This window comes from Plecotus auritus (assembly GCF_963455305.1).
Source record: "Plecotus auritus genome assembly, chromosome: 6".
Classification (NCBI taxonomy): domain Eukaryota; kingdom Metazoa; phylum Chordata; class Mammalia; order Chiroptera; family Vespertilionidae; genus Plecotus; species Plecotus auritus.
In genome coordinates this window covers 5,745,009-5,866,904 of record NC_137773.1, presented here as the reverse complement: position 1 = coordinate 5,866,904, position 121,896 = coordinate 5,745,009, and the positions used below count along the sequence as shown (strand labels likewise).

At 53.1% G+C, this 121,896-nt stretch overlaps 1 protein-coding gene across 2 annotated transcripts; it reads right to left on the bottom strand.

Annotated features, from left to right (window-relative positions):
- Nucleotides 1–2,324: 2,324 nt before the first annotated feature.
- Nucleotides 2,325–97,703, bottom strand: SH3PXD2B (SH3 and PX domains 2B). 2 transcript variants are annotated; one of them, XM_080673164.1, is made up of 14 exons: nucleotides 97,482–97,703; nucleotides 65,623–65,703; nucleotides 51,465–51,540; nucleotides 46,600–46,676; nucleotides 34,207–34,298; nucleotides 32,495–32,520; nucleotides 25,632–25,766; nucleotides 22,708–22,812; nucleotides 21,111–21,194; nucleotides 18,655–18,772; nucleotides 15,358–15,584; nucleotides 12,215–12,264; nucleotides 11,182–11,307; nucleotides 2,325–8,175 (listed from the first exon to the last, which is right to left on the bottom strand). In XM_080673164.1, the coding sequence occupies exons 1-14, from the start codon at nucleotides 97,554–97,556 to the stop codon at nucleotides 6,628–6,630; spliced, it is 2,820 nt and encodes a 939-aa protein (XP_080529290.1). In that variant the 5' UTR covers nucleotides 97,557–97,703; the 3' UTR covers nucleotides 2,325–6,627. The 2 variants fall into 2 exon arrangements, with proteins under 2 accessions (XP_080529290.1, XP_080529291.1); XM_080673165.1 differs by lacking the exon at nucleotides 21,111–21,194.
- Nucleotides 97,704–121,896: the final 24,193 nt, after the last annotated feature.

Below are 121,896 nucleotides of genomic sequence, written 5' to 3'. Positions count from 1 at the left end.
GACAGGATTGCCTTGAGTGGGGCGAGTTACAGCTGGAATTAGGGTGAGGGATTGGCTAAGGGTTGTGGTTCAGAGAGAATTCAAGGTAGAGTTGAAATGTAAAATGTGACGTTTTCCAGCTTTTACATTACATGAAACACTGCTCCTGTGAATGGCTTCATGGTCAAGTACGTCTGAGCAACCGAGTAGAAACTGCTTGTTATTGTATAATAGGCTTCGAGAAGCCCTGCAGTAAAGAAACTGCTTATTTCCTAAACGAACGTGCGCACGGAACACTTCCTTCAAAGCATTCATTGGCATTTGTTCTGGGAAACACACTTTGGAAAGTGCCGAGTGAAGAAGGTAGACTTGGGAGATTCCAGGTCTTTGGATGTGAGGGGCTTTGGAGTTAGGCTATCTGAGTTCATCCTCAGATTAGCTATGACCATGGATAAACTTAGTCTCGGACTATTAACTTCCATCCATAAAATGGGTATAAGAATTCCTACCTAGAACTGCAGTGGAGATTAAATAGATCTACAAGGTCCCCAGCCAATAGCATGTGCTCAGCGGAAGTTAGAGCTTTTCCTTTTTAGGGACTTGGGTTTTTGGAAGAGGAAGTATTTCTTGAGGACCATCTTGAACCCAGGAACTAATTGCATCATCAGGGTGAGATCTATGCTTCGGTTAGCACGTGGGAGGGGCACCGTGTGCGGTACAAGAGCTTGCATAGAACCACACGCCACACTAGCTCTGGGAGACCTTGACCCAGTGCCTTCTTCACGGGTCAAATGCAGGTATCGACTTCATGGAGCATTTTGAGGATGAAGTGAAAGTGTATGCCGTGTGCCCCACAGGCCTGGAACACAGCAAAGGCTCATGGAATTACGGGTGACGTTGGTTAAGAATTGGACAAAGCACCATATTTGAACACTCTCGATGCCACCAGGCAAGGTGCTGAGCCTGGCGGTTGCTCAGAAGGAGCACTCGGACTACTTCCTCACCATGTGCTTTTTAAAGGATACAGATTCCTGTGGATTCAGACTTTGAGGGGTGCAGCCCAGGAACGGGCACTTGGACAAGCTCCCTGGCTCATTCTAGGGTCACTAAAATCCGAGAATCACTGGCTGGGAAGCCTGGGCGGCAAGAATGTGAGGAACAGATGGACATGGAACCGGAGAAGGGATGGACGTTAAGGACCCTGGACTCAGAGGAACAGCCCCACGGTGGGCACTCCTTCCAAGTGAGACCTGCAGGAGGTGGGGGATGAGTGCCCTCGGAGAATAGGTCAGGCCTGGTTCCTGGCCACGGTCCAGTTCCCATCCCAGGAGGCCCAGTGCCCCTCTATACCTGTCAGGGACGCCCAACCTGCTTGTATCCTAATGGCTAAGCACTCCTGGTTTGGAAGATTTGGGAGAAAATGCTTCCAAGGGGGACCTGAACCACCTAATGCTTTTTTTTAAAAAATATATTTTATTGATATTTTACAGAGAGGAAGGGAGAGAGATAGAGAGTCAGAAACATCGATGAGAGAGAAACATCGATCAGCTGCCTCCTGCACACCTCCCACTGGGGATGTGCCCGCAACCAAGGCACATGCCCCTGACCGGAATTGAACCCGGGACCCTTCAGTTCGCAGGCCGACGCTCTATCCACTGAGCCAAACCGGTTTCGGCCCACCTAATGCTTTTCCTTATGGGAACAGAGAGAGCACCGTAATGAATGACCACTATCCCTAAGCAAGGTCTGCCAGCAGGCACGGATGTCTTTGCAATGTTTCCTCCGAGGGAGGATGGACATTGTATGTAAACTCCGCTGGCAGTTCTGTTCAGGACTCTGCCAGTCCTGCTCTCCTCGCCCTAGGAAGGTGGGTGTCCTTTAGTTTAAAGACTTACCTGGAAGCAAGAAGGCTGCACACTGGGGTTGGTTCTGTCTTGGCTCTGCCCCTGGGAAAGTCATAAATGCTCAGGCAATGGCGTCCACCTCCTGGGAGCAGATGGCCTGGGCAGTCCCTGCAGACCCCCCAGCCTGCACCACACACACACCTGCCTGTCAGACAACAGGAGGAGCTTGACTCCCTGGCCCTGCCATGTGCTCCGGCTGAGGCGGAGCTAACATGTGGGAGACACAGTTTTCCCTTGGTTTCTGGACAATGTTGTGGGAAGAATCAAGGTGCACCAGGGCCCAGAGAGAGAAGTCAGCCCTATTGCTGGGCAATGCCCCCACACAAACGCTCCCATTCACTTCTATGCTCGGACCTCAAAACTGCAGGCCAAGATGCCAGGGCAAAAGCTATGCACCCACTACGCAGCCCAATAAATCCACAGACACGGCATCTTCACAATGAAGCTTGAAACCAGTCAAGCACTATTTTTTTTATTAAAAAAAAAAAAAAAAAGAAAAAAGTCTAATGATAAGTATATAGTCTATACATGCTACAGCTAATTGTTCACCACCACCCCCCTCACATTATATATCCTCACGTATTTTTTTGTGTTAAAAGGAAACAAAAACCACCACCAGAATTTGTCCATTTGCCGAGAGGGGACAGGAGTACTGAGTGTCCAGAGATCGCCAGCATCATCCTGGGAGTGGACATGAGGTGGCGGGCAACAGCGCCGGAGCCCGCTGCTCCTGGAGGGACGCAGGAATGGCCTACAGACGTGGCGGCTCCCTGATGCAGGACACGTGGGCTGTGGCTAAGGTGCCCATCGCTCCTCACCACCCCGGAAGTGAAAGGGGCGCCATGAATGGGCACAAAGGCATGGACAGGCACACGGAGGGGTACGGTATGGTCACCCCTGTGGCCTCAGAATTGCTTATTGCTCTCACAAGCCTGGCAGGGCACCTCGAGTCTATAGAAGACCCGAAAAGTGCTGGCTGTGGCCCTGGGTTTGGCTTCTTCCAGGAAAGAGATTGAGCCCCCTTGTCCCTGGCTGGAACTAGGGAGGCCTCTTCCGGAGCACAGGGTAGAAATGGGAAGGAGGATGGAATGTTGAAGCACGAGGCGGGGCTCAGTAACCCGCAGGGTAGCGCCAGAGACAGACATCACCCCACAGAGCCGGACGGTTGCGGCGGTGGGAAGCGTCCTCAGCAGGTGGTCCGTGTGGGCTGTGGCACCTTCCTGGCTTTAACTGTGCAAAGTCAGAACCGTGTCTACGTTTGGAGCAATTCCTCCAGGCCAAGGGAGGGCGCCCTGCACGCTCAGGCCTCCGTGTGAGCCAATGACCACTCATTCGGGCCACAACTTGACACTAGGTCATCTTTGGTCTATGGCATGGGATGGCTGCTTGCAGCAAAAGCCCTGAAGGATGGGCCTGGATAACCACGGGGGCGCAAGATGGCCCATGGATGGCTAAGGCTGTTATGTGCCCACTGTCACAGTCCCAAGACAAGGGCAAGGCCTCCCAGGAGTAGGTGGACCCAACAGTTAGAGACCTGGCACAATGAAAGGATGAAGGCCAAGCCCCGGACCTGCTCTCTCTTGATGTCCAGTTCCGCTCTTTGAGGGCGGCACCTGCCCTTTAATGTGGCCTTTGTTCTCCTCTTCCACCTGGGAATGAAATCCCCCGTGGGCTCAGAAATATTTTAAGGCCGAGAACGCAGCCTGAGAAACCGCGGCAGAGAATCACGAAGGCTGGAAGCCTGATTGGGCCCTCGGATTCCGCAGAAGGCGAGGGTAGTAAAAGCGGTTCCAGCCCTCCCCACCAAATGGCAAAGGAATTCTGAGCGGAAAAATTTCAGCAAAGGCCTATTTTACCAGGTGGTAACCCTAAAAGTCGGATTTTCCAAAGATTTGGTGGCACCACGAGCGGTAGTGTTACCGTAAGATGCACGATGAAATACAGGAAGTAAGCTGGGGAGGTGGTGTCACTGCCTGCCTTTCAGAGGGGCATTTACCTGTGACCCACTGACCTGTAATCGTGGGGCAGGCGGAGGAGAAACTCACAGTCACAGGGAGGGTCCCCTGCTTCCCTGGAAGCCCAAGCACATTTCACTGCTGGGGGCAGAGGAGGTCACGGGCATGGGGAGACAAACCCCGGGATCCCAGTCTCAGCTTGGTCACCGCCGCTATTTGGATGGAGACAGGAATGTGACCTCATCCCCTGAGCCTCGGTTTTCTCACTACAGACTGGGACTGACCTCATGCACCTCCCAGGTCTATCTCGAGGATCGCGCTAAAGGGGGGAGCGTGTCTGAGCCCCGGTGGCCTGCCGGAGCTTGGCGTGGGGGCTATTCCTACAGCCCGAGGCCGATCCCCACGGCGGAAACTCCAGGGGAGTTCTGCATTTGCTCTGTCAATTGCTCACAGAATAGAGGCCACAGTCCTGGATGGTGTGAACGTAAGTCCACAGTCAAGGACAGCTAGGGAGAGCCACTGCCACCAGGACCCCCACTTCCAGGTGCCTGGGGAAGTGCCCGCCCTGTGGCAAAGGATGCTGAGAGAGGGGGCCTCAGGACTCAAGTGTATCCTGAGGAAAGAACAGTGAACGAGAGGAATGTGGCTTTAGTACCTTCAGTTCCCATCAGAATAACAACAACAACAACAACAATAATAATAAAGGCAAGTTCTTTCATTTGCAGAAAAACATTCTGCCCAGAGAAAGAACGAGTCCCTCCCCACCCGGCTGATCCCCCGGAGGAGGGTATGAGGTCAAAGACAAGCACCTTCAGTGGAATCAGCAAACGGAAAGCAAAGCTCCTACAGCCGGGCAGGGGGCAGCGCGCAGCCTGACCGCCCAGCGCCTGGCGCGGTAGGAACTCAGGCAGGACCTGAAAAGGTCCATGAAAGCAGAAAGTGAATTAGGAAAAAAAAATTTAGAGTTGAAATGTGGTCAAATCCTGCCTAACAGCTTCATCGAAGTGGTGTAAACCAAAGTGGATCAAACACTCAGGAAAACATGCTACGGGGCCTCCTCCCAAGTGTGGAGACCGGGGAGAGGGGGTGGGGTGGCCCTCTTCCAGCCGCCTCCCTTCTCCCCCCGGGGGCCAGGGGGCGAGCAGGGGCAGCGAGGAGTACCTCGGGGCCCTGCCCCCGGATTTGCGGGTCTGGGACTTACAGGCAGACTGAAGGGACGAGATGGTCTGGGGTCTGAGGAGATTCCTTCTCCCGCAGACACAGCCGGAGCCCAGGTGGTGGGGGAGGGCCTTTGGCACTGCAGGTGGACAGCGAGCACCCCCAGGGAAGCTGGCTTTGTGGTTCCGAAGGCATGGCAGCCAACGAACACGAACACCGACTCGGAGACTCTGGGGCAGGACAGGGCCACGTCCTCTCCTGCAGGGGTGGGGGTGGGGAGGGTGCTGCTCTCTCACCCCCGGGCAGTCCAGCCCACCAGCACCACACCATCAAAATGGGTGGGAGGGCTGCCCTGGGTTCCTCTCAGTGAGACAGACAGGGAGCGTGGGGCGGGGGAAGGGAGGGGAAGGAACCATGAGAGCCAGAGAGGAGTGGGAAGCAGCAGCAGAGCGACAGGAGGCGCTGCCTGGCCCTTGGGTCCCTGTCAACCGAGGGGGCCACTGCTTGCTATGCTCAGCCTGATGGAGAGCCAGCTGCTGGTCTTTGAGCCACCTGGGCCCCTCAAGGCTGGCATGTGCGACCACCCCAGCTCCCTCTGCTCCATAAGCTCTCTCCCTCGGGGACACCAGCTCGGGAGCAAAGAGCAGGGCTCCGGCACTCAAGGTTCTCCCTCCTCCTGCCTGGATTCAAGTCCTCTTCCCCCTCTTCCTAGCTAATGTGCCTTGGGCACACTGCGCCCAAGTTTCTTCACCTGTAAAACGGGTATAATATTACAAGAGAGGGTTGTCGTGAGGGTTAAACACGAACGCAAAGTGCCGCGTACAGTTTGGCACCGACTAGCTACTCAGCAAAAGGGCGCTCAGCACGGAGCATGGCTTGTTAATGGTCCTCTTCTTTCAAACAAACGGGGAGACTCTTGCTCTAAGTGGACAGACGCGAAGTGCCCCAGGGTGGGGCGGGGATTGTCCGGAGGGTGGCACTTGCTCCAGGCTGGACCCGCCCCTTTAGGACAGATCAGGTTCCCAAGACAGAAGCTGGGAGGCAGAGGGCCGAGTGGACCTCCAGCCCCACTCACTCGTGGGGCAGTTGCGTTTGGTCAAACCTGAGAGGCCCAGGGGCCTGCGGCCTCGGACAGAAAGACAGCCCCTGGGATTGGCCACGGAGCCCACTTCTATAGAGTAAAGTCCTTTTGGTACCAGGCATTTGGGAAACGGGGTGAATAAAGTCACTGGGCTTTTAGACATGGAGCAAGCTGTCACGGGCTGGATGGGCTGACAGGGACTGCCCCTCACTACGCCGGGTCCAAGCAACGAGAAATCCTTCTGCAGGTTCTCCACGTGGTGGGTTCCGGTCCTGGAGGCCTGGAGAGTCACGGTCCCGCTGCCGGGTGGGCAGGGAAGCAGGGTGGCGATGCCACCGGCCTTAAGGCAGGGATACCGAGTGGAGAGAAAGCAAGGGCGTGGCCTCGGTGCCTCCAGGGCTGGCTCCGCCCACGGGAGGGAAGAAACCACAGCCCTCCAGAGCCTGCCTTCCTTCGAAACCGAGTGGAGGATGATAAATTAAGAGGCATATTAAATACGTGGGTAACACCAGCGGGGGCACGCGGGGCCTCCACACGGGGAGGCGGGAGGCTAGGGCTTCTTGCGGAGATAGTTGGAAGGAATCCAGCCTTCCCAGGAGGGCGCCCCGCTGAGGACCTGGCAGAACCACCAGCCACTGCTGTTCTTCTCCCGGACCTCGAACACCGTCCCCTCCTGGAAGCTGCTAGTGTCTTCGTCCCCTTCGAAGTTGGCCACCGCCACGTACAAGTCCTTCGGGCTGTCGGCACTGGGGAAGGGGGCCGCCGCCGCCTTCTCCCTGTTCTCTCCCATCTTGCCCGCCATCCGTGGGCCCAGCCCACCTTTCCCTCGGATGTCATCTTGGCCCACCGAGGAGTTGGCCAGGAAAGGTTTGGCTTTCGGAGGGACCAGCAGGGCCCGGCCTGGGGCAGGAGCTGCCCTGCCTTCGCTGGCCTCTCGCTGCAGCCCCATGGGCTCCGGGAGGGGCCTGGGTGAGGAGGAGGTTTTCTTGGGGGGAGGCGGTCTGCGGGGCGGGATCACGGGTCTCTGCTGGGGAGCCTCTTGGGGAGCCTCTTTGAGAGGCACGGGCACGTTCTTAGGCGCAGGATCCATGGTCTTGGCTGGCTTTGGAGGGGGTCTGCAGGGTATCTCCTTGGGGCTGAGCCCGTCCTGTTTGCCCGTCCTGTCCGGAGTGCGACCAGGCCCCTCCCCCGGGAGGAAGCTGCGGCTGAAGGCCGCGTCTTGGCCCCCAACAGCCTGGTGGCTGCTCTCTCCGTCCAGCAAGGGCTTCTCGTGGGGCTTGGCAGGCCTGAGCTTGCTCCTGAGGTTGCAGATGTCCACCTGCTCTTCGCCCTGAGGTGCCTCGATCCTGGGGGAGGAAGCTGGTTTTGGCCTCACCTGAGGTTTGGACTTCAGGAAGGGGTGCTGGGGTATGGCTTCCGGCTTCTCCTCCGGCGGGTCGGCTTTGGATTTAGAGATGGGCCGGAGGTTGGGCTTCTTCACTTCCTTGGCCAGCACTTTATGGCCACACTCCAGCCCCATCTCATTTTTCAGCTGGAATACCTTGCTTTTGTCAGGTTTAGGCTCTGGCTTCTTGCCGTCCCGGGTCGGGGGGCTGTGTTTAGCTGGAATCATTGGCAAAATCACGCCCGGAGGCTTGGGCGAGGAGCCCCTGAGCTGCTCCAGCCTCTGCCGCTCGCGCTCCTGCAGCTCCCCTTCCGACTTGATGATGGATTCTTTCCGGGGAGGGAGGCTGGGCTTCTCCTCCTGGTTGAGGTCGGAGATCTCCTCGTAGCCTGTGCACGGCACGTCGGACGGCGCCTTTCTCAGGACCTCCTTACCGCCCTTCCAGTCTTTGGACCTCGGTATCCCAGAGTCCATGGCACCGAGCGGTGCGTCGGGCAGGGGCCGAGAGGGGCCGCCTGCTTCACCGCCCGTGCTGTTCTCCATCGCTGCATCCCCCAGCCGGAGCTGGGCCATCTCATTGGGCAAGGGAGCCAGGAAGTTGGGTCTCGAGGCATTGCTGGTCTTCTTATACTTGTCAATGAAGGTTGCTGGGGCCCATCCTTCCTTATCTTCAATCTGAATGTACCACCAGCCACTCAAGTTCTTCTCTATCACCTGGGCGGGAGGAAGAGGAAAGCACTTAGTAGGTGTGGTTCCAGAGCCAGTGGACCAGGGCAGTGTAGGAGACCCGCGTGTACCTGAGTCCTGGAAGCGGGGATTTGCACTCAGCAGGTTCCCAGATAACATCTATGGTGGATAGCCTATGGCAGTGGTTGGCAAACTGCGGCTCGCGAGCCACATGCGGCTCGTGAGCCGTGGTTTGCCGCTCTGTTGACTAATGAGTTTGCCGACCACTGACCTAGACTCTCGATTCCAATAATTACAGGCTGTTGTTGTTCCTTGTGATTAAGCCCCTATCCCAGTGGTCGGCAAACTCGTTAGTCAACAGAGCAGCAAACCGTGGCTCGCGAGCCGCAGTTTGCTGACCACTGGCCTATGGAGACTATCGTGTGTCAGCAACATCTCTCACGCGGGTGGGTACCAGTCTAACTCTGGATTTCCCCAGAAGCAGTCCCTGACACATGGACATGGGCACAGGCAGTTAGTTTGGGAGATGATTTCAGGAAGTAACAGGCGAGGAAACAGGAAACGTGAGTGCCTATTATGAGCAGGTTATTGCTCTGGGCCACTGGGGCTTCATCCACCAGGGACCCTCCGAGAGACCATGCAGAATCAGACCTCCTCACTGGGGGTGGGGACAGTTACCCCGGGACTCACAGTCCTTTCCTCCAGGGGTTAACTCCCCTCTCTCCGGGTGGTGCCCTCAGGCTACATGGGAGATAGGAAGGACCTGGATGCAGCTGCAAGTCAACTCAGGTGGTTGGGACGCAGGATGGCCCCTGGCCCCCGTGGTGTCTGCTGCAGTTCTAAAGTTCAAGGTGAAATGCATAGGAAGCCCAAAGTAGCCCTGGTCGCTGCTCCTTTGGCTGAGCACCAATAAAGTGGCTGACGGGTGCTCACGGCCATGCTGCATAAGAAACATGTATCCTTAAATGTGGGCACCTCACTCAGCTCACGTGTACACAGAGGGGAACTGATGTTGAAGGAGGCAAAACACACTTTCATCTCACCGCCTTCCCCCTCTGGATACACACTCACTGAAGGGAACGGTGGGTGGAATCGCCCTTTGTATTTAAGATCTTACGTTCAGTCCCATGGACCTAAATTGACATGGGCGAAAGGTACCCCATGCTGATTGCTATGAGCTGAGTTGGATCTGCCCAAAACTCGTGTCGAAGCCCCGTACCTTAGAATGTGACTCTACTTGGAGATCGAACCTTTAAAAGGTAATTAAGTTAAATGGGGTCATTAGGGTGGGCCCTAATCCCATACCACTGGTGTCCTTATAACAAGAGATTAGGACACAGGAGAACATACAGAAGCAGGGACAACCCCATGTGAGGACACAGTGGGAAGATGGCCATTGGCAGCCAAGGGGAGAAGCCCCAAGAGAAACCAACCCTGCTGACACTGTGACCTTGGACTTCCAGCCTCCGGAACTGTGAGAAAATAAATCCGTTGTTTAAACTAGCGGTCGCCACCCTTTCGGACCTCCCGGACCAGCAGTGGTCCGTGGACCACCGGCTGGCGACCGCTGGTTTAAACCACCCCGACAGTGGTCTTCTGTGACGGCCGCCCAAGCTAATTAACACCTGCAGTTCTCTGGCAGGCTCTGTGCATGCCCTCTGACTCATGCTCACAACTGCCCCATGAGATGGGGGCTATGATCCCATTTCACAGATGCAGAACCGAGCCTCAAGAGAGCTGAGGACTCGCAGAGGGTCAAGAGAGCCCACAGTGGAGGCGGGAGTTCAAGCAGGCTGATGGGCTCCAGAGCCTGAGCCTTTCCCACCATCTGGTCCTGTCCCGGAAAGGGGACCCTGCCTGGGAGGAGCTGAGCCCGGGGTAATAAAATGCAGGCAAAGAGGGCGGCGGGCATAGTTCTGCTGCTGCACTCTGCGCCCAGCTCGGAGAGGGGGCAGAGGCTGGGCTCCGGGGCCTGCAGTCCTGGGTTCTAGTTCTGGCTTCACCACTTACTGCCCAAATGGCCCTGCACAAACCACATTCCCGAGGTTCCACACCACACAAAAGAGATAATGGTAAGAACAATGACACCCACTGCAGGTTTTCATGATGGCCACATAAGCTAATGCATACAGCAGGTGGCTGATGCTGAAAAGTAAACGTTACCTATTATTAAATTACAGCAGAGATTACTGAGAGAGCAGGGTGCACCTGACAGGCGTATACTTAAGTCCCATTGGACGCTCTCCAGAAAAGGGCGCTGATAAATGTAAGCCCTTCACCTGAGGGTGACTGGCATCTTTCCAACACTTGGTAGCTATGGTAACAACTAAAGGGGATTCTGGGCATACAAGTCATTGTGGGTGCATCCGTGAATTCAATAATCGTTCATACTAAAAATAATCAAAATGAAATATATCAGTGAGGATTTGCTAAGCTCACACTCTATACACAGTACTATTGTGAAAGTGCTAAACATTTGTGTTCTTAATTATGACTTGTGGGAGTTTTCACTTACTAGAGAGAAGCTAAGAGCTATTATGAATAAAAGCAAATTCAAAATCCAAAGAATGAGGAGGAAAGAAAAGAGCCTGGTCTTCAAAACTAAAGATACCTAGGTTCAAATCCCAGCTTCACTACTTACTAGCTATGTACCCATGAGCAATTTACCTAACCTCTCCTGGTCTCAGGTACATCTGTAAAATGGGCTGAAGATACTGACTTCTCTCGGAACTTCTGTGAAGATTAGTATGTAACGTACCTGGCACAGAGAGGTGCCTGTATCATCATCATTACACATGCTAGGAAGATATGTGGCCCTACTCACGAATTCTGAAGGCTAATGCCATACTGAAATGAACCAGGAAGCAAAATGAGAGAAGAGGAAAACAGAGGATGCAGAATTTATCATAAGAAGAAAAAAAACCCAAACTTGGTTAAGTAAAAAACTTTATATAATGTTATTAACCAGTGTTACTACAATAAATTAAAAAGAAAAAGAAAAAGAATCACAGGTCGGACACCAGGTTCACTCACCTCGACCTTGAGGCCCGCCTGGAAGCTAATGCCATCAGGGATGGTTGTCTGGAATTCGGCGATGGTGTAATACTCTTCCTCCACTTGGGGTGGGATGGGGGGCTTGGGCAGGTTGAGACCTCGAGGCTGGTATGATTAAACACAGTGCTAAGTCCCATGAAGTCCATTACCATGGCGCTGAAGGAGGGGAGACGCTGTGTGTGTGTGGGTGTGCGCGCTAAGGGACTCGGGCACATAATCCTCCTCAACAGGGCGCTGGTGGACCCGTGGGACTAAACAAAGAGGACCACTCCGATCATTATCTCCTAGATGGGTCACTGGCCCTTCGGCTTGAGAGTGAAGAGAAGAAACATTTGCCAACCATCATGAAAATTTGAGGCAAGACAGTATTCTCTGAACTGAAGAGGCAACGAGGGTTGTGGAAAGAACAAAGGTTTGCAGATCAGACCCATCTGGGTTAGAATCTAACACTGATTCTGTGTGTGACAGGGGACAAACCACACCCCCTGTGGAGCCTCAGTTTCATCTCCTGTGGAATGGGGATAATATCAGGGTCAACCTGGCGGGGTCACTGTAACCATTCCACAAGTGGATGGAGTGAAGCACCCAGCGCACTGCATGGCACCCACCAGGTGCTCACGAAATGGCAGACTTGAAAAAAAGACGGCCCATTTTTCAATGTATTGGTTAGAAAGATACCTGAAGAATAAAAAAATGTATGCACGTAAAATATTAGAATGGCACCACAAACTATATTTGTGTCTCATCGCAGTTCCGGTCTCAAGTGACCTTGTTTGAGGAGACTGGTAAGACAAAGGGAGGTGGGCTCAGGAAGCAGAGGGCACATCCTGAGGTCTGTCACAAAGCCAAGGGCAATGTCTTTCCACCCGGTAATGGCACTTGCCACCTGCCCAGCCTGCTTCTCGAGGCCGCTGTGTGCACGGGAAGAAAGCATCTTGGGAAAGGGTGAGGTACGTGTGAGGGGCTCGTTTCAGGTCAGGGACTGTTTCCCCAGAAGCAAGGGGCCACTTACTATGGTCATATCCCGGCGAGGAGGGGGTCTCTGCCTCATCTTGGGCGATCCTATAAAGAGAGGAGATCTTGTTTCACACACGTGCAGAATTCTACAGATAAAATTCCCGAGGTGGACACCAGGGGAGATCTGTTCCGTCCTACATAAGATAAGGCATGATGGTCTGCACAGGCGTTAGGGAGCCGCTGTGATCCTTCCCGTGAGAAGAGCTGGATTCGGAAGGGGCTCAGGACAGCCGTGTGCTGGAGCACTGGAAAGCTTTATAGGAAGGGCAAACGTGTAGGCCTCTGAATAATGCAGACGCGGGCTGCAACAAGTTATATGACTCACTGAGCCACAAGACCCTCACCTGCAGAAGGGGAATAATGCCTACCTCCCAGGGGCAGTGGTGGGGGTTAAAGTAAACAATACGTGTGAGGCTCTTGACACATGGCAGACATGCCATACATGTAACTGCCCCTGGCTTTGTGCTCTAGAACAAACCCACTTTATTTATTTAATATATTTTATTTATTTATTTTATTTTATTTATTTATTTAATTTATTTTTTAAAATATATTTTATTGATTTTTTACAGAGAGGAAGGAAGAGGGATAGAGAGTTAGAAACATCGATGAGAGAGAAACATCGATCAGCTGCCTCCCTCACACTCCCTACTGGGTATGTGCCCGCAACCAAGGTACATGTCCTTGACCGTAGTCGAACCTGGGACCCTTGAGTCCACAGGCCGACGCTCTATCCACTGAGCCAAACCGGATAGGGCTAGAACAAACCCACTTTAAACATGTAAACAGAACCAAACCAACTTGGGCTGATGACTTCAGGAATTTTACTCTGGAGTTGGTGTTGCCCTCACTCTGGGCCTCAGGGTCAGGAAGAGGGTGACCCTGCAGTGGTCCAAGGCTCCTGGCTAAAGGCAGAATATTGAGAAAGGTGCCTCATGCATTGCCAGAGCTGGTTTAGCTGGGTCTACACAGAGGCGTAGTTTGGCAGTTGGGTTGTGGAGATGACGGCTCATCCTATCTAATAAAAGAGTAATATGCAAATTGACCATCACTCCAACACACAAGATGGCCGCCACAAGATGGCCAGCAGGGGAGGGCAGTTGGGAGGGACCAGGCCTGCAAGGGAGGGCAGTTGGGGGCAATCAAGCCTGCAGGGGAGGGCAGTTAGGGGTGACCAGGCCGGCAGAGGAGGGCAGTTAGGGGCAATCAGGCCGGCAGGGGAGCAGTTAGGCATCAATCAGGCTGGCAGGGGAGTGGTCAGGGGGTGATCAGTCTGGCAGGCAGGAGTGGTTAGGGGCAATCAGGAAGGCAGGCAGGTGAGCAGTTGGGAGCCAGCAGCCCTGGATTGTGAGAGAGATGTCCGACTGCCCGTTTAGGCCCGATCCTATAGGATCGGGCCTAAACGGGCAGTCGGACATCCCTCAAGGGGTCCCAGATTGGAGAGGGTGCAGGCTGGGCTGAGGGACACCCCCCCCCATGCACGAATTTTGTGCACTAGGCCTCTAGTCTCTTAAATAACCATCTCCTCTGCCTTCTATTAGAATAAACACTTAGCTGTCTTTATAAAGACTACATATCCCAGACTCCCTTGCAGCTAGGTATTGCCATGGGACTAAGTTCTGGTCAATAGAATGTGAGAGAATGGGAATAAGGCAGCTTCTGAGTCAGGTCTGCCACCTCTCTCTGCCTCTTTTTCACTGGTTGGACTAGTGGTGAACCATCCTAGACTAGAGGGATGAGGGCAACACACAATAGATGCAGTGTAAAGAGATTCTTGACTGCATGCAGTTGTTACAGCAGCCCGTGACATATACCTGAGCTCTTCTTTAAGAAATAAACACCGCCCTCCCCCCCCAAAAAAAGAATAAAAAATATCAAAAAAAGAGAAAGAAAGAAACATCTAAATTATTTGAGCCCCTGTTACAGGGTGTATGTTGGTGGTGGTGGTGGGGGGTGTCTTTGTTTAAGCACCTGAACCAATCTCAACACGAGGTTTCAGGTTTTCATTTGCTCCTCTAGGTTCATGGGAATCCTCCTGTGTTCTTGGCCATGAAAGAACAGAATCACAGAAACTAGGTGCTGGGCAGACCCCTGCCATGGCTTGCCAGTGCTTTCTCAGAGCGGTGAGGCAGAGAATGTGAAACTCAAGAAGCTCTTGGACTAAAAGAGTCACTATAAACAGTTGGAGAAGACCAGCCAGGGACAAGTGACTTCATCCCTACAACTAATTTCTGCTCTGAACACCCGGACAGAGCCGTGTGCATGCGGGTGGAGTCCTAGAGACGCGGCAGACAGGAATGAGCCCCGCCCTCGGGGGTGCTGGGAATATGAAACGGTAAAATATACATGGGGAGGCTTAAAGCAAGATGCATAAAGAAATGTTGTTGGAGTGAACCCAACTTCAAAGGGTCAGCTTTTTCTTCCTCTAGCTCAGAAATGGGGCTGTGTAGAGAGAGCACTGGTGCGGAGGCAGGGGGGCCTCGGCTCAAGTCCCAGCCCCACCGTTTACTAGCTGGGGGGCCTTGGACAAACCACTTCATTTCTCTGTTTTCTAATCTGTAAAATAAAAGTTAGTGCCCGGCTGGTGTTGCTCAGCGGTTGAGCATCCGTTGACCCATGAACCAGAGGTCACGGTTCAATTCCCGGTCAGGGCACATACCCAGGTTGCAGGCTCGATTCCCAGTAAGGGGCATGCAAGACGAAACCAATCAATAATTCTCTCGTGTTTCTCTTTCTCTCCCCCTCTCCCTTCTCTCTGAAATGAATAAAAATATATTTAAAGAATTATTTACAAATTAAAGTAGGAAGTCCCTCAAAGGTGGTTATGTGGAGTCAATGAGAATGATGATAAGATCCCAGGCACACAGTAGGGGCTTGAGAAACAGTAGCTATCTCGATCACTGTGAGACAGTGGAAAAATAGGATTTGGAGTAGGAAAGCAGTGTTTCTCCACTCAGGTTCTGCACTTGCTGGCTGAATGATCTGGAACAAGTTACCTGGGGTTTCTGAGCCTCTGCTTTCTTATCTACAGGAGGAGGGACAGTGCATGAGGAGCAGCGAGCCCAGAGCCTCGTCCGCCAGTCCCCCAGCCTCGTCCGCCAGTCCCCCAGCCTCCGGGACTCGGCGGGTGTCACTCACTCTGCTTGCCGTCGCCGTCTGGCAGCGGGCGGCCTTCAAAGCGGCCGTCCCTCTGGTTGCTGAGCGGTTCCTTCTCTCTGCCCACCGAGTTCTGCGGCCGGGAAACTCCATCCAGGTCCAGGACGCCCGTGTGGGCAGGTGAGCCGGGGCCCAGCTTCAGGGAGAAGGGCTCCCCGCTGCTCTTCTTTAGGTACGAGGCTGGGGCCCAGCCCTCTTTGCCCTGGTGCCTGGGAGGAGGAGGGAGGATGCTGGTCAGGTTGTTCTGCCAGGCCCATGTGAAGAAGCCACACGCCTGCTGTGAATCACATTTCCGGGCCCAGATGGCAGGAACAAAGGGTCGCAAGCGCCCAGGGCTAGAGGCTGGCACGCTGACTGCTGCCTCCTGGCAAAGCTTAAACCTTCCGAGCTCGGCATTCAAGGCCTTTCCAACTTGGCCTCTGCGTGCCTCCCAGCCTCGTCTCTCACAGCAACCCCCATGTCCCACCCACCCTCCTCGGCCTGCAGCCTCCCAAACGTGCTTTCAACCCCGTGGCCCCGTTCTGGGAGACCCTCTGCCTGCAAAGCCCCTCCCCCGCCCCTCCCTGCTTTCCTTTCCCAGCTCTGCTTAACGCCACGTCCTTCCCTGAGCCTCAGAGAGAACGAAGCCCTCCCTCCACGGGGCCCAGTGCCTGCACGTACCACAATCCCAATGCCGATAACACAACTGCCCTCGGTCTGCCTCCCAGTTAGAACGCGAGCTCTGGGCAGGCCATGTTGGACCCATCTGTGTGTGCCCAGGGTCTCATGCCAGTGAGGTGAATAAATAAAAGGGAAAACTGCCAATGGGCTTGGCAGGGGGAAGTGGCCTCCACTAACGTGGCTGTCCCCTCACAGCCATCGCTGCAGTGACAACAATAAGGATAATGATAATGGGTACTCAGAGGGCACTTCCTGTCCTGTTCTATGAACTTTAGAGCTTTTGATGGATCTCAGCCATCCGATGCTGGGAGGTGGCCGACAGGCTCTCAGACCTAGGCGGATGGCACTTGGCTGTGCCCCTAACTTCCATGCTCTGCTGCCTCTCTCCCCACCCCCCCCAACACAGCTCCAGCTCCGGGCACAGGGAGGGCGGGGCTCTGTTCCCATTGGTTACACATGCATTCCTGCATTCCGATGGGGATGAAGCAAGTGGGGGCTGGTGACTGTGGAGTGACGGAGACCCTGACAGACCAGCTCACTGAATTCTCTTTAGAATCACGTAATTCTCTGCGTGGAACTCAGTTTAATGGCATGACCCAAGGGGTTGGTCTGCACCACAGGTGTCCTAGAGCCGCTCACACTGCTTGTGACGGTCGCCTGTGCCCGTCTCTTCTGAACTCCATGTTCAGTGACATCACACTGGTGCTTGAAATTGACCACGGTGGGAGTATTTATACCATGGAAATTAGCACGCAACTCAAGAGCATTTTCCCCTCGGAGAGCCGATTGTTCAACATCTCCCTGCACGCACTGGTCTGGTCAGTGGAAATTAGGTGCCCACACCTTTGGGGGAATTAACACACCTAATTGACCAGCAATGATAGATGATAGGGCCAAGTACTTATCAAGAATTACTGTAAAAAAAAAAAAAAAAAAAAAAGACAGTAAGGCCCTAGCCAGTATGGCTTAGTGGGTAGAGTGCCAGCCTGTGTACTGAAGGGTCCCAGGTTTGATCCCGGTCAAGGGCACGTAGCTTGGTTGCAGGTTCCGTGGCTGTGGTTGGAATGCATGCAGGAGGCAACCAATGGATGTGTCTCTCTCACATGGGTGTTTCTGTCTTTCCCGCTCCCTTCCAATCTCTCTAAAAAATCAACGAAAAAATCTCCTCGGGTGAGGATTAACAACAACAACAAAATTACTGCAAGAACTAAACAGAACTGTGTTTCAGTGGAAAAAGGTCCTTTATAACCGAAAGCACATTTATTTATAAGGAGATAGCAATCTGCAGAGTTTGGCGTCCGCCAATTTTAAAATACCTACCCTCTGTGCAGGAATAAATCTTGTCTGAGCTGGAAAATGTCAGCTCCATACAATCCTCACCCTCAGTAGGAGGCAGGTCATTTGAGGGCACAAAACCACAAGCAGAGAGGCAGCACCTGCAGAGGCGAGTGGGCTCTGGGGTGAGGGAGGTACGGGTTCAAATCCTGACTCTGTCCCTTTCTAGCTTCGGTGAAACCTTCAGATGGCCGCAGCCCTCGCTGGCATCACACTGCAGCCTCAGGAAGGACCCCGTGCCAAGTAAGCCATCCCTGAATTCCAGAGCCACCAGGTTTCAGGACGACGTGTCATGCGACAAGATCGCACATATGCTTAAGATGTTATGTACCGCTGTCATTACTCCTCCACAGGCCTCAGTTCCGGGGTTCCCCTCCCTCAGGAAGCCCCTGTTCGGTGCTCCACGCTCCCCCGTGCGTCTCTGCAGCGCACTGTGCGCCACCCTGGCCTGCGACTACGGATGCGTCTGCCCCTGCGCCTGCCGGTGCGAAGCGGGGTCGTTCTCACTGCCGACTCCCCAACGCCCAGGACGGCGCTTGGCCCAGAACAGATTCTTGGTGTGTGTTTGTGGGATGAACGAATCACGTGCCACACACTCAGCCCCACGTGAGCAGCCCTAATGTCCCGCCTCACATCACAGCACAGACGCTGCGTCACAGGGACCCCAGGCTTCCTCTCTTGCCCACATTTCCTGTGGTCACAGCCTGGTTCCTAGGCTGAGCAAGGAGGGGGTTGCCAGGACTCACGGCTAAACCTGGGGAAGTAACCAGGCAGACCAGCACGAGCTGGCCACTCTCCCTGCTCCTGGGTTCTGACGTCATCACACAGGCCAAGGAGCTGGGATGAAGTGTTTGAAATGCATCCCTCCCCCCCACCCCGCCCCGCTGCCCCCGGACTCAGAGACGAGGGCAAACGATGGGCTGTAGGATGAGTTTCTGTCCGTGTGGGGTTATGCGCTGTACAGGCCACAGGACGGGGCTGAGGTGGGAAACCCCACACACGGCGGCTCAGCCTCCAGTTACTTGTTAAGAGGAACATCTGGAGGTGGAGACCAGTCTTGCTCAACAGGGTTACCGCTCTCTGCGGTTCGTTGTATTTGGAGAAGGTTTCTGCTTATGATGAATTTTTAGAGAAGGATCTGAGGAGGGAGGGAAGCCAAATAGCGCAGAGGAGGACCATCCCTTCAGGGCTCAGGCCAAAACCTCACCCCACCCGCCCTGGCTTCCAGACCTCGGTGCGGCTGGAGCCCGCGTGACCTGACGCCCACCCAGCCGCCGCGGGTACCTGATCTTCCACCAGCCTTCCAGGTTTTTCTGAATAACCTCCACCACGGCCCCTCTCTCCAGGTTCATTTCATCCTGGTCCCGCGCCGTGTACGGGTAGATGACTGAGTACTTCTCCTCTGCGGGGACAAAGGGATGATGGGGTAAGTCAAGGACACGAAGGTCCCGGGACACGGAAGGTCAAGGCTGTGATCCGTGAGATGGCCTGGCCCATCAGAGGGAAAGATTTCCTCCAGAGATTACTGTGCACCCCCCAGGCCCTCACGTAGCCCCCGATGACCCTGCACATGCAGCAACAGGACCCAGGACCAAGGGCAGGTCCACATCCCTTAGCGTCACACATTCCTCTCGCCTTCTATACAACATCCAGTCCCACTGCATTCTCTTCCCTCTCACCCAGGTTTGTTCCCCCCCATTCAAGGTTTCCATCCTAACACACCATAAACGTATTCTCCCTTGTGTTTTGGGTCTGTCGGCCCTGCGAGTACACGAAGGCCCTTGAAGGCAGTGATCCGTGTGTCTGTCTTGTTCATTCCTCTGTCTCCAACACTGAGTCTGACACCAGGAATAATTAGTAACTGGTTAGTGAGTGAACGGGTCCCGGAGGCCCGGCGGGAGCCACCTGCTCACGTCAGAGGGGGTTAAACGGCTCGTGGCTCCTTCGCAGTTCTCACCGCGAAGGGTCAGGGGTGAGCCGCTCTGGCAGCTCCTGATCTCAGGCTGCAATCGCTACCAGGCAGACGGCTAGTCATTTTCATTACAAGGCTGGGAACTGATCTTCATTTTCCATTCCGGACGTTCAGCCTCTGGAACCGACCATGCCTGAAGTTCAATTTCACTTTTTAAATTAGTATTTTTATTAAGATAAGATTGGCATCTAACGCTATTAGTTTCAGGTGTGCATCGTAATGATCAGACCTGTACCTACAGACATACGTATCTCGCAAAATGACTGCCTGCTTCAATTTTCATTACTATGTCTGGGGCGCCTTCCACCCCACTCTGGTCTCCCGCTCCCTCCCCACAAGCCAAGGCAACATCCCTGGGCCCCACCTTCCTCCTACCCTCCTCTGAGAGCTGCCTCCAGCCGTGCCCCTCCCAGCCCTGCTGCAAGGGTTGCTGTTGTCACACTCGGGCAGGCCCTCCAGAGAGCAGGAGAATAGCTTCCTTCCCTCCCCAGCACTGCGGGCTACGGCTGCTGAGCCAGGCAATGGCTGCTGAGCCAGGCGACAGCTGAGCGCCAGGGGAGGCCCCAGGGAGGGGGCTTTCCGGTCTTGGTTACATCCCGGCCCCTGGGGAGTGGCTAGCCAGCTGTGGGCTGGTGGGGATGGTTAGCGTGTGGGCGCTGACTCTGCCTTTGGGAAAACACCGCGGTCTGCCCGGGGCCTGCCCAGCTGGTGCAGAGGGAGGCGGAAGACACACAGGGCGTTTATTTATTTATTGATCTAGCCCACTGACCTGCTCCGTGGGGCTGAGCTGACTCGAGTTGCACATATCCTGTGCGACGCAGAATCAGCTGCTCCCCTCCTCCAGGCGGCTGCGGGTGGGGGCGGGGTAATTCAACCCTGTCTGTGCACAGACGTCCTGCTCGGTTGGGTCCCAGACTCAGTGCAGTTAGTCCTACGGGCCCTGGACTCCAGGGGCCAGCACCCAGAGTGAGCTGGATCACACAAGGGGGTTCTCTAGCACCCAGAGCCTCCGTGGGCCCTAACAAAGCTTAAGGTAGACCTTCGAGACTGAATGGTGGCACCCGATGGCACCGCTGCTTAGTGCCCACCCACCCTTCCTACCAACTCCATCCACAGGGTTTGGGTGAGGCTGACTTCACCACCTCCTGGAGGGAGGGGGGGTGTGTGACCCTGGCCTGGCATCCCCCTGACCACCGTGATTGATACCAGGATGGTGTATGACCCACTTGGGCCAGTTGGAACCCTTCCTGGGATTTGTGTTGAAGGAGAAGCACCTTCTGCAGTGGGTGGCCCTGGAGGGTGCCTGGAACTACGCTCGCCGTGAGACAATGGTTCCAGCAAGGCAGAGAGCAGAGCAGAGAGGTGGCAAGAGTGAGTCTCAGGACCCCAGGATGTTTCCCAGCCCCTGGATCCAGCCATGCCTGAAGCGAGCCCTACCCTGGGCTTTTCAGCGATGAGCCAATATACCTTCCTTTTGGTTCACGCCAGTGTGACGTGCATTTCTTTTCCTTGCACTCAAATGTGCCTGAGGAAAGGAACAGGTCACCGGCTCGGCATCATAGAGGCCCCCAGACATCGTTTTTTAACCCGGGAAACCTTAAGCCCCAGGCTCCCTCCTCCCAAACCTACATGCCAACACACACCACGGCACAGACACGTCCCTTTCCCACATGCAGCAGGCACAGGCTGCCCAGAGCAGGAGGCGCATGCAGACGCAAGGACCCGGCTCCCAGCCCCGAACGGGGAAGAAACCTCCGCGGTAGACAACCTTGCCGCCAGCTGATGGCATACAAGTCCCCCAGGGTCCGGCGGCGGCCCAGGGGCCGGGGCAAAGACCAGTACCTCCACGAGACTGGACGGGCAGCATGTGGAGGTGAAGGGCAGAAGGCAGAGGTGAGAAGAAAGCACTTGCAGTGTCTCCAGGCACCAAGGGCACCAGCGTGCCTTCCCGTTTAAGAGCACTTATTTCTGAGTCGACGCCAAGCCCAGGCGTCGCCCAAGGCCCAAGGTCCTGAGTATTAACCCCAAAGCTGAGCGAAGAGGCACCCAGCAGACATAATTCTAGCCCTGGCATGATTACAGTGAGGCCCTGAGAGAGGTCCTTATGGCAGAGGGAAGGAAAAGGTACAAATCCCGGGGAGGGGAAGCTGTGGTCTCTCCCTCCCACTTATCGTGTGACCGCAGGCAGGCGTTTCTACTTTTCTAAGCCTGTTTTCTCATCTGTGAAATGGGGGTAATGAGCAGCCCCTACAGAGGCATGCGGAGCGGCCGTCATGAACTGTTGAGGGGAGCTGAATTTCCACGCAGTGCACCACTGCCCCCTACCCTGGGCTGATTCTGTGGTATTCCCAGGTTAGCCTGGTGCTCATTGCCTCCCGGGCCCACACACACAGGGCAACCCAGCTGACACCTTAGTTTTACTCGGAGGGCTGTGGGCCGTTATAAAACTAATCGTAATTAGTTAAACCACATGTAATTCTTGTCGCTAACCTGTGAGCACAGAAATATGCCGCTTCTTCTCACCCTGTGTTCTGACAAGTATGTACTTACAGGCTTTGCGCCTTCTCGAAGCAGTCGACTAAAGCCCCGAGCGTTCGACGCTAAGGCAAGGCATAGCTATATGATAACTGCTCCTCGTTTTGTATTACTGGTTGAGGTTCTGTGTCCGGGGCTTTGCAGGTGGGTCTCATTCAATAATAAAAAGGAAAACCTCGACGTAGACATCACGTCCACTTTTGGACAAGGTGGTTGAGCTGCAGAGGTTAAGTCGCTGGCCCAAGTCCACTCAGTAAGTGGGCCGCTGAGGTTTGAATTCCCGTCTGTCTGACCCTCCCATCCTCTGTTTATCAGCTAAGACGCACGCATCCTCTCGTTTTAGAAATGCTTTTGGAGGGGAAGGGAGTCAGGGGGCCTCAGCATTTCTGACAGGAGCCACGCTTCGGGACACCCGTGGGGAAAGGTCTCTGGGAAATGGAAGCCTGTGTGTGGGTGAGTGAAGGGGGTCAGCCCTAATCCTGACGCCCAGTCAGGGCTATTACGCCAGCAGAGAAAGCAGAGCCTTTTGCAGATGGCTTCAGACGGCCTGCCAATGAGGGGAAGCAGCCCCAGGACCTTGGGCACCAGAATCATTCCGGGGAGGAAAAGTGACCCTGTTAACAGCAACCAGGCTGGGAACTCCTGGGGTTCCGCGGAGGTGTCAGGGCCCAGCTCCCAAAGGCCCCCGAGGAAGGGCGGGCTTGCCCATTTAACCCCGACCCCATGCCTGGCTTCATGCCTTCTCGGAGGCAGACGTGAAGACATGAAGAGAAGGTTCTGGGGGCGGAGGCCCCCACGCGGTGATGGCCAGCGCAGGGCTACCTGCTTACCTTCCTCCGGCTCCAGGGAAAACTCATCCTGCCCACCGTCCTGCCCTTCGAGGCAGGTCGCGGGCACCCAGCCTTGCTCTTCCGCGGTGCTGACGAACCACCAACCTGGGAACACAAGCGCAGACGGACGTGAGCGGGTCAGGTGTGCGGTCCGGCTGTCAGAGTAGAATGACACACTCAGGCACTGTGTGCGTCACACTCAGGCACAGGCTCACAGGCACCATCCTATACGTGGAACGCAGCTAGCCGTATCCACTGACTGCTGCGGAGGGGGTGGAGGAGGGCAAGGGCGTCCTGAATGGCGAGAGTCATTCACTAAGGTGCGCCCGGGACACATCACTGTAGTTGCGTCGTCTTTTAGCATCTTCACCTGATGGTCCTCACGGCACAGACGAGGAAACCGAGGCTCTGAGAGGCGAACAGACTTGTCCAAGTTCACACGGCTACAGCAGGGCTGCGATGTGCAGCGGGCTGTCTGATGCTGAAGCCACTGCCCTCGTAACTCACCGGGCTGGGCATCTGTTCATGTCAAGGTCACGCTGGCTGCAGGTGTAACTGCTTGAGAGGTCTCTCACCCAGACCCAGGCCCTCCCTCTTCAGAGAAAAGTCTCAGGGAGCTTGTGGTGGGCGGAATAATGACCCACCAGAGATAACCCACATAATCCCCGGAACCTGTGACTACGCTAAAGGTTGCAGATGGGATTAAGGTTGCTAATCAAACAGGGAGATGATCCTGGATTATCTGGGTGGCCAATGTCATCGCCAGGGTTGGGAACCATGGAAGAGGGAGGCAGAAGAGGCAGGGGGAGCTGTGGCTACGGAAGACGCACCCCACTGCTGGCTTGGAGGATGGAGGAAGGGCTGCCACGCACACACCCACCCAGAGGCACACCTCGCTTTGCGCTTCACTTTACTGGACTTTGCAGACAGCGCATTTTTTTTTTACCAGTTGAAGATGAAGACCCTCCACCAGCAAAAATGTCACTTGCTTGCTGAAGGCTCAGGTGATGGTTAGCATTTTTTAGCAATAGATTATTTTTAAATTGAGGCATGTGCATTTTTAAGACATAGTGCTATCTATTGACTATAGTATAGTGTAAACATGACTTTCATATGCCTTGGGAAACCAATTTGTGTGATTCAGGGGTCCTCAAACTACAGCCCGCAGGCCACATGCGGCCCGCCGAGGACATTTACCCGGCCCGCCGGGTGCCGCTGCCTGTCCTGCTTAGCAGTTGACGCGTCCCGGGCCCGCAGTGCGCATAGGAATTTGTTCATAGTTTTTTTTTTAAACTATAGTCCGGCCCTCCAACAGTCTGAGGGACAGTGAACTGGCCCCCTGTTTAAAAAGTTTGAGGACCCCTGGACTGTGATTCGCTCTCCTGTAATATTTGAGGTATTTGCTTTACTGCGGTGGTGTAGAACCAGACACGCAATATCGCGAAGGTGTGACCTTACGCACGCAGATATGCACACACACATGTATGCGTGCCGTGTGCATACAATTATCAAGAAGAATTCATACCAAACCCGATAGAAGGGCTATCTGGGGTTTGGAAAGGGACTAGGGTTGAAGCTGGTGGGAAAAATAGACTTTCACTTTATCATGAGTGCTTCAAGAGGACTGTGTCCATGTATACTTGGGTAAGTAATAAATCTCACTTGAAGATTTGACTATCTGCCTCCCCCCTCCCCCCGCTGCCCTCTGGACACACCAGGCTCGTCTCCAACCCCTTCCTGGCTCCCACTCTCCTCCTGCAATGCATTCGTCTGACTTCACCCAAGCAGGTGGCCCGGGGGAGTGGGTGCGCCATGCCTCGGTCCCCAGGAGCACCCAGCCACACCAATAATCTGCATAAACTCATTCCCAGGGATTGGAAAGCCATATGGCCTGTGGCCAGCTGGCACTGGATAGGAATTCCAGCTCTGAATCCTGCCGGGAGATTTTGGGTGAGCGACCAAGTCACTGGGAGTCTTGTCCCTTCAGCTGTGAGGCAGGGGTAACCATCGCCAGACTGAGTAATTAAGAACTTCTGGTTGGCTAACCCGGATCTCATGTGAATGGGAATGGAATCCACATGCTGCTAGAAACAGAGCCTTTCCATTATTTTTTGGACTTTAACGAGCCATCGGGGTATCACCGAGACTGGTCTGCTATTGATATTACAGCCAATGTCACAACAAAGCCAGCAGATTTATGTCACTTTTTCCTAGAGGGGATCCACTCGCCTCCTGCTCCCCACTCTTTGCCTTTAACGGTGCCAATGGCTGCTTTGTGGCTAAGGAAGGCAAAAGGGAAGGAAGCTCATTTTTTTAAGTACCTACTGTGTGCCCAATATATATTATCTCATCTCTCCACATATTATCTCATTTTTCTCTTTACAGATGAGAGAATTGGTGGGGAGAGAGAAGCAGCCTGGACTGCTGTGAAATGCAGACTTCAGATGGAGGCCCAGGCCAAGTGTCTCGATATTACCCCATCCGTCCCGGACCTGGCCCGTGCCCATGACCAGTGGTTGCCGTGAAGGGCAGGTGCGCTGGGGAGACAGGCGGTGTGCCCCGTCCACACCAGAGCCCCCAGCTGTTGGAGCCTTTGTGGAGACTCCCGTAGTCATCAAAGAAAATCAACAGGGCAAATTCTCAGTGGAAGGCTAGACTCTGTGTCTCCAGGTGCTCTGAAGCCAGAAGAAATGTTCATGAAATGTGAACCTCAAAACAAATCGGTAACATCTGACCCAACAGGACGCCGGTGGGTTGGGACCAAGCAGGAGATCTGAGCACTGGGACCAGACAGGGGTCACCCGCCAGACCTGCGGAAACGGACCAGCCTGACGGGCGACGGCCGTTGCTGCGCTTCCCAGTGTTCCTGACCGAGGGGCTTGGTGAGAGTGTTGGGCGGGGAAGGAGGTGGTCTGGGTGCCCACCTGACTCGTTCTTCTCGATGATGTCCACCACCTGCCCCACGCTGAGGCTGATCTCCGAGCTCTCCTGTTTCTGGTAGTCTGCCACCACCACGTACTGCTCCAGGACCATGGGGTCCACCGAGGTCGGGTCGCTCCCTGTGGATGTAAAACACCATCAGATGTCACATCTGGCCACCACTCGGTGTACAGGAGCAGGAGCCGGGGAGGAGGGGAGGTCGGGAGAGCATTCTAAATAGAGAGAGAAGCTGTTAGAGGACTTGCCTCATCCATTCATTCTTTTATTCATTTGCTCACTCGACCACCACAATTTACCATGTGCCTGTCCTGTGCAGGCACTGTGCTAGGCACGGGAGGTTCAGAGCAAGATATAGTACTTGCCCTGAAGAAGCAGACAGCCTACTGGGAAAGTTCATTCATTCATATCTACCCATTCAGCATCAGCCACTATTCACCCATCCATCATTCATCCAACCAAACACGTATCCATCTATCATCCCTCCACTCATTTACCCATACGTTCACCAACCATTAAGCCATCCAAATTTACTCATCTATTAATTCATGAAATCACCAATGATATTCCAGATACTCTATGAGGTGCTGATTGGGGGTGCTAAAGTGGATGAAACAGATATGACTCCCAGCATCCTTGAACCTAGTCTAGTTGGGGCGAGAGACACATATTCAGGATATGTGATCCATAAGCATATAGGAAGAAAGCATTCGTTTTGGATACATGCGTTTCTGGAAACACAGAATAAACAAGATAGGGGGTGCTACGTTAATGGGATGGTCAGCAGACCTCCCTGGGAAGTAACATAAAGCAGAGACCCGAGGCAAGGAGCCAGGAGGACAAAGGGGAAAGAACGGGGCGGGCAGGCCGTGAGGGGGAAGGCCGGGAGCCTTCCAGGGCCGGGAGGGAGGCCAGGGCGGCTGAAGCCCAGAAGGGAGGACCTCAAACACTTTTTTTTTTTTTTAAACCTCTGAAGAAGAACCGAGAAAGGGACTTAAGAAGGGAGTAACACATGAAGATTTGCATCTTTAAAAAGATCACTCTGGCTGCCTCATGGAGAATGGGTTAGAGGCTGGCAAGGAAGAAAGCAGACCAGCCCTCGCCGGTTCGGCTCAGTGGATAGAGCATAGGCCTATGGACGGAAGGGTCCCGGGTTCAATTCCGGTCAGGGGTACGTACCTTGGTTGTAGGCTTGATCCCCGGCCCTAACCAGGGCTATGTGTGGGAGGCAACCAACTGACGTGTCTCTCTGTCTCTCGCCCTCCCTTCTACGCTCTCTAAAAATCAGTGGAAAAAGATCCTTGAGTGAGGATTATCAAAAAGTAGAAGAGAAAAAGGAAAAGCCAAAGAAGCAGGAGACAAGATGGAGGTCACGGAGCTGTTAGGCCAGAGCTTTGTTCCAGGGCAGGGCGGGGGGGTGGGGCCCTAGGAGAGGCCATTTCCCAGGCCGCAGTGTCCAGTGTGGATGGTGAGCTGGGCAGCCCTGGGTAAAGTCTAAGACGATCTGATAAATAAATGGGAAGAGAGCATAGAACACGAGTGACGTAAAAGATCAGACGAGTTCAGACGCTCCCTAGAGAAGGGGACGGCACTTCTAGAGGCAGCAGGCTGGATGTGGTGGGAGGGTAGCGTGACATCTGTGGCCAGCGGGCCCTCATGCCCTGCACATTCTGATTCAAAATATTCCCTCCTATTGTTTCCATAAACAACAGGCACATCCAGGACCCCCCACCGTTCTGTCCCAACACTCCCGAGGTGGAGGGGGGGTGAGGGCTGGCTCTCACTGAGCCCATTTCGTGCCCCTCTTCCCGACTCTCTCGGGTGGCATTCCGTGGGTCGCTTGAAATGGGCCACGGTGGGAGCATTTATACCACGGGGCTGGCAAATGCTACAAAGCAGGGGTGACCAGAAAGCTGCTTGGAAGTCGCTCCCAGCACGCCCCTGCACGCCAGCCCCGGGCGTCCAGAGCAGCACAAAAGCCCTTTGTTAGAGCCAGGGAGGGCGGATGCTTGATGTGGAAAACCAGAGCAGGGCATGCTAGCCCGGTGAAGGGTCACCGCTGTCTTTCCTACAGGGTGGGAGAAAACTTCCCACATTTTGTTCACCTTCATATTCCCAGGGGACCCAGAGTACCGTCAGGTACACAGTAGGTGCTTAATAAACATCCTATAAAATAAAAGCCTAATATGCAAATTGTCCCCTCCACCAGGAGTTCGACTGCTCACTATGACGAGTGCTGACCACCAGGGGGTGGTGCGGAACATGGCGGGCACAGGCGATGAGGCACTGGCAGCGGGCGGCGGTGGAGGTGCTGCCGGCCCCAATGGGCTTCCGGGTGAGCCGGGCCACAGCCGCCAGGACCACAGGGGCCAGTCGGGCTCCCTGTGGGCTCGCACAGGAGCTGGTCTGAGAGGCCGGCCGGGAGAGAGCACGCTGCCTGCCTGGCTTCCATGCAGCACCGCTGGGCGGCCCAGAGGCCCATACTGCGCCCTGGCCCACGGCGTCTGGCCGCGCTCACTGCATCTCCGCGTGGGGACTCGGGCGCTGTGACTCAGGTGGAGGGGGGGTGCATGGGGGCCCAGGAGCCGCCTAGGGCCCAGAGGTCAGCTGGGACCTGCCCTTCCATGCCAGACGCTCATGCTTTGATCACCGGCCAGGCCTAGGGACCGCACTGTGCACGGATTTCATGCACTGGGCCTCTAGTGGAATGAATAACCATGGTCGTCTTGTTCACTCAGCACTTAGCACAGACATAGTCAATGGACGTTTGTGAAGTTAATGAACAAAGGGCAAATGGAAACTTCTAGAAACTCTCCATTCTGCACCAACTCTCCTAACCGGGCTGCCAATGGGATCTGGGATAACTACAAGCAGTGACAAAATCGGGGAATTATGGGACTCACTGTGAACAAGAGAGTCGTTCCCTGACAAGGAGTGGTTCAGAAGAGGGTGCATGGGGTTGCTTTTTCTACACCAGGTCTTCCAGAACTGCTGCCTGCATTTCACCCACAGCGCTCAGCGTATCAAAACCAGGCACACCAGGATTTGAAATACCAGCTTCTCAAACCAGGCTCCAGGCCATTTAGGTGTTATGCAGAGACACCTGCTGGTGGACTGTGGTACTGCAGCCAAGCTCTATAATGCACAGTAAGGGCAATACCTAGAAGTTAATGCGGGAGCTCAGTGCTAGGAGCTGCAAGTGTGAGAGCAAGTATTCCTAGGTAAGCAATGTCATTCTTGTGGTCCCGCAGGACATAAGAGAAGGAAACGGCGAGCAGAAAGGAGGAGATCCCACAGAGGAAGGGTGATTTCATCATCGAGGAAGTGCTATAAAATATTCTCAAGAGACAAGTGCCTAATCCCCAGAGTTTTCTAGTTGGCCACGTTTTGTTTTGAAGTATATTTTTATTGATTCCAGAGAGGGGGAGAGAGATAGGAACATCAATGATGAGAGAGAATCATCAATTGGCTGCCGCCGGCACGTCCCACACTGGGGATTGAGCACGCAACCCAGGCATGTGCCCTGACCGCGAATTGAACCGTGGTCTCCTGGTTCATAGGTTGACACTCAACCACTGAGCCACACCAGCTGGGCCTAGTTGGCCATGTTTTGATTCAAGATGACATGTTTTTAAATTTAAAAATAACTGCTGTGGATAAAACTGGACCCCTCCAAAAGCCATCTGTTGAAGGTCTAACCACTTTGTGATGGAACAGGAGGTCTTTAGGTTAAATGAGGTCATGAGGGTGAAACCCTCATGCTGAGGTTTGTGCCCTTGTAAGAAGAGACCAGGGAGCGTGCTCTCTCTCCGTCTCTACATGTGAGGACACAGCGAGAAGGCAGCCAGGAAGAGGCCTCAATCCAGACCCCAACCATACCCTCTTCCCGACTCTTTCGGGTGGCAGGGTAAGAGTAAGTTTCTGTTCTCTAAGCAGCCCCAGCAAACCAATACAATGAGCAATAAATAGCAAAGCAGAATATTCTTTCCAGAACTACAGCGTAACACTGCCAGGCTTGCTCTGTGTCAGTAAATGAGCGAATACCTCAATAAGAAGAGGGTAGAGCCCCAGCCCATCTGGCTCAGTGGATAGTGTTGGCCTGGGGACTGAAGGATCCTGGGTTCGATTCTGGTCAAAGGCATGAACCTCGGCTGCAGGCTCGATCCCCAGCCCTGGTCAGGTTCACGTGGGACACAACCAATGGATATGTCTCTCTCACATCGGTGTTTCTCTCTCTCTGTCTTTCACCCTCCCTTCCACTCTCTCTAAAAATCAATGGAAAAATATCCTTGGGTGAGGATTAACCAAAAAATAAAAATAAGATAAATAAGAAGAGGGTACAAAAATCAGGAAGAAAGATGCTCCTTAAATAATCACACGACCTGTTACATGTTGGGGGAGGATTTTTTTTCTGTAGGATGAGAACTGGAGACCACGTTAGCCAAAGTCTGTAGGAGCCAGCCAAGCCAGCCAGGCCTGGGAAATTCTGGAGACAGATAAGCCTTCTCCAGCTCAGTTCTGGCCCAGAAATTTCAGGGCTTGGCTGTCAATCTTAAGTCCTTTCACATCCAAGCAAGAAGGCTGGGTCTCGCCCTAGCTGATTTGGCTCAGTGGACAGAGCTTCGGCCTTTGGACTGAAGGGTCCCAGGTTTGATTCCAGTCAAGGGCACATGCCCGGGTTGCGGGCTCGATCCCCAATAGGGGGCTTGCAGGAGGCAGCCGATCAATGATTCTCTCTCATCATTGATGTTTCTATCACTTCTCCCTCTCCCTTCCTCTCTGAAATCAATAAAAATATATTAAAAAAAAAAAAAAAGAAGAAGGCTGGGTCTAACATCAAGGGCGAGTTCAAAGGTCAGATGGAAAACAAGCCTAAGTCCAGCATGGGCTCTTTGTCTGAAGGAAGGAAGGAAGATGCTCTTTTCCACCAGGCGGGACTATAAATAAACCCGGCCCCCATCATTGCAGGTGGGGGATGTCACAGCGGCTGCCGCAAATTAGAGCTTCTTCTCTGACTTCCAGACCAGTCCCCTCATCAAGCCCGCCTGACGGGACACTTCTGTTTTCACAGGCCGGAGCTGTCTCTCCTCTCTGCCTCCCGCCCGCCCGCCCTTCCAGGAAAGGCCTGCACACGGGAAGCCAGAAACTCTGTGACCAGCCCGAGAGCGGCCGCTCTGCTCTTTTCTAGGAAACGTGTCATTACCCTCAGGCTCTGGGGCTATTTGCAGCCGGAGGAGATGCCACGGCGCGGGTCAGTGCCCATTAAACCGGACAGGAGCGGTAAACAGGCTGCTGGGGAAGAGGCCAGAGTTCATGCCACAGCCAGACCTCGAGGCAAAGAGAACACCCCTCTCCACTCTCCCTGGCAAGAATGGCGTCGGGGCCTGCACGGGGGACCAGAGCTGTTGAAGCTGCTACTGATGCTGCTTTGAAGGACACCCGCGGACTCTGAATTAACAGCAGCAGAATAAAGACAGCAGCAAACATGTATCAGTTACAACACGCGGGCACTGTTCTGAGTGCTTTAGATGCGTTACTATAATATAATAATCCCATTAGGTGGATCACTGTTATTATCCCCATTTTTCAGATGAGGAAACTGAGGCCCATGGAAGGAGGCATCCTTTTTTACTTCTAGGACCTCTGCCGGGCCCCCTCCCCCCATTTTTATCAACCTCCTCAAACTTCCCGGAGTCCCAGATAAACAAAAGAACTTAGAATTCTGGGAACGCTGAAGAACATGTTGGCCCAGGTGTGGTGTGGGCTGGGCCTTTGCAGATGTGGGGGCAGTTAACACACCACAGAATACTTAGGAAGCTGTCTCCCCTGCCCCTCCAAGGTGTTCTCTGGGAAAGATAGGTCTCATCCACTTTGTAATTTTTTTTGTATAAGATGAAACCACCCTGGATGGTGTGCTCAGTTGATTGAGCATCGTTCCATGCACCAAAAGTTCGCTGGTTCGATCCCGGTTTGATGCTTGGGTTATAGGTTCAATCCCCAGTAAGGGGCGTGCAGAAGACAGCCAGTTGACATTTCTCTCTCACATCAGTTTCTCTCTCTCTCTCCCTCTCCTGTCTAAAATCAGTAAAAATAAATAAATAAAAACCTCCCAAAGATGAAACACCCTCCAATCATTTTTTTGGGGGGAAACAGGATGTGGTATCAACCAATCAATCAAGCAATCAAGTATCCAACCATCCATCTAACATCCATCCATCCATCCATATGGCCGCATCCCCAATGTGGAGCGCATCCATCCATCCATCCATCCATCCATCCATATGGCTGCATCCCCAATGTGGAGTGCATCCATCCATCCATCCATCCATCCATCCATCCACCCACCCACCCATCCATCCATTGATCCATCCATCCATCCATCCATCCATCCATCCATCCATTGATCCATCCATTGATCCATTGATCCATCCATCCATCCATCCATCCACCCATCCATCCATCCATTGATCCATCGATCCATCCATCCATCCATATGGCTGCATCCCCAATGTGGAGCGCATCCATCCATCCATCCATCCATCCATCCATCCATCCATCCATATGGCTGCATCCCCAATGTGGAGTGCATCCATACATCCATCCATCCATCCATCCATCCATCCATCCATCGATCCATCCATCCATCCATCCATCCATCCATCCATCCATCCATCCATCCATATGGCTGCATCCCCAATGTGGAGCGCATCCATCCATCCATCCATCCATCCATCCATCCATATGGCCGCATCCCTAATGTGGAGCCCAGGGCCTGGCACACACATCACAGGTGCTCAGTAGGGGTACGCTGAACATTGGATGAATAGGAGAAAATGGAAAATATTCTTACCAGATTTCTTTTTCCCAACATGCTCCCTGTATAGGAAAGAATGGGGGTGAGAAAGAGTCAGAGTCAGTACCTGTTGTGTATTGACATAAGTTAGTCTGTTAGAAAACTGAGATTCTCCTTCTCACAATATCTCCAGGCAATGAATAAAATTTAAACCAGCCCCAGGGACCCAGATTCCTTAAAAAAAAAAAAGAAAAAAAAAAAAAAAAAAAAAAGAATGAATTCCTCTTAATTTTCTTCCTTTCTTGGAGAAGTGCTCCGGCGCTCTGGTGGAGGAGCTGATGGGTGGAGGGGACTCAGTCTGAAACAGGAGCCAGGTCTCCCCTTGCCCCGAGCCGGTGCCCACCTCGCCAGGCGCAGCGAGGCCCTGCCCCAGTGCTCGGCCCCCTGATGGAGACGTGGAGGGAAAGTGCTTGGTAGTAAGTGGCACACAGAACATGCTAAGACTGGGCAGCAGCCTGGATAGCAGCGAACGCAGCACAGCTCCCTCAGGGTGGCGGGGGCACGCCTGCGGGCTAGGATTCACACGGAATCTGAGTGATGGCGACTCCCTTACCCCGTCAAGCATGTCAGAGTTTAGGCGACCCACAGGTTGAGAACCGCTAGCAGGGTCGCCTGAGACCATCGGAAAACACAGATATTTACATTACGATTCATAACAGTAGCAAAATGACAGTTATGAAGTAGCAACAAACATAATTTTATGGTTGGGGGTCACCACAACATGAGGAACTGTATTAAAGGGTCGCGGCATTAGGAAGGTTGAGAACCACTGTTCTAGAGGAATGCCATCATACAATAGGTGGCCTTCGTGCGTGGCTTCTGTCACCCAGTGGAACGTTTTCGAGGGTCACCATGTTGTGGCCTGTGTCAGCCTGCATTCCTTCGGGGCTGGGCTTTCCTGCGCTTTCCACGTGGGTGGCAGTTGTGGGGAGACAGCTGGGGAAGGAGGCAGCTGAATGAGCTGACGCCGTCTTTGTTGGGGGAAGGGAGGGGCACTGGGAGGCCTGGGACTCTGGTCTTCCCGCGTGAGAAGGCGCATCTCCACGTGGGGCCCCTCCTTCCAGAGACTCACAGCTATGGAACGGACCCATCAGCTTCCCTGTCGCCATCTGTGAAAGACTGCAAAACCCAAGCGCCTTGGCCCTGCCAGCCAAGGAGCTGCGAAAACCGGCTGCGTGCCTACTATGTGCCAGGCCCTGTGCCGAGGACTTCACACACACATACCCAAGCCTCACTGTGACCCTGCGAAGTACGTATTACTATTATTCCCACTTACCAAGTGAGGACGTGGACTCTCCTGAAAAGTATCAGAATAAAGCTCCACCGCCAGGAAGTGGAATTATCAAACATGATAGCCGGGGTGGGGAGTCACCACCATGTCCGCTCCAAACTCAGAAATTCCTATTTCTCTCCTTACAGCCTCCAATAACCACATGATGTGGGTGGGGCAAGGGACGTGATCTCATTGCACAGATGAAGCAACTGAGGCAGGAAGGGAGGGAGGTGTAGGGGCCCAGGGGCCCGCAGCCAGCTTCCTTCCCCTGTGAACCCTGACTGTCACTACCCACCGAGTGTGAGTGAAGGCTACGCGAAGTGAGGGCCAGGGGGGGGGCTCAAATCACAGCATCAGTTTGATTTTTCCTTTGTTTTCCTCCAGTTCCACCTGCGGCTGGCTGGGCACGCTCCGGGAGGTCCACAAACCAACTTACTCTTTGGGGGGATTCAGGTCCTCAGGTCTTGTCTCAAAGAACTGCAGCACCTCGTCACACTGGGAGATGTAGGGGGGCAGCTGGATCAGGGCCTGAAGAAGAGACACAGGTGAGTGCGAAGGAAGGAGGGGGTGTCAGGCATGCTCTAGGCCAGGGGACTCCACCTTGGCAGGCAGCAGAAGCCGGGGAGGAAGGGGGGTGCTGGTGAAAGCACAGATTGCGAGGGCTTCACCCCCAGATTTCCCGATTCATGGCCTGAGAACGTGCATTTCTAATGGTCCCTGCTGCTGCTGCTGCTGCTGGTTTGGGAACCGCCCCCCCCCAACACACAGTGGATGTACAGGGTGGGGGCAAAGTAGGCTTACAGTTGTGACCATGCAAAACAGTTTATTCTTCTATTATCATTATTGTTTTCATTTTTTCTATTACTACTTATTAATTACTAGAGGCCCGGTGCGTGAAAATTCATGCACTGGAGGGGGTGGTCCCTCAGCCCGGCCTGCCCCCTCTCACAGTCTGGGAGCCCTCAGGGGCAGGAGGTAACCCAGCGATCAGGGGAAGGCGACGCCCCCATCACACCTCTGCTGCTGCCACTGCGGTAGCTCAAGCCTTGGCTGGCCCTGGTTACCTGAGCCTCGGGCAGCCCTGGGTGGCTGGCGGGCTGAGGGGACTGGGTGCCGCCATCTTGTGACTGTGGGCACCGCCAGCTTTGTGAGGGCGTGATGGTCAATTAGCATATTCCCTATTTATTAGATAGGATTGTATTATGTTCCATCCAAACAACTGTACACCTACTGTTGCCCCAACCCATGTATGCACATGTACATTACAGGCATGTTTGCACACATAATGCACACATATTTAGACAAAACAATAAACCATGAACGTCACGCCATGTCATTGTTCTTCCCCCACCACAGCTCCCCTGGGTGGTGGGAGTCTACTATGTAGACGGTACCACACTTGACTCAGCTCACTGCCCACCAAGACCATTCTGGTTGTTTCTGACGTGCCGGCATGTCCGTCCCAACTCCTGGGCATGTACCTTGGTTGCAGGCACATCCCCAGTAGGGGGTCTGCAGTGCTAATGTGAGGGGGCTGTTTTACAAGTCAGGCAGAGGCTAGGTCCCAGGTTAATGAGGTTGAAACCCCCAGGACCTCCCACTGCCCAAGCCTCTGCTATTTTGCCACCTCGGCTCATCGGTGGAGGGAGCCTCGACCATCTCTGCCATAAGGAGGATGAGGAGGTGGGTGGGGGACACAGAGCGGGACCAGGCATTCCCTGAGCTGTTTATCTTCCAATGGGTATTCATTCACTCGGTGACTCAGGGGTCCATTTCCTGCCGCCCAGCCCTGCTCGGGTTTCTGTGCCAAATGGGAGAGAAGCACAGGTGATCACTGGAGGATGGGAGACGGCGGCATGGCTCCATAATGAATCCATAGCTCGGGTTAACCATGTCCACTGAAGGCCCCTCTGGCCCGGGTCCCAAGGACGCAGATCTGAGCGCAGCAGAGTTGTCTCATGCACACACTTTATTACACACTTCTGTGCAGGGACGGCGCCTGTGCGTGTGCACACATTTAAGCAGCAGAGGCGACTCTGCCAGCCATGTCCCCCACCGGCCGGTGCTCGGTGCTCGGGAGTGAGGTGGGACCCTGCTCTCTCTCTCTGCAGAAGGCCTCAGTCCCTGGCACCTCCCACGTGCCTTCCTGCCATGCTCAGTGTGAGCCTGGGACCGAAAAGGCAAGGACTGTACTTTCCATATAACGAGCCTATAAAAGCTCCCTCCCCTCCCCTCCCTGCAGAGTGATGCCCCAACCCTGCTACTGGGCTACGATGGACCAACGGAGAGATGAAAGGGTCTCCAATGCGGCACCTTCTACAGGACTCGGGTGTTCTGACCCTATATAATTTATTTTCCCATTTTTAAATACATTCACATTGTGCAGCCACTGCCACCATCATCTCCAGAACTCTTTTCATCTGGCGAAACGGAAACTCTGTCCCCATTAAACAACTCTCCGTTCCCCTCCCCCAGCCCCTGGCACCCACCACCCCACTGTGTATAAATCTGACAACTCTAGTAGGAACCCCAGCAAGTGGAATCCTACAGTGTTTGTCCTCTGGTGACCAGCCTATTTCACGGAGCGCCATGTCCTCAGGGTCCATCCATGTTGTAGCGTGCTGGAATTTCCTCTCTTTTCAAGGCTGAACAATATGCCATTGTATGGATGTATCACACTTTGGGTTGCTGACCCCATATGACCTTTGAGTCAGGCTCTGAATTTAAGCCCCTCCTACCCCCGTGTGATCTGCCCCAGACCTCAAGTGGGAAAACCTGTGAGCTGAGTGCACCTGTTTTAGGGGGGTGCCTTCCCTGGTCACTGTCGACTCACTCCTGGAGTGGAGGATGCTGACCGGTATGTGTGGTTCATTCCCCCCCCCTTTTTTTAAAAAAATATATTTTTTATTGATTTTTTACAGAGAGGAAGGGAGAGGGATAGAGAGTTGGAAGCATCGATGAGAGAGAAACATCAATCAGCTGCCTCCTGCACGCCCCCTACTGGGGATGTGCCTGCAACCAAGGTACGTGCCCTTGACCGGAATCGAACCCGGGACCCTTGAGTCCGCAGGCAGACGCTCTATCCACTGAGCCAAGCCGGTTAGGGTCATTCCCTTTTTTTATGAACTTCGCAGTGATCCCTGTTCTGCAGCAAACCCCCAGGCACCGAGCTTTGCCAGGCCAGAGGCAGAGAGCCCAAGAGGGAGAGAGCTTCTGCCCCCCTCCTAACTGCCCCCCTCCTGACCGCCTCCCGCTTCCGCCCCCCCCTTTCCGGCTCAGAGCAGCCTGGGTTCACGCTCCCGCTCAGGTTGAGCTGCATCCCGGGCCCCGGGGGTGTCTGTCCTCTGAAATCCTGCAGCCCTTGCAGTCGGAGCCACATAATGAAGGCGCTGATTACACGCTGGACGGGGGTGCGTCCTGGCTGCTTCGTGGGCAGAAATCGTGCGGCTGTCCCCAGACGGCAGGAACAACATCCTTTACGTTGGCTCAGCACCCGGTGGCCCGGCACTGCGGTCGCCTGTGCTGCTTCGTGAACTCCCGGGAGGGCTGGCCCATTTTAGAGGTGGGGAAATGGACGCTCTGGGGACATGCCCAGGACTTCTACCCCAAATCCAAAGAGGGCAGGGGTATGGGGCTGCTCCTCGCACCTCCCCTACATGTCCGGACGCTGCTGGGGAGACCCTGATACCCGGTCGGAAGAATTCACTGGATAAGTGACATGGGGAAGAGGCCCAGATGTGGCCACGCGGCCCTGTTTGGGGCCAGCTGGGTGGGCCCTGAGGTGGCCAAGGTCTCCGCCCAGAGGGGGCCTCCCAGGGTGCTCCTTGCTGGAACAGGCGGAGGCCCTGAATGGGACAGCGAGGCCCACGGAAACCTCCCAACAGCGCCAAGTTCTCTTTCGGTTTTGAGCAATTCCTAGGAAGTAAAAGCCAAACCAAACCCCCAGGCCATGCAGGGCGCCAAGTCCCTAATGCGAGGCAGCACTGAACGCTCTGACGTGTGCCCCTCCATGCCGGGAGGGCAGGCCGGCAGCGAAAACACGGCCCGGGGCAGGGAGACAGTCCAGGCCGCCTGTGGTCGGTCAGCGATGGCCAACCACCAGTTCCCAGGAAAACGTTCTGTCCTGGTTGGGATGCCGGCCCCGCGGGCAGAGGTGGATGGTCGACGCAGGGAGGAGAGGAGACCAAGTCCCACTGGCCGAGGGTGATAGGAAAGGTCAGACAGATCCAGTGCCTGATCCTGGCTCTGGCCATTCCCATCGCCTCTCTGGCCCTCCGTGTGCTCATCTGTGAAATGGGAATAACTAACCCATCTGGGGGGGTTGTGCTACAGAACAGGCGAGGAAGTGGCGGTAAGGATCCCATCGTATGCAGGCTGCTCGGTGAACAGTCCGTTAACCCCTCTGGCTTTCTGTACCGTAGCAAGTACAACACTGTGGTGATTTCCAGGGATGACTCTTGAGTCAGCAAGATGGTGTGAAATAACGAGGCCTGGGCTGGGTGGTTTCCCAGGGCTCTCTCGATCCTCTTTAACTTCAAAAAGAATGTCCCAGATAGTTAACACTTCTCTTTATAGCTGAATATCGTATTCTATTGGGGTCAGAACACTTAACATGAGATCTACCCTCTTCACCGATTTTTAAGTACACAGCACTGTGCTGTTGGCTGTTGTACTGAAAATCTCTAAGCTCATGCATCTTGCTGACTGAAACCCTATGCCTGTTGGTTAGTAACTCCTGTTGTCCCCTCCCTCAGCCCCCACCCACCATTCCACTCGTTCATTCTAGGAATCCGACTCTTTTAGAAACCACCGACAAGCAGAATCCCACAGCATTTGTGTTTCTGTGACTGGCTCATTTCACTCAGCACAATGTCCTCAAGAGCCACCCAGGTTGTCACATGTGGCGGGATTCCCTTCTCTTAAAAAAAAAAAAATTGTTGTTATTATTTAATCCTCATCCAAGGATATGTTTCCATTGATTTTAGAGAGAGAGGAAGGGAGAAGGGAGAGGGAGAGAGAAACATTGATGTGAGAGATAAACACCGATTGGATCGGCTACTTCCCATCGGTGCCTCGACCAGGGATCATGGAACCGGAAGTCTGGGTATGTGCCCTGACCGGGGATTGAACCCGAGACCTTTCGGTGTACAGGACGATGTTCCAACCAACGGAGCCACCCGGCCAGGGTAGAATTTCCTTCTTTTCAAAGGCTGAGTAGTATTTGAGCGCATGCATAGAGCACGTTTAGGTTGCTCCCACATCCTGGCTGCGGGGAACAATGCTACAGAGAACACGGGCCGCGAGCTCACGGAGAGCCGGGCAGGTGGTGGGACACGGCCGAGCCAGGATCAGGAGCCGGATCTGTCGGACCTTTTAGCATCGCCCTCAGCAAACAGTTTCTCCTCGAGACCCCGATTTCAGTTCTTTTGGATAAACAGCCAGACGTGGGGCGGCTGGGTTGCAGGGGGAGTTCTATTTTTAACTTTTGGAGGCACCTCCGTACTGTTTTTCCTAGCAGCTGCACCACGGTGCACCCCCACCAACAGTGTGAGCAAGGGCTCCAGTCTCCCCACCTGCTCACAAACACTTTAAGAAGACAGCCATTCGCCGAAACCGGTTTGGCTCAGTGGATGGAGCGTCAGCCTGCGGACTGAAGGGTCCCAGGTTCGATTCCGGTCAAGGGCATGTACCTTGGTTGCGGGCACATCCCCAGTAGGGGGTGTGCAGGAGGCAGCAGATCGATGTTTCTCTCTCATCGATGTTTCTAACTCTCTATCCCTCTCCCTTCCTCTCTGTAAAATATCAATAAAATATATTAAAAAAGAAAAAAAGAAGAAGACAGCCATTCTAACAGGTGTGAGGGCACAACGCATTGTGCTATTGATTCACATTACCTGGACGACCGGTGGCACGGAGCTTTCTCATGTTCAGCTAGAGGTACCGGCTGGTCACTTGCATACCTTCTTAGTGAAAACGTCTGTTTGATTCTTCAGTCTATTTTTTAAATCCAGTGGTTAGTGTTTTTGCTGTTGAGGTGCAGGAGTTCCTTAGATATCTTAGAGATGGACGCCTTATCAGATGTATAAGGACTCTCTCCCCTTCCAAAGGCTGCCCCGAGACCCTGCTGATGGTTTCCTTTGCTGGGCAGAGTCTTTTGGTTTGATGCAGTCCCACTTGTTTTTATTTTTTATTTTTGTTGCCTGTCCTGTCAATATCACATCCACAAAATCACGGCCAAGAGCCCAGAAGTAAACGCACACCTTTGCTCAGCTGACCGTTCACAAAGGCGCCAGGAAGGCATATGGGGGAAGGGCAGTCTCTGTAGCAAACGGTGCTGCGAACTGGATGTTCACACAGAGAGTCAAACTGGGCCCTCGCTTCATACCACACACACAAAGCCACCTCCACACGGACTATAGACTTCAACTTAAGACCCGGAACTGTCAAATTCCCGGAAGAAAACACCGCTCCAACTCGCTGCGGCGAGCAGGACCAGGCTCTCGAGCGGCGGCAACAGCAGGGGGCCGGATTTGAAAACTTTCGTTCCTGTGGTTTCATTCTGGTTTCTTCCTACTTTTATGGCTCATGACACCAGTTTTCTCTTAAGGTCCTCATATAAAATGTCCTCTAAAAGGTATATTTTGTAAGAAGTTTAAAAAGCGAGTTCATGTAAAGAAAAATATTAATAAGACAGGTGGTCGCATATGGTAAAAATCTTGAAGGGAGGTCTCAAGTGCCCCGAGTCTGATAAACACTATTATATTGGCTATAGTTTACTTTAAAATACTGTGACAGCCTGGCCGGCGTGGTCAGTTGTTGAGCGTCGACCTATGAATCAGGAGAGGTCACTGCTTGATTCCCGGTCAGGGCACATGCCCAGGTTGTGGGTTCGATCCCCAGGGTGGGACGTGCAGGAGGCAGCCGCCAATCAGTGATTCTCTCTCATACTGATGTTTCTCTCTCTCTCTCCCTTCCTCTCTCTGAAATTAAAAAAAAAAAAAAAATCAAAATACTAAGGCATGGGCATACCATCCTGTGTGTGTGTGTGTGTGTGCGCGCGCGTGTGTTAGCTTTAAGCTGCACCCTAGTGATGGCTAGTGAATGCTGCAGTCCCCTCACTGGGAATGAGCACGTTAGCAAGTAAGACGCTCACCACAAGTCCTCACTTCAGACGCGTCTCCTTCAGAGCCTTTCTCCACCAGCGTCACAGCTGTCAGAAGTGACTTTCTTCGCTGGTGAAATGAAGGGTGTTCTGGAACTATTCTCAGATGCCCTGGCCCTGGCATGACCAGAACGTGGCGAGCCCAGCATCGCACGGCCCCGCACGATGCTGCCCCGGGTCTAGGGCTCCGAATCCTCTGAGTTCTGCCTCTGCTTGCGGTTTCCCTGTCGGACCACGGTCAGGATTCCCTGATCCTGCCACAAGCATATCGCTGCATCTGTCGCCAGGAAACGTCCATGCCAAGCGGTGTCAGACGGGCAGCGGGTAGGTCACGCGCTTACAGAGCCGCCGGAGGGCTGTTCAGGTTGCTGCTGGATAACAAATGCTTGCAGGTGTGGCAGGATCTTGTTCTCATGGTTTTTGATGAGCAGAAGTTCTTACATTTAACGGAGTCAAAGAAGGCCATCGTTTTGTGGTGGGTGACTTTTGTGTCTTTAGGAACCCTTCTATACCTAGAGATTATGAAGCCATCTCCTACTTTCAGCCTTCAGAACCTTTTTTAGCACGGCCTCTCTCAGGCAGGTCTTTCATTTCCTTGGAATTACATGTGTGGGGTGAGGGAGAGGTTAGGTCTCTGTTTTATTCTCATGTGGAGGCCCATTGACTAAGGCGCCGACCTCTCCTCAGTGATCTGCAAGGCTGCCTTGGTCAGTATCAAAGTGTCCAAACACACATGGGTCTCTCTCTGGGTTCTCCTTTAAAAAAACAAAACGCATTTTTTCTTTTTAAGAGAGGAAGGGAGAAGAAGAGATAGAAACATCAACGATGAGAGAATCATGGATTGGCTGCGACCCGCATGCCCTATACCTCCTGGTTCATAGGTGGATGTTCAACCACTGAGCCATACCTGCTGAGGTGGGGTCTCCATTTTGTTCCATTAGTTTACCGATCCCTGTGCCCACACCACGCTCTGTTAATTACCGTAACTTCCTAATAGGTCTGGTGGGGCAGCGCGTTTCTTCCATTGTGAGCTGCACCTGGCAGCAGCTGGCTCTTGGGGATCTACAGCCCTCATCCCTCTTACCCACCGGAGACCGCCCACTTCTAGTGAATGAAGGCAATGATGACAGACCGAGCTGGCTTAAGTCAGCCGACAGCGAGGACCTTAGCAGCTACCAAAGGCTACGGAAAAGCCGATGCAGACTTCGCAGACCTTGTGACAAAAGGGACAGTTCCAGCTCCTTCCAAGAGGGCAGTTCCCTTGCAGCCAAGCCCAGGGAATTTGGCCAAAACCAAATCCCAAAATATCGGCCCTGCCTCTTACACAGCATCCGCAGCCGGGGGCGGGAACTTCCACGTGGCTCCCAGAACCAGCAGTTTCTCCCCTGCGCTTGGTCCGGGCGGATTCGTGATCTGTGTCGGGCCCCAGCATCAGTCCGGTGCAGGCAGCTGCTGCTATCCCTCACCGCTTCCGGATCCTACATTTCCTTTCCCAAATCCAATGTCCAGAGCTCCTGACACCCTGGGTGAGGGAACGGGGACTCTGGAGAGAAGCTGGGTGGGCTGGCGGAGAAGCAGGAGAGTGCACGCTGGGCTCAGAGAGACCAGTCTCGGGGGAAGGTACCAGCTGGAGCGTCCCAGCTGGTCAAGGTGACCCAAGGTCCAAAGAAGAAAAGCTGGGAACGTGCCTCTGAGAGCTGGGAGACAGGAGTAGTGTCTGCACCTGAGTGCCTGTCCCTGTCCCTCTCCCCCACCCCCGGTCCCTTTCTAAGGAGAGTGGAGCCGGAGCGTATCTGCCTCTATGAAATACATGCTTAAATATTTTGGCCTCTTGAGTTTTCACTTTCAAGAGAGGTCACGAGTGGTATGTGAGGGCTAAGGCCTAAAAGGCCCGATGCGTCGCCCAAACCCGCCAATACTGTTACTGTGAGTCACTCTGTTGGACCTCCGTGTCCTCCTCTACGCAATGGAACAGTAAAACCTACCTGTCAAGGTTCCGGAGAGATGAAACGAGGTCGTGTCTGGCAAAGAGCAGATAGGCAATCGGGAGTGACTGTCTACCCTTCCACGACGCCTCTGGCCACGAGAGGAGCTCGATCCCCTCACGGCCCCCCTTCACGTTTTTACATTTATTATTACTATTTATTTAAATTTTTTTTGGTAAGGGATTATAAATTTATTAGGTCACCTGGGAAAGCAGATGGGCTGAGCCCCAATTTAAGTATAATTTATGTACCATAAAAATCAGCCGACATAAGCACACTAAATTCAGTGATATTGAGTAAATTACAGAGTTGAGCAACCATCACCACAGTCTAGTTTTAGGACCTTCCATCACCTCAAAAACTTCCCCAACCTAATTTGCATCGGGTCTCCACGTCCACCGCCCAGCCCAGGAAACCACTGGCCTGCTCTCGTCTCTCCCATTTTGCCTTCTCTGCACATTTCACACAAATGAAATCATGCACTGTGCACTCTTCTGCATCTGGCTCTTTCCACGGAGCGTCATGTTTTTTGAGACTCACCCACGTTGCAACATTTATCAGTATTCCCCTGCGTTTTATCTAGTCACCTAATAATGATGGACATTAGGACTGCTTCCCATGGTGGGTTATTAGGAATTAATACTGCTGTGAACATTTGCACCCGGGTTTCCGTGTGGATATAAGCTTTTCATTCTCTTGAGTATACAGCTAGGAGTGGTCATGTGATACATTTTCCTTTTGAAGAAACCGCCAAGCTGTTTTCCAAAGTGGCTTCCCACCGCGGTTCCAGCAGCACGAAGGCTCCGGTTCTGCGCCTCAGTCCCTCCCGGTCTTGTCTGTCTTGCCGCTTACGGCCTGCCTCGTGGCGGTGCAGGTAGCTCCTTACGGTTTTATTTTGCGTTGCCCTAGTGATTAATGATGCTGAACACCTTTTCATGTGCTTATTAACCACTGGAGAGCTTTCTTCTATTCAAACCTTTTGTCCATTTATAAGCTGGGTTGTCTTTTTACTACTGAGTTGCAAGAATTCGTTATATAGTTTCAATACAAGTCCCTTATCAGATATAGGATTTATAAACATTTTCTCCTAACTTGTGGCACATCTTTTCATTTGCTTCCTGGTATCGAAGGACAGAAGTTTGTAAGTTTATCCATCTTTGTCTTTTGGTGTCACATCTAAGAACTCTTTGCCTAAACTAAGGTCACGAAGGTTTTCTCCTGTTTCCTTCCAGAAGTTTTATAGTTTTAGTTCTTATGTGTAGGTCTGTGACCCACTTTGAGTTGATGCTGTCTGCATGATGTGAGGGAAGGGTCCAACTTACTGCTTGTTTGCATATGGATATCGCATTAACCCACACTGTTAAGAAGATTATTCTTTCCTATTGAATTTCGTGGTACCTTTGCTGCAAACCAGTTGCCTATAAATTTGTAAGGATTTAGACTCTCAATTCTGTTCCACTGACCTGTATGCCTATCCTTCTGACAATACCACACTGTCTTGATCACTGTAGCTTTTGTTTAAAAATTTCTTTATTGATTAAGGTGTTACATATGTGTCCTTATTCCCTCTTGATCACTGTAGCTTTTTTTTAAAAAAAATATATATATATCTTTATTGATTTCAGAGAGGAAGGGAGAGGGAAAGAGAGATAGAAACATCAATGATGAGGGAGAATCATTGACTGCCTGCCTCCTGCACGCCCCTCACTGGGGATCTAGCCTGTGACCCAGGCATGTGCCCTTGACTGGAATCGAACCCGGGACCCTTCAGCCCACAGGCTGATGCTCTATCCACTGAGCCAAACCAGCTAGGGTGATCATTACAGCTTTGTAGGACGTTTAGAAAATGGGTAGCACGAGCCCTCCAATTTTGTTCTTCTTTTTTCAAAATTGTTTTTGCTATTTTGGGTCCCTTGCATTTCCCCATACACTTTAGGATCAATTTGTTAATTTCTATAAAAAATGTCTACTAGGATTTTTTTTACAGAGATTGTATTGACTCTGTAGAGCAATTGGGGGAGAAATGCCATTTTAACACTACTGAGACTTCTATCCCATAGTATGGCATGTCTCTCCATTCATTCAAAGCTTCTTTTGCTCAGCAATGTTCTCTAATTTCATGTACAAACCTCGCACTTCTTTTGTTAGTTTATTCCTAAGTAGTTTATTCTTTTTGATGTTATTGTGAGTAGAATTATTTTCTTTTTAAAAAAATATGTTTTTATTGATTTCAGAGAGGAAGGGAGAGGGAGAAAGGGATAGAAACATCAATGATGAGAGAGAATCAATGATTGGCTGCCTCCTGCACACCCCCTCCTGGGAATGAAGCCTGCAACCTGGGCATGTGCTCTGATCAGGAATCAAACCGTGATCTCCTGGTTCATGGGTCGACACTCAACCACTGAGCCATACCAGCTGGGCTAGAATGATTTCCTTAGTTTCATTTCTGGGTTGTTCGTTACTACTGTATATAGACATACAATTGATTTTTGTATAGTGATCTTATATCCTGTGATCTTGCTAAGTGGGTTTATTAGTTCTGATAGCGTTTTAGTGGATACCTTATGGTTTCCTACAATAGAATCATGCCATCTGTGGATCAGGGCATTTTTACTTCTTCCTTTCCAACCTGTATGCCTTTTATTTATTTTTCTTTGTGTGTGTGTGTGTGTGTGTGTGTGCCCTTGACCAGTATCAAACCTGGGACCCTTCAGTCCGCAGGCCAATGTTCTATCCACTGAGCCAAACCAGCTAGGGCTATTTATTTTTCTTGCCTGCTCACCCGGGCTAGAACTTCAGAGTGGAACAGAAGTGACAAGAGCAAAAGCACTTATTTTATTCCTGATCTCAGGGGGAGAGAGCATTCGCTGCTCCATTTTCAAGACATTTTTCTTGCTGTTCCTACTTACCCTTTTCCCATCACAACTGCTAGTGGTTTTAAGTTAGAGAAATAAATACTAAAGATAAGGGAAGCTAAGCAAACTAAAAAAATATGCTTCTCTCCTGACCACAGCCTTAATTCAAATAAAATATAACCAAAACCCAAACCCCTTGTTCTTTAAAACATTCAAGCGATTGGACACCAGCTGCCATATGCAACAGCAGGGGTTGGCTCAATAGCTTTTGGGTCATTCCTGCACAGAGGGATACTATGCAGCCACTAAATGTAGGCTCAAGGAGATTTTTAATTGCACGGGAAATTCTTAACCTATATAATAAAAGGCTAATATGCAAATTGTCCCCTTGACCAGGAGTTTGACTAGGAGTTTGACCCGGGGGTGGGGCTGGCCAGCCAACTGCGTGGGGCCCCTCCCCTTGACTGGCCCAGCCCGATCGGCCGCAATGGGGGCGGGCTGGCTGGACCCCACCCGTGCACGAATTCGTGCACCGGACCTCTAGTATTATAGTGTTAAAGGAAAGAGAAAGAGCAACAAAAATAACACCGATGGGATGGTCTCAACGCCATAAAGAAGCACATGCAGGAGAGAAAAGAAAGAAAATACGTACAAACCTTTATCCTTGTTGCCTCTGAGTTGAAAGATCATGGATGGTTGTTTTTTTCTAATTTCTTTCAACTGTACAGATTTTCATAATAAGCATCTTATAGCCAGGACAGGAAAAGAAAAAAGGCTGCCCACAGGGCAGACGCAGGCAGGGGCACGCTGGCAGCTCTCAGGCCTACCTTGCAGTATTCATCGATCGGTATCAGGCGTTTGACGGCCACGTCCCGGATGTGGCTTCGTCGGAAGAGGATTTTGCCTGCAGAGGAGGAGAGCACACACGGCATTGGCAGGGGGCGGCGGCCAGCTCGCAGCACCGAAGGTGTGATGTGCATGCCTCTGGTAGGCCTGAGTGGTACCCAAATCCCTGGCTGTCATCACCACCCCCTGTTGGATACCCACGGGGCCTGATGACCCCAGGCGTGGTCCCCCAAAGCCCGGCTCGCAGTTCTAGTGCAAAGGCTGGAGGGGTGGGGCCCGGTGGAACGTTCCGATGAGTTCAAGGAGGCAGGGACCAACGGTGGAAGGCAGGTGCTCCTGCCCGGTGCAGAAGGAAGGTAGACCGGAGGGTCTGAGGGCCTCTGTCCAACGCTGGGATTCTCAGGCCGCCTGGGCAGGGCAGCGAACCGCAGCTAAGCCCTGACCCAACAGTTCAGGCTCCCTTCCTCCTCCTGCCTCCACCGCCTTCTTTCTGCTCTCGTCTATGTGCCCGGCACGCCACGCTGTCTCGCGATCCTGCCCCTTCCCTCTGCCTGGAATATCCAACCTCACCCACCATCCCCGGGGGGAAACTCGGGCCGCTTCACTGGGTTGACAGCTCCTGTCATTTCTGACTGCACACATCACGCGATTGATTTACTCGTCTTCTTCCCTACCAGGCATGGGCTCTGCACAAATAGGGACCGACGGAGCCTTTGTCAATTTTGTGTCCTCACCGTGGGGCTGACAGCTCAGGACAGAGGCGCAGGCTCCGCCAGGGTCCCCGGGAGGGGGTGTGTGTGACACAATGACAAAGGCCTCACTCCTCTCCCAGTGCAGCGGCCGTGGGACAGGAGTCTCTGGGCATGTCAGGTGTGCGGCCAACGGGGGAGACGGGGAGCCTCGTGTCCATCGTGCTGCCGTGGGAAGCGGGCAGCCGCATCGCTTCAGGGAGACAATCTCCATTACAACCCCAGCGCAGGGCTTAGTCCCTCACAAGAGGGTCGTGACTTTCTGTTTTTTTTTTCTTCCCCAAACTGTTTAGAATTCAGGCGTCCTCGAACTACGGCCCGCGGGCCACATGCGGCCCTCCGAGGACATGTATCCGGCCCGCCGGGTGCCGCTGCCTGTCCTGCTTAGCAGCCGACTCGTCCCGGGCCCGCAGTGCGCATAGGAATTTGTTCATAGTTTTTTTTTTTAAACTATAGTCCAGCCCTCCAACGGTCTGAGGGACAGTGAACTGGCCCCCTGTTTAAAAAGTCTGAGGACTCCTGGATGATACTGCATCACACTCTGCACCGAGCTCTGTTTCTTTTCTTCTGTTTTCTTGTGTGTGTTTTTTTTTTCTGTTAATCCTCACCTGAGGATATTTTCCCATTGATTTTTAAAGAGCGTGGAAGGGAGGGGGAGAGACACAGAGAGAGAAACATTGATCTGAGAAGAGACCCATGGATTGGTTGCCTCCTGCAAGAGCCCTGACCAGGGCCAGGGATGGAGCCTGCAACCTAGGTATGTGCCCTTGACTAGAATCGAACCTGGGACCCTTCAGTCTGCAGGTCGGCGTGCTGTCCACTGAGCCAAACGGGCTAGGGCCCCAGCTCTGTTTCTTCTTCTTCTTTTTTTTAAAATATATTTTATTGATTTTTTACAGAGAGGAATAGAGAGTTAGAAACATCAATGAGAGAGAAACACTGATCAGCTGCCTCCTGCACAACTCCCACTGGGGATGTGCCCGCAACCAAGGTACATGCCCTTGACCAGAATCGAACCTGGGACCCTTCAGTCCGCAGGCCGATGCTCTATCCACTGAGCCAAACGGGCTAGGGCCCCAGCTCTGTTTCTTAAGACCTGCCACCCGCTGGCTAAGTTGCCATGGGTGGGCAGCAGAGCTGGAGTTCCTGCTCCTTCCGGGCGCAGGGCAGGGCCCTGAGGAGCAGCATGTCGTGGCTGGGACCTCCCGGGTGAAAGGCTGATGGGGCCGGACCCCATGTCTGCATCTGATGTGAAGCGTTTCTGGGCTGAGCCACGGGGAAGAATGCGAACGTGCACCCCTCCCTCACTGCGGGCCAGCCCGCCTGGGGCGGAAGGGGTGCTGGGGCGGAGAACAACCTTTTGTTTTCCACGGTGGAGGAGGCCAGACTGTAATTTTTAATTTTCAAGCTGCGGCCTCTGCCAAGTTGGCTGGCCCAGCTCTGGCCGGGGAGGAGGACTGAGCAGGGCGGCTCCCCCTCCCCCTGCCTTTGTGCTCACAGGAGACTTGCTTTGTTCTGCTGACGTGGCGGGCTTGGCAGAAAAGTGACCCCTCGGAGCGGGGACGCTTCTCCCGCAGGCCCCTGCCCTCGGCCGCGGCCTCGGCGTCGAGGAAAAGCTAAGAGATGGCCCGGGAAGGGATGCCCTCGGCGTCCTGGGGCCCAGCGGGACCTCTCAAAGCTGCAGTGGGTGCCGTGAGCAGGGACACTGGGCCGCGTCCCTGAGAACAGCATTTTCATGAATTCGTGGGTGGAAGAGAATTACGTAATCATGAAAGCTTCCAGGGGCTGGGGGGAGGGTGGGCTCAAGTTCTTCCCCGTCCTGGGAAGTTTTTCCAGAGCTGGGTTTGCCTTTATTCCGATAGTAAGACTTATACCTCACCCCTTGGGAGGAAAACCTACATTTAATTTTTTTGTTGTTGTTGTTAATCCTCACCCGAGGATGTTTTTCCATTGATTTTTAGAGAGAGTGGAAGGGAGGGGGAGAGACAGAGAGACAGCAACATCAGTGGGAGAGACTCATCGATTGGCTGCCTCCTGCATGTGCCAGACCAGGGCCGGGATGAATCGAGCCTGCAACCAAGACACGTGCCCATGACCGGGATGGAACCTGGGATCCTTCAGTCCACGGGCCAACGCTCTCTCCCCTGAGCCACACTGGCTAGGGCGAGAAAAACCCACATTTAGAGCCCCAGTTCAATGTGAGTATTCAGGCCGAGCATTTAAGTAACGCCTCCAAGATATGAAATACCAAGAAGTTCCAAAGGAATGTCACGGGACCCTGTTTCTGCCTTTACTGAGAACCTACTATGTGTCCGGGAGAGAAGCTTGTGAGGCAGGGATCATATCCCGGTTTATGGATGGGGACAGCGAGGCCCAGCGGGGACCGGGGTGGGTGGCGTCCGCCTGTCACAGGGATGGAGCCCGGACTCTTGGCTGCTGCAGCTGGCACTCGGGGTTTTCTCCAACAGGGAAGAAAATTCCAGTGTGATTGCACACTCTCCCCATGGAAGAACTAAAACATTCGCTTTTTTAGGCAAATGACCCTCCCAGTCGACGGGGGGTCTGGCAATCGCCTCTGCCCAGTCTCTAAACCCACTCAACATGACGGCATCTGGGAGGACCCACTCCTGTGCCCACGGCAGGACCCTGGAGTGGGGGAGGGGAGCCTGGGCGCCTGAGTGACCCGGGAGTCTCCCCCACTGTGGGGCCTGCTCCCTTTTCTGCAAAATGAGGAAGACGGGAAGTACTTGTGATTTGGGGTGGTGTCAATTTGCTGAAGATCTGTACACAAAAATGACGGAAAATGCCTGCCTGCTGCCAGGTCTGTGCCAGGCACTCACCTACCCTCGTAACCACTCTGTTACCGCAGTGCCATGATCCTCTCCTGTGTGCGAAGGAAGAAATGAAGGGATGAATGTAAAGTGCTTAGCCCAGCGCCTGGCACACAGCAGACGTCCAATCAGTGGTAGCGACTGAGACCATAACACTGGCTTGGGTAGAACCTACTTTCTTTTCCCTTGCTAATCCTCACCCGAGGACATGTCCATTGGTTTTTAGAGAGGGGAAGAGAGAAGGAAAGACAGAGAGAAACATCGATGTGGAGAGACATATTGATTGGTTGCCTCCTGCACATGCCCCGACCAGGGCCCGGGCCAGGGAGGAGCCTGCAACCGAGGTACGTACTCCTGTCCAGAATCGAACCCGGGACCCTTCAGTCCGCAGGCCGACACTCTATCCACTGAGCCAAACCGGCTAGGAATATAACCTAGTTTCTGAGCTGAGGCCTGATGCTACTCCTTCGGCAAGGAATTGTTGTAGGAGGAAAGGGACATGAACGCCTTTATTACATTAACTCCTCCACGAGGCCTGGAGTGGGGCCTGGCACTCAGAAAGTCCATGGTAGATAGACGGGTGGAATTTCTACAATGCCCCCTCCCCGCAAGATGGCCCACCCTGACCCCTGAGCCGGTGACTAGGAAGGGATCTCTACGGGCCACGTCTCTTTACAAGATGACCCTGCATTAGCCAGGTGGGTACGACACAATCACACGAGTCCCTCAAAGCAGGCTGCTCCCTCTGCGGGGGGCGGCCGGGGCAGCCGGAGCCATGTAAAGCCCAAGCAAGACTCGGTGCCTCACTGCCGGCCTGAGGATGGAGGGGCCACCGAGGGGGGATGCAGACAGCCTGGCTGACGCGAGCAAGGAAACCGGCATCTCAGTCCTGGAGCGGCAGGAACTGGATTCTGCCCCAGATGCTCCGGATGAGAGCTGGGCCCAGCCAAGACTTTGATTTTGCCTTGTGAGACCCTAAACCAGAGTACCCAGTGGAGGCCTCGGGGACTTCCGACCGGAAGAACTGTGAGATGATAAATGGGTGCCGTTGTAAGCTGCTAAACTGGTGGCAATTTGTTACGGAACAACAGAAAAATGATACAGTGGCCATGAGAGATGCCACTCGTTATAAAACTTGACGCGTTTAATCATTCCCATTTTAGAGGCAGGAGGAGCTGAGGCTCCCAGAGGTGAAGTGTCTGGTCACTGGGACAGTGCCCCAAGGAGGACGAGCCGAGAGATCCGGGAGCAGTGAGCCCCACCTACCTGGCAGGAAGGGGATGATCCTCTGTTTGGGGTCCTTCTGTCCTCCTTCCATGGGAAATTTGTCCAACATCTGCATCTGTCAAGGGAGAAAAATACCAAAATATATGACACGTGCACCTCTGACCTTGGAAGGAATTAGACCTGACACGTGCGACTGGACATCCTAAAGCTCGCTTTGTTCAGCTTTTCAGAGTGTGTATGTGCCAGGCGTGGACCAGACTCTGCAGACACTTTCCCCACACTAACGGTAAGTCCGTGTCAGTGGGACCGGGGGTTTCCATGAAGCAATTCCTCACGCCCACAGCTGCCCGATGTGTGAAGGCCCCGAGCTGGGAGTGGCCACTCTAGGTTCTCCCAGGGGTCTCCAGCCACAGGGCCTGAAATGTGACAGCACCCCCGGGGCCACCAGAAGTCCACGGATGGCAGGTCACCCTGTTCCCTAAGAATTGCTGGGTGGTGATAAGGGCCAAAACCATGGAGACCCAATCATGACACTCCCCCGCCCCCCTGAGAGTTCCCCAGGTTGGCTCTACAGACAGCTCTGTGCCCGGCCCTGCTGGCCCGTGGCCTATAGCAATTAAAGAGGCGGCTGAAGAGGAAACGGACCATTTCAGGGTGGTGTCGGAAGCACAGCGAGAGGAAGGCGTGGGCTGCCGTGGGACAGAGGAGGAAGGGGAACAGAGGTCCCAAAACCAAAAGCTCTCAGAGTGCGAGAGAGGCCTCTCTGACCTTTGAAGGGAATGAACAGGAAAGATCTGATCTGATCTATAAAATCGCAGGGATCTGCTGCTCGGGGTCCCGGGGAAGGGATACCAACTTGCAGGGCGACTTTTAGAGTAAAGCCGGCTGCGGAGTCATTAGCGCTGCCGTCAGGTATCTGGTCCTTCTCTTGAGCACCCGGCAGGTGTGAACGTCCCACCCCCTTGAAGTGGGATGTAGTCACGTAAACGTGAGCAGCCGAGACATGTCCCTCGGGGTGGAAGAACCATGAATGGAGTGTGATTCACCACTGCCCACTTCCTTCTGCCCTGGAGACGGGCCACACTCCAGACAGTGGCTTCTCTGCCTGTGAGGGTCCTGGAGTAAGGATCCAACACCCTTTGATGGACGTGTAGCCCGAGTGAGAACTAAACCCTTATTACACAGTGAGGCTGTTTATCACAGCAGCCTATCCTAACCCAACCTGACCGACCGGTCCAAGCGCCCCGGATTCCAGCAGCGGGAAAGCTGCCTGGCACTCAAGACGTGTCGCTCTGGCGGGATGAAAGGAGCTTCGAGTAGCCTGGGAGGAATAAGCACAGCTACGGTGCAGGCATGCGGGGGAGGGAGGAGAGGGCCGGAAGCACATGAGAAACGTGTGTATGTGCCAGGCGTGGACCAGACTCTGCAGACACTTTCCTCACTAAATCTTCAGAACACTCCTTCACGCTGGACATGGCTCTCCAGGAACCGGGAGCCCAGAGAAGTGAAGAAATGTTCCGTGAGCCTGTAGCCAGCAAGAGGCGGGGCCAGAGGCTGCACCCATCTGCTTCTCTGCCATGACTCCGCCTCTGAGATGCTACGAAGACACTCAGTCAGGACCCGCTCCTCCGCGGGGAAAGGGGGCCGTTTACCCAGGCTGGCGCTCCTCCGCCTCCTCCTGGTATGTGCCGCCCCTGGGTAGGGGCTCGGGTTCAGCTTGGCCAGTGCCCTGAAGGGCTGCCCGCCGAGGCTGTGGTTTCATTTGGGGCTTTCTGTCGGCCCCTCCTCCGTGCTGCGTGGTGATGGGGAAATGCTTGGTCCACGTCATCCAGCAACCGGGGATGCCACAGCGGGCCTCGCTGGAAAAGGCAGGCTTCCCTGTTTGAACCCAGGAGCTTCTCAACACCAGCACATAGTGGGCACTCAATAAAAACCGACTAAAGCAATGAATGCAACTGAGTAAAAGTGGGGTAGGGGGGCAGCTTTAGGAGATGTTTGCCAAGTACCCCTGATGAATAACATCCGTATTACTAATCTTGAATAATAATGAGCAATCCCTACTGACATGTGACTGGCAGCTGACTGCTAACCAGCCTTCTCCGACACGTGGCTCTACCTGACCGTCATAAGAACCCTGTGAAATAAATGTCTGATCCCCAGGTCACAGATGAGGAGACTGGGGAGCAGAGAGGGACAGTGAACCGCCTCAGGTCACACAGCCCAGTGGGAATCGAGCCAGTTCGAGTACTGTAATCTAAATGCCATTCTCCTTCCGCAGGATCACTCTCTTAAACAGTTTTGGAGTCACGTGAACATGAAGAATTGGCTCGAAATAAGGCAAGCTTACTACTCCACGCACAGGTGAGCAGCAGAGTGATCAAGCGGTCTCTGCTGGAGTGTTGGAAGGATTTGTCTAACACTATCCTCCTTCCCTTCTCAATTTTACTGAAGACGATGTTTGCCAACATGGAGCACCATGAAAGCGAACTTTTACTCTCACGCCTTGTCCTGACTTGCTTTACCCCACAGAAGCGTGGCCCGAAGGGAGGAGGTGTTACTTGTTAATTTGAGGCAGCAGACCTGGGTTAAAGCTACAGTGTCTAACCACAGATATTCTACCCCTGGGGCCAGACCGCCCCGAGCTTCTCCCGGTGCCTCCTCATGCCAGCGTGTCCTTGGCCGGATCCCACCCGCAGAGGGAGGCACACAGCCCGCTGGCAGGGTGCTGTGGCGGTGAATGCTGGGGGGAGCTCTCCGGGACATCCTAGGTGAGGAAGAAATCCACCTTGCGCTCTGCCCATAATACATCTGTATTTTTTAATTGAATGTACTGGGGTGACACTGGCTAATAAAATGGTATCGGTTTCAGGTGTACAGTTCTATAATGCATCACCTGTATATTGTGCAGAATAAATTTCTTCTTCGGAAAGTTATTTGGGAACAAGTCTGAGTGGTTTGTGAGGTTGTGTGGGTTTTTTATTGTTAAGTATATGAAACATAAAATTCATGACCTCAACCATCTTACATGTTAAGTGATGTTAAGTACATTCACATTGTTATGCAGCCACCAGCACCATCATCTCCAGAGCCTCTTCCTCACTCCAAACTGAAGCTAGACTATATCCATGAAACCCAGCCCCTGGCAGCCACCATTCCACTTTGTCTCTAGACAGCTATTCCAGGTTGCGAGTGAGTGGGATCCCACAGTGTTTGTTCTTTGTGACTAGCTTGTTTCTCTTAGCGCAGTGGTCGGCAAACTCCTTAGTCAACAGAGCAGCAAACCGCAGCTCGCGAGCTGCAGTTTGCTGACCACTGTCTTAGCGTGTTTTCAAGGTTCATCCATGTTGTATCACGTGTTGGGATTTCCTTCCCTCTTCAGGCTGAATAACATTCCACGATGAGGCTGTGTTTTAAGACTGGCAAAACTCAGGCTACCCGAGCCCCCTCAGTGGCCGTCCCATAGGACTGTCTGCCGTGACGGGCATGTCCTACATCGGCCGTCCCTGACGGTACCACAGTGGCGACTGAGCACGTGAAATGCGGCTCCTGTGACTGAGGAACTCAACTGTTAATTTCACGTAATTTTAATGACTTTACATCTGCCTTCATTTAGCCTCCTGTGGTAATCCTGGTGAACAGGGCTTGGCTCAGGGGTGGGCAAACTTTTTGACTCGAGGGCCACAATGGGTTCTTAAACTGGACCGGAGGGCCGGAACAAAAGCATGGATGGAGTGTTTGTGTGAACTAATATAAATTCAAAGTAAAGGAGCGGAGGGGAGAGCAAGAGAACCCTCCGCTCTTTCGGCTCCGCGGGCCAGATAGAACAGCCGAACGGGCTGGACCCGGCCCGCGGGCCGTAGTTTGCCCACGGCTGGCTTGGCTGGACGCTGACACTCATCCTCTCTTTGCGCCACACCCGGTCTTACTTCATTTTCTTTATCATCCATCCATGGGGCCCGCTGTTCGCAAGGATGGGTGATCGGAGGCCTGGGAGCTGTTCGATCGGAGGCCTGGGAGCTATTGGTCTTAGTGTGCCCAGGTTCACAGGCCACACGCTGCTGCTTCTATCCAGGCGACTGTCACATTGGCAGCCACAGGCTTTACGGCAGACCAGGCAGCGTTCCAGCCCCTCCCCGGGGACCCCGCACCTCCCCGGGGACCCAGCCCCTCCCTGGGGACCCCAGCCCCAGGCTGTCTGCAGCAGCAGGAACAGAGGCATGCCCCACCAAGTCCGACCACAGACCCTGCCCTTGGAAACCAGAAATCCCACGCGCCTCTTCCTAGATGATAACAGGAAGCAGTGCTCAGGGTGAGGAGGACTGGAGACCTGGGAGGAAAATGAGTCAGTGTGGGGGCAGGGAGGGGGGGAGACGGAGCCACATCCAATGGACACAGCCCAAGCCTCCAGCAGGAAGGAGAGAACACTCCGCCAGCAGTTTCTAAGACCCCAGCCTGTGGCAGAGGGAAAGGAGACATCTGTCCAAGGAAAACGCCGTGGAGGCTGGCGTGGGGGCCGCACACGGTTCATGCTAGTGGCGGACTGGACTTGGTTCCCTCGGTCTCCCACAAGCCCCATGTCCAAGGACAGCCAGGGCAGGCAGTGGAGAAGGCTGGGGGGACTGTCGCACGCAGCTGCGGGCTGCTGGGGAGCCACGTGGTCCTCAGAGCAGGCGTGGCAATGCCCCTGGACCTGCTCTACATCCGTAGGGGGTTGTCTGTGGAAATTCCGTCCCCTTGAGGAGCTGATCTGTCTAACTGTGGGCACGCCCTGGTGTCCTGTGCCATGCGTGCACCCCTCCAGTCTGTCCACTTCTCTCATCCTTCTTGCCCCTCCCCAGGCCAGGTCAGCCTTTTCTCAGCCTGACCCCCTCCACCACCTCCTCATTGGTCCATGGTAGGTGCTTGGTAGGTATCTGTGCAGAGAAGGAATGAATCAATGAATGAGCAAATGAATGAAAAGAGGGGGTTCAATGATGCAGCCAGCCACTGTCTAAGAGCAGAGACATTACATCCCAGGAGGCAGCAAGAGGACCTGGGCTGGGGCTCAGGCAGACCAGGCAGCATTCCTATTTTACAAATAAGGAACTGCTCGCTGTGGGAAAAGACCACTACCGTATTTTCTCAGCTACACATCATCAACATGGCAACAGCTCTTCACTGGGGAGGGAAAAACATTCCATTAAGCGTGTATAACACCCCAATTTCAGAAGAAAACGTCTGGCGAAAAGACTGTGTCGGAGGGTCCGGCAAAGGCAGTATTTGGAGAAATATGGTTGGTGCACCGTGAGCAGGGGTTGGCTAGGGTGTTGCTGGGAACCTGTGTGGGGGAGTGAGAAGTCTTCAGTTCTGCCAGCCCTCTGCCTGCCTCCAGAAAAGATGAGAGGACACACTCCCTTCCCTTTGGTTTTGCGGCAGAGCATGGGGGCTTCTGGGCAGACAGTCCCCAAAGCTCACAAGTGCACTTGGGTTGTCGAACTCGCCTGAGCGAGACAGGTCAGTCCTATCTCAGTCAAAACAGGAAACAAATGATATTTACAGCGCAGCTTGGGACAGCCTCTCCCGTCTCCAGATCTCAGTCCCTCCTCCAGGGAGAAACGAAGGAGCAGATGTAAATGCTGCTGCAGCATGGCGTAGGCTCTGTGAATTGATGAGTCCAGGCCAGCGATATTCAAGTGGCGTGCCCCAACCATTTTTATAACATGTGATACCTGACTATTTAGTCAGGAACACTGACCTCTTTTCCCTGAGATTGTCCAATTAAAAAAAAAAATTACAACAGTTCGGCCCGTGTTGCTCAGTGGTTGAGCATCGACTGATGAACCAGGAGGTCACGGTTCCATTCTCAGTCAGGGCACATGCCTGGGTTGAGGGCTTGATCCCCAGTGTAGGATGTGCAGGAGGCAGCTAATCAGTAATTCTCTCTCATCATTGATATTTCTATCTCTCTCTCTCCATCTCCCTTCCTCTCTGAAAACAATCCTATCTAATAAAAGAGTAATATGCAAATTGACTGTACCTCCGCTACACCCACAAAGCCATGCCCACCAGCCAATCAGGAGAAAGTATGCAAATTAACCCAACCAAGATGGCTGCAGCTACGGAGCGAGCAGGAGGCTTGGGTTTCCCCAGCAATGGAGGAAGCCAAGCTTTCCGCACACCCTGGCCAGCCCTGGACTCCACTCAAGGCTACAAAGTTTCAATTATAGAAGATAAATAAATCCCAACAAAAATAGCGGCAGCCACAGAGCTGGAGAGAGCAGGAGGCTTGAGTTGCCCCCGGCGATGGAGGAAGCCAAGCTTCCGCAGCCCTGGCCTGCCTTGGCCTCCGTTCAAGGCTACAAAGTTTCAATTATAGAAGATACATAAATCCCAACAAAAATGGCTGTGGCCACGGAGCAAGCAGGAGGCTTGGCTCCGCTCAAGGCTACAAAATTTCAATTATAGAAGATAAATAAATCCCAGATACCAGGGCCTCCACTTGGGTCGCCGGGGTGTGTGGCCAGCCTGCAAACCATCACAGGCCCCTCACCCAGGCCACCCCACGGCCCAAGGGAACCCCCACCCTGATCTGGGACACCCTTCAGGGCAAACCAGCCAGCCCCCACCTGTGCACCAGGCCTCTATCCTATCTAATCCTATCTAATAAAAGAATAATATGCAAATTGACCATCACTCCAACACAATATGGCTGCCCCCATGTGGTCAAAGATGGCTGCCCCCATGTGGACACAAGATGGCCACCACAAGATGGCCAGCAGGGGAGGGCAGTTGGGAGGGACCAGGCCTGCAAGGGAGGGCAGTTGGGGGCGATCAAGTCTGCAGGGGAGGGCAGTTAGAAGTGACCAGGCCGGCAGAGGAGGGAAGTTGGGGATGACCTGGCCTGCCGGGAAGGGCAGTTGTGGGGGACCCAGGCCTGCAGGGGAGAGCAATTGGGGTGGACTAGGCCTGCAGGGGAGGGCAGTTAGGGGTGACCAGGCCTGCAGGGGAGGGCAGTTAGGGGCAATCAGGCTGGCAGGGGAGCAGTTAGGCATCAATCAGGTTGGCAGGGAAGTGGTTAGGAAGTGATCAGACTGGCAGGCAGAAGTGGTTAGGGGCAATCAGGAAGGCAGGCAGGTGAGCAGTTGGGAGCCAATAGTCCTGGATTGTGAGAGGAATGTCCGACTGCCCATTTAGGCCCGATCCTATTGGGATCGGGCCTAAACGGGCAGTTGGGACATCCCTCGAGGGGTCCCAGATTGGAGAGGGTGTAGGCTGGGCTGAGGGACACCACCCCCCACCCGTGCACGAATTTCATGCACCGGGCCTCTAGCATATATATATTTTACAAATAAGAAGTATATATACACATATACATATGTATATACACTGAGTGGCCAGATTATTATGATCTCTGAACGCATAATAATCTGGCCACTCAGTGTGTGTGTGTGTGTGTGTATTAGAGGCCTGGTGCATGAATTCGTGCATAGGTGGGGTCTGGCCAGCCTGGCCACAGGGAGGAGACATGGGTGGTTGGCTGGCCTGCCTGCTGGTCGAACTCCTGGTCAAGGGGACAATTTGCATATTAGCCTTTTATTATATAGGATATACACTGAGTGGCCAGATTATTATGTGTTCAGAGATCATAATAATCTGGCTACTCTGTATATATAATAGCCAACACAACAATAGCTGTCTGGTATTAATGGATCAAAATTATACCTTTTATTTTTTGTCAGATCGGCAAAAAATACATTTTTTTGGTGTGCCTCAGAATTTTAGTAATTAGCCTATGTGTGCCAGGAGATGAAAAAGGTTGAAGAATTGCTGACCTAAGAAATGGCTCCTCCCAAAGGAAGTCTCTCTCTGGGTCCCCATAGCACGCAGTGTTCCCGCTTACAGGACACACGGGCTGGCGCTTCTCCGAGGGCCCCCTGCCAGGCGCAGTGACCCAGCTGGCTCCGTGCCCCCGTTGTCGGAATTCTGTAAGATGCCGAGCTACCGTCCCGCTCCCTCATGCCTCTGCACCTTCGCACACCTGGTGTTCTCCATGTGGAATGCCCTCTCCCACCCTGTCTGCGGGTCAACTCCTTACTCATGGTCTCTAGACCCCGCTTCAATGTCACCTCCTCCAGGAAGCAAGCCCAGCCTGAGCTCCCTGGCCGGGACAGACGCTCCTTTCTGAACCCCTGGAGTCACTCGGGCTCAGCAAATGCTTACTAGTAGCTGTGCTTCCCCAGGGAAGCCCTGGCTCCAGGGGCGGCCATGACCCTCAGCCTGGGAACACACTGAGCCAGTGGGAAAACTCAGAGGGCAAAGGTCGCCTGGCACAGAGTACAGGAGACCCTCGGACACCTGAGGCCCCTTCCTGAAGGGATCGTGTATGGCCCAGGGCAGCCCTCTCTGCGGGGTAGACTGCCCGCATCTTACAGGGAGGTGCCACCTGGGCCTTCAAAGGGCAGTGCCAGGCAGAACTCCAGGAGGCAAATGTATCTTTGAAAAGCGATTCGGAGGCAGTACTGGGCCTCAAGAACGCAGTGGGGTGCAGCTTCTGACTCGGCCCCACGTGGGCTTAAATCCCAGCCATGCTGCTCTCCGGGCACGTGACTGCCCTCTGAGCGTCAGCTCCCCCGTCTGTGGTGTGGACACAATACTCGCTTCCTGCTTGTGAGGACTAAACGAGAGGACGTAAAGCGGGCGCCTGTGCGTTTCAGGAAACGGTCATCCAGGTCTTTAACGACATCACTCAGCCAGCCCCCGTTACCTCCAGGCAATGCTCTCAGCGCCACAGCATCCCGATCATCCCCGGTGCCTCTGCCACCCTCTGCCGGAGCCAGGCGAGGGCAGACAGGGAGCGGCAGAGAGGCCTGCCCAAGGCCACACAGCTGGTAAGACAGCCGGCCGGGACCTGACACCAGGGCTTCCCATGCCAAGCCCGGGGCTCTATGGCCTACCTACACCCTCATGTGCATGAGACGCGTGGCCAGATGCCAACCAGTAGTGACGGCTGACGATCAGGGTCCAGATTTTCTAAGACAAGCGAGTCAGGAAATCACATCAGCAAGTGCACTGTCATAAAGGGGACATTTTTGCTCGTGTTTGATGTTAAGTCTCTTTTCCCACAGAGGAGCTTGAGCCCCGCTCCTTTCTTACCCGAGGCGGACTCTCTGTTCCCTCGGCCTGGATGCCCTTCCCCCCCCACCCCCCGAGGGCACAGTTACTGTTCTCTGCTCCCCACAAGCTCCTCGCCCTTCCTTAGAAGCAGTTCTCTGCTTTCTTCCGGGGAACCTTCTCTGTGAGTTACACACATTGGCGGGAGGCTGATTTTACTTGAGCCTGGGATGGCCCTGACCGGCTGGCCACTGACCCACGATAAATTAATGAGGCTTTTGCTTAAACTGTGGGGGTGTTGTTCTCTTTTCCCAGAAGGTGCTGAACAGGAACTCACGGATATAGCTTGGGCCTGTGGCCACCATGTGCCTGGACGTGAAGACAGTCAAGTGGAGAAAAGCAGGTCCTGATTGACATGGTGGCCCCTAGATCCAGCCAGACCTGACGCCAACTCCCCTTGGTCTCTTCCGTTACATTTAGCTCATCCATGTTCTTTCTGAATAATCCATCTTAACCGGGTTTCTGTCATCTGCGACTAAAACAGTTCTGCTAAAACAAGATCTCCTGACCAGAAAGTGGCAGCATTTGGACCCAAGCCCAGGATCTTACCCACTCTATTAAACTGGCACCATCCCCTGCTCTAAACCCTGCCAATTCCCGATAATCCCAACAGCTGACATTTGCTCAGGGCTCGACAGCCCAGAAACTGCTCTCACACACATCATCACTTCAAAAAAAAAAAAAAAAAAAATTCAGATACACTTCACATACCAGAAAATTCACCCTTTTAAAGTCTACAATTCAGTGGTTTTTGGTATATTCAGAAGGTTGTGCAACCATCCCCCCCTATCTAATTCCAGAACATTTTCATTCAGCCAGAGAGAAACCCTGTACCCATCCGTCTCTCCCACTCTCCCCTCCTCCCAGGGCCTGGCAACCACTAATCCGCTCTGTCTCTGTGGGTTTGCCTCTTCCCAACACACATCATTGCTTTTAACTCCATAGGAACCTGGTGAAGTAGCCACTAGGAGCCTGGACAGCAGAGCGGCCAAGACTGTGGTCTGTGCTGTCGCCCGCCCAGCTTCAAATCCTAGCTCCGACGCCCACTGGCTGTGTGACCTGGGGCAGACCCTAGGGCCTCTCCCAGCCCGGGTTTCTTCATCTGTACGAGGTGATAAGCTTAACACGAGGATTAAATGAGTCACGGCATCCAGATGCTGAGCGGTCCGAGCTCTAGAAAGCCAGCTGTTCCTGTTATCATCACCCCATGCTACTGATGAGAGCAATCGGGCACAGAGGGGTTAAGGGGCGTGCCCAAGGCCACACAGCACAGGTGGCTGGGCCCCCGTCTCCGGACTTTTTCCATTACACCACACTGGCTTAGCTGTTCCTCCGCACAAGCTCGCCCTCCCCATACTTTTTTTTTTTTGAAGTGATGATGTGTGTGAGAGCCAAGTTTCTTCTGGAAAAAAAAACCAAGACTACTTGCCAGACAGGAGGGAGGGGCAGGGAGGGCGGAATCGTGAAATCATCGAACTTGAGGGTGTTGCAGCCCCACACGGGCTGGCCTCCTCGCCTGGGCCTTGGGAACAGCTGATTCCTGCCCTAACTCCTTCCAGCTGCCCGCTCTGGGCTGCGGGGGCAGGAGGCCGGCGGTTCCAGGAGAGGGGACCCTCTGGAAATTCCACGCCTTTCCCGTCCAGCTGCCCATCTGGGACTCTTGAAAGGTGGCTGAAGGGCCGTCTTTCGACGACTTCCTTTCAGGAGGGCAGTCTGAGGCCGTTACTTATGCTACGGCAAACCCCCAATTATTACCAATCATGCTGAGTGGGGCGGAAAAACTTCACTTTTAAATTCTGGTAAATATCCAAAAGTTGAGTCACAACAGGAGAGTGGAGGGAGCACAGGCTTTGGGGCAGGGAGCCTGCGATCTGACCCCGGCCAGCATTCCCAGACAGGGTCCCCTCAGGCAAGTCCCGTCTGAGCGGAGGGACAGCAGATGACAGCTGACACGCTTACAGAGCAAGGCATAACTCTGTCATACCCGAGGCACGGGAAAGTGCTTTCATTCTCAATGTGCAGACGGGGAAACTGAGGCTCAGAAACATACAGAGGCGTCACCAAGCTGAAACCTAAAGAGGCAGAAAGCTGAGATCTGAAGCCAGTCTGTCTAACCCTGAAGTCAAGGTCTGAAGCCGGGGCTCTCCCGGAACAGGGAGCTGACCGCCTCCCGGCCCTGCTCCGCCCTACTCCTCCAGCTCCTGCTGCACCAACAACCCGCCGCAGCCAGCAGGTCAGGTGGACTGACCAGGTCTCTGACAATCAGATTCTCAACCCTGGAGCCGGAATCGGCACCTGGGAACCCCAGTGCATTGACAACAGGGAAGGACACTTCCACTCGGGGGCCGAAGGTGCTGTCTGGGGGGTGTGGGCCAGCAGGCACGCGGAAGAAGCCGGGCTAGAGAGGTCGTTGGGGAAAGGAAGCAGGCTCGATGGCAGATCCTGCGGCCACAGTGACACGCGGCCAGGGAGCCGCCCAGCCTGCGCAGGGTCACCCTGCTGCGGTCCTGAGCCCCGGCGGGCCCGGCGGCACTTCCTGCTCTGTTTCCATGGGGCACACCTGCCTCTTGCCATCAAGCCGCCCCCCTCCTCTCTTCCCGCGTGAGTGGATGCGTGCGCTGTGGGTGTCAGTGATCCCTAAGCGAGCCATCATGCCTGCCCCTGCTCTCTGCCCCGTGTCCTTTCTTGGAGGCATCACGCAGGCAAGAGGCCTCTGAAAGCCAAGTTCACGCGCCCTCCCTGTGCAGACCCTCAGGGCACGAGAAGTCGGTCAGCAACTTGCAAACTGTGGACTCAATTCTCACTCTCTGAACTGAAGACCTGCCGCAATGGATGTGCACAGACACCCGTGGTCTGGGTACGAGGGTGTGGATCTCGGTCATTATCACACAGGACCGTGCCTCCTGCTTCTGGCGCTGGGCATCACCGCCATCATCTGCCTTCCCTGCCCTGGGCTGCTCCTGCCAAGTCCACTGTAGATGGAATCCCACCCTCTTGCACACACGTGTCTATTTACATTCAGAGCATGCTTGCTGCAGACCAGAAGAAACACATAACTTGTGCGTGATCCTGTTTGATGTTGTTACACAGTAAACACAAAACGTCACATTCATTACACGTTCAACACCGAGGTCACTGGTGTCGCAATTGCTTCACATCACACGTGACTCTGGCAGTTACGGAAACAGGCCAGGAGAACTTTGCCATCCCCTTGGAAAGAATGAACACAGGCTCTGACTGTTCCGTTTGCCATTTTCAGGAACAGATTAGGTCCATACAACCGCGAATGCCTGTGGTTAACATCAGCCAACTCTCAGAGAACATGTGAGGCCAGGAGACGGGCTGGTGTGTGGAGGACAAGGGCTCTCTCCTGACGGCCCCACAACGCCTACTTTACACCCGATCACGACTGTTCTGTTCGCTCCGGCTCTCAGTCCCCGCCCCCGACTCCAGGGGCAGGGCAGGAACCCGACCACCCCACTGGCCATCACATTCTTTCACCATCTTGACAGGCTTAGAGCTGAGCCTCTGAAACACAACCCCGTGTTCGCTTGAACTTCTGGGAAGTGACCTTTCCCTCTTTCCTGCTGGTTGTGTGCCCACAGCATTTTGGCACACGTGGGAGCCGAGGATAAAGCCAACGCGATGGAAGCAGAAATGCAGAATGAGAGGAAAGAGCTGGGTGAAAGGACACAGTGGAACACCCTGGATCAAGCGGTGCCTGAAGCCCACACGGTTTCTTCTCCTAGGACCGTGGTCGGCAAACGGCGGCTCGCGAGCCACATGCGGCTCTTTGGCCCCTTGAGTGTGGCTCTTCCACAAAATACCACGTCCTGGGCGAGTCTATTTGGAAGAAGTGGCATTAGAAGAAGTTTAAGTTTAAAAAATGTGGCTTTCAAAAGAAATTTCAATCGTTGTACTGTTGACATTTGGCTCTGTTGACTGATGAGTTTGCCGACCACTGGCCTAGGACATGCAGTTACACCAGCCCGGAACTCCCCATTGACTTAAGCCCGTTTGAGTAGGGTTTCCTGCAACTGAAGCACCCTAAAAGGCACAGAGGAAAGGGAGACCAGACAGCTCAGCATGGGTCCCTCACTGCACAGCAGGGAGGACTTGTTGTTCAGGAAGCCCAGTAAGTTCTTGAGGCCTGTGTTTTCCAAAGAACGGTATTTTGTCATATTGGGTCCTGTGACTTCTCATGCAGACACGCTTGCTTTGAGTTGCTGGCCTTTGGTGACAAGAAGATAAAGCTACGGTCCCAAAGATTGTAGTTCTTTTACCCCCGTGGGGGTGAGCTGACACTGAGCTGTCCACATTGGCCGGGTGCCCTATGGGACTGGGGGCACTCGCGGCTGTGAGTTCATTTATCGATTCATTCATTTATTCACCAAATGTGACTGGACACATCTGAGTCCTTGAAGAAAACACAAGTTCAAGATCTGCACGCCAAAGCCACACCAATGTCCAGGTCATGCTCCACTCTGGAGCCGTCCACACGCATTCTTTCTTTTATTTGGGAAATACCGACGATCACAGCATAAAGCAGTATGTCCCTAAAGTGACGGACATCTTTTTTCTTTCTTTAATGCGGAATGTCCACAAATTTGCATGTCACCCTTGTGCAGGAGCCATGCTCACCTTTCCTATATTGTGCTAATTTTAGTGTGTGCGCCGCTGAAGTGGGCACACGGATGGCCTTTTTAATTCTAGGGGTAAAAAAAAGAGCACTTTTTTTTTTTGTACGCCCACTGTGGGTGAGGGTCTGGGCCAGGGGTGGGCAAACTTTTTGACTCGAGGGCCACAATGGGTTCTTAAACTGGACCGGAGGGCCGGAACAAAAGCATGGATGGAGTGTTTGTGTGAACTAATATAAATTCAAAGTAAAGGAGCGGAGGGGAGAGCAAGAGAACCGGATAGAACAGCCGGATCCGGCCCGCGGGCCGTAGTTTGCCCAAGGCTGGTCTGGGCTCTGAAGTCCAAACGGGAAGTAAGTCCAATGAAAGCCTTTCCTACCCGCAGCTCACTGGAGGCCCCGAGTCCTTACCTGCAGGTCAAAGAATTTGCTGTAGCGCCGATAGATGGCCTCGGTGGAGCCGCTGGACCACGTGACCCGGATGATGTAGACCTGCAGAGAGGAGCAGGGGAGACAGGTGTTAACACCAAGGGGGCCCTTTCCAACGCCAGGGGGACTCGGGAGCAAAGCACAAGGTTCAGAGTCAGAAAGACCCGGGTTTGAATCTCAGCTCTGCCACCGATTGGCTGTATGACTTGAAACAGGTTACTTGTTCTCTCTGAGCCTCAGCTTCCTCCTCAGTGAAATGGGTATAATGACCTCCACTTCCGAGAGTTGTGCACAGAGTTAAATGAAACCGAGCGTGGGAAGGCGTCAGCACCCTGCTCAACGCAGGAGGTGCTGTTGCTGTTGGCAGCGCAAGGATGTCTTGCTCCCCACTCAATTCAGAGAGCCTTGTCAGAGTCATTCTTTTTTATTTTTATTTTTTAAAATATGTTTTTATTGATTTTTAGAGAGAGAGGAAGGGAGAGGGAGAGAGAGAGAGACATAGAAACATCAATGATGAAAGAGAATCATTGATGGGTTGCCTCCTGCACGCCCCCTACTGGGGATCGAGCCTGCAACCCAGGCATGTGCCCTGACCGGGAATTGAACCCGGACCTTATGGTTCATAGGCCGACGTTCAACCACATTGAGCCACGCCAGCCGGGCTATCAGAGTCATTCTTAAAACGTTGGTTTTGATTGAAGTCACAGGAGCCTTAGCCTCCTTATATTTCTCATAAGCTAAGCCATGACACCATTTCCTCCCGTTAGGGTTCGATCACTCTCTCCCTCTGCCTGTCCGTTTCTCCACCTGTGAAGTGGGCCTCCAGCGTCTGCTCAGTGTGACAGTGTGAGGACTGAGAAGGGGGAGCCACTTTCTAAACCGCAGGGCCACGTTCCAACCTTTGTCACAAGTCACGGCACTCAGAAAAAATACACCGACGACGCATTCGGGCAAAGTGAGGTGGCGGCAGGAGGCCAGAGGCACCTGGCTGGGGACTCTGGTGGCCCTGGACACTCATGGGCTAAGGGATCAGCAGCCATAACCCAGTCCCGGCTCACACAAATTATGTGTGGTTATAGGGTAGTTCTGACAATTACAGAGTATCTATCTATGTGAAAGCTCTTTGGAAACAGAGAAATGCTGTTTGAAAAGGAGGGGTTCAGTGTTGTTAGAGGCCACGGGGGTACACAGAGGGCCCTGGTCCTCCACAAGGCGAGGGTCAGCTGGAAAGACAACACATACATGAATGAAGATAACATGTATACAGTGGATATGCTATTTTTTGCCTAGTATGGATTAATTTTTCTTCCACTCAGAGCCCGTTTCTTTCTCCCGGGAACCCCCTCCCCCACCTGGGCGATAGTTTGTTAGATGCAGAGGTGGGTACTATTCCTTACCCACGGGAAGCAGCTGAAGAGTGAGCACGTGACCTGAGCTAGGCCAGGCAGAGGCAGTGAGCGTCGGCCCAGAAACTAGCATGTCAAAGGTTGCCATCCCTGGGGGATGTTTAGGCCAAGTTTGGATGACCCTCTGTCAAGAACAAAGCCAATGTGGACAGTAAAAAGGTTGTGGGTTCAATCCTAGGTCGGGGCATGTAGGAGAGGCAACCCATGGGTGTCTCTCTCACTCTCTCCCTCCCCTCCCTTCGCCTCCCACCCCCTTTCTCTTTCCTTTAAATCAATGAAAACATATCCTCGGGTAAGGATTTAAAAAATACATATTAAAAAACAAGGAGAAAAAAAAAAGAGAGAAAATGTCATCAAAGATTTTTATTTTTTCTTAAAACCAATAAAAAGCATACACTCATAAACAGGGGGGAAATTCTGCTTACACAGTTCATTCCTGATGCCTGTTTGCAAAGTTCAAGTCCTGCACATACAGCGCAGGGCCCTGCACAGGCCTGATTGGTTTACTGGAACCAACCTCTGAGCACAAGTCCATGGTCTGCATTTTGAGGCTCAGACCTAATTGTGTGTGGTTGTTTTTTTTTTTTAAATATATTTTATTGATTTTTTACAGAGAGGAAGGAAGAGTGATAGATAGTCAGAAACATCGATGAGAGAGAAACATCGATCAGCTGCCTCTTGCACACCTCCTACTGGGGATGTGCCCGCAACCAAGTTACATGCCCTTGACCGGAATCGAACCAGGGACCTTTCAGTCCGCAGGCTGACGCTCTATCCACTGAGCCAAACCGGTTTTGGCCAGACCTAACTGTTTTAATGAGAATTGTCCTGACACAGGGCTTGGGCTCTGCCCGGCGTGTGGGGGCTGGCGAAGGAACACGCTCACGGGTTCCAACTCCCGTTCTACTGGCTGGGCGAGACTCACAGGGCACCGACCTCTCTGGACACAATGTCCCTTTCTCTAAAACGGGGACAATGACCTCCCCTGATTCATCGCCATGACTAATGTCCATGGGGCCGTGCCCAGGGCCTGCCACACTCACCCTGATCAGCCGTTGTTCCGGCTCACCTGGTCCCCCTTCCCTTCTGCTGGTAAGAGCGCCTGATTTCCTTGGGGGCCGCCCCTCTCCCTCTTCCCATCTTTGCGAGAGGGGGTAGGGATGTGTCCCAGGGCTGGCCAATGAGAACACTGCCTGTCGCCGGCCGTACGATGGTGAATAAGACAGGCCCCCCAGGGATGGGCCGAGGGGACTCCATTCTAGGACTTTGGGTGGCGTGATCAGGGCAAAGACCCCTTTCCCACGGCAATGGCTGCTGGGAGGAGAACGCCCCCCAGGGGTTACTGTGTGGGAAGCACCTGCACCCAGAAGCAAGCAGGGTGAGAGGGACAGAGGGGCCGAGTCCTGGGACATCATTGGAGCCCCGATCCAACATCCTGGACCTGTCACAACACAAGCCAGAACTTCCCTTTCTTGTTTAAGCCAATCGGGGTGCGTGTCTGTTACTTGTAACCAAAGCCATCGGAACACAGCAGCCCTGGGACTAACTGGTGTCCAGTGATGGATGGATGAGAAAGCACCATGCGGACGTCCGTACAAGGAAATATGAGCCAGTTCAAAGAGGAAGGAGATGCTGACACCTGCTATGCCCTGAAGAAACCCTGAGGGCATTGCGCTAAGGGAAACGCCCGTCTCAGAGAGACAGATACTGTGTGACTCCACTTACCGGAAGTACCCAGACTGGTCAGAGTCACAGAGACAGAACTATACATAATCTTCTGGCAAATACTGTCAACAAAATGTTTAACCTGAATCTCAAGCCTCTTGACCTAAGTTCCAGTTTCCTGGAAGTAAAGGAGGTAGAGGACTGGGCTAAAAGGCACCAGAAAGAAACAACCAGAAAAATCCAGAAGGTGGGACATTTCACAAGTCTACTAAGAGGGCATAGCTTACAGCCGTGGGCAAACTACGGCCCGCGGGCCGGATCCGGCCCGTTCGGCTGTTCTATCTGGCCCGCGGAGCCGAAAGAGCGGAGGGTTCTCTTGCTCTCCCCTCCGCTCCTTTACTTTGAATTTATATTAGTTCATACAAACACTCCATCCATGCTTTTGTTCCGGCCCTCCGGTCCAGTTTAAGAACCCATTGTGGCCCTCGAGTCAAAAAGTTTGCCCACCCCTGGCTTAGATGCTACTTCCTCCAGAAAGCCCTCCCGGACTGCTCCCTCCCCACCAACATTGCTGCATGTCTCCTCGGCACCCACTTCCCCATCACAAGGTCAAATACGCTTTCCCGCAACTGCCTGAGAGTCTGCTTTCCACGAGGCTCCAAGTTTCGTGAGAGCAGAAACCACGCCTGTCTTATTCACCGAGTGCCGTATGCCCAGCGCTGAGCACGGTGGAAAAATCTACGCTTTCTGAATGAATTCATGAGGAAGAAACCCAGACACCAGGTCAAGCCCTCGCAGACAGGAGGCAGGCCTGAGGTCTGTGGGAAGGGAGCGGGCAGTGTCTCTCAGGTCGTCCCACCGCCTGGCCTGTCCTCTCTGCCCGCTGTCCTGCTGCCCCACCACCCCCACCTCCGCCCAGAGCAGCGAGTCGCAGGGAGCAGCCGGGACCTCCCCTGGGAATGAGGAAGCACCGAGACCACAGGGTGTCTGCGGGCCTCAGAGCCTTTCCTCTTGCTCCCCAACAGGAGGCTTTGACAGGAATTAGCCACCGCTGAAACCCCTTCTTACACAACCTCGGCCGCGGGGCCTGTGTGATTTTCAAGGCCCAGAAGTCTGGTTTTCTTTCTCCTCTGAGTCCTGGAGGAGATGGACTGGTGGCGAGGGGCTGTGGGGTGGGGCTGAGCCCAAATCCCCGGGCCAGCCGAACACTCCCCACGTTTTCCTGGCAACAGATGGAGCCCCAGGAGTACAGTGACTTGACCGAGGTTCCCTCGAACCTTGCCGGCCTTGCTGCACCAGGCACCGTGCCCCTGCCCCAGCAGCTGGGCACAGCTGGACTGGGGCCAGCGAGAGATGCCCGCTCATTCTCCTGTAGTTCAGGCACTGTAGCAGGTAAAAGGGAGAGGCTAATACAGTGTAACCTCAATCTCGCACAAATTATACGTGTGCAGTTATGATCTATAGAGTCTGACAAACACTGACTTAGCGAATACTGGACCTCTGCTTCTAGGGCAGTGGTCGGCAAACTGCGGCTTGCGAGCCACATGCGGCTTGCGAGCCGTGGTTTGCCGCTCTGCTGACTAATGAGTTTGCCGACCACTGTTCTAGGGGAAATAGAGTGTCAGGTGCCTGTTTAAAGACACCTCGTTTAATGTATGTTAATTCAGTATCATTGACCTCATGGCCAGCGGTACTACAACTCACGCCTGAAGGAAGCTTATCTAACACACGTATTTCTCCGTGAGGCCCAGCCCAGCCCTCCTGAGCTTGGGAACAGACAGCGCTTCAGGGCTACGTTTGGGGCCATTGGAAACAGTGCAACGGCTGACAAAAAGCGCCAAAATGTCAAGATCAACGTGGCAGTGAAGAGAGCACGAAAACGGCACTTGTTCCGAGCATAAGAGCTGAAACAGGAAGGCAGAGCGTCGCCTCCGCAGCCTCAGCCGGGAACGTGCACAGTGGCCCACACCGGTGTTTGCTGCTATGCCCATGCCGTGTCTGCACGTGACAGTATTGATGTTGCATTACAAACAGATTTTAGCAAGCAGGCAAGTTCCCAAACACGGAATCAGCAAACAACGCAGATTGACCATACTGTATATATGTGTGCACGCATATAAATCACTGAGATTTATATACTCGAGGCCTTGCGCACAAAATCGGTTTGCGGGTATGGTCCCTAGGCCTGGCCTGTGATCAGGGCCATCTTCCCTGGCTGCCCACACCTGGCCTCGCGCCCCCCCCGCCCTGCGCCGCCGGGTTCCCTGTTTGCCATCAGGTGATCAGAGCCTGTCGGCCGGGGAAAGGGACCGAGAAGTGGTCAGTGTGCCTCACAGTGACTGGTCGAGCTGTTGTTCTGGTCATTCTGCCGTTAGGGTCAATTTGCATATTACCCTTTTATTATATAGGAGGATAGAGGCCCAGTGCATGAGTGGAGGCAGGCCCGCCTGCCCTGATGGGGGCCCCGGATCGGGGTGGGGTCCCCGCTGGGGGGCAGGGCTGGCCAGGGCGAGGGGCTGTGGTCGTTCTGGTCTCTGGTCATTCTGCCGTTCTGGTTGCTGGGCTTTTATTATATAGGACGGTTTGCTCTGGGTTAGGAAGAACAAGTAGGACTTCAAGAAAATGCTGTTCTTGAAGCTTTCTTGAATTTTCCAGATTTTCTACAATGTATTTCCTTTTATAATCAGGAAAAAAAGAGTCACTTTCCTAAGAGGACAGGAAACATGTCCGTGGCCTTGAACCCCAGGCCACCTTCTCTCACTGCCCCGGTGCACTCGAGGGACCGTCCCTCTGCACTGTCCTTCCAGGTCACGGAGCACCTACTGGGCGCAGTCACAGCTGATGACTGCACCACCCTGTCGGCCCGCTGAGGACGAGGTGGGAGTGTGGGGGTGGGAGGGAGGGGAGCGGCAGCGGGGCCTTGGCCCTGACCTCATTCTGAGTTGGGGTAAGTCCTCTGACTCTGAGCTTCTGCCTTCTCAGGAAATGGGATGCCTGTCCTTACTATCGCACGGGGTGTTGTAAACACAATGAGATTATTATTATTATTTTTTAATATATTTTATTGATTTTCTACAGAGAGGGAGAGGGATAGAGAGCCAGAAACATCAATGAGAAAGAAACATCGATCAGCTGCCTCCTGCACACCTCCCACCGGGGACGTGCCCGCAACCAAGGTACGTGCCCTTGACCGGAATCGAACCCGGGACCTTTCAGTCCGCAGGCCGACGCTCTATCCACTGGGCCAAACCGGTTTCGGCACAATGAGATTATTTTTAAAGCTCCAGAAACGGAATCCACATGGGTTAGGATCTCTGCTTATGGCCAGACTGCTGGGAGGATGTTCGATGAATGCGTCCTAACCCTTCATCCTCAGCTCCCTTGGCAGGTCCAACGCAGCCCAATGGGATGGGGCTACCAGTGAGTGCCCTTAGGTTCGGTCCCCTTTCCAAGTGACAACAGCCAAGGGGGCAGTTCATCCACAAATAAAGATTTGAACCAGAACAAAGCTCAAAGGCCCTTGAAAAACACCAGCAGCCAGGCCTGGGCAAAGCTAAGCGGTGGATGGGCCAGAAATGGACCAAGGGCCCATGTGCCCCCAATAGCCCCGATAAACGAACATGCCCTGTGCCTGCAGACCCAGATCTCTGCCCACGGCCGCAGCTCTGGGCTAGGCCCTAGAACTCCGCGGATACAGGTCCCCAGGGCGGGAGACCATGACATAGCTGCTGCCCCACCTCTGGAGCGCTGTGATCTCATATGCTTTCATCACGTGAACTTGAAAACACGAGAAGGTGTTTCTGCCCGTGAATAAAATCTCTGAGGCTCGGGGGGGGGATGCCCTCCCATTTCACTGCTTTGCAAATCTATTTGGTGGGGTTTCTAGGGTTGGCAAAGGACCAACTGAAATTCCTAGGTGGTATTACTAAGAAGGGTCACCGCATGGGTCACATGACAACGGATTACATTTTGGTCCCTACTGCAGTGGCCAGAGGTTTGATGTGGGGGGAGGGTTTGGGAGTGGGGGTGCAGAAGGATCTGGTCCAAGGGCTTTTCAGGGTGATGTTCTTTCCTTTATCCCTGTGCCTAGTAATGTGGGAGCTCGGGGTAAGGGAGCTGGTTTTAGGTGACACAGGGACTCAGCACTAAATGCAGGGAGTTCCGTAGTGAGAGCTTCCGCCAGTCCCTTCTGTCTTCAGAAAGGTGGCAAGAATGGCCTTTCAACACCCACCCCACCACTTGCTGGCCTCTTTTCTTAAAGGGACAGAAGGCCCGGCTGGTGTTGTTCAGTGGTTAAGCGTCAACCTATGAACCAGGAGGTCACGGTTGGATTCCTGGTCAGGGCACATGCCTGGGTTGTGGGCTTGATCCCCAGTGTGGGGTGTGCTGGAGGCAGCCGATCCATGATTCTCTCTCATCATTGATGGTTCTCTCTCTCCCTCTCCCTCCCTCTCTGAAATCAATACAAATATATTAAAAAAAAAAAAAAAAAAGGAATGAACAGAAGACCTCGGGGCAGGCAACACTAGCGAGGAAGAGCTTTAACACATTGACTTTCTCCTTTGTATTTAGTTTCCTTCTGTTTCTAGCAAGGGCTATTGGTTTTCCATGTATGGTAGATGGCTCGTTTCCCTTTAAAGATAACCTAAGTTAAAAAAGCTAATCTATTTGAACAAAAACACTAAATTAAGAATGTACAGTCCAGGGGGTTCCCAGATATACAAATGCCAAGATGCCGAGATGGCGCCAGGAGGAGGCCCCGGAACCAGGACAGCGCTGTTTTAGTGGAATTCCTTGCCCTTCTCACCCCATCTGGAGTTCTGTTGTTTACAGCCAATGAGCCCACAACCGTCTCAAGCTCTATGGTGCTGGCGGCGGCCTGGAAGGACCTGGGAGACAGAACAAAACATCTAGAGAGGGCACCAGTGGGGCAGCGGGGGCTGGGGCTGTGAGAAACAGCATCAGCAAGACAGAGTTCTGTGGTCCATTAGCCATGTCTGCCACGGGCAGCAGAATGGCAGGATGTGTGCGGAATACCCAGCAGCCCTGACCTAGATCAATCCCATTTTATTTATTAAAAAAATATTTTATTAATTTGTTACAGCTAGAAACATCGATGGGAGAGAAACATTGATCAGCCGCCCCCTGCACACCCCCTACTGGGGATGTGCCCGCCACTAAGGTACATGCCCTTGACCGGAATCGAACCTGGGACCCTTCAGTCCGCAGGCCGACACTCCTTCCACTGAACCAAACCGGCCAGGGCTTAAAAATATTTTTTAATTGATTTCAGAGAGGAAGGGAGATGGAGTGATAGAGACATCAATGATGAGAGAGAACCATTGATTGGCTGTCTCCTGCACGCCCTGCACTAGAGATTGAGCTTGCAACCCGGGCATGTGCCCTGACTGGGGACTCAAACTGTGACCCCCTGGTTCATAGGTCGACGCTCAACCACTGAGCCACCGCGGCCGGGCAATCCCCCCATTTTACAAATGGGGAAGCAGAGGGGCCGATAGGTACAGTGACCCACTCAGAGGTGCACTTCCCACGTCCACGACAGTGTCCACATTTCCTGGCAAGATCCTCTGCCCCTCCACGCCGCCCGCCCGCACAAGGACGTGCCCACATGACTTTAAACTGGGAGAGTTCTCAGGATGATCCGGCCGACAGTCAAGCTGGCCTGCAGGCAGCCCCAGAGCCTGGTGAGGCGGGTGGGGGGCTGGCCCTCTTCCCTGGTTTCCACTGGGCACCCCCACTTTGTGCTCTTCTGTATGTGGAAGAGGGTGTCTGTCACCCAGCAGCCTGCAGGCCCCATCGCCAGACCTCAGGAGTCCCCGTGGCCGTAGGCAGCCATCGGCGGAGCCTTTAAGACAGAGCCTGGTCTCCTCCATTGCCCACAGTCCTCCTCGGCCTGCACAGGCCCACAGCAGGGTTCCAGGACTTAAAAATATTTGAAAACCCTGCTCTAGACCATTGCTCAGTTTACAGTTGGAATGATGAGGTCAGGGAGGCCACGCAGCAAGCCAGGGAGGAGGCCTGGAACCAGACCTGAGAAACAGCGGAGCCCTTTTGATTTGGAGGGAGGAAAACGGGCTCTCGCGCAGCACACGGAGGGGCAGCCACTGCTCACAGGCCTCGCAGTTCCTGCAGCAAGACCCTGGCCCAGGACAGGTGACGCTGTCCTTCGCTACAGCCAAAGCGACGTAAACACCACAGCACGGGCAGCCCCGAAGCCAGCAGCAGTAGCTACAAGATCCCGATGCACCCACTTCCTGCAGAGAAGGCTCCCAGGAACACGTCCCAGGGTGCCCAGGAGTTTAAAAAGAACCACTTGAAACCGCAGGTGCGATCCCGCCCCATCCCAATCAGGGTCCCGGGCTGGCCGGGTTTCCGGTTGGCAGATCCTGGGAGCAGCCTGCGAATGACTGGCTGGGCTTCAGATCACCTCCCTGGCAATATGCTGCTCTGGCCAAAGGTCGGGGAGAGCAGACTGAGGGGGTGGGGGGCGGGGAGGAAGGGCATGAGCAGGGAGGAGGAGGAGGAGAGAGAGAGAGAGGGAGCTGGGAGCACTGGCAGCTGGATGGGCTCTGCAGGGTTAACGAATGGGAAACATGATTCTGCTGGTCCCCGTGGAGCCCACGAGCTGCCTTTGGTTCAATCTGTCGGTCTCCCCAGCCGTCTGCCCAACATCTGGCCTACGTACGTCAGTGCTCCCAATCTCTTTTTGGAATTGCAACACCCCTTAGTTTGAGTTCCCACCGCCGCAGAGCCCGCCACCACCGGAAACGCTGGAGAGCACGCGTTTCTCTCTTAAAGATATTCCCGGAGAAACCGCCCAGTGCCACGGCGCCTGGGGGACCTGGGAGGGATCACGGGGTTCCGGAGTGAGGTGGGACCGAGGTGACTGAGGTCCCCAGACAGAATCTGCGTGGGACGTGCGGCCACGTGGGCGCTGTGCTGGGTGCTTTATGGAGATGGAGTGCCATCCTCCTGAAAGGCCGGCCGGATGGCGGGCCCACCCTCAGCGTGGAGAGGAGGAGACCCAGGCACAGAGAGGGCGGAGAGGCCAGGCCTGAGGTCATGCAGCTGGGAAGCGGGTGACTTCAGATTCAATCCCAGCCCCTTCAGCCTCTGAGATCCCCGCTCCTCCTCCCGGCTCCCCGAGGCCAGGCGCTGGGTGCCCTGGCCCAGGCCAGACTTTCCTTCCCCACGTCAGCCTCAGGAATCACAAGCTCAGGCGCCACGGCAAGTGACACACCGGGGGTGGCCAGCTGCCAACTCTTCTTTTCTCTCTCGATCTTTTCAATTAAGTGAATGCTTGGAATGCGGCCCAAACACAAGTGCTTACGGTGTTAGTGGCGGAGGAGATGCTGTGGTTTAGGGCTGCGTCTCTCGGCTCCTCGTCCGTGGGGCACGTAGTGAACGCGCAGGTGGACAGCGGAGCTGAGGGCTGACCGTGCCTGCGTGCAGAGGGGAGCCAGGCGGGGAGTGGGAGGGGAGCACTTTCTCTAAAGTGAAAATCGAACGGTGTCTCGGTGCTCCATTGAGACCTTTTATTCATTCAGCCAATAGACAGAGTGCCTACTGCGTGCCCGGCTCCCTTCCGAGGGCTGGGGACATGGCTGTGAATGAGGAAGACAGAAGACCCTGCCCTTCTGGAGCGTTCAGCCTTGTCGGGGAAGACACAAAGGCCTCTTCCTGCCCCGACCTGGCCAGGATCTCCCATGCCACCGTGCCCCGCACACACACCACACCGTGCCCTGCACACACCACTACACCACACCCTGCCCTGCACACACACCACACCCTGCACACACCACTACACCACACCCTGCCCTGCACACACACCACACCACACCGTGCCCTGCACACACCACCAAACCACACCGTGCCCTGCACACACACCACACCACACCGTGCCCTGCACACACACCACACCACACCGTGCCCTGCACACACACCACACCACGCCCTGCACACATCACCACACTACGCCGTGCCCTGCACACACACCACACCACGCCCTGCACACACCACCACACCATACCGTGCCCTGCACACACACCACACCACGCCCTGCACACACCACCACACCATACCGTGCCCTGCACACACACCACACCACACCGTGCCCTGCACACACACCACACCACAACCGTGCCCTGCACACACACCACACCACACCGTGCCCTGCACACACACCACACCACGCCCTGCACACACCACCACACCATGCCGTGCCCTGCACACACACCACGCCTCGGGCGGGAATGCCTCCCTCTTGGCCCGCTGAGCTATTCCTTTCTCAGGTGTCAGCTCCCGTTCCTTGTTCCTTTCAGCGCGCATTCCTCTGGTGTGCTGTTCTATTTGGGTGACTGGCACCCCCGCCCCTGGGAGCCCGCAAGGGGCAGGGACGAGGTCTGCCTAGTTTGCCACTGTCCTCCCAGGGCCTGGTGACGCTGGGCCTTCGGGAAATGTCTGGTGGAAAACAAACTAGCAGATGGACAGACAGGCAGATGGACAAAAAGCCAAGACAGGGCCACACAGTCAGAAGTCCAGGCGACCTCCCTGGAGTCTCCCGGCGTCTGGAGTGACAATGCTCTTGAAACAGCTGAACGAACAGCTCAGCTGCCCAGGGCGCTGGAAACAGAACCGCTTTGTGACCGAGGAGAATGCAGGCAGGGGTCGACCCTGGGAGACAAGTCCCCGTCCCCCCAGGGCTGCGCTGAACAGGCAAAGGAGGAAAGGACAGCTGGCATCCGTCAGGCCGGCCCCGGGGATTCTCTGGGGGTGACAGGAGCGTCCTGCATCCCGGCTGTGCTGGTGGTCACAGAGCCTAGGCGGGCAGGAAACCTCCTGCAACACTAAACCAAAAAAGGGGATGTTCCCGAACGCGTGTCAATTAAAAATTTAAATAATGCTCATCCTTCAATGTCATCCAGGAGAAAGAAAAGGACAAGCACTAGCTTCAGAGCAGCTGGGCCCCTCGGCTCTATGGCTTGAAGCGTCTGCGTGACTTTGCAGCTCACTTCACGGCCCCGAGCCTCCACTTTCTCATCTGTGCAATGGGCAGAACAAACAGTAGCTGCTTTCTCGGGCTGGCCGAGGATGAAGTGAGCGAGTGCACACTGGCAGTGACTCCGGGCAGATGGCAGTGCCGTCACTGGTAACCCCGATTCACAGGTGGGGCACCAGAGGCTCGGACGGCGTCTGTCTCCCCTGGGCCAATGCCAAATCTTTCGAGATAAGCTGTGTTAACAGGCCAAGTCAGAAATGCCACGCTGTGACGCCCGATCCACTGCCCCCACCTGTGTACCCACACACACAGGGCTGCCCGCCCTTGGACCCCTCACTGCCAGAGTCTCATGCAGACGGCGGGCAGCGGGAACCACTTCCAGGGCAGGCCGGCCGGCCGAGCACGTCCATTCTCCTAAACATGCGACTGGTGGGAACTCCCTGATCCGGGCGTGGCGCTCAGCCGGGACCGCTGGCTGCCAACTCCTGTCCTCGCACACATCTGGCCCAAAGCGGCACGGGAACTTTCCGATGGCAAGCAGAGGTGCTGGCAGCTGGAACCCAGGCTCGGCCGAAACCAACCTGCAGGCTGGCTTTCTAGGAAAGTCTCCAGGGCAGGCACTCAGGGCGTGCGGAGACCTCCAAGGCTGCCAGGCCTCCCTCCCAGGAGCCCAGGACAGCACAGGAAACAGCTGAGAGATTTCAAGTTGGGGCCTCGCCTGTGTTAACAGCGCTGCCTAGAGAGAACTGGGCAGCCAACAAGAGCACCCACTGTGTGCAAGGCAGACAGGCGGCAGGGGCAAAGCTGTCCAAGGAATGAAACAGAATCAAAAGAGGTTAATGCGGGGGAAAGGAGGACCTATGTAATACTTTCAACAATAAATATTAAAAAAAAAAAAGAATCAAAATGGGCCACCTCAACAGGGCTGATTGGGAACGACACTAAGGACTTCATTTATGTTATGTCACGGGATCTGGAGATGCAGAAAGGGTGGCTGGCTTACCCAAGGTCACACAGCCAGCACGTAACAGCCAAAAACTAGCCCAGGCTGCGACATGGTGGGAAAAGCCCAGGATACGGGGTCTTCTGGGTCCTGGTTCTCCCCTAAAGGGCCCAGCACAGTGCCTGGCGCATAGTAGGTACTCGAGAAAAGACATTAGAATTCTCTCACAGGCCGCAGGTCCCCTCACAGCACTTTACAGCCACCACGGGACGGGGGCTCTTTCTGCGGGTGGAGCTCGGAGAGGCTCCAGAGGAAAAACAACAGTCTGGGTCCTGAGGGGTGAGCAGGACGGTGCCCCCGCTGGGGGACAGGCAGAAAGAGGGCAACTAAGATGGTCCTGGATCCTCGCTAAACAACCACCCCTCCCCCCAAGTCCAGCCTTGTCTTCCTGCCGAGTGGGCTTGGGGACAGAAGAAGGAGGAGAAAAGAAGTAGAGGCGAATGTACCGGGACTGAGATCTAAGATCCTAGGACAGCTACCTAGGAGGGGTGTCATCAGGGGATAGGGATTCCTGCACCAGACAAAGGTGGGGGGCTGCATATACGGGCACAGCCAAGGAGCCCCTTTCGCTGCAGGAAATCATCCATGGCTCCAGGGGGTCAGGTTCTGTGGGGACCTTGGCCGCCCACCCCTGCACCCATAGCCCGCTGGGCTTCTCATCTGGCAGAGGCTGCTCCCCGCCCCCGGCCCACCCCGAGCCCCTGTGTGCACTTTCTGCTGGCGTCTCACGCTCCACACACAAGCCTGCGCAAGGGAAGCAGCCCCCTTCCTTCTCCTTCCCTCCTGAGCGTTCCTGACGCCGCCCCCGACGCTTTCCCCTCTCCGCCAAGAGACACCTGGGGGAATCCATGAAAATCCAAATCAATTTAAAGCAATGCAATTGCTCACAGTGACCGACCAACTGTCTACGTGGGCTTCCTGTCAGGACACGCTGTTCCCGCTCTGCAGCCCAGGGAGGTTGAGGTAGGAGGTCAACCCAGCGGGTGACCAGCACCCAAGGCCCTACCCACGGTCCACGTTTCCATCACCAGAGAAGGCGCTCTGGGCAGATTTCTTCCCAGACCCCTTTTCTTTTTTTTTTTCTTTCTTTTTTTTTAATATATTTTATTGATATTTCACAGAGAGGAAGGGAGAGGGATAGAGAGCTAGAAACATCGATGAGAGAGAAACATCGATCAGCTGCCTCCTGCACACCTCCCACTGGGGATGTGCCTGCAACCAAGGTACATGCCCTTGACCGGAATCGAACCCGGGACCCTTCAGTCCGCAGGCCGACGCTCTATCCACTGAGCCAAACCAGTTTCGGCTCCCAGACCCCTTTTCTATACACACAGTAGGTCCTCGGGTTACATTGGAGATCCGTTCCCACGGGTGATGTAACGCGATTTTCCCCGTAAGTCGGAACCCACCTACATAAGCACCTACGTCACTCACCTGGAGCACACACACAGTAGCAATGAAGTGAAACAGTAAAAAAATTTAAAAGAAAGGTAACAATTCCTGACCTTTACTTGTGGTAAACAAATAGTAAAAAACATAAAGCACGTATGTACATACGTCGAAACGATGGAACTTTTAAAAAAATACTGTAAATGGGAGATGGCCACGTAACCATGAAACGACATACGCGGACTCTGACGTAACCCGAGGACTGCCTAGTAGTGAGGTATTTTTTGAGATTAAGATCACACGAGAGGCCCGGTGCACGAAATTCGTGCACTGCGGGGGCGGGGGGTTGTCCCTAAGCTCAACCTGCACCCTCTCCAATCTGGGACCCCTCGGGAGATGTCTGACTGCCTGTTTAGGCCTAATCCAGGCAGTCGGACATCCCTTTCACAATCTAGGACTGCTGGCTCCCAACTGCTCACCTGCCTGATTGCCCCTAACCACTTCTGCCTGCCAGCCTGATCACCCCCTAACCACTCCCCTGCCAGCCTGATCTATGCCTGACTGCTCCCCTGCCAGCCTGATCATCCCCAACTGCCCTCCCCTGACAACCCAGTCACCCCCAAATGCCCTCCCCTGCATATTCCCTCTTTATTAGATAGGGTTTTTTCTTTAGCATATTGGACAGCCCTAACTGGTTTGGCTCAGTGGATGGAGCATCGGCCTGCAGACTCAAGGGTCCCAGGTTCGATTCCGGTCAAGATTGGGGGCACATACCCAGTGGGGAATGTGCAGGAGGCAGCTGATCGATGTTTCTCTCTCATAGATGTTTCTAGCTCTCTATCCCTTCCCCTTCCTCTCTGTAAAGGATAAATAATATATATATTTTAAAAAAAGAAACATTTAAGATTCCTCCATATCTGCAACCACTGGTGTGACTCAGTGGTTGAGACCCCAGGCTGCCACGCCTGGCCGGGGATGGCGCCCCGACCAGGCTGAGACCTCAGCCCAGGCTGCCGCCTCAGCCCAGCCAGGCTGAGACCCCAGCCCAGGCTGCCATATGAGCCTGGCCTGGGATGGTGCCATTGGGGGTGCGTGCCCCGGCCAGGCTGAGACCCCAGCCCAGGCTGCCATCTCAGCCTGGCCAGGGATGGCACTGCAGGGGGTGCACGCCCAGGCCAGGCTGAGACCCCAGCCCAAGCTATGGCTGGGGATCGCGCTGGGCTCTGGCACCTCCCAGCTGGACACCCCAGGCTGCCGCCGCTGGACAGAAGATCACGCGGCTTGGGTGCGAGGCCCTGCTGGCCGGAGACCCCAGCCCAGGCTGTGCCCGGGGATCGTGCTGGGCTCTGGTGGCTCCCAGCCTGACACCCTGGACTGGCGCTGCTGGCCAGGGATCGCGCTGCCAGGGGTGCACCCCGGCCAGGCTGAGACCCCAGCCCAGGCTGTGGCAGAAGATCACATGGCGGGGGTGCGTGGCCCTGCCAGCCTGAGACCCCAGCCCAGGCTGTGGCTGGGGATCATGCTGGGCTCTGGTGGCTCCCAGCCTGACACCCCGGGCTGCCGCCGCTGGGCGGGGATCTCTGCATGGGGGGTGGGCACCTCCCAGCCAACACCCCGGACTGCCACCGCTGGGTGGACTGGGGGACTCCGGCGGGGCTAAGAGGACTGGGTGCCGCCATCTTGTGGCTATGGGTGCCGCCATTTTTGTAGCGGAGTGATGGTTAATTTGCATATTACTCTTTTATTAGATAGGATTGTACATACGATTTGTCTTTTTCACTTGTATTTCCTCATTTCATTAAACATTTCTTTGAACAAACCATTTTTAAAGGATCCTTAATAGTGCACTGTAAGACTATGTATCATTTACTTCTAAAAAATGTATTTTTATGGATTTCAGAGAGGAAGGGAAAGGGAGAGAGAAACATCAATGATGAGAGAGGGTCATTGATCAGCTGCCTCCTGCACTCTCCCTACTGGGGATCAAGCCTGCAACCACAACCCGGGCACGTGCCCTGACCTGGAATCGAGCCTGGACCTTCTGGTTCATGGTTCGATGCTCAACCACTGAGCCATGGGCTGTATATCATTTACTTAACCATGTCTCCAATAGCCTGCACATATAGGCTATTTTCAACATTGTTTTAATCACTAAATATCCAAATATATAAATCTTTAGTGGAAATAGCTTGAAATCATAGGGGTGCATCCTGGGCCAGGCCCTGTAGAGTATGTTTCTCAACATGTGGTCATTCCAGACCACCTGTGTCAGAGCATCTGGAGCTGCCTTTAAACATGCACATCATGCCTGGCCGGCGTGGCTCAGTGGTTGAACATCGACCTATGAACCAGGAGGTCACGGTTCGATTCCCGGTCAGGCCACATTCCCGGGTTGTGGGCTCGATCTCCAGTGTGGGATCTGCAGGAAACAGCCGATCAATGATTCTCTCATCATTGATGTTTCTATCTCTCTCTCCCTCTTCCTTCCTCTCTGAAATCAATAAAAAAAATATTTTTTTAAATACACATCATTAGTTGTGGAATGCTGCTGATGATGTGTAAAGGTAGTACTAATAGGTAACATTTATTCAGCACTTTTATGTGCCAGACACTGCTCTAAACCCTTTATGTGAAGTAACTTCTAGCAGGTACTATTCTTACCCTCATTTTACAGATGAAGAAACTGAGGCACAGAGAAAGTTAAGTCACTGAATTAGGTCCCACACTCAGCCGGTAACTGGCAGAGCCAGGCCACACCCCTGCCATCTGGCTTCCAAGCCCCAATTCTGAACTTCTACCCAGCAGTCTCATCTATTTTCTCTGCCACACACACCCTTCTGGCATCTGACGAAACCCATGGACCCTTCCTCAGAATCCTTTAAAATGGGTAAAATAAAGCTCATGGGATTTTAAGTGAAACTAATTACGCTGAATTATAATAAAAATGTTTCAAAAAATAAAATTATAAATATATGTACACCACCCTGGTTGGTGTGGCTTCAGTTGGCTGGGCATTGTCCCATGCACCAAAACATTGCTGGTTCAATTCCCGGTCAGGGTACATACCCAGATGGTGGGTTCAACCCCCAGGGAGGGTGCTTATGGGAAAGAGCCCATGGATATTTCTCCTGCACATCGATATTTCTCTCTCTCTCTCTTCCTCTCCCTCCTCTCTAAAAATCAATAGAAACACATTTTAAAAATATGTACACATTTATTACTGCAATAAGTTACAAAATCTAGCAGTTGGTCAAGTAACATCACAATTCTGAAGTAGTGATAAGTATAAATGACCTACTGGGATTTACGAAACAACCATAAAATGACATGAAAATATCGGTGAATTTCTACTGGTGACAAAGTCACAGGTCTCACTAGTATCACTGAGGGTGTTGCCTTCATTTATAACGAAGGCACTGCTAAGTTCCTGTTGGAGGCTAGACTAAATACATACTTTCCCCTTCCAGTTCAAGGACCCTCTGAATTCTATCCATATTAGGAAAACCTTTACCAGTCAGCTTTCCCATTCCCAGAACCACCATCTCCTTTTGAGCCCAGCTTACCCAGGTCAGAGCACACCTCTGTCCCAGCAGGGAATGCACAGCCCAGGGCTCAGACCCCTGCCCTGTCCCCACAGCCCGCTAGGCCCTGTCAGAGCCTTATACCATAGGTGACACATTCCAGATGGTGACCTCTGTGAGGACAAAGGCTTCCTGGTCATCACAGCCTCTCTGGCTTAGGGCCAGGCCTGGCCCAGGGGGGAAAAAAAAAACAAAAACACATCTGTGCAATTGACTGGCAGCCAAGGGTGGCCCGAAGCCACAGGCTGCTGCTTCACACCTTGGCTGGGGAGGAGGAAATGGTGACGCCACTGCTGGGTTCCTAGTTTTCTTTGCCAGAGCAGTAAGCAGGGGGTCCATGCAATTCTGCTTAATTAAGCAGAATAGAAACTATTATCCTTATGTGCTTTAAGGCAATGTTTCCCTTCGAGTTTTGGGGTTGGCTGATTGCACCCTATTTATAGTCACCAACAGGCAGCAGAGCCGAGTGTGATCCTGGGCCGATTACTTCACCTTTCTAAGCCTCAGTCTTCATTTGTGAAATGGGCTAATGATGGTACCCATGTGGCAGACATCTATTTTTTCCACCTGCCCAGGCTCTACACCAGGGGTCCTCAAACTACGGCCCGCCGGCCACATGCGGCCCGCCGAGGACATTTATCCGGCCTGCCAGGTGCCGCTGCCTGTCCTGCTTAGCAGCCGACGCGTCCCGGGCCTGCAGTGCGCATAGGAATTTGTTCATAGTTTTTTTTTTAAACTATAGTCCGGCCCTCCAACGGTCTGAGGGACAGTGAACTGGCCCCCTGTTTAAAAAGTTTGAGGACCCCTGCTCTACACCCTTTCCAACAACAGTGCCCTGGATCTCCCACAAGGACTATCCCTCCCTCCTGCGACGTGGACTGTCTATCAAAATATCCCACTCTTGCTGGGCCACACAGATCCACTGCTCCTCAAACTGGACTGTTTTGTGAGTGGCTGTGAGGACTGAGGGACGGAGCGGCCGCCTGCCTCCGGTGGTGTTCTGATGCCTCCGGCACTTCCTACTCCCTGGATAGGGCCAGCTGCCCAGGTCCTTTCCATGACTGGGCACTGAGTTTCTCCATGATCCTGTCATAGCTGTAGCTCCAATACATTCCCCAGGGCTTAAGTTAACCAGGTCCGTTTCTGTCACTTGCAACCCAAGAATCCTGGCTTGTATTTATCTGAGAGCTGCTGAGTGCATTCAGTGACATATGCATGAATGGCTTCGAGCCCATAACACTCGGATAAAGAATAGCAAGTTAGTAATAACAATAAAAAGTATTATTAAGCCTTCCTGGTCATCTCTGCCTCTCTCTGGCTTAGGGCCAGAACAAAATAAGTCTGGGGTAATTCAATCCCTCCCACATTTGAGCATTCCTACTGGATTTCATAGTCCCCTCTTTCTTTTGAATCCTGATTTTCTCTGTCCTCACACGGACAGGTGCTCTTTCTCCAGTCTCCCATGTTGGTCTGTGCCCTGCCCCCTCCACTTCCCTGTGGAAGGCCTTCTTACCCACCCATGGCGGGGGGGGGGGGGTGTACCCTGAGAACCAGCTCCTCCCAACTATTCCAGGGACTTCCATCTTGGACACCTCTGGTCCTGAGCCCAGTCCCCACGTGTCCTGGGGCCACGGTCCTCCTGAGGTGGGGTCCGTGCTTTGTATTCTTTTGTGGTTCTTGGGCCAGTCAGGAGCCCCCAGACCCTTCAGGCCACCACCTACCCAGCAAGCTTCACCTCTGCCACTCAAATCTCTTCTGCTTGTTTCAAACAGGCCACGTGCCAAGGTTTCCGCTTCTCTGTCCTCATGTTCTCTCTCCGTGAAATTCCTTCACCTTTCTCCACGTGGCAACCTCCCTCCCGGGATTTGTGATCCGCCCAGGGGTCACCTCTACGGTGCCACCTTCTCCAAATCCTATGCTCCAGAACGCAAGGGCACAGGCCTCAGCTCTCTTCACAAGTTCCAGCCCAGCCCTGCAACTGACGCCCCGTCTACCTGTCTCCTTCAGACCACGGACCCTGAGGTCTGAATCCCTGGTGGGTGTGCACCCCTCTGGATCACCCCTCTGCTTAGCAGTGCCTGGTCCTGGGGGGACTTCTGTTTGTGCAGTGAATTCTCCCGGAACATGGTTGATGTTAAAAAGTACAAAGTTTCTTGGTTATTGGTGATTTTTTGAAAGTGATGGTTCTGGGAGTATAGGATGTCCAGTAAAATCTGAATTTCAACCCTAGCTGGTTTGGCTCAGTGGACAGAGCGTCGACCTGCGGACTGAAGGGTCCCAGGTTCGATTCCAGCCAAGGGCACATGCCTGGGGTTGCGGGCTCGATCCCCAGTAGGGGGCATGCAGGAGGCAGCCGATCAATGATTCTCTCTCATCATTGATATTTCTATCTCTCTCTTCCTCTCCCTTCCTCTCTATAATCAATAAAAATATATTTTAAAAAAACAACAAAAAAACCTGTTTCCTTTAAAATAAAAATCTGAATTTCAGATAAACAATGACTACTTGTTTTTAGTGTAGGTCCCTAACACTGCATGCTTATCCGAAATTCAGATGTAACTGGGCTTCCTGCATTTTCCTTTGGTGAGTCTGGCAACCCTGAGCCCTGGTGGAATACAACCTGCGGCAGAGGCAGGCGGCAGAGCGCTGCCCACACGCCCAGGACACGCACCTCCAGTCCCTTCTCCCTTCACTCCCTGAAGAGGGCCCTGGGCTTGGGCTCACTGCCCGCGGGCTTGCATGTGGGCCCGCAGGTACAAGGAGAGAACACCCTGCAGTTTGGAGAACGGGGCGAGGATCAATGGCCTGCGGGCTCCCGGCAGGGGCAGCATCCGGGAGCAGTGAGCCACACCAACCCCTGCCCATTGGCCCTGCGGAACACTGCGCCTTCGGAGTCCATCACAGCGGCCAGTTCCCATGTCACCACAGGGGGCAGGGATGCCAGCGCCACCCAGGCTCTGGCTGACCTCACCACAGGGTCCCCGGGGCATTGCCCTCCCTCCGGCATTCTGCACAAAAGCTCATTTCATGTCCCCACTAAAGCCGCCCACTTCCCAGAGAAGGCTCAGTGCCAACAGCGAGTGAATGACGGAACCAGAACAGAACCTGGTCTCTGAGGGCAGGAGCCACGCTCACAACCCTCCGGCCACATGGCCTTCCTAATAAACCTGTCTTCTCTCCCTCGGCCAGGCGGGTGCTCGCGACTCAGCTCGCACCCAGCAGGCTGACGGACGCTCGGCAGGTCAGCAGCTCCCTTCCCGAAGCTGCAGTGACCCACAGCTCCACCCCCCCCTCCCAGAGGAAGGAGAAAACTGAGTCATGCAAAGCAACGCCTCAGACCACAGCGTCTTCTCCGAGGAAAGAGCGTGCACAGTGGCACCAGGATATGTGTGTCCTGGACGTGAAGGGCACTGGCTGCGGCGGCCCCTCGGCCTGCGGGCAGGCTGTGCTGCTGGCTGACTCCCAGGCACCTCCGGGTGGGTGACCAGAGGATGTATGAAACGCCCAGGGAAGTGGGGTGTGGGACACAGCTCTAACCTGGACGACCTTTCCGGTGCCCCTCTGACCTTGGCGTTGAAGAGTATTGAACTCAGACAAGCAATTCTTTCCAACGCTCTTGGGCTGCGGGGGGTATGAGACGAGGGCCTGGGCTCGCTGAGCTGGGAGCATTTGAACTGGAAAAGCATCTGCTCAGCCCGTGGTATTTTAAACTCATTTCTTTCCACTCCTGGGGCTCGGAGATGGGAAAGCCACAGGCAGAGACCTCCCTCTGCGGCAGGAGTGGGGGAGGGCCCGGGAGGCGGGGCCTGAGAGGACAAGCCCCCCTTCAGGGCAGGCCTGGGGACAGGATGTGGACCGGGCTGGGCCCCCCAGCCTGACGGCTGCTTTTTTCAAATGAGCACGCGGTTTCTTTATTTTTATTTTTACTAAAAACAGGAATGTGTCTTCACAGAACGTTTGGAAAACAGAAAAGCAGACAAGCAAAAACAGAAGTGACTTATTTTCTCAGCTATATTTCTGTGCTCACGGCGGCAGGTTTCCACCCTTAATTTGTGATCAGGCGGGAATCAGCCGGTCTGGCGTTTTGCAACGAGCTCTTACTATTACCATTGCCATGACAATATTGCCTGATGGGCGTGTCCGCGGTTACCCCCCCCCCCCTTTACTAGCGCAGATGATACTGTGCTTGCACACTACATCAGTGTGCAATTACACTGCCTTAGAATAGCGCCTCGTTATCCGGCCCTTACCATCGGCGAGGCCTGCTGCACCCTCACATCAGCCCCATGAAATTGGAATTTCAGGAAGCCCTCGATTTTGCGGGCCTCGGTTTAATGGACTTTGAATTTAATGGACAGCATTTCTGGTCTGGTGTGTCATCTGTGAAAATTAACACCCTGTTAATTTTAAAGTGCTTTTAACCAAGATTTGCTTTTAATTAAATTAACAGGTTATTTTTTGTTACTAATTCACTGTTATTTTAAATGAATTTTAGCCAATAGGCCATAGGTTGAAAAAAACACTGTGGTATTTTTAAAAAATTTTTTTTATTGATTTCAGAGAGGAAGGGAGAGGGAGAGAGAGTCAGAAACATCAATGATGAGAGAGAATCACTGATCGGCTGCCTCCTGCCCACCCCCGACAGGGAATCGAGCCTGCAACCGAGCATGTGCCCATGATGGGAATGGAACCCGGGACCCTTGAGTCCACAGGCCGACGCTCTATCCACTGAGCCAAACCGGCTAGGGCGTGCAGTAATTTTGCTGACATGAATAAATATTACACATCTCCAACGACAGCCTACATATTTAAATCCAAGAGTCGCCTCTTGTAAACAATGTTCGGCGAGTGATTAGCACCCGATCACGCCACATCAGGTGAGCCAAACTGGTTCTGTGGTCGCGTGGTGTGACTTTCTGCAGCCGTTTTAACGCGTGCTGGCCCATGTCCCCACACACACTAAGCCACACTCCAGCCGTGTGTGCATTTGTTAACTTGCGGTGACTGATGAATGAACGCATTTACTAGACCCATTCAGTATAAATTTAAAATTACAGTAACACATACAGGAAACTTCCCTGTGAAATTACACTTTTCATATTCATACGTAATTTAAATGACACCAACGTGTCTACGTAAGTAATTTGTCAACTTTTTAACATATGCGTTCAGAAACACTATGATATAACAGACTCTAGGCTTTCACACACACGCCCTCGCCTGAATTAGTCCCTTGTATGGAGATTTTACTGTATTTTTATTCCCATTTTACAGGTGAGGAAACTGAGGCACAGAGAGGTGAGTAGTTTGTCGAGGTCACTGTTGGTAGGTAGCAGAGCAGGGGTTTGAACCCAGGCTGTCGGGTGTACTTTCTCTGCTTATCAGAAGCAAGGACCGGCACACGGAAGTTCGGACTGAAGTGACATTTTGGTAATCTTGACGATATGGAAGGCCCACCCCATCCGATCGTGAGACAACTGCGGGAGCCCAGAGTGTGGGAGAAGCAGGCTGGGACACCTGCTGAGGGGGCCCATCGGGTGGGTGGGGGGAGGCCCTCGCTCCTCGCACCCACAGCCCAGGGGACCAGGGTGGCACCTACGCTGAGGAGGTCCACTGTTTTTCAAGCACAAAGCAGCAATACCCCTTTGTTACAAAACCTGCCTGCAGGGCCTTCCGCTCTCCTGAGGGCACTATCCCGGTGACACAGCCCAGGACAGGAACACACCTGTGGGGCAGGAGGACAGGCTACCCAGCGTGGGGCGGCCACTCCGTAAAGGCTTCTCAAACGGAAGGACGTGGAAACCCCTAGCACGCACCCAAGGCAGCCGGCAGCAAAGGGGCAGGGATCCGCATCATGGCTACTGTTGTCATTAATATTACTTTTCAGGACTACCACCACCGAGGGCCTTTACTTATTTATTTTTATGTATTTATTGATTTCAGAGAGGGAGAGAGAGAGAAACATCGATGATGAGAGAGAATCATTAACCAGCTGCCTCCTGCACGCCCCCCACTGGGGATCGAGCCTGCAACCCGGGCATGTGCCCTGACCAGGAATCGAACCATGACCTCCTGGTTCATAGGTCGACGCTCAGCCATTGAGCCACGCAGGCCAGGCCCGAGTGCCTTTTATATAGGAAGCATCACGCGTGGTCCTGTGGGACATGAGTCAACCCTTGCAATGCCCTAGCCTTGTGGGTAAGCGCCATGACCAGCTCCGTTTCTCAGGCCCCCAGCCGGTCAGCCAGCTCAGGAGCGCTGGAAGAGGACCCGCAGCCAGGCCTTCCATCCTGAAGGTCACAGTGGGTCCTCAGACCTGAGCTAGTAGCTGGCATCCATGCCCCCAGCAGGAGGGACGGAGTACAGATTGAGGGCCTACGTTATCAAAGAAGAAGCACACAGCCCCAGCAGGTTTGGCTCAGTGGACAGAGTGTCGGCCTGCAGACTGAGGTTCGATTCCCGGTCAAGGCACATGCCCGGGTTGCAGGCTCGATCCCTGGTAGGGGGCGTGCAGGAGGCAGCCGATGAGTGATTCTCTCTCATCATGGATGTTTCTATCTCTCTCCCTCTCCCTTCCTCTCTGAAATCAAGAAAAATATACTAAAAACAAAACCAAAACAAAGAAGCACACAGTAGTGTTAGAAGGAAGACCCTATCTGTACGCATGCTACAGACACAGAAACGAAGTCTGAGGTTTAAGTGCCCAGATATATTTGTCTCGAATGCCCAAGTTCTTTCCACTCAAGTTTGCTGCAAAAGGGGGTGCCAGGGGTGGCTGGGAGAGGCAACTGGTGGTTGGGAAACAGAAGGCAGCTAAGGTGGCAGCAGATTCACAGTCTGTTCCAGACCCGAGAGCTCGCCAGCCAGAGCCCCCCGCAGCCAGAGGCCCCCCACAGACCAGTAGAGAATTCCAGCCGCGCCTAAGAAGGTGCGACTGACCCTGCAAATCTCAGCTGCTCAGAGCCTGACCAAGGGAGGAGGGAGGCTTCAAGGTCGGCGATACAGGGCCTGCAACCCATCACTCCGGGGGCACAATCAACCCAGAATTCCCCCGCAGCAAGAAGACTAAGGGATGGCGGCAGCGGCTGGCGTTTCACCCATCCAGGCGCGGGGAATGGAGGAAGAGGGGAGAGCCAGGAGGGGGGAACTGGAGCCCAGAAGCTTAAGGGACCCACGGAAGGTCACGTGGCTCAGAGGTGTGATCCCAGGGCTGCTGCCTCCCCCAGACACACAGCGATCTAGCCCAGTCCCCACACTGCCAGTCCTTGCTGTGTGACCTCAGGCAGCGCCTCCACCTCTCTGAGCCTCCAGGCACAGTGGGGAGAGCGGGAACGCTAATGTGACGCCCTGAAGGATCAGGGCCCCCGAATGTATAAATACATTGTACAAATTAAAAGAACACAAATAACTCAATATCCCAAAATAGGGGGCAAAAGAGAAAACACTCAAATGGCTGATAAAGGTGTGAAAAGCAAACACCACCAGGAGATACTATTTTGTACCCCCCCCCCCAGATTGGCAAACACTAAAAAGTCCGACAATTCAAGAGTGTTAGCAAGAACACAGCAAAGGCACCCACAGACCCTGTTCCCGGCGATGGAAATGAGAAGGTGAACGGGCAAACCCCAGGGCCCAGCAACCCCGTTCCGGGCCCCTGTGCACGGAAGCAGCCCCAAGGAAGTGAGCCGCTGAGAAGACCCCAACAGGAGCTCCAATAAGCAGCCGCATAGTCACGGGTGGAATATTAAACAGAAGTTAAAAGGAACTGGAGCCACAGGAGCAACATCAATCTCAAAAGCGTAACGTTTTTATGTAGTTTAAAAACATTCGCCACAAGACTTTTGGAAGCGTTAAAAACATGAAAAGGTATGGGGTGGGGGGTGGGGGGGATTGATTGCAAACAGACACAAGGGATCTTTTTTTGGGGGGGAGGGGCTGAAGGAAATGTTATAAAACTGTGATGATGGATGCACAGCTCTATAAATTTACTAAAAAATCAGCAAACTGTACACTTACAATGGATGAATGTTAAGTTATGATAATTACGCCTCAATATAGCTGAAAAAAATCCTAGCTAACGGTCTATGTTTTTAAAATATATTTTTAGTGATTTCAGAGAGGAGGGGAGAGGGAGAGAGAAACATCAATGATGAGAATCATTGATCGGCGGCCTCCTGCACGTCCCCTACTGGGGATCGAGCCTGCAACCCAGGCATGTGCCCTTGCCTGGAATCAAACTCGGGACCCTTCAGTCCCCAGGCTGATGCTCTATCCACTGAGCCAAACCAGTTAGGGCAGGGCTGATTGTTTATTTTAAAAAGTACATGGACCCAGCCTGAATGGCTCAGTCAGTTGAGTGGGCATTGCAAGGTTGTGGGTTTGATTCTCAGTCAGGGCACCGCACCTGGGTTGTAGGTTGGATCCCCGGTCTCTCCCCACCCCTCCCCCCCCGTCGAACTTTTTAGTGTTTGCCAAGCATATCCAAGCATATCCTCTGGTGAGGATTTTTAAAAAATGCATGGGACTGATAAACAGCAAAGGCAGGACATTGTTGTTGTTGTTGTTTTTTTTTTGGGGGGGGGGTAGTGTTGTGGAGGGTACACATGGGGCTTTGCATCTGCAATGTTTTATTTCTTAAAAAATAAAAATGATCTGAAACAAATAAGGCAAAATGTAAAAGATCTCACAGCTGGGTGATGGGTAGGTATTTAATCTATGTATCCATATGTTTAAAATAGTGTATTGCCCTAGCTAGTTTGACTCAGTGGATAGGGCAGTCGGCCTGTGGAGTGAAGGGTCCCAGGTTCGATTCCAGTCAAAGGCACGTACCTTGGTGCAGGCTCCTCCCTGACCCGGGCCCTCAGGGCTCATGCTGGAGGCAACCAATCGCTGTGTTTCTCTCACATTGATATTTCTCTATATTTCCCTCTCCCTTCCACTCTCTCTAAAAATCAATGGGAAAAATATCCTTGGGTGAGGATTAAAAATCTAGATATATAAAAGGCTAATATGCAAAGTGTCCCCGCGGGAGTTCAGCTGGAAGACCGGGAGTTCTATTGCTCGCTATGACATGCGCTGACCACCCGGGGGCAGTGTGGAACGAAGGAAGGCCCTGGCCAGCAACCAGCAGCTGGGAAAGGGAGGCCCTGGCTGGCTGCTGGAAGGCCCCGATCAGCCCTGATCACTGGCCAGGCCTAGGGACCCTATCCGTGCATGAATTTCGTGCACCGGGCCTCTAGTATATATATATATATATATATTTTTTTTTTCCAAAAAAATAAAAATAACATAGTGTATCAATATAACTAAAGGGCTGTTGTGATGACTAAATACACAGAGAGCTTGATCCAGGTCCTGGCCACCACTGATTCGATTTCAGCTATTATAAATATTGCTGCTCTAACTACAACCATCATGCTCTTCTTCTTTTTTTTTCCAATTAAATATGTTTTCATTGATTTTTTAGAGGGAGAGGAAGGGAGAGAGACAGAAACATCAATGAGAGAGAAGTATTGATCGGCTGCCTCTTGCAGGATCCCCCACAGGGGCTCAAGCCCGCACATGCCCTAACCCGGAAATGAACCAGTGACCTCTTGGTTGCTGGGTCGAAGCTCCACAGAGGAGCTCCACAGGTGGGGCCACCATGCTCTCTTAACATCTCAGGAACTCATGACAGAGCAAGCCAGCACCTGGGGCCCTGATGATTAAGCCTCTTCTAAACCCAAGGCTTCGGCTACCCCACTCCAGTGCAGGAAATGGGGCAATCAAATAAAACCCGCAAAACCCACAGGGGGCACTTCCCGCTCCCCTCAAGCCAGAAGATAACCCAGCCAGGAGGTTCTCTCCGGGGGGAGGGTGGGGGGGGGTGGGGGGGGAGGGTGCGTTGGGTGCGTTTAGGCACCCTTACAAAGCCCTGGCTCTGGGCAGGAAAGGTGCCGGTGGACAAAGGCAGCGGCTCCAGGGAGCCTCCCCAAATAATATCATTGATTTTATCGCCAAGAGTAACGCTACCCAACCTCCGGGATCTCAGAGGCCCGAGGATCTTCTGCCCCTGCGACCTTCAGACCTGGCCTGTGGCTCTGCCCACAGGTGAACGAGGCTGGGGCAGGGCATGGGAAGCAGGCCACCCGATCATGGAAAGGATGTCATTTCAGGAGGAAGAGGTGACCCAGCCGTGGTGGGCAGCCCCACGCTCCAGGTACAGTTCTCCAACGATTATCTCCAGCACCGGTGACCTGTCCCCTCCAAGGCAACCGAGCGATGAGCAGGAGGTGGCCAGACCAGCTACAAAGCGGGAGAGGGCTGGAGGGGATTAAGGGTCTTGGTGACTGGAACGCTCCCTCCCTGATCTGCATGCTCTAATGCAGTGGCTGGAGGCAGGGATGAGTGTGGTTTTGACCCCCTGGGGAACCTGTCTCCTAGACACGTTTTTGGTTGTCCCAACTGGGGAGGGGGATGCTTCTACCATCTAGTGGGTAGAAGCCAGAGATGCTACTAAACATCCCGAGAGGGGCAGAAACAGGACACTGGGCACCAGCTATAACTGTAAGAAACATTAATCATGCTGCTAACTGCGACTGTTTCGTTCTGGTTAAAAAGGCACATTCTAGTCTGGCTGGGACCTGGGAGCTCACCTGGAAAAGCAGCCCATCCTCCCCATCAGGGAGCTGCCTATTAGGGTGGACAGATTAACAACCTTGTTGCAGAAACCAGAGCCGCCAGCCCTTTGAAGACCCCTAGTCCTTGGCATAGCAGGCCTTTGAAGACCCCTAGTCCTTGGCATAGCAGGCCTTTGAGGACCCCCAGTCCTTGCATACCTGCGGGCCACTGCACGTCTCCAACCCCCATTACCTATAAACTGCCCATTTGGCATACCCTTCCCCATGGGACAAAGATGTTTGTCCTTCTACCCAATATAAGCAGCTGGCTCGTGGTGGGGGGCAGAGCAGATTTTTGTGGATGACCCACTGCCCTCCCACGCTGTCGGCGTATTGGAATAAACGCTCATAATGATTTAAGCCCGCCTTTGCTGAATGGGCTCCAGCAGTGACAGGCAGCCCGGACCCAGGGATTGTCCGGTTAGAATCCCCCAGGGCACAGGACAGCCGCACAGCAATAAAATCACCTGGTCCACCTGTCAGCAGTGTCGAGGTGAGAAATTCTGCCCTTGAGGCAAGTGGCCGTGTTTACCATTTACAGATTATAGGCCACAGAGCCGAGAAAGGTACATTCACCAGCCCAAGGTCACACAGCAGGATGTAGCGGAGCCCGGGACTGTTCACCTCCCCTGCTCACACTCTCCCCAGGGTGCCTGGGCCAGGTTCAGGAAGGAGGCTACCGAATGGAATGGAAGTGCAGACCCAGGCCAACGGCTGCCTCCACACCCATCCCTCCCAGCGCGGTGAGGTGGGTATGGCTTGAGAACAGGAGTGGGGGCTGTGGCAGTTTCTGGTGGGTTCAAACCCCCTGCCGTCCCGACATTACATCTGCCCCATTCCTTCGGATGACTCAGACTGCAGTTCAACCCATCTTCATCGGATGAACCCAAAGGCTGGACAGAAGGGAGGGGAGGCCACCTTGAATCACAAGAGTGACTAAACCCACACGCAGAAAAACAAGCTCTTGGTGAAATCCCTCCTCATGTGACTTTAGCATGTTTCCAATCAGAGTGACATGGCAGGGAGGCAGGCATCTAATGGTTACGGAAAGCCAGCCGAACCAGTCACATGGTCCCTCCCCCTAGGAACTGGGCACCCTCACCCCACCAAGCGGACAGGGGAGGAAACCGAGGCTCGGAGAGGCCACACACTTAGCAAGCTGTGAGGCCAAGATCGGAACCCCAATCCACATCTGAACATTTAGAGACTTGTCCTGAGAGGCCCCTAAAAAGTGGTGGAAAGCTTAGAAAGACGCCTCGCAAAGCTGCAGAACCTTCAAAAAAAAAACCTGGCAGGAAGGGATCTGACTAAGCAGAGACGGAAAGCCTCAGGGTGGTCACAGAAGATGGCAGACTTCCCGGCGTTTTAGGGGACTCGGCTTAGGGGAACTCTGAGGGTGTGGGGTCTAGGAAGTGGTGTCACCTGGTGGAATATCACTTTTGCGGCCCGGCAGACTTGGATTTATATACCTGCTCTGCCCCTGACCGTGAGGCACAGGACCTCACCTTTCTGAGCCTCAGTTTCTTCATCTGGAAAAGGGGCTCAAGGACCTCTGTCTGACACGCACGTGACGGGAAAGAACGGGAGAGAGTGCGTGGCCGCCGGTGCCAGTTCTGGGTGGCTGTTTCTATTCTGGTTTTGCCAGCTCACAGGTCTGGTGGGAGGCAGCACGGTGCATCTCAGACTTCCGCCTGTTGCCATGTTGGCGAATCTGTCGCCTTACCAAAGAGGCCAGGCGGGTTATACGCTTAACAGGCTCAAACAAGAAACCCAAGGTTTGGCAGCGTTTGAAACAGTTCACACACAAAAAGGGGGAGGGGGAAGCAGGCCATTTAGCTCAGTTCTGGGATCTAGGGAAACTTTACTCTATTTAAAGATGCCACAGGTCCAGGAAATAGCTTCCCACCGCCTGGCGAAGGGCTGAGTAACTAGCTGCCGAGCCAATAACAATACAGACTCACGCAGCACACCCTTTCCCGAAGAGCGGACCCAGCTATCTCCTTTCAGAATTTTGCAGGCTACGCGCGGAGGGCACGCCGATCTGCTGTGCAGGAATGAGCCTCTGAAGAAAACGGATCCAAAGGAGCCGAATTTGGCCAGCCAACGCCCTTTGCTATTCATTGTTCTACTCTTCTTTGTTAGGGTTTTTTTTTTTTCCCTCCCTCTCGCTCTTTTTGAACTTCTCTGCAGCTAGGCGCTGCCACTGCCCCTTCTCACCACCAGAGACACCACAGCCCCCTTCTCTCCAGTAGCGAGGCCTCCCCAAAGCCTCAGGGGAGGCCCAGCCTCCCACAGCCCCATTATCCCTCTACCTCAAAGCCCCTTGGACCCCCCCAGATTCAGCCCCTAGGCTGCTGTGAGAGCCCTTCCCCACCTGCGGGTCGCTGTCTGCCCCAGGCACACCTTCCAGCGGCAGGGAAGACCTGAATTCAGCTCCACCTTCCAGAACCTGCAGCCTCTTGGAACCTCAGCCTTCCCATCTGCAGAATGGACCTACCGGGCCATTTCCGCAAGTCCTCACCGGCCCTAAACAAGAGTCCCATTGCACAGAGGGAGACACCAGGAGAAAACTTTCGTACATTTTAAAACGGAAGTTATTGGAGAGAGGGGGCAGGGGCTGTTTTCTTTTTTAACCTTCTTCGGGTGCAGGCGCTCCAAGGACCCATTCTCAGAGACCTCCTGCAACGCTCAGGCTGGCTCCTCCGAAAGGGCGCAGCCGAACCTGGCGATCCCGGGAGGGGCTACCTGTGGCTGGTCCCTGCGGTCCGAGTGCCTGCGGACGAGGAGGGGCCTGAGGGCAGGCGCGCCGCTCTGTGTCCCTACATCGGCTGGGGCCGGGCCACACTTCCACGGACGCGCAGGACAGGAGTGGAGGGTGACCAGGGGGAGATGGAAAGGGTGAGAGAAGCGGCACAGAGGCGAGGAGGGAGGATGGGACGCCGGACGAGAACCCGGCAAAGGAGAGGGGGAGGGGAGAGGGAGGAGCCGGGAGACCCGGGCGGCGCAGCGGCGCGGCGAGGAGGGGAGAGAGCAGGGGGCAGAAGTTTTCGGGGCCGGGGGGCTCCCGGTCGCCCCCGGGGGCACAGGCTCGAAGGGGCGTGCGGGCCGCGCGGCACTCACATAATGCTTGTTGGGCACCCGCCGCTTCTGCACGTCCAGCACCTTCACCTCCACGATGCTGCGCCGCGGCGGCATGGCTGCTGCTCCGCGGGGCCGAGCGCGCGGGCGGGGCGCGTGGGGCCGGGGCTGCGGGGGACGCGCCGCCGCGGGTCGGAAGCCGGGGGCCGAGTGCGAACCGGAGCCCGGGCCGAGCACGAGTACCGCCGCCGCCGCCGCCGCCCTGAGCTCAGCGCGCCCTCCGGCCCGGCCCGCCTCCCGCCCCCGGCCCGCCCCCCGCGCCGCCGGCCCGCCCCGCTTAAAGGGCCCGGCCCCGCCGCGGGCCCGGCTGTCCCACGTCCGGCCCTCCGCCGGGCCTTTGTCCCCGCGCCCAGCCACCGCGACGGGGAGGGGCCGGGCGGGCGCGCACCCACCGCGCGTTCGCCGATTGACTCCTGGGTTCACGGCGCTCAACTGGCTCCAGGAGCCGCGGTCCAGCGCCGGATGGAAGGGCCGGACTTCCCGGGTCATATTCCGGCTCTGTAACCTTGGGCCGGTCGCTTAACCTCTCTGGGTTCCCTTCCTCATCTATAAAATGGGCCTGGTGGTGCTGCCCACCAACCAGGGCTGTGCTGGCGAGAAGGTGCATGTGAAGCTAGTGGCAATGCATGCGTGTTGACATTGGTAAACCCAGCCCCAGCCCCAGGGATTGGGGGGCAGCCGGGGGTGGGGGCAGGGGCTTCTTCTGGGCTTACAATCTGAGAGAGGGGGAGACAGGGAGAGAAAAACCGCAACAAAGGCAAGAACAAAATAACTGCAACAATAGTGCGAAGCAGGGTAAGGGGCGGGGGGGGGGGGGTGGCGGGGGGGGGGGGGAGGCGAATGAATGAGGGGCCAGTGGGTGCTTGTTAGCAAAGCCATCAATCCACAAACGTGGAGGAGCACTTCCTCCGGGCCAGGTGCAGTGCCTCCCTCTTTTCAAAAATGTTCTTTGAAATCTCAGGGCATCTCTTGGAGGGAAAGGTTGCTGACTGACCCAGTGTACAGAGGACGGGACCTCCAGGCTGTGAGAGGGGTCTCCGGAGCCCCAGAGCGATGGAGGCATGTTTCACAAACTGCAGTTCGGGGTGCCGGGCTGCTCCCCACTCCGTCCAGCGCCTCCTAGTCCTGGCGTGGCCCGGAGTCAGTTTCAGGAGAGGGCAGCTGAACCAAGGGCTGAATGAAGGTACACGTCACCAGGCGGACAGGAGGCTTGGGCCCCTGGCCGAGGCTCTCACACTAGTAAGCAGGGTTCTTTCCAACAAATCACATAGCTCTCCTCTCTGCCTGAAAGAGGGGGAAGGGCGGGGGGGGGGGGGGCTCCCTCTTACCCTGGGTCCAAGGTCATCCTTTGGAAGAGGGTGGGGGTCATCCTGTAGAGGACGCTGCTCCGCAGCCCTGGCCAGGCCCAGGCACGGTTTGGTCTGATTTTCTTTGGATGAGTTCCTCCATTTGCCCCTCCAGGTCTTACTGTTGGCGGCGGCGGCGGTGGGAATGGCACCAGGTGTTAGACCGGAGGGGTGAGACTGGACCTGGGTTCAGCAGCCTCGGTACTTGAGTTCTGGCTAGGAAAGAATTCAGAGCCCAGCTTCAAACTATAAGAGGATATTTATTTGGAAAATCACAGACGTAGAAGGAGTAACTTGGAAATAAAAATGGGCTTAGGAAACAAATTATGGAGGTAAAGGAAGGGCCCTTGGAGCTTAGAAGTGAGGAAGGTCAAGGTGATGCGCCCCAGGGGAGGCAGAGGAGGAGGAGGGAAAAGGTGAACCCTGCTCCCAGGAAGGAGAGCTCGCTGGGTCCTGGGTCCTGTGGCTTTCAGGGTGGGGACCCCAAGGGGAAATTTTAATCGACTATGTAGCAGTAATAGACTATGTAGCAGCTTTCCAGGTGTGTCCTTCCAGGGCCTAGGTCTCCACTGATGGGTTGGTGCCAGGGCAGGGGGTCATTATTCAGTGCAGCTGGTCCTGAGGTCAGCCATGGCATTGCTTGTCTAGTTTGCAGCTTTTCCGGGCCTGGAGCTGAACTACAGCCGAGGCCTAGATGTTATCTTAGGGAGGAAAGGCCAGGGGGTCCAAATGCATGGCCAGCGATATGCTAGGGGAGGAAGACTCACTCTGGGGGCGAGGTCCCCCCTACCACTGTGCTTTGGGAGACACCCAGGGCTTTCTGCCCCGGTGACCTTCTGGACCCGGCCCATGGCCCTTGCTCGGCTCCTGTCTTCACGCCTACCCATCACCACCCTGTCCTGATTCGCGGCTGGCCCGTGTGGGTTTCATTGATGGGCCCCCTGTTCTCTGGCTGCCCGCTGGGTTTGGCCAATGGCAGGAGAGAGGTCTGGGTATTCGTTTCCCCAGCTCCCTTCCTGCAGGGACTTCCTTACCAATGGCACTTTCCCACGCTGGCTCCCTCGGGAAGTGGGTTCCCTCACCCACTTTCCCCACTGAGGGCGGGAACAGTCCTGCTGGGCCTGCGCCATGGTCCCTTTGGGCGCCCCAAGCCCTGCCTGCACCTTTGTAAATAGCCTCTTAGTGACGTTTCCTTGGTGGCCAGTGGGAGCGCGGTGTCTGTCCCTCGCCAGGACCCTCGCGCATAGACTTCTCGTACCGCACATTCTCCTGACGCACAGTGGTAAGTCACAGGATTGGACATGTCCCGGGTGACAAAGGCCTGGCTTCTCTGTGCCTTTTACCTCACCCTCTCTCTGCACGAGCCCAGCCTTCCTAATAAGGCAGGGCCGCAGAGGCAGACGCCGGAGGAAATCTGTGAATCAGCCAGCTTCCTCGGTTTTCCCAGAAAGGCGCGGAGACCTGCCCCCAGCGGCACGCGGAGCAGCACAGCCGGTCCTGGGCCCCAAGGTGCTCGCCTCCTCCCTGCAGCAGGCCTGGCCTGCGAAGTCCAACTGCCCTCCCCACTGGCCGTCGGTGAAGATGCAAGAGCTACGCGTTTCCAGACCCTTCCTTTGTCTTCCTTTTTATTTGTTTAAATATATTTGTATTGATTTCAGAGAGAAAGGGAGAGGGAGAGAGAGACAGAAACATCAATGATGAGAGAGAATCATTGATCTGCTGCCTCCTGCACGCCCCCTACTGGGGATCGAGCCCGAAACCCGGGTATGTGCCCTTGGCCGGAATCGAACCTGGGATCCTTCAGTCCGCAGGCCGACGCTCTATACACTGAGCCAAACCGGCGAGGGCTGTCTTTCTTTTTAAATTGCAATAAAATATACATGACTTAAAAGTTACTGTTTTAGCCACTTTTTCAGGGTACAGTTCAGTGGCATGAAGTACATTCACATCGTTGTGCAACCATCACCATCGTCCATCTCCGGAACCTTTTGGATCTTCTCAAATGAAAACTCTGTACCCATTAAACATTAACCCCCCTCCCTACCCTTCTTGCCGCCTGCCAAGTGTGTGCCCTTGGCCAAGTCACTGACCTCTCTGCACCTCCACCTCCCCATCGGTAAGATGGGATAAGAATAGTCCCGACCTCTTAGGCTTGTTCTGAGGTCTAAATGAGATAATACAGGTAAACCACATGCATTTTTCTTTTTTCTTTTTATTGTTGGTTTTTAAAAAATCCTCACCCAAGGATATGTCTGTTGATTTTTAAAGAGAGAGGAAGGAAGAGAGATAGAGAGAATGAAGACAGAAATATTGATCGTCTGCCTCCAACATGTGCCCTCACCGGGGATCGAACCCCCAACCTACCTATGTGCCCTGATGGGAATTGAACCTGCCACCTTCTGGTTTATGGGACGGCCCTCCAGTTAACTGAGCCACCCAGCCAGGGCACATGTTTGTTATTCTGCTATTAGTCAATCTAATATAGTTAAATGTTTTATTTAACTGCATTCAAATCCCAAACCGAACTTAATCCTAACTCTGCCTTAAAGTACAGCCACTCTCTCTGAGTGCTGACCATTTTAGCCCTTGCTGGTGTGTGCCACCTCATCTCCCATCAGTTGCCTCCACTTTCCTCAGGTACCAACAATAGAAACGACTTGTGATCTCCAGAAGAAAATACCTTCTGTATTTTCCCTACCTACATGCCTTGCCATAGCTATTCATTTCCCTGCTTTGCCTGCCGGTGACCTCCTATTCAGCCTTCAAAGCCCAGCTTGGATGTCACTTCCTCCAGGAAGCCCTCATCCCAGGTATGCTTCCTCCCTGGCTATCACCGTGCCTCATCACAGCCATTTTTGCCTTTTTATCTGAGCTGGCTCCTCTGCCGGGCTCTGAGCTTCCAAGGAGCTTGAATGGGTCTTATTTGTCTCCAATCCCCTGGCGTGTGGCGCAGACTAGCAGGGAGAGGCCTCAGGGAAATGCTTGTCCGAGGAATGAGCCCATCTGCATCTCCATTACGTGCACCTAAGTCCTCACAGGCGGGCTTGTGCTTGTCCCTGCCTCTTCCCCAGGGATCTCGTCACACCAAGCTTCCCTGTGTCCAAAACGCTTCTGGGAGTAAATATGGCATTCTCTGCGACTGGGGTGTGGAGAGGACAGGGCAGAGGAGGAGGCAAATCTCTGCCTTCGCTGCTTTATTCTAAAGTCCTCTTCTACAAGTGCATTGTGCAAGCCGGCGAGCGGCAGATCCTGGGAAAGCCATACGGGAGGTGACACAGTGCAGCCTTCCACGCGGCAGGTTTAGCTGGGAGGAGGGCTGCACGTCCGAGGGACCCCGCATCCGTCAACCTGAGTTAGGTCCTGGCTTTTGTGTGACTTCTGGTGTCTGCCCAGCTGGCCGGCTGCACTTCTCCCAAACCCCAAGTTCGCTGAGGCCTGCTCCTTTCCTGCCGCTCCCCGCCCATCGCCTCTGGAAGGAAGCGGGCTGCCGTCCAGGACGAAGGCAGGGGACTTGGAAAGAGACGCGTTCCCTCCAAGACTGCTGTCTGGTCGGCTGGCTTGGCAAGATGCTCGTCATTAGCACGGCCAAACCTGGAAACGCTTCGTGGCCAGGCACACCAGGTCCTGTGAAATAGATCATGGCTGTGAGCAAGCAGGCCTTCAAGCGAGGATCCAGGTGCCCGGGCTGCAGGACAGAGCTCCGGGGCGGCGAGGAGGATGAGAGAAGTGGCATCTCAGAGGCGGGAAGGAGGAGATCACACTCTTCTTCCTTCTAGCTTCTCCCCTTTCCTGGCTGCCAACAGTGTCTTCCTCCTAAAAGGGAGCTCTGTTCACGCTAGCCGGTTTGGCTCAGTGGATAGAGGGTCGGCCTGTGGATCAAAGGGTCCCGGGTTTGATTCCGGCCAAGGGCATGTACCTTGGTTACAGGCTCCTCCCTGGCCCGGGTCCTGGTTGGGGCTCGTGCAGGAGGCAACCAATCGATGTGTTTCTCTCACATCGGTGTTTCTCTCTGTCCTTCCCTCTCCCTCTCTCTCCCACTCTCTCTAAAAATCAATGGAAAAAATATGCTCAGGTGAGGATTAAAAATAAAAAGGAAGCTCTGTTCACGATCCTTCTCTGCTCAGTGGCTCCCACTGCTCACAGAGGCTCATGTGCTTGAGGTCGGCATTCAAGGCCACCACACCTGGTCCCTCCGGTACTGCCTCCATCTCTACTTGATGTTTATCAACTGGGGATACACCTGTCTTTTTTCCTCCTTTGTAAAGGGACGTGTGTGTGTGTGTGTGTGTGTGTGTGTGTGTGTGTGTTATAATATGATTTCTAGTGAGCACCTACCATGTACAGCACCAGACATTCCATATTTATTTCTCTAATTTGCCCAACACATCTGAAATGTATGATTTTCCCCATTTTTAAGTGAGAAAAGCAAAGCTTGGAGAAGCTGCCAGGGTCATGATACGGGAAAGTGGTGAAGCCAGGATTTGAACTCAGATGGACGGGGCTGCCTGACCCATGACCTTCCCACTGGAACAAGAGCCCCCTTGAGGACTGGACTATTGTCTTCTAAATGTTTGTCTTCGCTCCCCTCCATACGTAGGTGTTCCTTTGCTATAGGCGGAATGTTGGCATTGTCCCAAGTTTCATGTTAAAATCTACCCCCCCATGTGATGGTGTTAGGAGGTGGGGGCCTCTGGGAGGTGACTAGGTCATGAGGATGCAGACCTCATGGATGGGATTAGTGCCCTTATAAGAGAGACTCCACAGGGCTCCCTTGCCCCTTCTTGGAATTCCGAGCCTCCAGAACTGTAAGAAATAAGTTTCTGTTGTTTATAAGCCAGCCAGTCTGTAACATTCTGTTATGGCAGCCCAAATGGGCTAAGCCACCCTCTGAAGCCATTCCCTACCTCCAGCTAGAGAGGTAGGGAATGGCTTTAGAAAAGGCAGATTAGGCCGAAGCCGGTTTGGCTCAGTGGGTAGAGCGTCAGCCTGCGGACTGAAGGGTCCCGGGTTCGATTCCGGTCAAGGGCATGTACCTTGGTTGCGGGCACATCCCCAGTGGGAGGTGTGCAGGAGGCAACTGATCGATGTTTCTCGCTCATCGATGTTTCTAGCTCTCTATCCCTCTCCCTTCCTCTCTGTAAAATATCAATAAAATATATTAAAAAAAACATACACAAAAAAAAAGAAAAAAAAAAAGGCAGATTAGGTCATATCTATGAAGGCCAAGTCCTCTCCACAGCCCTCAGGCCCAGCAGGATCCGGCCTCTGCTGACCTCTTGACCTCCCCCAGCCCTCCTCCCCCAGGCACACTGCCCTCCAGCCACTCTGGTCTCTCCATTCCCAGGAAACTCAGCGCTTAGCACATCTGCTTCCTGTCCCTGGAGTGCTGTTCTCTCACCTGGCCCACTCCTGTCTATCCGGGCCTTCGTTTAAATGTCACTTCTCTCCCATGTGTATTTCTTCACACCTGTGTTGCATCCTCTTATTTATCTGTCAGCTGGAACGTCAGCTCCATGCGGGCAGTCCTATCTGTCGCTTTAATTATCATCGCCAAGGCCAGCTCAGTGCAGGGGGCTCTTAGGAAATAGTTGTTGAATCAATGGGTGCTGTTTTTGCCATCCCTCCAAGAGGCAGGGCCTCGTCCTTCTCAGAATGTCCGGCCCCCTAGGAACTGCTGGGCAAATGTTCGTTGGAGGAATGCATGGCTGCGTGAGTCTATGAAAGATCATGCTGGTCACAAAAATGTTCGGGTTACATTTCGGGTCAATGGGCACATGCTCCACAAGACTCTGAGAGGGCCATGCGTGGTGACTCCCATCTTGTTCACAGAAGCCTGGAGAGACTTGTAGAAAGACTCAGTGTGTCAAAAGGTAGAGGATACTGTCAATGAACAGTTTCCTGGTCAGATTGGTGCATTTCCTCATTAAACCACAAGGTGGCAGCCTGTCCTGGCTGCCCCCTATACACCCCCTCACCAACTCCGTCCCCAAGGAACAACAATTATTGTTTGATCATCTCCACTGCCTCCCACTGCCCACGTTCCCAAGTGAGTTTAACTGCTTAGTTATCCCGTCAGTTTGTCCTGTTGGGTATGAAGGTCATGGCTCATTCAGCCTTGCCGACCCGGATAAAGTCTATCCCGAAGTGCAGGGAGCCGTAAGGTGTTCACTAGCATCTATTTCCATAGTATTGATCGCTTGTATAAATAAGTGTTTATTGAGCAACTAATATGTGCCAGGGACTGTACGAAGTGCTTGGGATACACCAGTGAACTAAACAGGCAAAGATCCTTTTCCCCGTGGCTCACATTCCAGTGGGAAAGTAGACAATAAGCAAAAACATAGGATATAAGGAAACTGTACAGCACGTTAGAAGGCAAAAAGTGTTATGGGCAAAATAAAAGGAACACAAGCTAATGGGGACTGGGAGGCGGGGGTGGGAGGAGCAGAGGCAATTTTATCTATCTATCTATCTATTTATTTATTTATTTATTTATTATTTTTAATCCTCATCTGAGTATATTTTCCCACTGATTTTTCGAGAGTGGAAGAGAGAGGGAAAGACAGAGAAACATTGATGTGAGAGAAACACATTGATTGGTTCCCTCCTGCACGCCCCTGACCAGGGCCCTGGCTGGGAGGAACCTGCAACCAAGGTACATGCCCTTGACTGAAATCAAACCCGGGACCCTGCAGTCTCCAGGCCTATGCTCTATCCACTGAGCCAAACCTGCTAGGGTGGGATGGCAATCTATATATATAAAAGCCTAAGCAACCATCCGACCGGTAGCTATGACGCGCAATGACCACCAGGGGGCAGATGCTCAACGCAGGGGCTGCCGAGCTGTGGTGACTTGGCAGCTGTAGTTCTCGGGTGACGCACCCAGAACCAGAGAGGAGGGAGCCTGATTCCAGGGTGCGTCACCTGAGAACCGCTTTCTCGCAATCCAGGACCCCTCAGGGGATGTTGGAGAGCCAGTTTCGGCCTGATCCCCGCAGGCCAGGCTGAGGGACCCCGCCTGTACATGAATCTGTGCACCAGGCCTCTGGTTTTAAGGAAGGTGGTACAGGTAGGTTTCATTGAGAAGGGGACTTTGAGTAAAGACTTGAAGGAGGTGAGGCAGTGAGCCGCGGGTGCCTGGGGGAGGAACCCGCCAGGACGGGGCAGCAGTGCGAAGGTGGGAGCAGGATCGGCCTGTCTGAGAACAGACAGGAGGTCAGTGTGGCGGGAGGGGAGCGGGGAAAGGGAAGAGAAGCAGGACAGGCGGGATCAGAGAGGTGATGGGCCCCAGGGTGCACAGGGCCTCGTAGGGCCCAGGGGAGCTCTGGCTTCGGCCCTGAGAAAATGCACAGGGGCAGCTGATGTATGTGAGCTGATGTATGTTTTCACAGACATCGCCCTGTCCGCAGGGCTGAGATTAATTTCTAGCTCCGGGGCACATGCTTGGATTGCAGCCTTCTACCCGCTGGAGTGCAGAGTGGGTCATGTGACTTGCTTGGCCATCGAAACGTGAACCGACGTGAAGTTTCGCTTTGGCAGAAGGGCCAAAGGGCAACTGGGCCCCTGCTCTGCCTGGCAACGCTCCAGGCTGCTCTGCCAGCCTGGGTCCTGGAACCATCATGATGATGCTGTGGTCTGAGTTTCTCCAATTCACATGTTGAAACCTACCCCCCAAGGCCATGGTATTAGGAGGTGGGCCTTTGCAGGGTGATGCGTCATGAGGGCAGAGTTATCAGGAACAGGATCAGAGCCCAATCAAAGAGGCTCAAGGGAGTTCCCTCATCCCCTTCTACCATGTCTCCTGACCATGCCGGCCCCCTGATCTCGGAGTCCCCAGTCTGTAGGGCTGTGAGAGATAAATTTCTGTTATTTGTCAGCTACCTGATGGGTGATATTTTGTTATCTCAGGCCAGTTGGACTGAGATGAGCAGAGCCCCACTCCAGGCCTGTGTTGGAGGTGAGTGTGGGGCAAAACCTTTGCTGGTTAAGTGACTAGGGCTTTTGGCACTATTTGTTACAGCAGCACAGCCTGTCCTGTCCTGACTGCTAGGAGCAAGGAGAGAAGGAGAAGACCGACTGTAAGTGTTACTGTAGTCAAGATGAGAGATGATGGTGGTCCCGATGGGGTGTTAGCAGTGGGGATGCTGAGGATGGTGTGTTCTGGATATGATGAATTTTACCTTGTTGGGTGCTGGAAATTGTCAAGTTCATTAAAATGTTCTTGAGCAGCCTGGCCGATGTGGCTCAGTGATTGAGCATCGACCTAGGAACCAGGAGGTCACAGTTCAATTCCTCGTCAGGGAATATGCCTGGGTTGCGGGCTTGATCCCCAGTATGGGGCACGCAGGAGGCAGCTGATCAATGATTCTCTCTCATCATTGATGTTTTTCTCTCTCTCTCTCTCTCTCTCTCTCTCTCTCTCTCTCTCTTCCTTCCTCTCTGAAATCAATAAAAAATGACCTAAAAAATAAAATGTTTTTGAGCTTCGTTCTGGGATACAGTTGTTTGGAAACAGTTTTTGATCCTTTCAGATCTTGTCTTTATGTGTCTTAGGCAGTACCAGGCTGGGGTTAATCTGGGGTTCATTTCCCCTACTACTGAGGCAAGAGCCTTCTTAGACAGTCACATGATGCGCTGCGAGTTCTGAGGTTTTCCACTCCTGCTGCTGGAAATGGGCACCATTCCCAGCCCTGTGTGAGCTCTGTGCCCATTCCCCGGTAATCTTTCAAGGTGATTCTTCCGCCAGCCTCGGGGGTCTTCGTGTGCATGTGCTGATAACATTCAACTGCAAACCCCTCTGCAGGTCTCTAGAGTTCTCTCTGCGAGTCTTTCTCCTCTCCGATTCTTCGCCCTGCCAACTACAGCTGTCTTGGCTTCTGCTCTCCTCCCAGCTTCTTCTCTGCACCCCAGAAAGGCGGCCAGGGTCTCTCCTCCCCGAACTGCGGTCAGCGCATTGGAGGGCTCCTCTCATTTGACTCTTGTCCCTTAAGAGCCACTGTCCTTGGTTGTTTGTGTTCACTGTCTTGACTGCCATTGTTTCCTGCATTTTGGCCCATTTTTTTTAATTGCTGCAGATGGGAGGGTAAATCTGGTCTCTGGGATTGTGTCTTCGCTGGAGGCCCTGCATTACAGTTTGATACGGAAATCATGTGAAGGATTGCCCACCATTCACCAAGCAATGCACCGGAAAGCAGGGAAAAGTGAAATAAATGACAAAGCAGTGAGAGGCTATTGTGACTATTGGCAGCCTAATTTAGTAGAGCATCGAATGATGTCTTTTTTTTTTTTTTTTCAATGAATGGCACTTTGGAGTTGATAAAATACAGTATTTCGCAGCCTGTGTCTGAGAACTCCAGCATCTGGAAATCATTGGGTCTATTTCTGTGGTCCGTTGTTTCTGCTATTTCTAGTTCATTCTGTCTTGTCTCCTCATATGTTTGATTTACCTCCCCTCTACACCTCATTTGAGAAAGTAATTGTAGAAATAGTTTGAGGCCTAACATGACATTAGCTTCCTTCGTGCAGGGTTTTGGGGTCGTTTAGCCTAAGTTCCAGGCTTGATGCTATAGAACTGGGCCGCAGTCTATCCCATAGCTGGCTTCCTTCTGATTCACCCTGGTTCCTAGAAGGCAGCCTGTCAGAACCTCAGACCGAAGGTGGCTTACTCACCTCCCTGCCCGAGGCAGACCCTGATTCTATGCTGTGTAAGCCTAGCAGTGGCTGACAAAAGGGCAATTCAGCCTCCCAGCTACTCAGATTAGCAAACGCCTCCAGGGTAAAGCTGATCCCGAGTTCTTTAGTCACCTGGGCCTGGGGACACTTACACTGTTGGATCTTTGATGCTTTGGGGGAAGATTTAAAATATTTCTAGTTTTTTATTTATTTGCTAGAGGGCGCATGAAATTCGTGCAAGATTAGGTCTTCCTTCCCCCAGCTGCTGGCACCGGCTTCCCTCTGGCACCCGGGACCTGGACTTTCCTCGCAGCCCCGGCTTCGTCCAGAAGGTTGTCTGGAAGGACATCTGGTCTAATATTACGCTTTTATTATTATAGATTTTATTTTTAAAAATATTTTTATTGACTTTTAGAGAGAGAGGAAGGGAGAGGGAGAGAAACATCCGCATGAGAGCCAAATATTGATTGGCTGCCTCCTGAACACCCCCTGCTACGGTCTGAGCCTGCAACCTGGGCCTGTGCCCTAATTGGGAATCAAACCGGCAACCTTTCGGTGCGTGGGACTGGGCCCAACCACTGAGCCATTAATGTCACAATTGTATTTTTATTTGTTTGCTTATTTACACAAACATTATATTGCACTTCTAAACACTGAACATAACAAGTCAATCCTTACAACAGGCTAGCAGGGGTCCTTAGACTTTTTAAACAGGGGGCCAGTTCACTGTCCCTTACACCGTTGGAGGGCCAGACTATAGTTTAAAAAAAAAACTATGAACAAATTCCTATGCGCACTGCGGGCCTGGGACGCGTTGGCTGCTAAGCAGGACAGGCAGCGGCACCCGGTGGGCCGGATAAATGTCCTCGGTGGGCCCCATGTGGCCCGCGGGCCGTAGTTTGAGGACCCCTGGGCTATGGGATAGGTACTGTTTGGCAGACAAGGAAACTGAAGTACAGAGAGTTTCAATGACTCACCCAAGGTCTCACAGCCAGGAGTGGCAGAACCAGGATTAGAATGGAAACAGCCTGCCTACAGCGTTGATGTTGTTATGTCCATGGCTGTACAGGAGCTCAGGGCACCATAAGTGGCTCATGCATGAAGGAGTATGATGTTACCAGTCCAACCTGCTGGCTGTCCCAGGAAGTCATGCTTAAGTGGAGAACTGACAGATAAGTGGGCCTTACTTAATCATGAAATTGAGTGGCAGACTGAGGAATGGCATTGCAAAGGTCCAGAGGTGGGACATTCGAGGAATGGTGAGAATGGTTGAAGAGGAGAGTAACGTAAGATCTTGCAGGGGAGGTGGTAGGGGTGCATTGTCCTGATTGGTTGAAATGAAGCTGCTCTGATTGGTCAGCGAAGATGCTAATGAGGCTATAGCTACCATGCATCTCAGATTGGAAAGTCTCCCTCCTATTGGTTAAAACAGGATTCCAGGAACTCCTTTATAAGGGTTGGCTCAGCACGTAGGCAGGCAGTTCAGTACGGGCTTCTCCCTGAAGGGCAGGTTGCGGGAGAAGCACCTGCTTATCCATGGCTTCTCGTCTCTGTTGAGACATTTGAGCTCACTTAGCCACTGGGAGCCCTTCTTGTTAGGTCTCCTCTTTCTTGGGGTCGGCAGTGGTGTTCAGCATTTTGGGTTTTATCCAGAGGTACCCGAGAAGCCTTTGGAGGGTCCTTAAGGAGAGGGACATGGTCAGATAAACATGCCAATGCTTTGGCGGGGTAGAGCAACCATCTATGCGTGGGGTCTGGGGAAGAAGTAAATGCCCGTGGATAAAAGGGGGTCCATCACCACCCCAGGTCACACCAGAGAGGGAGGACCTCTTTAAAGGCAGTTGTTTGGGGGGCATGTTTCCCTTTTCTTCTCTGGTTCTCTTTCTACCCCTAAACCAAGAAAGGGGGTAGCCTTTAAGACAACTGCTTAGAGAGAGTGGGGGTGTCAACCAGGGGGAGACTGGTCTCTCTTTCATCGCCCCCCAACAACCGCAGGTTTGCTGGCCCTGGACGGCCCTGGTAGGATGGGGTAGGAGTCCTCAGGAGAACACGGCCTGGGCCTCCTGGAACAAGTGGGGTCCAGAGCCACTGGAGCCGGTCTCTGTTCTAGAAAACGCCACGGGCTATGGCTGGTTGGAGCAGCTCACAAGGCAGAACCAAGCGAGGGGGCTCAGGAGGCACAGCTTCCACTTCCAGAACCAGGCAGGGCGCACACTGGGAAGAGGGCTGGGCTAGAGCCTCCCTAGAGCCCCCTGCCCAGGGTCAAAGGCCTCTGAGGGCTCTGTGCCCGGTCACTCCCCCTGGATAGAGGCTGAGGGGTAGGTAGGCCTTCAGAGCAGGGTTCCCAGGGGAGTCATAAAGAGACCAACGCCGGGGACGGGCAGAAAAGGGCCTCGGTAGGGGAGGGGACCTTAGAAGACCCTGCAAAGCTTACGTGGAGAGAAATAGCTACAGATCTTCCAGAGATATGGCTGGGCGGTGGGTCGGAGGCCAGACGGTGGGTTTGAAGACCTAAGTGGGAGGAAATCGGGTTGCATCCTGCTTGTCTCCTAATGAGTCCGGCTCCTTTAATATCCCAGGTGCAGCGGCCAGCTCAAGTCGAGCCAGAAATGAGGCAGCCACAGCCAGCTGCCTCCCTCCCCCTCCTTGGAGTAAATTTCCAGACCTTACTTTCCTCCTTTCTACTCACTCCCCTTGGGGAAAGAAGGTCTTTGGGAAATTTCTGCTCGGGGGGGGGGGGGGGGGGGGCAGGTTTCTAACTACATCTGCAATCTCATTTTCCACTAGAGACATTCAGTTCAAGGATATTGAAATACCTTCTGAGTCTGATAAGTACTGAACCTGTTGCAGAAACTGCCAGCTATTTTCCAGAGTGGCGACTATATCCTTTTGCATTTTCGCCAGTAATGAATGAGAGACCCAATTTCTCTGCATCTTCTCCAGCATTCTATTGCCACTATTTTAAATTTCAGCCGTTCTCATAGGTGTCCCCGGTATCCCAATGGCGTGGGCATATAAGAATGAATGTTTAATCGCTCATCAGGTGATGGGCACTTGGGTTGCTTCCACCTTTTGGCTATTGTGAGTAGTGCCGCTATGAACACAGGAGTATACGTTTTTGTCTGAGCACCTGTTTTTAATTCTGCTGGTGTATATACCCAGGAGGGGAACTGCTGGCCGCTGAACTGTTTTTCCCAGGGGCTGTACCATTTTGCATTTATTTCCATCACAATATATGAGATCTCCGTTTTCTCCATATCTTTGCTAACATCTATTATTTTCCATTGAAAAAAGTTATAATCGCCCGGCCAGTGTGGCTCAGTTGATTGCACGTTGTCTCATGCACCAAGAGGTCACTGGTTCGATTCCAAGTCGGGGCACATGCTCAGGTTGGGGGCTCAATCACCAGTGGGGGGCATGCAGGAGGCGGCCCATCAGTGTTTCTCATTGATGTTTCTATCTTCCCATCTCCCTTGAAAAGCAATAAAAAATATTTTTTAAAACGTTATGATTTGCCCTAGCTGGTTTGGCTCAGTGGATAGAGCGTCGGCCTACAGACTGAAGGGTCCCGGGTTCCATTCTGGTCAAGGGCACATGCCCAGGTTTCGGGCTCGATCCCCAGTAGAGGGTGTGCAGGAGGCAGCTGATCAGTGATTCTCTCTCATCATTGATGTTTCTATCTCCCTCTCTCTCTTCCTTCCTCTCTGAAATCAATCCTATATAATAAAAGGCTAATATGCAAACTGACCGAATGGCGGAACAGCCGGTCACTATGACGCACACTGACCACCAGGGGGCAGACGCTCAGTGCAGGAGCTGCCTCCTGGTGGTCAGTGCCTTCCCACAGGGGGAGCGCTGCTCAGCCAGAAGCGATGGTGGCAGGAGCCTCTCCCGCCTCTGTGGCAGCGCTAAGGATGTCTGATCGCCATCCTTCGGACATCCCCCGAGGTCTCCTGGACTGAGAGAGGGTGCAGGCTAGGCTGAGAGACCCCCCCCCCCCAGTGCACAAATGTTGTGCACTGGGCCTCTAGTAAAAATATAATGAACAACATAAACTGATGAACAAAAATAGAGGCAGAGAAAAAAATATTTAAAAAAAAGTTATAGCCAAAACCGGTTTGGCTCAGTGGATAGAGCGTCGGCCTGCGGACTGAAGGGTCCCGGGTTCGATTCCGGTCAAGGGCATGTACCTTGGTTGCGGGCACATCCCCAGTGGGAGTTGTGCAGGAGGCAGCTGATCGATGTTTCTCTCTCATCGATGTTTCTAACTCTCTATCCCTCTCCCTTCCTCTCTGTACAAAATCAATAAAATATATTTAAAAAAAAGTTATAATCATAGAGTATGTGTCAGGGTATCTTTGTGGTTTTGATTTGCATTTTCCTAATGATGAATGAAGCTGAGCATCTTTTCATGGGCTTGTTTAGTGTGTGTGTGTGTGTGTGTATGTGTGTGTGTGTGTGTGTGTGTGTTCAGATTCTTTGTCCATTTAAAATTTGCTTTGTTGGTCTTTTGTTGTTGAATTGTAGTTTTTTTTAAAATATATTCTAGATATAAGTCCCTTCTCATCTACATGATTTGCTGATGCCTTCTCACATTCTGAAATAACAACAACCAGAAAACAAAAGCCATTCTCTTACATAGATTTTGGACCCAGGAGGAAATCAATCAATGGGCTCTTACGTGATTAAGAAGCTGTCGACATTCCTGCCTCATGTCCCTGGGCCCCGGGGTGCCTCCGTTTCCCAGTGTCCGGCACCCCCAGGGCCATCTCCTTTCCTCAGCAGGGTTAAGGACAGGTGGTGGAGGTTCCTGTGGCCCTGAGAGGCACAGAAGGACCTGGGGACAAAGACCAGGGGAGAGGAGCCACCTGGGAGTGGATCCAGGAGCAGGATGGCTTGGACCGTGGCAACGAGCCCTTATTGTGAAGTTAATCAGAGGGAAATGGATTCAGGAAGACAGAAGCTTTACAAATGGATGCATTAAACGGCGCTGGGGACAACTGGGAAGTACTATGTGGCATGGAGATCAATATTTGTTGCTTTCAATTGAACAGGCCAGGAAGCAAGAGTGGAATTGGGCCTAGATCATCAAGATTCTGCATGAAAAGCAAATAGAAATAAGATAGAAAATGGGACGGTTGGGGGTGGGGGAGGGTAATTAGAAAGGAAAAAGGAACACTTCAATTAGAGAAAGATTAATAATTGAGTTGTATTTAAAAGCCAGCATAGAAAGGGGCTGGAACAAATGGAAAGAAAGGTGAAATAAGGATGGCTTTGGGTTGAAAGAGACCGGACTGGAAGAATGAAATGGCATCAAACCAGAGCTATTCTGACCTCCAGTCATGGACACAGGGCAGTGTAAACGTGCCCGAGGCATTCTGAACATCAGCTTGGCACAGCTCACACGAGAGGTTACTGTTGGCTGTTTCCTGCAAGGCTTGCATTCTGCCTGGGCTGTTCTGGGGTTGTGGGCCTGCAGCACCTGTGGTCCTAAGTGTAGCACCCAGAAAGTGGAGGGTGGGGGGCAGGGGAAGGATGTGGCCATGCGCTGGGCAGGCCGGGCTATGGGACTGAGCCTAACGCCTCTGTTCTCAGACACAGCCAGTGGGACCTTTTGTGCACGATAGTGGATTTTACTGGACACTTCATTGTTTGAGCAAATTCTTTTTTATATTTGCTTCTTTTCATAATTTTTTGGAAGTAGGGGGGGGCACATAACTCTATTTCTATCTCCTGACATTCTATGAAGCAGAGGTATCCCTTACATTTAAATATTTTTTTCTTGCATAGGTAATATGTGATACAAAATTTAAGAAGTACAGAAAATGTATATTGTGAAAGTTAAGTCCCAGTACTCAATTCTCTTCCTGGAGGCAACAACAGTTACCAGTGTTACATACATTCTTCCAGAAATAGTACTTGGTTATATATATAGATATGTATATATAATATAGTATATATAGTCTCTAATGTATCTATACATAATATATATATACATATCTATGTATATAAAAGGCTAATATGCTAACCATCCAACCAGTTGCTATGACATGCACTGAACACCAAGGGGCGGTTGCTCAACGCAGGAGCTGCTGTGACACACGCTGGCCATTTACAAAGAAATGGCATTGCACACCTGGTGCCCACAAAGCAACAAAGCAACACTTGGCTTCCCCCAACTGGGACACAGGCCCCGCCACCACCCTGGAGCGATTGCCCAACAAATTGCAGCTGACGCTGCCAAGACCACATGGCACAAAATGCGGCCTACAGCCCAGCCCAGCCCAGCCCAGAAATGGTCGCTGTGGGTGCCAGGTAATGACGTCACGTAGCAATGCCCAGCTTCCTCTCACTAGTGACTAGCTTCCTTGGAGTTTCTTCAGCCTAGGAACACGACTTGCTTTATAGCCAAGTGGAAACATTTTACACTTTAACTTCACACTTTAAATGTCTGTGAAGCATTTTCCCGTGCCTCATCTCATTTGATCCTCACAGAAGTCCTGGAATAGGTAGATAAGAGACTTGGTGGAATCCTATTTTCTTTTCATTAGCTGGAAATGGAGATTTAGAAAGCTTAGAAACTTGACCCGACTGAAAAGAAGTAAGAAATGGTGGACCTTGAAAATGACTTCAGGTTTTCTCACTGTACAGAATATAGTCAAACATTGCTGCAGTTAAATATTTTACCCTTTGTTCTCCCTATGTGACCTACAATAATAATCTGCTTCGTGTTTATATTACTGTTGTGTTGCTGACAATTATCTGAAAGAGAAGTTGGGGTGCTTCACTGGACTGGAAAGAGTTTAGCTAAATCAGAAAGCAGGTCTAATTAAGCAAGTTTATTCTATACATATAAAAGGCTAAGTTGACTCACACATGCATGATACATATAAAGCTCTCGCTGGCACCAGTCACACGCTGTCATTGTTGATCGTGAATTTGGTTGACACTTCTATTATAGAGAAAGGGTGAATAGTGATATTAAAATATTTCTTCTAATTAATTTCCTTTAAATGTGCACGAATTTATGCACTGGGCCACTAGTACTATATACACTATGTGCTATATATACATATATGCATTTGCACTTATATACACATGTATATATATAGTCTATATATTTCCACATATATATTCTATATATTAAGCTATTATATATAATAGCCTATATATTTTATGTAGATATAATGTGTATAAATATATAAATACTAGGGGCCCTGTGTACAAATTTGTGCACCTTGAAAGGAACTGTGGGCTGTGAGGCTGCGGTAGGCACAGGGGTGGGTCTCAGCCCATCCTCTGCATTCCCGCCTGGCCCCTTTCACCACAGCCCCCGGTCCCCTGTCTGCTGGCAGCCCCACTCCTGCTGCTCTCACATGATGGTGCTGGCCCCACTTGCACTCCCTGACAGCACCAGCAGTGGGTGCAAGCTGTGGCTGCTGTCCCTATCGTATCTCAGGAGCAGGGGGAGGTGGAGAAGCCCTCAGGGGCGATCAGGGCCGGCAGACACCTCCTGCAACTGCTGATGGTGCCGAATGATTGGGACTGGCACCAGGCACTGGCAGCAGGTGTGAGTGGGGCCGGCACTGGCAGCAGGTGCAAGTGCCGGGCGGGATCACGGTGCGTGGGAGCAAAGAATTTTCAGTAACCACCAGAGGCCTACCCCGATGACAGCGACCAGAGCCCCACCTTGGTCTGGTGCCCCTGCTCACCTGCTCCACCATCCCGCTGCGGCTGACGCCCGCCATGTTCCGTGCACGCCCCCTGGTGGTCAGCACATGGGATAGCGACCGGTTGTTCAGTTGTTTGGTTGTTCCGTCATTCGGTCTATTTGCATATTAGCCTTTTATTATATAGGATAAAATTATACATGACATACATATATATACAAATATACATATATGAAATATATATTACACAAATATACGTATATGAAATATACATTAAATACTGTATACTTTTTTTTCACATAAGAAAGGCACCAAATATGTTCAGCAAATACTAACAGAACTAAAAGGAGAAATAAACAGCAACACAGTGATAGTTGGGGATGTTACTTCTCCTCTCGCAGCAGGGATAGGCCACCCAGACAGAGAGTCGATAGGGAAGCTGAGGATTTGGTCAACACGGTCCAGTAAATGAACCTGGCAGAAGATGCAGAACATTCCACCCAACAGCAGCGGAATACTCCTTTTTCTCAAGCACACACAGAACGCTTTCTAATCTAGATCGTACAGCAGGCCACAAAGCATGTCTCGACAAATTCTAAAAGATAGACATTATATCAAGTATCTTTTCTGATCATAATAGTAAGAAACTAGAAATTAGTAACAGAAGGAAAGGTGAGAATGTCACAAACACATGGAAATTAACAGCACATCAATGAACAACCAATGGATCAAAGAAGAAATCAAAAGGAAAATAAAAAAAATATCTTGAGACACATGAAAATGGAAACAATACATACCAAAACTTATGGGGTGCAGCAAAAACTGTTTTAAGAGGATAGTTTATAGAAATAAAATGTATACATTAAATAAACAACCTAACATTACACCTCAAAGAACTAGAAAAAGAAGAAAAAACTAAGACCAAAGTTATTAGAAGAAAGAAAACAATATGATTAGAGCAGATATAAATGAAATAGGAAACAAACAAAAAAATAGAAAAGATGAACAAAACAAAGAGGTGGTTCCTTGAAAAGATAAACAAAATTGACAAATTTTTAGTTAGAGAAAAAAAGAGACTCAAATAAAATTATAAATGAAAGAGGAGACATTACAGCTAATACCACAGATACACAAAGTATCATAAAAGACTACAATGAATAATTATATGCCAACAAATTGGACAACCTAGAAGAAATTAATAAATTTTTAGAATCAGACAACCTACCAACATTGAATAATGGAGAAATAGAAAATGTGAACAGACTAATGATGACTACGAAGATTGAAATGTAATAATAATGACAAAAAACTTCTAATAAGAAAAGTCCAGGGCAAATGGTTTCACTGGTGAATTATTCCAAACATTTAACATATAATTAACACCAATCTTTCTCAAATTATCCCTCAAAAATTGAAGAGGAGGGGACACTCCTCAATACCCAAGCCAGATGAGGACACTACAAGGAAAGAACTACAGGCAATGTCCCTGATAAATACAGTTGAAAAAATTCTGAACAAAATACCAGCAAACCGAATTAAACGGCACATTCAGTGGATCACACACCATGATCAAGTGGGGTTAATCTCTGAGATGCAAGGATGGTTCAACAAGCAGAAATCAATAAATGTGCTACATCACATTAACAGAATCTATAATAATAAAAGCGTAATATGCTAATTAGACCGGACAGCCGAACGACCTTCCAGACCTTCTTCCAGATTACCTTCCAGACGACCTTTCAGATGAAGCTGGGGCTGCGAGGAAAGCCCGGGTCCCGGGTGCCAGAGGGAAGCCGGTGCCCGCAGCCGGGGGAAGGGAGGCCTACTCTTGCACGAATTTCGTGCATTGGGCCTCTAGTGAAACATAAAAGGCACATGACCATCTCAATAGATCTAGAAGCAGCATGTGACAAACTTCCACATCCTTTCATGATAAAAGCTCTCCACAAATTGGGTACATAAGGAACGTAGCTCACCCTAACAAAGGTCATCCAGGACAAGCCCAAACTCATATTATGCTCAGGGGTGAAAAGTCAGAAGCCTGGGCTTCGGGACTCTTAGGTCTGGGTTTGACCCTGGTTCTGCTACTGAATGACTGAGTGACCTTGGCCAGAGTAGCAAACCCCTCGGAGCCTCACGTTCTCATCCATAGAATGGACCCTCACAGGGTTCTTTGGAGGATGAAATGCGATGGTCCATGAAGAGAGCCTGGCCCGGGCCAGGTGGTCATTCAAAGGTGGCTTCACTAGCTATAGTGTGTCCGCTTGGGGCTGTTCTGTTGGGGCTCTGGGCTCTTTAACAAACCCTATATTCCTGACTCCTGCCAGATGGGGGCAGCCTCTGCTTTCTTATTCCCCATGCGCTGGGGAACACCTCCTTCAGCAGCTGGCTAACTTGCCACCAGAGGGCTTGTCACCTCTCTTAAAAGCATCCTTGGGTGGACGGACAGACAGACAGAGTCCCAAATACGAGGCGAACCTATCAGATTCTAATTTGCTTCTCAATCAATTGCTTCCTCATCTGCTACCAGGGGTCAGAGGGCCCATCACTTTAAGGTCCCCGTGGTGGGGACAGGCACCCCTACTCCAGGCCCCCTGCTCCCCCAGATACTCCATGCCAAAGGGAAGTCAGCTGGCGGCAGCGCTGAGCAGGAAGCTACATAAAGATGCTCACTCAGCCCATTCATCTGCCTCCTGCTCCCTGAGGATGTGGAAGGTGCAGGGGGAGGATTCAGCTCCAGCCTTAGCGAGTCGTTCACAATTTATGATGGTGCCGCGCAGGACTAGTGTACCTAGAGCATGCTGGGTGAGGAAGGCCTGGCTGCAAGGTGAGATCATGGGCCAAGGCCAGATCCCGGGGGGCTGTGAGGCCAGGGGGAAATTGGGAGTTTACTGTTAGTCCAAGAAGAAACCACTGCATGATTTTTGAGCAAGGGGTGTCATGAGGTGATCCGAACTTGCCACTTTCCAGGGTGAAGTCCCTCTCTGAGCTCCCAGGGGTGGGGACCTTGGTGTCGCCCTGGCGCTCAGTTGAGCCTGACTTCTGGGCTGGATGGTGCGTCCATCCTGCCCACTGCCTCCTTTGTACCCGCTACGCTGCCTCGAGGGGTCCTTGTGAAAAGTAGTGGCGCTCCCCGCCCCCTGCGGCTCCCATCACCCCCTGGATAAAGTCCAACCACTTTAGCCTGGTCGGTGGGGCCCCCATGACCCAGGCCCTGCTCACCCCCCAGCGTCACTTCTTGTCCCTGCCACTTACCCTCATGTGCCTCCTGGTCCGGGAACCAAGGGACCCTGTTCTGTCAGACCTCTGGGGCTTGGTCCTGCTTCCTCCCTCTGGCTGATCTAGTGACCTCCTAATCATTCATTGAGGCCCAGCTTAAAGCACTTCCTCTCAGAAGCCTGCCCTGATTTCCCAATGTCTGCCAAGGTGCCCGTCTCTATGAGTGTACGTTTGGCAGAACGTAACCGAATATGCAGCTAAAAGCAGGTGAAGCAATGAGAAATGTATTTTATGGAGCAAGCAGCAGTCTGGAAATAGTTCTACAACTGGTACTTTCTCAAGAGCCCCTGAGGTTCTTTCGGCCAGGATTGGGTCATCTGCATGTCCTAAAACAATTTCAGCCCGGCCGATGTTGCTCAGTGCTTAGGTGTAGACCTATGAACCAGGAGGTCATGGTTCGATTCCCGGTCGGGGCACATGCCTGGGTTGTGGGCTCAGTCCTAGTTTGGAGCGTGCGGGAGGCGGCCGATCAGTGATTCTCTCTCATCACTGATGTTTCTATCTCTCTCTCCATCTCCCTTTTTCTATGAAATCAATAAAAATATATTAAATAAATATATTTTATTGATTTTTTACAGAGAGGAAGGGAGAGGGATAGAGAGTTAGAAACATCGATGAGAGAGAAACATCAATCAGCTTCGTCCTGCACACCTCCTACTGGGGATGTGCCCGCAACCAAGGTACATGCCCTTGACCGGAATCAAACCTGGGACCCTTCAGTCCGCAGGCTGACGCTCTATCCACTGAGCCAAACCATTTAGGGCGATAATAAAAATATATTAAAAAAAATAAAAAAAGAAAACAATTCCAGGTAAGGAATATGGGATTACCTGATGCACTCTCCAATCAGTCAGACTCTCTTGCTGGAGTTCGTGAGGAATCGTCTGATTGAAATTGGGTTTTTATCCACCAGGGAGGAGGAGAGGTTATCCCTGAGTGTGGAGTGGGCCTCTGAGGTGGCCCCAGCGATCCCACCTGCTGGCATTCACACCTGTGTCGTCCCCTCTCCCATTGTCCTGGTTGGTCCACGTGACAACACCATAGGGCAGAAGTGATGGCCTGTCTGCCTCTCCCCCCCCCGCCCCCCACAGGTTATGAATGCCTGGGTTTTCCACTGGCCCAGGCTCAGGGGTCTAGCGGGTGAGTAGAGTCGCTAATCTTCTCCTGCAAGGCTCCTTGACTCAGGAGTGTCTCATGTCCTTTGTGTGTCCGGGCTGGCACGGGCCTCCGCACAAAGTGACCTCGGAGAACACGGAGGGAGTCTATGAAATTAACAGGATGCTGGGTGGGTGAAACCCACTTGGCTGCCATGGCAACGGCAGCGTAGAGAACGCTGAGCAGCCTGGCCCTTCTGAGGCGCTGGGAGGTGTGGAAGTGATTTTTCTGTGAAATGACTCAGGCAGGGAAGGCAGTTTCTGTTCTCAGCATCTTGCAAAGAGGGCACCGGAAGCACGGGGGCGGCTGGGGGGAGGCAGACGAGTGCCCTTGCCAGCTCGATGCATTCCCAGGCAGCCAGCCCTCTCCTTGCCATGGGCTCAGCTGCACCTCCAAATCCCCCTTTTGTTTACTGAACACCTACTATGTGCCGGTCTCTTAGCTGACCGATTTCTGCCCATCTCTGGTCTATAAGCCTCATGAGGGCAGATGCTGTGTCTGTCTTGTGGATAACATTGTGCCTGGCGCATAGTAGTCATGTGCATTTTGTGAATGAAAGAATAAATAAAATGAGAGTGAGTGACTCTGACTCCTTACATAAAAGATAAAAGGAACCCAACAGTGTGGCTCAGTGGTTGAGCATCACAGTTCGATTCCTGGTCAGGGCACATGCCTGGGCTGTGGGCTTGATCCCCAGGAGGGGGCGTGCAGGAGGCAGCCAATCAATGATTCTCTCTCATCATTGATGTTTCTATCTCTCCCCCTCCCTTCTTCTCTGAAAACAATAAAAATGTATTTTTTAGAAAAAGATGAAAGGAGGTTAGCCATGGGAAGAATTAGGCACCAGGGGAAAAGGCGGAAGGGTGGGTAGGATGGGAGAAATATTCCAGGCACAGCATGTGCAAAGGTCCTGGGGTGAGAAAAAGCTTGTGATCGGAGCCCATGCCTCTGAGGCTTCATAAATGGCTCTTCGCTTATACCCCGTGGTCCTGTGGGGTTAAGTCCTCTGGCTAGCACCACTCTCAATATGCAAAGTTCTTCCATCCCCTCCAAGGGGTGCTCATGGGGAGTGTAGACTGTCGTGGTTTGGAGAGCCGCCTGCCTGGTCCTGGTTCTGCCACCAAGTAGCTGTGCTCACCTGGGGACTTACTTCCGGCTCCTCATCGGCCAAATGGGGATAATAGCAGAAGCCACCTCATAGCGTTTCCGTGTCATAAACGAACTTGTGGGTGTACCTTGTGGGGGATGGAGCTGTGCATAGGCAAACCACACTGG

What these genes read in the sequence shown, in the direction of transcription:
- SH3PXD2B (XM_080673164.1), bottom strand. Translation starts at nt 97,556, where the DNA reads ATGCCGCCGCGGCGCAGCATCGTGGAGGTGAAGGTGCTGGACGTGCAG. An exon ending in GCAAATTCTTTGACCTGCAG is followed by an intron (nt 51,541 to 65,622) that starts GTAAGGACTCGG and finishes CTCCCTTGACAG; the next exon opens with ATGCAGATGTTGGACAAATT. An exon ending in GATCATCCCCTTCCTGCCAG is followed by an intron (nt 46,677 to 51,464) that starts GTAGGTGGGGCT and finishes CCTCCTCTGCAG; the next exon opens with GCAAAATCCTCTTCCGACGA.